This window comes from Trifolium pratense, linkage group LG2 (genome assembly GCF_020283565.1).
Source record: "Trifolium pratense cultivar HEN17-A07 linkage group LG2, ARS_RC_1.1, whole genome shotgun sequence".
Classification (NCBI taxonomy): Eukaryota; Viridiplantae; Streptophyta; class Magnoliopsida; order Fabales; family Fabaceae; genus Trifolium; species Trifolium pratense.
Genome location: NC_060060.1, coordinates 1017948 through 1162126, shown reverse-complemented (window position 1 = coordinate 1162126; position 144179 = coordinate 1017948). Strand labels below are relative to the sequence as shown.

Here is a 144179-nt window from a genome sequence, read left to right as displayed (position 1 = left end):
TTGACTTTAAGATCCCTTCTATTTATATTTTTATATAGATATAGATATCTTCTTAGGGAGGAATTAATTAATTTCTTTAAAATTGTTTTAGTAGAGGGTGTTTTATTATTTGCATATCCATCTAACAAAAATCTCATACACACACATAATAAATTATAATGGTCTAAAATATAAGAAAAATAATATTAATTTAATATATTTAATAATAATATTTTTTCATAATCGACTTTATTATTAACAAATTTCTATCAAAATAATTTTAAAGAGTTAGTTACTTTTGGACCAAATACATTTGATTTTCTTTTTATACTTTTTGTTGATATTTAGTTACAAATGAAGTTTGTTCAAAAAAAAAAGGTTACAAATGAAGTATTTTTTAATTATATAAAGTAAAGTATATATGATTATCTAATATTCTTAAGACTTAAATATATATTTTATCCCCATATATATATATATATATATATATATATATATATATATATATTAAAAAATGGTTTTTGCCCCCGGATTTAATTTTCTTATGAATTTTGGTCCTCATCTCACTTTTTGGTCATTTTTTATATGTTAAGGGTTATTTATTTATGACATCACAACACATGCGACATTGAATATCCATGTTAGCAAAATTCTCTCTAATAAGTGTTGACACATCATAACTGAATAGATCACATTATTAATTTTTTTTATGAGAACTAATGTCTATTGATGGCAAAATTTGACCATGGTATATGACTTACATTTTGGGACAACAAAAACCAAGAACAATAAAATTTTAAAAATCTAGAAATTTAAAATGATGCAGCACCACTATAATTTTTTAAATAAAATAAAACAGAAAATAACAATTATCCAACATACAATATTAAAAAATAATTCGGTAAAAAATATCGAAAAGTAAATAAATACAACACATACCGTCAGTGTAAATAATTTGCATCCTCCGATTTGATCGTCTAAGTATTTCTATGAACTAGTGCACTTGTACATTGTTGATATTCTTATTTTTCCTACAAAGTGATCAAAACAAACACACAAAATGGTACAAAAATAAAACCATATATATACCAAAATAAAATAAAAAAACATACAAAAACACAACTTACCTGCAAACAATGCAATGATAAGTATTTTATCTTGCACATAAATTAAAGGAGCAATTCCTTTGCTGATGTAGGGTATGTGTCAAAATTAGGCACACATTGCTACATTGGTCCTGGACTCTAAATTCTTTTCTTTTTTGAGTTTTTTAAAAATAATAAAGTGGTGTTTTTAGGTTTCGAATAAATGGAAGTTGTTACTAATAGATGTCAATTTTTAAAGCTTTTCTTTTATTTTATTTTTTATGGAAACTCTTCTTTAATGTTAATATTGTAAAAAAAATCTATATTTACAATATCCCCTAAAAAGAAAAACATTAAGTTGTACCCATAAAAGAAAAACATTAAAAACTCTCATTTCTCCTAAACATTATTTTAAAATACTAATTAATCATATATACTTTTTATATATTTAACAATTTCATTTATAACATAATATAAACAAAAATTATTTGAAAAATCAAATGTATTTAATCTAAAATTTATAGAAAAAAAACATTTGACTTTAAGATTTCTTTTATTTACATTTTGATACAGAGTTAGTAATTAAATTATGTAAAATTATTTTATAGAAATTTTTTTCATAATAATAAATTAAATTATTTAAAATTAATATTATTTTCTTAGATGAAAATTAAGAGTATTAAGACACAAAAGTCACTAGGAGACATCTCACAAATGTAAGACATCTCACAAATGTAAGAATGGAAAAAAAACCAAAAGCTAAGGAAAAAAGAATATTAAAAAAAACCAAAAGCTAAGGAAAAAGAATGGAAAACAAAGATAGATGTAGCACCAATGAGTATAAAATAAATAAAACCATAACCTTTTGTTGTTGCTCTATGGTTCTTTGCACCATCATTCATTCTACTCAACAACAACAGTGCAACAAACAAAAAAAAAAGAAATTAACATAGATCTAAAACCGAGTTAGAACATAATAAAAAACAAAATCTAAAAAAAACAAAATCGAAAAAACCTATTAAAATAGAGGCGAATGTGAGAGGGAGAGGGAGAGTTGTATCACAAAAACCAATTAAAAGGAATGAACTGTACAAGAGAGAAAGAGATCAGCGGCCGCCGTTTGCTTTGATAGGGTTAGGAATAGAAGAGTATGGGAGAGGCTGAGTGAGTGCCTTTTTAAAGATAAGAAATTAGGGTTTGTGTTGGGCCAGAACAATTGGGCTTGGTTTAGAATAATAGTAAAGTAATATAATATATAAAATAATAATAAGATATTTTTTCCTCTCCCCATGCATTCAACCCTTCAAACCACCACCACCACCACCCCCACCCCCACCCCCATCATTCTCATTTTACCCCTTTTACTATTTAACTTTTCACACTTTTATTTTCACCCTCCATTTCTACTTTTTCTGAAGACTTGTTCACACCTCCACTGCAATTTTTCGATTTTGACAAATTTACCAAATAACTTTTAACAAGTGTTTCGGTTTTTAAAAGTATACCGAAAAACTTTTACAAAGTATTCTGATTTGATAATTTTTTTCGAAAATTTTGAGCTATGTTTATTGGAACACTTTCCATAAGTGTCCTTATTAGTTATTTTTCCATAATCCTTTAACAACAATTACTGGAATGCTTTTCAAAAGGGTTCCAATTTGTAACGCGTGCCCAAAGTATTCTTAAACTTTTGTTGTTTCTTTGTTGTTGTTATTGTTTTACATAGATATGGCGAGTATAAAATTAGTTGTGTGCTGATATCATTAGATTATGTTCATGTCCGCTGGAAGAAATTAAGCATGCAAGGTCCATTAGAGGATGACACAGAAGATAGATATGAGTTGGACATGGCTCACGCATATATGCATTATGGAGACAATTTCTGCCACTTGAAATTATTGGAAAAATTGAATTGAAGAGTAAGGTGTGTGAACATGCTTATCCAACTACAAGTTCAATGTGTCCACCACCTGAAAATATTAAAACTAGAGCAGGAGTGAAGAAAGATAGAGGCAAAAACACCAAAGGGATATAATGTTTATCGTGATATCACTTACTTTGACCACATGGACAAATAAGATTATAATACTCAAAGATCTTCGAATAGGGTCTTTTAGGAGCAACCATATTGATCCTCTCAAAAGCAACTATATCAGTCCTCTCAAAAGGAACCATCTAAGGTGTATTTGGTACAATTTTCTAAGCATATACATCCATATATTAATGACATCAATATAATGAGGCACAATAACTGTCTGCCTTGTTTCTTTATTAAGACAGGGCCTCCCATCAAAAGAAGCAACAGAGGCTCGAATATCATTAACACAACACTACACCCTCGCAAAAAAAAAATCGATAATTTCAAAAGTCGTAGTGACTGACCCGTGGCAAGTGCACCAGTGTATCGCCGAGTAATAAATTCCCACTTGAATGAGTTAGTCTCCACATAGATCGTGCCAAAGTAACTAAATTCGTTTAGGAATTAAATAGTAAAGTAAATTTGCATGCGTTTGTAGTTTGAATAAAAGATAGGTTTGATAGATTGAGAAAAAATAAGAGATGAGAAAGATAGGTTACACGCTTTTGAATCCCTCCCCTACTCCTACTTGATAATTTGGGGTTATATCTCTTGCAATTATTTCTATTATCTTAGCGGATTAACCCTTAAGTAGTGAAATGTGCATTAGCATACTAAAATCACCTTATACAATTGAAGACACTGACCACTCACACAAGTTGGAAATCATGCAAGCATTAATTATTTGTGTGAACGTTAACCCTATTTCCCTCTCGCCTCGGGTGCTTGATTTATTTTTTCCATGCCGGCAAAACTAAGTATTCCAGTTCTAAAATTAGGGCTCTGTTACGAAGATACCTATTTCCCATGAGAAATTCATAAATATGTCTACTTATAAATTGTAATGTAAAACAGAATGATAAAATTTAATTAGAAATAATAGAATTAACGGTAAGTAGTATAATCTTTTTCAAACCAGAATTCATAGAGAAGTTCATCTACTCGACCTAACCTTATAAATTTAGCCACTCATAGGCATAATTAACATAACAAAAAAGTTAGAAAATTACACATAAAAAGTAACCTCGGATAATCGCCAGAACAACGATTCCCTATGTTGGGAAGTTGCCTCCATTGAGTGCTCCTTGCTCCCCCCTTTATGCACATTCACATGTTCGTAGCTTTGTGATTTGAGAGATATGAAATAGTGGTGGCGAATGACTCTATTTATAGTTTCTTTTCTTGGACTCGGGCTTCTACATCATGTCACGATGCATATGCATCGTGACACGATGTTTCACAAACTTTCATCGTGGGACCGAGGTCTCTATTGTGGCATGATAATTGAGCAGATTTTATTCAATTTTGGCTCCTTTTGTGTAATTTCTTCTACTCTTCTTGGTCAAGTAACTCCACTCTAAGGTATTTGGCTTTGTTTTGGTCTTGAAAAATACTAAGAAAAAATTCAAAACTAACATAAAAACAACCTAAAAACATCATATAAAATAATGTCATCACATAGCCCAAAACGATCATTATCGTAATGCTCTCGGGTCCAAAACCTCTTATACCTAGAGCCGTTACATTGGACATCTGGCTCAATGGAACGATGACAAACAATTCCATGGGCAGCCTTAGAAACATGCTTCATTATTACAAAACGGTACTTGAAATTCTTGAGTGACTTGTCATAGATGTCAAACAAGCGATAATTATTCTGGTGAAAAGAGCCAAGGACTTGACGTTGCTGAGGGTCGGCCACTGCCCATTTCAAAGAGAAGAGATGAAAGAAGATCTTCAGGTGGCGTGGAAGACTCGAATGTTCATAACTGCGACGTAAGTGTGCAGGGGAGCTCAACATTGAGGATGAAGTTGAGAAGGAGCAACAACCAAATAGTTCAAAACCTTCACTTCAAAATCACTGAAATGGTGATGAAATCCCATTTCCCGGAAAATAATACCATACATAGTGAAGGAGAATTAATCAAACTCACCACATATTCTATTGACACGACCAGGAATATTGACGGACCAACCATGAAAATTTCCCACTTGCTCTTGAGATGGAGGAGTAAAGAAATAACCTTCAGGTTCATTATAAACGCAAGGAGTACCCAAAAATTCGTCACGCACAAATTAATTTTTCTCCCTCATTTCTGGAGCAACTACGGGACCATTCTTAGGATAAGTTGTTTAGTTTTTACTAATTATCTGCATTAATAAACACATAAACAAAAGTTGTTTAATACTTATGAAAACAACTGTTTTACTAATTATCTGCATTAATAAATAAAAGTCTACTTGTAACTTGTACTACTTTATTGAGTTTATTCTTAATTATAAACAAAAGTCTATTTTTTAATTCATTAAATAATTGATGTATCTCGTCTTATATTAATTGATCAAATACATCTGTTATTCAAAAAAAAAAGTTTGACCCACCTCTTGTATTTTTTTAAAAATAAATATATATATTTATGAGTACTTGATAAGGAATTAAGGCTCACAATGTGCGTCATTTTTGACACATCTTTTATTGCCTTTGATGTCATTATGTTTTTAATTCACCTAAAAACAATTATTTTTTAAGCAGCAAGATATATTAATATGTCACCCTTTAAATACACAAAGGGACTAAAAGAAACAAATACATGTTGTTATTGTTTGTAGAGAGAGAATTTGATTGGACAAACCATCATTTTGTAGAGAATTTGATTGGGCATGATTAATACATGACCAAAATTATAATTTGTCCAAATTTTATCATTGATATATACTTACATATCAAGTATCAACATACTAATTAAAAACCAAATACAACCTGCTAAAAAAGCCTATAATTAACAAACAAGGCTAAAACACCTTCCCCACAACTCAAAACACCAACCTTCCTAATTTCGAAGCTATCAAGAGCTAACTACAAATGCAAGAAAATAGCCAAAGGAATACAAAAAAAGCCAGCTGAAAACAAAAACGGCAACACGAAAGCAAAAGACCATTAAAAAAGAGAAAATAGATTCGGAGGTAGCGCTACGCTAATGTCAATCCGATCCATTGAAACACTTTCTACCAAATTTTGGAAGCAAAATCGCAATGGAGAAGCCGATTTAGTATAATTAGAGTTAAATGCAAATAAGCCGATTGAACCGAGAACAAACCACTATCTTTTAAGCTCCAAACCCACACATATATCTTCATCGGAGGATAAATCTTCCAGCATTGTTGCTTCGCGCTCAAAAAAGTCTCCGACTCCAAAAAAACGACCTCCTCCAGCTAGCTCTTGCCCTCTCACACTCTCATATCACTTACCTAGCTTAATTTTTGTTTTGAAATTATATATAACCGACGAAAACTCTCACAAAAAGGACAACTCCCCACCCTCCATTGAATCTAGCTAAAACTAAAACTAAAATTGTTCTTTGATACAATGATAGTATGTAGAGAGAATAAGAAGCGGCAGATAAAAATAAAATTTTAGTATAATGTTTTTGTTCGGTTTAATGGACCGGTAACATAAAAATTGAGCCTCAATTTTGAACTTTTTAAGTTGTGGACTGTCGCTCTCGTCGTTATGTCTTAGACAAGGCTCCAAGGTTTTAAATTGCGATTGCGGTCGTGAATGTGGTTGCAGTTGTTGCGAATGCGGTCATTGCGGTTGCTGCACGCGCAATGCGGTTGTTGCGGCGTGAAATCATTTTGAAATTTCACAAGCTATATAAAATCAAACTACTATGTAACTACACTATTTATCCACCATTGCATAATCTTAGTTTATTCTATAAACAATAATTTGAATATATATATTTAAAATACACGGTTGAGAGATTGTTAAAAGTAAGATTTTTCATTAATTTGACACAAATTAGGATTTGAAGTTCATAAATTTTATTTTTTGGTGAGAAAATTTGAAGGAACATCGCCGAAAACATCTGATGCGGCTTCCGATGCAGTTGTGATGCGGTTACGATGCGGCCGTACACGTGAATTAAGATCACACTACAATTGCCGTGCGATGCGGTTGCGGTAGCTACCGCATCAACAATACTGCGGCCGCACCGCTACCGCATCAACAATACTACGGCCGCAATTGCGGATGCGGACCGCAATTTAAAATCTTGCAAGGCTCTACTATTATGTCTCAAACATGAATATATTATTACATATATATACACAACGAGTAAATGAATAAAACTAAAACCACATGATTTTCTATTGATATTTTTCTTTTCGTTATAATTACTTTTTTGTATGAAAATTTCATGGTCAATACTAAAGAGCATAAATCGCTACACATGATACTAATGACTAATGACTGAAGAGCATAGATCGCCACACATGCCACAACAAATAAATAAAAAATGTGACACAATTCATTCCTAATTTTGTGTTACTTTTAACCATAATTAGTTTCACACTATCATAACATATATATAGCACACGTATAAGAGAGATACTTCAAAGTATACACATCAAAATTTTGTTCACCATTTCCCACATTGTTTAGAGTTTTGGGTTTTGGTGATTTTTTGTTCCATTCCAATGGCTTCTTGGCATTCAGTTCCAATTCATGTGGCTTATGAAGTTTTGGGTTGGTCTGCATTCGTTTCTTGGTCTATTAGTTTCTACCCACAAGTTATCTTGAACTTTCGTAGGAAAAGGTATGTACCCTACAAATTCATTTCCTCATACTAATGTTAATATTTCACTCAAAGATGGTAAATTTGAAGCTACTTCATTTTTAATGATGTTGGTTTATTATAATTTTGTGAGAAATTTTGAGAATTTTCAAACACACCCTTTTGGCTGAGAAAATAAATCTGAAGGTGTGTTCTTAATATGAATGAAACACTTTAGTAAAAAATAAATGAATAAAACACTAGTTTTTTTTTTTCTGAGGTAGACTAGTTAGAATAATTAAGTTTGTAAAGTGTAACCCTTGTTCTTATTAGTGACATGTCTTTATCATAATAACAAACTACATTAATAAATGAGAAGTTTATGGAAAGTGCTAAACTAATATATGGTGCAAATTCGAATAAAAAATAGGAGGATTTTATTTTAAAGAGTAAATTAAAAAAGTTTTCTAACTTATGCAACATTGCAGTAACAACAAAACATAGCAGTCATGAGAATAGAATATCATTTCAATGGCAATAGCTTGAGTCATCCATGGATCTTGATCAATAATGATTGTCTTTGGAAGCTTCTTCATGAGAGTAACAAAAGTCTGGAAAAAATAAGAGGAGAGAAGTTGCCTAAAAATAAATTAGGAGAGAAAAAATTGTTTAGAAAAAATAAGGGAGAGAGAAAATTGACTCATGAATAAATTAGGAGAGAAGTTACTGTAAAAACAATTAGGAGAGAAAAAATAGGGAGAGGGAGAGAAAACAAAATTGACTCATCAAGTAGTTTTGAAAAACCCATAAAATAAGCATTAATTCTCTAAGTTTATCATGTGCAATGTTGCACATGTTAAAAAAAACCCAAATTAAAATAATAATGATGTATAGGTGCAACGTTCCAAAAATGAGATTGTGTTCTCCTATTTAATAGACAACACGTTTAATAATTCAAACTAATTCAAACAAAAGAAAAAATCAATAAGCAAAATTAAAATGTCAAATTGCAAAAAGAACTTGTTTGTGTATGGAGTTACTGAAGTTTTTGTTTTTTAATTTTCTTGTAATGAAATAAGAAGTGATTGGATCAAAGAGCCAATATATATATATATATATATATATATATATATATATATATATATATATATATATATATATATATATATATATATATATATATATATATATATATATATATATATATATATATATATATATATATATATATATATATATATATATTCTGAAAACTCATACTCCAAAGGATGACCACAAAAACCACACATTCTTTGTGAGCAGCACTCATATTTTGAAGCATAATTCTCTAAAGATTTATCAATTGAACATTAAACCCATGATGGTACAAATATATTTCGTGCTTTTAACCTAATTAGAACAAACTCTTCCCTAAATCCTAATGGGTCTGTTTCCACACAATTCATGTGGAGCCTGGTGAACTCCATTTAAATTACAACAAATAATAGATTATGAGAATTTATTTTGCTACCATACACATTTTCTCGCGCTACGAATATACCAAAATATTCTTGTCCTAATAGCATTTATAAAAAATTTAAAAAATTTCTCATTTCATAGGACACACGAGAAATAGGTAGAACGACAAAAGAAAATCACATAAACTATATGTGTTGTAAAAAAAAATGTTACAAAGTACCCTCTTCTAATATTCATGTACTATCAAGTCCTTTTCAATTTTTTATATTATTAAATATTTATTAATTGATTTGAGTTTTACTGTTTTTTAATGGTTAATTAGTGTTGTGGGGTTGAACTTCGATTATGCGGTGCTAAACTTGGTGAAGCAAATTTTCTACTTGATCTACAATTGCTCTTTATACTTCAGCCCCGCTGTTAAAAAGCAATATGGAAATAAATTTGGCCACAAACAGGTAATTTGGTCTTTTACTTTTTTTTTTTGGTTGATTAATTATATGTTAGTGTGATATTAACTTTTTTATTTAGATAAAAACAAGTGTTCTTTCCCATTGTGATGTTGAGTGGAGAGATAAACAACTTAATTAAGTGTTTAATCAATCAAAGTCTTAGGGAAGAGTTTATGTATTATAATTAAAGAGATTTTTAAAATCAATGAGTTAATGTTAATCGGTGTGAATTTTTTATGGGTCATGTTAACTTGTGCCCTAAGGGCACATGTTAAGCTACCTAAAAATAGAAATATAGTATTTAATGATACAAAGAATTTAATGTTTAGATAATTGAATACACCACAAGTTCAATAAATTTTTTCCACATTTATCTTCTTAACATGTGCCCTTAAGGGCACAAGTTAACATTCTCCATTTTTTATTAAAACAACTAATCAAAAAGAGAGATTAACTCATTAATTATTAACTATACACAAGAACTAATAATGAGCTTATTTATTAAAATTAGTTAAAAACCGTTCATATACAATGAAAAAGAGAGAACAAATTTCTTAAATTAGTGTAAGTTTTGTAAGTTTTACATAAACTAAAATTAACTTATAATAAAAGTAAACCATTTGAACGAACTTATGAAAATAAGTTTGAAATAGTATGTACAAATATATTTGATGAATTATGATTCTCTCGAGCAAGATATTTTTGAAAATTCAGATGGCATGCGAGAGAGACTTATATGGTAAAAGAAATTCTAATATTTTTTTTATGAGAGTCTAATATATTTTATTATAATATCTTGGGGACTAAACTTTTTGATTTTATTTTTCAGATGAATCCTGTGGCATTAAATGATATTGCATTCTCAGTTCATGCTGTTCTACTTTCTGCATTTACCTTGTACCAGATTGCAATTTATGATGTAATATATAATTTTTTTTATGCACCCTTATTATTAGTTCTTGTTTATAATTAATGATTATTGTGCTAAAAGTTATAAGTTTTCACATGCAGCGTGGAAATCAAAAACTCTCAAAGATGGCTGCAGGACTCACTGTTATTGTGATCTTAACATCAGCAGTTTGTGTCTGCATAGCTTTCCCTCATCACCATTGGCTTTGGTTAATCTCCATCTTCAAGTATGTATATTATATGTTCCTCTAGTTGTTTGATAAATTAGCTATTAGCTATTCTAATTTATATGCTTACGGAATACTCAAGAATAAATTATAATCGTATGCTATAATCACCATTGAAAACTTACACATAACTACGAGTTATGAATCCAAACATCTTTTTGGGTGTTCAACCTTGCAATATCGTTAATTGTCGGTTGGAGTAGGCCTTGCGAACACTCAATTTTTTAAAAATTTATTTTAAATAATAATTTTATATTTGTAAACTTAAAAAAAGTTCTGAATTTAGAAAAATCAATTTCTACTCTTAATTTTATGGCTATTATGAAATATGAATACAATGTATGCGGTCTCGGGCTTTGAAGCTTACACAAACTTTGGGCCTTAGAGTACCGAAAACCGGCCCATAACTCTAAATAATTAACTAGACTTCTTCTTTTCGCCCCTCATTCATTCTCACAAGTTAAGAGTCAATTAATAGTTTGTACGAAATCTGGAAATAAAGTAATTTGCATCCTAGGATGCGAACTTTATTAAATAGGGGTGAAGGAAAAGTAAAAGATACAAAATATTTTATAATATTCGGTTCGCATCTTAGGATGTAAACTGTTTTTTTTCCCAATTTTTATTATTTACATACTCGCATTCTACGCTGTGTGGGAGTCTATGTAGTAGATAGATAGATACATTATTAATCAATGTAATCATTCTTATATTGTTGCTTTGGTACTAATTTATGTTGAAATTTATCATGTTACAGTGTCATCCAAGTTGCTTTGACAATTATAAAGTACATTCCCCAGGTGAGGGATTTATCCTAATTTTCATTATTTTCAATCAATTTATTGGATCTTTTATATTAAAAAGCTTTAAATTAATTTATAAATATGTTTATTAAATTAAAATATTTGGTTATAAATATAGGCAGTGATGAACTTCATGAGAAAAAGTACTGAAGGATGGAGTATTGGATTGGTTTTGCTGGATTTTTTTGGAGGGGTAGCAAACTTTTTGCAAATGATTATGCAATCCATTGATCAAGGTGTGTTATCTCCAATTATTTTTTATTTTTTTACTAATCTCCAATTAATTTTCTTATCTCTAATTTTGAACTTTAAAATTTGAACTGACATTTATTACATTTTTGTTCTCAAGGTTCTTGGAAGAACATCTATGGAAATATAGGGAAACTTCTGGTAGCAGTGGTATGAAATATTAATCTCTTATATTCATATAATTTTTTTGCTCATATCTCCTTCCATTAAATATTTTGAAATAAAATTCCTTGCATTCATTTTCTTTTTTGGGATATAGGGAAATACTAATTTTTTATTTTCATGAGCATAACTCAGTTGGTAGATACATCACATAATTTTTTAAAATTTAAATTACAAAACTATAACATAATTTTTAATTTATTTAGTTTCATGTTTTCAAATATTTATACATAAATATTTATTCCATAAAAATTATGTTCAAATAGTACTGCTAATTTTGATGGAAAATTTATTCATTGTAGGTGTCTATATTATTTGACATAATTTTCATATGCCAACATTATTGCTTATATCGTCATTCCAAAGATAACAAGTCAACAGATCAACAATTATCAGAGAATGCTTCGAATCATGCAGAAGTTTAATCATAGAGCATGTTTATAGAGATTTTGAAAAGGGTTTTGATCTCTTTCTAAATATGTTCTCTATGATCTGTTAGCTTTACTATAATGTTCACCACTTGTAAATATAATTAGTTTTTGTAGCTGCATTAGTATTTTTTCAATTCAAGGATTGATTAGTTAGGAACATATGGTTTTCTGTTTGTATCTTTTTTTTATTAATTAGTATTTTTTTTTTCGGTTTCTAACTTATGTTTGATGTGCCTCTGGATGGTTATATTATTCTATGTCATTTTTTATTTTCATCGGTATCTGGCTTACTGAACGGCGAACAGTCTAATGTTTATAATAACCTAAGTGACAAGAAAGATATTTGTTCAGCTCTACTTCTACTCCTAAATATATGAAAAAGTAGAATCGACAAAAATTAACAGTTTAAATTTTAGATCAGTTTTTGTTAATCCAATTAACAAAAAATAAACTAAACAAAGACTATACCAATTTTTTTAAAAAATAAATAAACAAGGAAAAGTATTATTGTTGATGAATGAATCATGGAAAAGTATTTGATGTTAGCAAGCAACAAAAGAAAGAATGAATCGGGTGAGTTTCTTAGACCAAGTTCATTGAAACTAAAGTCTAACAAAAAACAAGTGATAATGACAAAAGAAAAAAAAAACTGCCAATTAAGTTTGAAATAATGATGCATAGAACCGGCGGCAGTTGAAGCAAGCCCTCCAGAATACCAAAACGACAATTATTTTGATCTCTGAATGTATTCTGACGTTTTTATAATAATTTTCATAATTATAAATACACTCTTAAATTTTCTCATTTAATTATTTTGATTCTTAAATATATATTGTTAATTATTTTAATCTTTAAATATGTCTTTTCTTAGTAATCATATTAATGATATGAATAGAATTTATTTATGGACAAAACTTACATGCATTTCCATACATGCATTTTTTACTTTTTCTCTTACGAAGAGGTAGTTTTTTTTATTAAAAAACATTTTTTTTTTATTTTTTCAAAATGAAAAAACACAAATAACCACCTCTTTGTGAGTGGAAAAGTAAGAAATGCATATATAGAAATGCATCGTAAGTTTTGTCCTTTATTTATTGACTTTGTTAATTTAGAGACACACTTGTTTCACCCAAAACAGAGAGAAAGAAATGGTTCCATGGAATTCATTTCCATTAGAAATAATCTACCAAGTATTTGGTTGGTTAGCTTTTCTTTCATGGTCTATTGCAGGTTACCCTCAACTCATATCCAATTTTCGTAGAAAAAGGTTAGAAAATATTTATTATTTTTTTTTTTCATTTTTATCATGTTTTTATTAATTTATTTCTCTATTTTTCTTATGAGTGTTTGGTTGGTTTTTTCAGTGTTGTGGGATTAAGCTTAGATTATACAATCTTAAACTTCACAAAACATTGGTCATATCTCATATACAACGCTTCCCTCTTCTTTAGCCCTGTTATTCAGAAGCAATACTTTCAGAAATATGGTTATGGACAGGTATGTATAGTATATGTTCTTATTTTACTATGGTTTTGAATTTAATGCAACAACATGAAATTCCCCGGCGAAGATTAGTCACTGTGTAGTATAGTGGAAAGAGATTTAGACTCCTTAAGCAGATGATTAGGAGTTGAGTTTGACCTTTGTATGTCTCACAAATTCCCCAGCAAAGATCAGTCACTGAAAAGAGTGTGTTGCTAACGCATCTCTTAAAAATGACATGAAAACTACATTCGTTAAAATAGGAAAGTGTTGATATTAAAATCAAAAGGATGCTTAATTATTTTTTGGGTGAAATGAAGGATGCTTTATTACCTTTTGCTAATTGCAGATGATTCCTGTGGCTGCTAATGATGTTGCTTTCTCCACTCATGCAGTTATAATCAATTTGATTGTATTGTCTCAATTTGCAATCTATGGAGTAAGTATAATCAATTTGTTGAGATCTTAATAATCCAAAGACAGAGTGTTTGTTTTCAAGTTTGACTGCACTTTGCTTCGGACCAATTGTCCGTTTAAAGGCGCGTTCAGACATGAAAGCAAACACGAAAAGGGCCTGTTTGTTTGGTTTATAAAAAAACTTTCTCGGTGATTTAAAAAATCATTTTTAAATCGGCTGTTTTCTTAACCAATTCAAAGAGTTTTAAGGTAATTTTAAAGTTGTAATCGCGTAATTTTTTGAAACGGTTCTCACATAACTGATTTTAAATTATCATAAAATGTGCTTTTTTCCACTAGTGTATAGCTAAAACATAAACTGAAAACACAAAATAAAAACAAAAAAATGCTTTCTCAAACCAAACAATCCCTTATAGTAAATGAGTTTGCTGATTTTTCTAAATGACTCATGCAGAATGGAACTCAGAAGTTATCCAAATATGCCATTGCAATAGTTGCAGTTGTGTGGTTCAGTGCTGCTGTTTGTTTTTTCATAGCATTACCTACCCAATCTTGGCTTTGGTTAATCTCCATCTTCAAGCAAGTTTCTTTCTTATGACTCAATTTTTTGCCTTATTTCTTTTTTCGCAGTTTAAATTTTTAAGCCGATGTAGAAGTTTTCGATTATTTGTCCCTATTTGCATATCATGGTTTTAAATTGTAGTCTCAATACTATATATTTTGTTGAGTAGCTGTAAAATAAGGCTGATGTAGCTGCAAATGGAGACTAACAGACACAAAAACCGTGATGTCGCAACCATAGCCATAGAAATTACGGTCATGCGCACCATTTTTAAAACCCTTCTCGCCATAAAGGTAGTTTTTTTTTAGTAAATCAAAGTATCCTTCGAGGGGTGAGATCCATTTAAGGGTTGACCTCTCGCAACATATGTTTTTCCATACGCACTGGCCAGAATCGAATTTGATAACCAAATGGTAGTTTGATATTAACACAATTGAGAATCTCTTCAAAATGTGAATCTCTTCTATGGTTATATGGTAGTTTGATATTCCTCTGCTCCTTCATTTTCTTTAATTTTCGATGTTATTAAGCCTTGGTTGATTAAATTGAATTTCATTTGGACTGTGCTATGATTAATTAGGTTTTTTTCTAATAATTTGTGGAAATTAATTATATTGCAGCACAATTCAAGTATGCATGACCCTCATCAAATATTGTCCCCAGGTTTCAATACCTTACCCTACATATTCTGTTTTTTTTTTTTTTTTTACATAGACCGGGGTTCGAACCCCAATCATGACGTCTGATCTAGCAATTTCGACATTTCTGCCAGTTGGACTAGAATTTATGGACTGTTTTATTTGATCATCTTTAACTTTGGCTATAGTTTATTCACAATGTCATTAAGAATAAGACTTAATATAAATTTAATCTTTTTTTTTACAACAATATAAATTAAATCTTAATACTTTTATTAATGTAATTAGCTTAAACATTTTTTGAAGTTTGAGAAAATAAAAATATTCATTTAATTAATTAGCCCCACCATTAATTTGTTGGTAAATTATGGCTTTTTTGTTATGAAATATAGGCATTCATGAACTTCTTGAGAAAGAGCACAGATGGATTTAGCATTGGCACTATTCTCCTTGATTTTTCAGGAGGGATCTTTAATTATTCACAAATGGTTGTGCAATCTATAGATCAAGGTTTGTGATTTTTACTAGTAAAATTGAATTAGATCATGTAATCAAATTATCTGGCCATTAATGTTAACAATTACTAGCGAGTTATACAAGGATGATTTGATTGCTGAAGATGAATATTTTCAAGAGTGAAGATGAAGAAGTCAGAGTATCAATTCCCACTCTGAACAAAAAATTAACAATACTATTTACTAACTATACTAACATTGGTTGTTTCAAAAAAAATGTTAGCAATCAATTACTATGACTTATGAATTTAAACCTTTTCTATCTATGTAGGTTCATGGGTAAATTTTTATGGAAACATTGGTAAAGTAATGATATCCTTGGTATGCAATCTTCTTATACTCCATGATAATATTGTTCTGAGCTTCTTTTTCTTATAGAATAATGCTAGCAACACACTCTTTAACAAACACACTCCAACACATTCTCTTTGATTGATTGAAATTCACATGGGTCCCATAAAAAAATGTGGACCCATATAATTTTTATGGGACCCATATAAATTTTAATCAATAGAAAAGAGTGTGTTAGAGTGTGTTTGTTAAAGAGTGTGTTGCTAGCACTCCTCTTTTCTTATATTCCAATAAATATAAGTTTTTTTTATAACCCTCTGGTTCCTAGGAAAAAAGGGTCCTAGTAGTCCAGAGTTAGGTCGCGATGTAAGTAAAGTTTAGCCAAGAAATTGTTCCACTCAGAAATCGAACCCGGGTTCTCCTGAAATCCGTCCTTTTTGGTGAAGCTCATTAAATATAGGTTTTTTTTTATTAACAATAAATATAGGTTTAAATTATCTTATCTTATTTTTATTAAAATGAAATATCAGTCACCCATTTTTAATACCATTCTTTATAGTCTTTCAGTTTTACAAATTTTTTTAAAAAAATATTCAAACAGTATCTAGTTTGAGACTTATACTTTATGACATGTCATTTTATTAATGATATGAATTATATTTAATATTGGTGTGACATTGTTTAATATTGATCTGAATTATATTTTATATTGAATCACAATTGCAGGTAACTATATTCTATGATTCAATTTTAATGTGTCAACATTATGTACTATACTCTCACAAGAAATTGCATACTTCTAAAAATCCAGAAGAAATACAGAAACCACTTATCAACTCAAGTCCATTAGATCAACAAATCCATAGCTCAGTATGAATCTTGTCACCCTCTACCAGAAGTTGGAGGTTCTTTGACCATATAGGATACAAAATTAAACCAAAATCAATCAATATTCCTTGTATAAATGTTTGTTTGAAAATTATATTGTCAATAAAACCATCGTGTATATATTATTTATTATCAGTTTTCATTATAATTTTATAATTTTATATGATATAAACAATGATATTATTTCTCTGTTTTTGTAAAAGAAAATTGTTTTTTTTTTGTCAAGTAGTCTGATGGCCAAAATTTCACCTTTAAGGTGGATAAGTGGGATGATCGAGGTTCGAACCCCAATCGCCTGCATATATAATGTAATCTTCTGTCAACTGAGCTAAGATCACGGGACGTAAAAGAAAATTATTTAACTTCAATCTTTTTAAATAAAATTCAAAAGAAAATAGAAAATGAGAATAAGTAGTAAGTGCATGTTTGCGTGCATTTTTAGAAGGTATAAAACCAAACTTTTGTTGTAAACACATATCTGTTTTTTTTTTTATGTTACATGTAAACACATATCTGTGTTAGAATAGAAACTGAGAAACTAATTTAGTAGGATTAAAATTATAGGCAAAGAACATATTTATAGGAACTAAAAATATAATAAAAATTAAGTAAGGACTAAATATAGAAGTTTCATATGTTATAAGGACCAAAAATATATTTAATCCTTAAAAATAAACATATAAATCTAATCAAAGATTTTATTTAAAAGTTTCTATGTTTTTCTTTTGACAAAAATAGTTTCTAAGTTATAGAGAGGTGAAAGTATAATTTTTTATACAAACAGAATGGTCCAGGGACAAATTTTGGGTGAGTAACAATGTCCGTATTATCTGTCCAGCCACGTCTTTTGAAATAGGAAAAAACTCAAATTTAAACCCAATTTCTATCAATTTAGGTTTTAACTTCGGGACGAGTTCCAACAAATATTTTACATGTTTTCTTTGTCATGCAATAATATTAAAGTCAAATATTTTGAATGATTATTGACCGTGTCAAAAATCATTACACTATTTCCATTTAATTTTTGGGAGCTTCTACGGTACATATGAAAAATTTCAATGTATCGGTACATTAGATCGATTAATTAATAAATTAAAGATTATTTTATAAATTAAAAAATTATTTGTCGATCATTGTATTTTAGAGATGATAATTCCATAAGAAAAAACACAAGTTCAATGTTTTATAAGCATTATACTAACTTTTTTACATTTTTTCATTAAAAAATTTAATAATAACTATTATGAGTGTTAAAAAGTTCAAAAAAATATAAAATTTTATTTTTTCTCAATTTTGATAAATAGTAGTTAGTTATTATAATATTTTAAATGATAGAAAAATGATTTCTTTCGAAAAAATATTCATTTACCTAGTAATTTAATGATCTAATGTACCGATACATTGAAATTGTTCATATGTACCATAGAATTTGCCTTAATTTTTTCTTAAAAAATATTTTTAATTCTTAGAAAATCACAAACTTTATTAATTTATTAATATTTACATAAAATTTGAAAAAAAAAAACTTTGTATACTCCCTTCCGTCCTTAATATAAGAGAAACTTCACTTTTTATATTTATTGAGAATCTAATGTATCTAGTCCATATTATGATCTAGATAAATTACATTTTCAATAAATCTAAAAAGTGAAGTCTCTCTTATATTAAGGACTGGAAGGAGTACTTAATTTGTTGGTCTTGCTGACAAATGTTTTATGGGGCCGAAACATTTGTTAAGGATTAAAAATAAAATAAAAATAAAAAAAATCTTGATCATTGAAGAAAATATCTTTACAATTAAATTTTTATTTACCTGTGAAACACTAGTTTCTTTTTTAACCAAACAAACTTAAGAGAAACTTTACTTTTTAGATTTATTGAGAATCTAATGTATCTAGTCCATATTATGATATAGATACATTACATTTTCAATAAATCTAAAAAGTGAAGTCTCTCTTCTCTTATATTAAGGACCGGAAGGAGTACTTAATTTGTTTGTCTTGCTGACAAATGTTTTATAGGGCCGAAACATTTGTTAAGGATTAAAAATAAAAAAAAAATAAAAAAAAATCTTGAACATTGAAGAAAATATCTTTACAATTAAATTTTTATTTACATGTGAAACACTAGTTTCTTTTTGAACCAAACAAACTTAATTCATTATGTTTAAAGATTAACCCCTTCAAACTTATATAATCTAAATAAGAGACAAACTCTTGCTAAAAATTTAACGTTGCTGAACATCCGAGCAGGGATCAAACTCATAATCTTGGAAAATAAAAAAAATTGTTCAAACTTGAAAAATAATTAATTTTGTGTTTATTTTTTTGACAGGTTTGTGTCTGTTTGTTTAAGCGCGTTCGGTTCGTATTTTAGAACAAAAATTTGTTAAAACTAATACTCATTTTCTCTCCCTCCGGTTCGCTATTGATGTCTCTGTAACTGAAACCAAACGAAACGAACAGTTCCAAATATCATAAATTCTACGGTTCTTCCGATTTCTCTCACTTTCCAGGTTCCGTTCTCACTCTCTTCCTTTTTCAATTTTCTGAATCACTTCATCATATTATACGCATATACCAATTCAATTAGTACTTCAATTCATTAAATTTACAGTTTTTATTCTAATTATTACTCAATTTTTAACTGTTAATTTGTTTTTTCTCTGAATTCTTTCTTCAATATTCTTGTTAATTTTTCATCATAATGAAATTATGTGTTATTTTTCTGCTTAATTGCATCCATTTAGTAACCCTAACCCTAATCCCAAGAGTTATGTGTAATTTTTTATGCAATTTTTTTTCCTTATGTAATGGGAAATTTTAGTAATTACTCATTTGGTTCCTATATTACATAAGGAAATATACATGTTTCTTAAGGTTTGAGGTTGTTGTTCCCCGTCCCGTAAGTGTAGCTCAAACGGTAGCTACCAGACATTATTGGAGTGGTCGGGGTTCGAACCCCGGATTCCACATTTCTCCGCATCTAAATGTGTGAGAGTTTAGCCACTAGCCTACTTGACCAAAAAAAAGTTGTTGTTCCCTTTGTCAAAAAAAAAAAAGGTTCTTTTTCCCATAAGAGCTCTGATTAATAAGCAAATTTCAAAGATATTATAATCCCCTTACCTTTCATTATCCACTCAGGCATTAAATAGATGTTTGGTTCTGTGGCGAAAAAAAATTGATTTTGAATTAATTTATTTTGTAAAATTGGTTTTTGTTAAATGTGAGGTGGTTTATATTTGGATCCATTCTTATAAAAGTGAGTTGAACAAAAGATTTGAGTGTAAAAATCACGTTTGGAGTCAAAAACTCAAAATCCTAGCTTCAAGTTAGAATCAATTGTAGAGGCAAAATAAATTCTAATTGACATCATCCAAACATGTCAAAAGCAAACATAAGTGTAAAATACACTAACCTATGTACACTATCTCTTCACTAATGTATGTGTAAAATAATTGATAATTCATCAGTGTTGTCAAATAGCTGCTATAAAGTCATAGAGTAGCGGAATTTGGACAAATAATTATTGTTTCGCTTCGCGATACAAGATTTTGTATAGTGTTGTCAAATTACAGATAGAATGCTGTAGTGTAGCAAAAATTGAACAAACTGTTAATCTTTTCAATCTGTGTTTGACAACATTGCAAGCTACGAGTATTATTGACAGAAAAAGTTGTAAATGTAATATTGAAATTTGAAAGCCACAGATAATTAGGAACAACTTTTTTTTTCTTTCAAAAGCTGAGAATTAAATGAAAAGAGGGAGTAGTTGTTAGACATGTTAGTGGGAGCGTGTAGTTTTGTTAACTATTAGCCGCATTCTAGATTTAAAATCGCAGCTGCATTGTGGTTCTTAATATTGCACAAATTAGCGGTCAAATACGGCTGATGCAGTGACAGTTGCAGTTGTAGAGATATAAGAAACCTTGCTACTGATACGTCCACAATTGTTGCTGCGTTGAGGTCACAAAATTATCAAAAAATATTATGTTGTGACCACAATTGTTGTCACTTGGATTTACAAATCCTTGCTGTCATGGCGACAATCTTATGGACCTTTTTTAAAACCTTTGCTGCATTTGTTCGCAGTCACCACCACAACCTAACTGCAAATATCCGAAATGAACTTATTGAATTTTGATAAAAAGTGGGTAATGCAATTGGGCAGCACTGCTTTTATATAATTTATAATGGTCCAGTTTGTATTAGCTTTTTAATTTATGGGAGTTTCTCAATTGAAATAAGTTTATAGTTCTTCTCAATTAAAATGAATTTATAGATGTTTATACAGATTTGAATAACAAATTTGAATAACAAATTTGAGAGTGGTGTTTATTGCCGAATGTCTTCTGTCATTATTGTATTTGCCCCCTCACTTGCTTACTTTTTTGTATATTTAGAACACGAGTCGACAGAGGACTCCGGACCTGATATAAAAAGGCATCCCCCAAGAAAATGATGAAGAAAATGAGTGTCCAATATCACGTCGGATAGTGATTGATATGGGGAAGGAGAGTCAGAACCTCAAGGATTCCGCTGTTGCAGACAGTAACATGGTCGTAGGCAAAGAGACCGATTGCACAAGCGCCAATGCCTGTCCTGTTGGCCCTAGTCCGATGGAAATCAATGATGAATGTCAGACTTCAAATATTACCAATGAAGACAAACTTCATATTGATGTCGAAAGAGCACAGCTGTGTCAGAACCCCGATGCTACCTCTATATCAGTGACCGATACTGATGTAACAAATGAGGAGGAAATATATGTGGCACCAAATTTTGGCATGGAGTTTAAATCAGAAGAGCATGCTTACAAGTGTTATAACAATTATGCTGTTATGAAAGGTTTCAGCATAAGAAAGGATTTCATCAACAAAAGTAGGGTAGATGGTTCAGTGGTGTCCAGAAGATTCACCTGCCATAGACAGGGTTTTCGGTCTAATAAAGATTATAAAAATCCGAAGAATATCCAGCAGGAAACAAGGACTGGTTGCTTGGCACATATGACTATTTCTCGTCAGCCAAATAGCAAGTTTCGTGTCACTAGTTTTGAAACAGAACACAATCATGAGTTTGTAACACCCTCTGATGCTCATATGTTGCCGTCACAGAAGAAATTGAGTTTTGCTCAAGCTGTCGAAGTGAACATCACTGGGTCCACTTTGGATGGGGTACCAAAATTGGGAATGGGATTTGATTCCGAGGAGCATGCATATGAATTTTATAATACGTATGCTGCACAAGTAGGCTTCAGTGTGAGAAAAGATTATGTAAATAGGAGTAAAGTTGATGGCGCTGTAGCATCAAGAAGGTATACTTGCTTCAGAGAAGGTTTTCGGCAGAAAGAGAAACGAGATAAGAATGTAAAGAGACCTCGGAAGGATACTAGAATTGGATGTTTAGCACAACTGATTATTTCTCGTCAGCCTGATGGCAGGTATCATGTAACTCATTTTGAAGAAAAACACAACCATGAGCTTGTTGCTGCATGTAGAGTCCATATGTTAAGATCACAGAAGAGATTAGCTGCAACTCGAGTTGAAGATAATATCGTAGCTGGATGCAGTGCGCTGCCAAAGCCTGCCTCTGCATCCAACTGCAGGACAGTTGAAGATTTTCATGATTTAGATTATGATCCTGTGGATTGTGAATATCAACTACCTTTCAAATGTACAAGAGAAATAAAAGAGGACGAAATCGAAAAGATTAGGCACTACTTTCAAAGCAAGAAAGCAAAGAATCCTTCTTTCTTTTATGCTTTCCAGCTTGATGCCACAAATCAAATAACTAATATCTTTTGGGCTGATGAAAAGATGATAGTTGACTACAGTGATTTTGGTGACGTTGTTTGTTTTGATACGAGTTATAAATTTTATAAGGACTCACGCCCGTTTGCTCCATTTCTCGGTATAAATAATCACAGGCAAATGAATATCTTCGGGGCAGCACTTCTATATGATGAATCTGTGGAATCTTTTAAGTGGCTGTTTCACGTTTTCATTGAGGCTATGTCTGGAACCAAGCCAAAGACAATCCTAAGAGACCAAGATGCAATAATAGCTGAAGCTATTAATTCCATATTACCTCAAACAAAGCAACGAGTTTGTGTTTGGCATGTCTACCAAGATGCCCTCAAGCAACTGAGTCATATGTCTGTTGAATCCGATTCTTTTGTAAATGATTTGAGCTGCTGCTTTTTTAATCACGAGGAAGAAGTGGATTTTATTGATGCATGGAATGCTCTCATGATCATTTATAATCTGTGGGACAACGAATGGTTGCGTCGAATATATGAAAGCAGAGACCAATGGGCCATAGCTTACAGAAGACACATTTTTTGTGCCGATATCGCAAGCTTGCTCATGCGAGAAAATCTTATTGGCAGCTTGAAAAAGCACCTAAAGAATGACTCAAGTGTTATTCCATTTCTCAAGCATCTTGGGAAGATGGTGACCGATTGGCACTACAAGGAATTAGAATCTAATTATGACACAAGCCGGCATATGCCAGCCCTAATGGGCGATATCGTTACACTAAAGCATGCAAGAGATCCATATACACCAAAGATATTTGAGTTATTCCAAAAAGAATATGAAGCATGTTTAAATCTAGTGCTAAAGCCTTGCAGTGAGAGTGGTTCGTTGTATAATTATAAAGTTAGCATATATGAACAAGTCCGAGAGTATATGGTTACTTTCGATTCGTCTAATGAGACTGTTAGTTGCAGCTGTATGAAGTTTGAGTGTGTGGGAGTCTTGTGCTGCCATGCATTAAAAGTTCTTGATTATAGGAACATAAGGATAGTTCCATCCAAGTATATCTTAAAGAGATGGACAAAAGATGCTAGAGTTTGAGCTTTCGATTTGGAGGCAGATTTGAACATGTCATTAGAAGACTTTTAATTAACCAAGGCACATGATTGCCATTTTTTGCAATTTTTTTGTAATCTCACTACTGATAGAAGGCAGCATTTTATTTGCTGAAAAACTTGAAGGTTGATAGAAAATGGCAACCTGTGTATTTATTTTATTATAAAATTGAACATTTTGTAGTATCTCTTGGCAATCATACATTTTGTTTTTGCAGTGTACAATCACTTTGCAATAGAATTTGTTCTTAAGGTGATGCTTTTGGGGAGTCATGTTTGATTTTTCAACCAATTTCTTTTATTTGTTTTACTATCATTTTATTTTACATATGTATTTTTTACATGCTTTGTAACAATTATTAGATTTGGATGTAGATTTTGTTATAAACTCCACCCATAATTCTAATCTGTGCATTGTACAGTTCTATAACTTACGAGTTCAGAAGTACAAGATAACTTCCGATGTTGCACACGTAAACGATGTTGCACTTTTTTTCCTTTTCCTAGGTTTTTTTTCACTTAGTTTTTTCTAGTAAGGTTTTAATGTTGTGGGACGATTAGTGATCATAAATCAATTAGTTTGTATCTTAACCAACTTATAGAACCAATTGTTAATCTTAGTAAAGAAAATGGTTTTTGCTTCAACTTGGAACTTTTTTTCTGCTAAAATTATCATGCATTTCACACATCATGTCACTCAAGATATGTCAAAATGACATAGAAATTAACTTTTGGAGATTTTCAATTACAAAATGGGAAGGGTATTTGAATATAAGAAGTGCATGTTGGTATCACACTGGGTTTGCTGAAATTATAGCGAGTCATCATGATATTTCAAAAGCTTTTTATTTCGCATCGATGATTTTCCAAAAGCTACAAAGTGTAGTATTTAGAAAATCATGGCGGCTCATCGTGATTTCACTAAGCACAGTGAGATACCAAACATGTACTCAGGGTACAAACTGAAAGATAGAGGGTTGAAAATAACAAAGGGTTAGAAGGCTGCCAATGTTGCTACAACTTAGGTGCCTAGTTAATGTGGTACAATCTCATTTCTGTTAAGCTACATTTACAAGATCTTTCTGCTCTCAGCATGGTCCTTATTTGTAATTCTACCATATTGATTCCTATGCTGAATATTTGGTGATGTATTCTCATGAGTTGTAATGATTTTCATGGAATTTGAAGTCAGAGGATAATGATGAGTCAATGTTTGACCAGTCTTCCCCAAGTAATTCTTGGTGCCATTGTTTTTCAATGAAGGTCTGTTAAGAGGCAAAGAAGTTTTACTCTCTGCCATGTTGAGAATTGGATATCTTCTCGCATTAGGTGATTCATAACGTGTCTGCGGGACCTGCAAGACAGGCAGACAGCAGAACATTTACCAAATTTTTACAATTACAAACACCAGACACGATACTGACATGTCGCACCAGTAATAATTTAAACAAATAAAATAATTGAAAGCAACCAAATGTCAGACACCAAACACATCTTCAATATGATGCATAGATATGGACTTGATGATAATATCTCCCTTCACCAATTTGAAAAACAAAATTACCTTTCTTGTCTCAATATTTGATGCTTTTCTTTCCTTGTAAAAATCAGGTAGTGGTCTGGCTTGGAAGCAAAAGCTTTGGCGAAGTTTTCTAATCTCTGTCCCTGCTTTCTCCTGCAAATAAGAGGATTAAATGCTAGTATGGTTATCGAATCTCAATAATATACTCTCCTATGAAGTTTAGTTTCTACAAAGAAAATATATATTCATATTTAGTCCTTATTTTGGTGACTTTGGTGAAAATTTTCATCTATGTTTAGTCCCTAGAATCATCAAATTGGAGACTAAGCATCGATAGAAATATTTGCTGGACTAAAATTATATTGAACCCTATTAACTTTATTTGTTACAAACCTTGAGTTTTGTATGGAGCTGAACTTTTTGTACTTCATTAGCATTGAACTTTTCTTCAAGTTTCTGTAATTGAAAAAGATCAATAGACAAACAAAAACATAAGTACTTTAGTGACCAATATTATAAAATAAACTTCATATTCAACTGAGTAGAAGAGAAACATAAGGATTATAGTTTTGCCTTCTTTCTTCTTGCAGCCCTTTCTTCTGTCCTCAAGCCGAAAGGTGATGATATAATTGGTGATCTCATTTTATTTCTGCATGCAAATAGAACATTAGAAACAATGATAACAAAGAGAGATGGAGCCCTTTCATGCAATTGCAATCAGAGAGAACATGACTTACTCTCCAGAAAGCAAGCGCCATTTAGGACCGGCTGTATGGTTACGTGACACTGATGAATCAATAGGTGTTTTGTTCCTATGATTTTACAAAATTTGCAAGCATAACATTAATAAAAGAGCCGCCGAAGAAAACACAACACTAAAAGTAAACTATTCTACATTATAAATTAACAACTTCGTAGAAATCAGGTACCTTTTATTTTCTGTTAACGGCGTCAATGAAGAATGCTTTTGCATCTCCTTGGAAGCCTGCATAGTGAATCAAAGTTCATTTCCAAAATCCAAAATACACACACACAAAATATTCATATTGATTGGATTTAGTTAGTTTTATATCAAGTCAAGATATGACTCGCTTGTATCATAACATACTGATAGTAAAGAATTGAAAACACAAATCAAAGAAGCCGGAATACCATGGTTGGTGTTTTTAGAGGAGTCAAGCTATCCTTCGAAGCCTTTGAAGAAGAAGCGCCAACTCTTGTACTTTCGAACCTCTTCATCACTGATGCAGTAAATCTATTAAATTCTCTAATAGGTGTAAAATTAACTTTCTTTGGAGTTGGTCTTTTTTTATCTGCATTGCTTAACGTTGCAGGTGTAGAATCAACTCTAGTACTCTTTTTATTGCTCATTGGAGTAGCAAAGTTATCTATTTTGGAAGAAATAGGAGCAGTGGATTTAACAGGTGTAGTAGTTGTGAATTTCGAAGTTCCGTTAGACTTTAACAACTTAAAGGAAGAAACTGGTGGTTTCTTCTTGCTAGTTGATGCCAAAACTTCTTGATCCAAGCTAGAGACCTTCTGCAATAAGTATCACAATGTTAGTGCTGTAACTATGAACTCGAAAAAAAGACTTAAATACAGGTTTGGTTCCTCTATTTTGTCTCATTTACAATTTTTGTCTCCTCCTAAGTAGGTGCGATGTACGTATGTCATCAATTCAGATACCAACCTCATAAGTAGGATTGGACGCAGCCACAGATTCAACCCATTCATTTGGTCAGCACGTCGTTGGCTATTTGATCAAGATTAGGCGATTCAGATTTCAAGCTCGATATTATGGAGTTTTTAAAAGAAAAATCGGCTTGCTTTCTGCACCGTTTGACCTCAATCCAATGGCCACTAATGTGTTGACTACGTTAATTTATGACCACAAGTCCAAATCTAAGTATTTCACTTCTGACATTATAAAAAATCAACCTCAAATGCATAGACCGAGAAGATGTATGACATTTCGATAACTAGGACCAAACTCGTGAATTTGAAAATATAGCACTAAAATAAAAAATAAAACAAAATGGCGGACCAAAACTTCATTTAAGAAGAAAAAATCATAGAAATAAACATCGTAACCTTCAATGTCTTGGTTGGAGGTGTTGCATTAATCTTTTCACTTTGCTCTTGAAATGTATCAACATTTTGAAGCCTTTTTTCCAATTCAACCATCATTGAATTCCTTAAAACAACTTCTTGTTCCATTTTTCCCTCACATTCTTCTAACTTGTTACTTTCAGAAACAATACATGTCTCTACATTTGAATCTAAATCGCAGCTAGTTTCTGAAACCAAACTCAAAACCTTTGCATCTTGTTCTTCCTTAAATATTTCATTATTATCTATGACATTGTTTTGTGCAGCAGCGTTGTTTTGTTCTTCAAGCAATGCAGCAGCGGCGGCTTTTTGAGCTGCAAGTTTCTTGTAATGAGCTTCAAAGAAAGCTTTCTTTTGTGCAACTGAACCTGGTTTTGAAAACCTTTCCGCCTCTTCAACATAGCGATTATGAGAGAAACTTGACCATTTCTCCCATGCTAGTGATTCTGTCATGAACCTTCCAAATGAGATTGATTGTCCAAGTGGATGATTTGTGTTGTTCTGAAATTCACAAGTTTCATAGTATTTTCAATGTGAAAAATTTTCACAAAACATAGGCAAAAAAATGTAGTTTTTTAATCAATTTATTTCACTCATCAATGTATCATGTTATGAACTTGTAACTTGTGTAAAATATTTCTAATATATTTCAAAGTTTTAAAAAAGGTGAAGATGCTAATTTTGTTTATATAGAGTATTCTATGTCTAATGGAACTACATTGTGACGAACCAAATTTTGATTCTCAAATGCGTCGACATTTAGTCCTCGAAAATGCCTATAACATTTAGTTTAATCAAGGATTTGACTTGGTAACCTCTAGAGTCTAGACACATAGTTCAAATTTCTTCGGACTATTCTAAATCTAACAAAACTACAACGTGATGAACCAAATTTTGATTCTCAGACGTGTCGACATTTAGTCCTCGAATGTTCCTATAACATTTAGTGTAATTAAGTAAGGGTTCGACTTTGTAACTTCTGTAGTTCTAATTTCTTCGGACTATTCTAAATCTAACGGAACTGATTAATGAGCCGAATACAGTTATAACTCATTCAATCATCAAAGATTAACAAGAAGATATAAGAAATTATCAAGGTCATGAAGAAACAGTTACAAGGTGTCCCCAAAAAACTTCAAAAAAAATGTTTTTTTTTTATTTGCACCCTACCAATAGACCCCTCAAAAATTAAAACTTCAATGTATCATGTTATTATAGCAACTCAACTAATTAATCCAATAATCTAAGATTCATAAGAAGAAATAAGCAAAATCTCAAATTATTATGGCTATTTATGTATGTTATAAAAGCATAAATTAACACCAACACCAAATTAGAAATATTAATTTCTCTTGTATTAATATTGTTTCATAAACTACATGCATAACAAAGGAAAACATTAAGGAAAAAAAAACAGATTTTTTTTTAAATGTAAATAAAAAGAGTTATTTCAGTGTATAAGAATCTAAATCCAATAATGCAAAATGTGGAAGATAGAAGTGATTGATGAATGAACTTTACCTCATTGGAATCATTGGAAATTCCAGAAGCATAACAAAATGGTTGCACGAGACAAGCTGAATCTCCCATGATGTTTGTTGTTTCACACACCAACAACGTTGAAACCTCAAAAGATCCAAACTTTGTCACAATTATTATGACCCTCTATGTTTAGTTGCATTATTATTTTATTATTTCATTTTATGTGGCCGTTTGTATAGTTAAAAAGTACACATTCAAATTTGAAATTCAAAATCTATAGGCATGTGTGTGAATGATGTGGAAAATCCGACAAAAAGTGAAGTGTGTGTGTTGTGAAATCTTTTCTAGTTTTCAAAGTGTGGGGTCCAACAACAACAACATGTTTGAAGGAGGAGCCTCATCCAGTTTTTACTTTGTTTGGTAAGAGTTGTTAAGCCCTGATACGTAATACGATACCTATACGACATGAAACCGATATGGTAATACAGGAAAATTTTCAAAATTCTCGATACGATACGATACGGCCGCGATACTTTATTTAAAAATTAAATTAAAAATTATATATATATATAAATGCACAATATACAAACATAATTAAAATCGATAATAACAAAAAATTAACATTCAAATTACTCAAATTGAACAAACAGATAATAATTACATATCTTAAGTTAAGTTTTATCCAAAAAGGGGAGTGTGATGAGTAACTTAACTGGTTAATTAGTTGAGCTATGATTCTTATGAGTTAAGGAATTGGAGATCCAAGGTTCAAGTTCTGACAAGGAGAATAACTAACATAACAATATAATATACTAACAATTTGCTTATAAAAAAAAAATACGTACTACCCAAAGACTTAGTTGGTAACATCATACTCTAACATTCAATACTTAAGAGAAAACACAAATTATATCAGTCTCCTTTCCTACATTTTCATCATCAAAAAACATTAATTGTCCAATACTTTTTCGATACGTGTATCAGAGACTATCGGACGAGTATCGATATCAAGTACGTATCGAACACAATACTTCATCATTTTTGAAGTATCGGAGCTTCACAATAACACACTTGCTCAATAATCACTGGTATGATTTTCATTAATTTTATGTGTGGCTTATATAACTTTTTTTTTGGAATACATCGATATTTTTTGTTTGTAATTATGAAAACTATTTTTTAAAAATTTTGTGTAATTGAAATAGACGGTGAAGTTTCGTAAAATATTTAATTATGATCGTCAAAATCTCATATTAAATCGGTCGTAAGTTCACTTTTTAGTAAACTCGTGAAAAAATCGATGATAAACTCATTTTTTAGTTGAATCTCTCTCCTTCAACCACATTTTTTATCCATAAGACTTGAACTTAAAATCTTACGTAAGGAGTATGAGTTCAATTTCACTTCAATTAATGTAATGTTGGTCCTTTAATATACGACAAATTTTGAGCTTTAATATGCATTTTATTTACAAAAATATATCTATTTAATTAATTGTGATATGTAAATTATTTTCTTTCTACATTCTTCGTTAATACTTTTACAAACTTTATAAGTTGATCTTTTAATAAAGGTTGGAGGTAGCATCTTAAAACTCATATAAAAATGAAGAAATAGGTCGGTCTTAGGGCCGGATACTAAGTTTTTCAAAAAAAAAAATAGTAATAAAGTAAGCATTTTAAATTTTGACCTACTTATTTTTACTCAAAATTTAGTTTTTCGATTATTTTTACTCAAATATTATTTAGAAGAGAAACCCAAGGTCACGGGTTTTCCTTTCTCAAGACATCTTTGTAGTAAATTTAAATTTTATGTTTTTTTTTAAGATTTATTTAAACCTTATGTTATAGAAAAACTATATTTTTTTTCTGGTTTAATTGCATATTTAGTCCTTTATGTTTATTTTAGGTTTCAATTTGATCCCTTATGTTTAAAAAGTTTCGAGTTGGTTTTTTTCGTCAAATTTTTGTTTAAACCGTCAACTTGTCTAATGAATTTGCGTGCATGGATCACTTAGGAAAGTACTATGTGAAAGTTTTAGAAGAAATTAACTCAAAATTTAACAAAAAGTTAGAAAAAATTAACTCAAAATTTAACGAAAATGATCAACTTATGTTGAGATCAATAACATAAGGGACCAACTTGAAACTTTTTAAACATAAGAGAGCATGTTGAAACCTAAAATAAATATAAGGGACTAAATATGCGATTAAGCCTATTTTTTTTTTAACTAGGACTACATTTTTTTCTTCTTCATATATTGGTGATTGACAAATAAAATAGAATCTAACAGATTAATGAATTACAATACACTTTCAATATCAACACCACCCAAAACCTCACTTTTGTCACTGTGAACCATATTGTACAAAGATACTGATGGCTTTAATCCCAAATTTACCATTTGTTGCAAAACAACCTCAGCTTCCTTCAATTTTTCATCTTTGCAAAGAAGTCCTATGGTTGAACAAAAACTAGCCACATTTGGAACCATTCCTTTGCCAATCATTTCATTGAGTAGCCTAAGAGCCATATAATAGCTTCCTTCTTTGCAATAACCATGAATCATTGTATCATATATCACACTATTAGGTTCTAAGTGTAACTCATCCAATGATTTAAAGAGTTTAGATGCTTCTTTCATGCTACCATTCATGCATAAACCATGTATTAATACACCATATGTGTAAACATCTGAAACCAAACCAGATTTCTTCATTAAAGAATGTATCTCAAATGCTTTATCCATATAATTTATTCGTACAAGCCGATCAAGTAGAATTGTATATGTCACTTTGGTAGGAGCAATGTGTCTCTCTTCCATTTCCTTGACCAAGTTAAAAGCTTCTGCTAAATTTCCAATCTTGGAATATCCTGCAATCAGAGTATTATATGTCACAACCGTCGGTGATAGTCCGTTTGATTTCAATTCATTATGTAATCTAACAGCAGTGTCCATCTTTTCAACATCACAACACCCTTTGATCAAGGTGTTATATGTAAATATATTAGGCCTTAGGCCAACACGGTTTACGCGATAAAACAATTTTACTGCTTCTCCAAGCTTCTTCATTCGACACAACCCATTTATCAAAAGGTTGTATGTCATAATACTACATGCTATACCTTTCTCACGCATTTCTTCGAAAACCTCAAAAGCTTTATCTATGTTACCATCATTGCAATATTCACCAATCACACAACTGTAAGCATAAACATTAGGTACAATTCCACTTTGCTTCATGTTTTCGTACATTTGAAATCCTTCCTTTTGAAGGCCTTGTTTGAAAAACCCGTTTATTAATACACTGTAAGTATGCTGATTAGCAACTAAATCCAATCCTTCCATCTTACAAAACAATTTCTTTCCTAAATGAACATCACCATTCTTGCAACAACCATCAATCAATGTAGTATATATGACGACATTAGGAGACAAACCTGTCTCTTCCATCATACCCAGAAGGTGAAAACTTTTCATCAAGTCGCCGGCTTCACAACAACCCTTAATCATGATCCCGAAACTGTAAACATCCAGAATAACCTTGTTCTTTAAATCATTGAAAACTAACCATGCTTTGTCAAAACAACTTGAACTAATGAGTAAGTTCAAAAGATTATTGAATGTGTTTGATATAGGAGCATGGCCCTTGTGAATCATCTGGTGTAAGAAATGGAGGGCTTCATCTTGTGACTGAGAATGAACATAAGCATTAACAATTGCTTCATAGAGAAGAGCATGTGTTGAATTTGAAGTGAAATGGGTTTGTGTTAGTTGGTCCATAAGTGAAGAGGGGGAAAATATAGACGAGGATATTTGACCTGATATTATGCGCACAATTACAGATTGAGCTTGGGATTGCATGCCAGAGGAGAGGAGACAGTTTAAAATGAACGATACAGATTGGGAGGTGTGTTGAAGGCCTTGACATGTTGAGGAAATGAAGAATGAGAATGCTTTTTCTGGAGGAACTTTCACCATCTTCTGAATTAAAATCAAAGCTTCATGAGAAGGAGACATATTTCTCTTACCAGTCCAATACTGTCACCTCCGACATATTGTTGGGGTTTCGAACAGTAAACCACATCTATGCTCCATAACTCAGTTGAAGGTTATCGATAAACAAGTTTCACACAGAGGAATAAATAGCAGCCCAGATCAGTTTTAGATGAAGCAGGTCACAAATCTCAACCATCCATTAACATAGCAACATATTTTTCGGCCAAATAACTGTAATCCACCGGGGGGCCGTTTTCCATCCAGTCCACATTATACTGGGCACGCAAACTTGTTTCATTTCCACGAAGTTTGTTTGAAAATGTTTTTGTAGTCTGTGAGTTGCTCTATTTCAGGTTTCTTTGGCAGATACTGTTTCTAATCTCCACAAAAAGTTAAGATAACGTTTTAATAAAGGTTCTGGAGAAAACACTCAAGTCTCAAACAAATTAACGAGTCATTGATTACCGTTCATTGCAAAATTGGAACTTGCAAAAGGGCAATAATTATTGATATAAAATAAAACATGGTCATAAGTAAAATTGAAATAAAGCTATCAATCCTTGAAGCGACTTGAATAAAAGCTTGTTCATCATATATCATTATATATGAACTTTTAATCAACTAAACAATAAATCATGCATACTCAACAAACATAACCTACTTGCAAGCATATTACAACAATTATAAACATGTTCTTCTCAAAATCAACATAAGCAAACTCATTGCAGCATTTCAACAAACACCTTTTTGCAAAATTCAATCCCATACCCAAAAGTATAAATCCATACCAATCAAAACTATCAACAGAAACAAGTCCAGCATTTCAATTAGTTTGGCATTCAAAAAAAATGTTTTTACCAATAGAATTAACAAAGTTACTACAATGAGGAAAAAGAATGAGTTATATAACAAGAATGCAGAAATGAATGGGAATGTGAGTTACCTTCCCAAAGGAAGCTAAAGGAAGAGGGTGATAATTTAGAGAAGTGCGGTGGCTATGCGTTATCGGACGGAGCTGGACAGCGGCGCTCTTGCGTTGGAGTTTAACGGCGGTGAGGCGGCGAGCCTTGTTGCGCGGGTGGTGTTGTCCGGAAAGGTGGGAAAATTAGAGTCATCAACAAAGTTATTTATTTTGGGAAAATATTAGGAAAAAATGTAAACATTATATAAATAAAAAAGATGTTACCAAAAGATCCATAAAAAATCCAACATACATTGATTTGACTGAATCTGGAAATAACAGTAGACTACAATACAAGACAAAACAGCACATGACAAATGCTTAAGGTATTAAACAAACTTGGTGTTGTGCAATGTTTAGTGGATAAAATGTTATTTTGATATTTTAGACAACTTGTGCCGAGAACAAAAAGTTGTCTGGTAGTTCTGTGGGGGACAAGAATTTTAGTTTTTGTCCGGTCCCTTTATCCCTAGTTTGTCCATGTATCAGGAACAATTTTAAAATCAAACACAGTAGAGCAGAAGTTGTCATGTCCAGTCCCTTATTTTTTAGCAAATCAAACGCAATCTTAGTTTCACTCAAATCAATGTATGTTGCATTAACAATATACTCCCTCCGTCCCAAAATATAAGCAAAAGTTGGTCAACAAAAGTGAATGTATTTGGTCTAAATCTTTAACCAAATACATCAAGTTTCTTTTACTCACTTTTGCTTATATTTTGGGACGAGTTGGAGCTTTCATTAGTTGGTTATTTGGTTAATGTCCAAAATTGCTCTATATAAGAGCCACTATTGTACTATTTTCATCATTCTTTTATCAATCTATATTTGTGTCACTGTTGAATTCTATGGCGGCGAACTCAATAGAGTTCGTTATAGTGATACTGCTAAATATGCTATACGTGCTCAATTGGGTGAAATTTTTGAATTACATGGCGCTACTTTAAAATCTGATGGTGTTTTTCGTAGCAGTCCAAGGGGTTAGTTTACTTTTGGACATTCAATATGAGTTCTTATGAGTATTTTTCTCATGAATACTCTTATGCTCTCTGTCTTACTTATGAATATGATCTTCATCTTTATGATTTCATGATTCTTAACAATTTCTTAAGAAGTCTCGAGTAGATATTGTGAATAAAAAATATGTGGTTGGAACGAGAGAGTAGAGACATAGGCCAAATTAATATGCGAAAATGGCTTTGGAAAGCTCACACGCCGCTGAAAGCTAAGCATTTAATATGGTGTATATGTAAAGAATGCTTAGCGACAAGAATCCGGTTGAAGGAGATTTAAATTGTCCAATATGCGAAATGTTTATGGAACGAGTGGAATGAAGTTCAAAATGTCAGAGGCAGCACGCGTGAACGACAACAGCAGATCCAACATTGGCAGAAACCGCAGCAGCAGTGGTATGAGTGTAACGTTGACGCGGGATTTCACAACGAGGTTGGGAAAACAAGCGCAGGCTGGGGCGTTAGAGACGGTATGGGGAGATTTGTAATAGCAGGAAGCTCTTGGATTAATGTTAGATGCTCTATAATTGAAGCTGAAGTCATTGCAATTCTTGAAGCCATGAAAGAGCTACAACAAAGAGGTTATACAAATGTGATATTTGAGACAGATTCTCAAACCATAGGAAATTCTATTCATCATATGCATTCCGGTGGGTCGGAATTTAGCTCTATTGTTTGTAAAATTCGACGCATGTTGTCATTGCGTAACGACTTTGAGGTGAAGTCTATAAATGTTGGAAAAATATGACATAGAATTATTTCATTACAATAAATCAAAGAAATATTACAACAAATAAATATGATACATAATAAAATAAAATATAGAATGAGAAGAACTTATCGAATTTGACTGAGGCGTGCAAATGCACTGGGCTTAAGAGTATTTCGCCACCACAGGTAAGTTACCCGGTACAGTTGGTCTCATAGCTAATACTCTCCAGGATACAACAGTCACTTCTTGCTAGCACTGCACGTGAATTAGCAAGGTCTCATAGAATTACTTTTGGATGCTCAAAGGAACTTAGTTATCATATATGTTGGTGAGTATGTTATATTATTCTTGTATATCCCTCTAAATACACGATCTTCCTACCATTTTATATATATCCCAATAGTGCAACGTACCCCTCCAAGTTTTATTGTTAATCAATCCTTTTAATTAGGTACCATGAAATGAAATTGAAGCACAATTAAAAGATGTTTAACGGCAACAATATGACCAAGGAACAATAAGTGCATCAAATGGTTAATAATAATTATATATAAATTAACTTTAAAATAATTTATAAGATAAATATCCAACAATCCCCCACAATTTATTTTAAAGTTTTAAGATTATTTTAAGTTTTAAGTGTTCCCAAGAGCGTGAGACATCAATGCATAAGCACTAGTGTCTTTTGGACTATGAACTAGCACATAGAGCAAATGAAATTTGATCCACTAGAATGTCGGTGAGATTATAACCTCTATGAACCTCATTCCGTATGTGAAACAGTGACTCCATCACTCACATTGATCTCTCGTCCAAAGTTGTTCAACGCGGTGTGGTGCATTTTGGCCTTGCACTTATTCCTGGATTTCATGAGTGACTCTAGAAAGTCTGCCCAAGCTTTCATAGAGGCGGCCCCACCTCAACACTCATATAGGTGAATCTATCAAGTGTACACCACAGTCAAGCACACCACTCATTTTATGAGCTATAGATTCATTAAGAGAAAAACTCAACCTCCATCGCTGTAGTATACACTATCCTACATCATACTACACCATAGTGATGAACTCAAATAGAAATTGGATAGTGTCTTCTCAAATTGACAAGTGACTTGTTCTTACCCATATGAACATAGCCTTGCGAATTTTCACAATCTATGTTGGGTTACCATCACTTTCAATTTTTGTATTGGACATAAATCCATCCCCCTCGATGTATATTGCATCCACTAGTTTCTTGCTAAGTGGGATTATCACAGGATCCTTTATATATATCACTCACAACGCGTTGTTTCACAAAACTAAATTATACATTGACTAAGACGTCTCTTAATCAATATCTCATCTATTGCCAAATATTCATCCATGATATATTATCATAGGCTCTTATATAAACAACACCTTCACTCAGGGAGAAATTACATTTATATTTAGATTTATTGGTACAGGTCTACTTGAAAATTTCCAAGTGACACCACCCCCACATTTGGTAGAATTAATTCTCCAAGCAAATTATTTATCCAAGTCTACTCGGAAAAATTCCAAGCGACAAACCCCCACATTGGAGAAATTAATCCACTCAAATATTTATTTTCTTATCAAAAGTTTTATTAATCATCATTGGATCATTCTAATACAATGGATACTCCACAATATATATATTTTTCTATATTTCATAATATCTCTCAAATATTAAAATCTTGGACTCAAATATGTCCAATGGTTTTTCAATACATAACAGATGCAACTATCCTTTCTTTGAATAGGGAGAGACTCAATGTTGCCAAATTTCAATATCGGTATGCTTTAGTGGCAACTAAAACTTACTGCATCACTCAAATTATCATTAGTGCACACAATAGATATTAGGCAAAATAATCTTTCATGATAAAATAAATTTTATCAAACAATGCTTTTGATATATACACATTAACTTAAATTCTGCAATAAGAATATGCCTCGACATTAAAATATATATCACATAAATCCAAGTGAACATCAATTTAATTTATACATGATAAATTCTACTAATTCTGGACAATATATTAAATCATCAAAAGAATTTTGCCATCCACAACAAATAATTCACTTAACAAGAACTACATGCTTTAGTATACAATTTTTAGTTACAACATTCATTTTATATAATTCAAAATTAACCATGTTTATTCACATATTCCAAATTAAATAAATCAGTGATACTCAACATATTTTAAAAATAACACGTAAGCTCAAAATTTTTACATCAATATATTAGGCATGTATAATCTTTATAGATTTTAGTTTTCAACAAGGACAAGCCAAAATCTCTATATCAAACAGAACAAGGAGTCTTTCTTATATCTTTCACACTAATTTATAAACACAAAAATAATAGTAATAATTGAAACTTGTTCTCGGTTGTACCATATAAAAGGACATATACTTGTTTAAGCAAGTTGCATAATTTCACATTTTGAAGTTTGTACTATTCTCATGAAAATTTGTTCTATCACAGCAAAACAAGAAACAACTTTGAAATTATTATATCACTAAACATATTCAAAACGCGTTCATAATTCCAACATATAATTTCAAGAAAAAATTAAGTACTTGTATCCACCGATTTACAGCAGGCACAAATAGCACTCAAACACAAAACATGATTGGTAATTAAGACGAATAAATCATTCTTGAACAAAGAGAATTAAACAAGGTAGAATAGATAGAACCTGGATAAAGTGTACAAGGTACAATTTTTATAAACTGATTCACCATTTCTCTGTACAGTCAAATTCACCAAGTTGCTAGTACACCACTCACAATTTTTCAATTTTAATTATCGATCAAAATCTACAATTTTTCTTAGCAACGGTATAAACAAATCAAAGAATAGAATTAGTAACACAAGTAAACTTTTTAATAATAATTCTATGCCAAAGAAATACTCTTAAGATTGTTGGAAAAATATGACATAGAATTATTTCATTACAATAAATCAAAGAAATATTACAACAAATAAATATGATACATAATAAAATAAAATATAGAATGAGAAGAACTTATCGAATTTGACTGAGGCGTGCAAATGCACTGGGCTTAAGAGTATTTCGCCACCACAGGTAAGTTACCCGGTACAGTTGGTCTCATAGCTAATACTCTCCAGGATACAACAGTCACTTCTTGCTAGCACTGCACGTGAATTAACAAGGTCTCATAGAATTACTTTTGGATGCTCAAAGGAACTTAGTTATCATATATGTTGGTGAGTATGTTATATTATTCTTGTATATCCCTCTAAATACACGATCTTCCTACCATTTTATATATATCCCAATAGTGCAACGTACCCCTCCAAGTTTTATTGTTAATCAATCCTTTTAATTAGGTACCATGAAATGAAATTGAAGCACAATTAAAAGATGTTTAACGGCAACAATATGACCAAGGAACAATAAGTGCATCAAATGGTTAATAATAATTATATATAAATTAACTTTAAAATAATTTATAAGATAAATATCCAACAATAAAGCGACAAGCAAATATAGTTGCTCATGCGCTTGCTAAAGCGGCCGTTTCTTGGCCTAGTCGTTATATATTTGAGTTAACACCACTTTGTATTGAACAATTGCTTTATAATGAAATGCTATGATTTTATGTTTGTCAATATATATATAAGTATACACAAAATATCTCTCTCTCAATCTCTCTAAATACCTAAAATGATTTTTGAAATATGAGAAATGTTAAACGATGCGGTCAGAATAATAGTTAAGAAAAGAATATTTTCAATGCTTTAAAATTTAAAAAAATAATATTTTCTAACTTTTGTTTTTGTTTTCATTTTTGTTTCTTAACCATTGTCCCAAAAGACACTATTTAGCACGACACTATAAATATTATGAAAAGTTTAATATGGCAATATCGAACTTCCAAACTCCATTTTATTATAAAAAGTGGGTTTTTACATTCAGTGTTTAGAGAGGCATATATGATCTTTACAAATATTATATAATGAATAATATGTCATTAATAAAGAAAATTCCTTTTTGTTGTCACAAGCCAAAAAGTGAAATGAAAAGCGTACAATATTTTGCTTAAAACATTGAGGAAGAGTAAATTTATTTAATAATTAAAGTGACACTAAAGCTTCATATCTTGTTTCCGGGTTTGGACATGTAGCAGCATTAAAACTCTTAAGGAGAATTTGCCTCCCATTTGAATCCCACAAGACTCGAGGAATTAATCTCTGCAATTGTGCACAAAGGATACCCGATTTACATAATATCTTGAGGTTACACCAAATTGTTATCACTGACTTGCATATCATGGAAATGTACAATATTTAACCTACTAAGGAGCAAAATCCATGTTGAGTTTGAAGGGGTAGGTTTCAGCTTCTTGTTGTACATTGCTAAGACCTTATGATTTTTTGATACAAAATGTTACAAGCAATCTCAAATTAAAGAAAGAAAAAGAAAAAAAGAAGATATATTCCCTTTACAACTGTCTCAATCAACAAAATCCAACCTCAGAACTCAGAATGACTTGCTTTGTAGAATGATATCACACACACAGTCACTCAACAAACATGCTCTCTAATTCTAGCCGTGTGATCCTTGCATTGTAGTCGTAAAATTCAGACCAACTAGCTTTTCCGTCGTGAGAATGAAAAGGATAAGTGCATTGTTTATAAATCAACATCACGTCCGTGCCTGTCGCGTCCATTGCTTTCCATGAAACCTGACTGGAAGCTTCTTCTCCTTCTACTAGGGTGTTTCATCCTTGTTCGTCGTTTACTATGACCCGAGTACACTAGAAAAATAACAACTAAGAAACCGAATCCGGAAAACGCCCATAAGAATACCACCCAAAACCTTAAAGACTTCGGTATCTCATCTTTTTGAACGCTTGCCAATTCCTCTTTCTGAACACTTGACAATTCCTCTTTCTGAACACTTGCCAATTCTCCTGAATTGTTTGTTGCGACATGATTGGTTATTGAATCGATACTTGCATCGGTGTTGCCGATTTCTTTTGAAGTTCCTCTTTCTTCTGTATTCTCATCCCCTTTTGATATCAATATGGAATCAGCACTAGGACACTTTTTCTTATGATGAAGTTCCAGTGCTTGGTTAAGTGTCTTTGCACATTCTATACTGAGCATGTCTCGCCGTAAATTCTCCTGATTAGCTTGATCAAGTGTTGAGGAATCTGGCGGGTCAGGGAACTGGGACCAGCATCTGTTGACCATGTCAACCTCTCGCCAGTCTGCTTTGTCAAAGCTCCAGTTCCCAACACTGAATCGCAATCCATAATGAAAAACTCGATATTTGACGTTCAGTGCAGGAACATATCCTGGGTATATCAATATCTCACTGTTTATAGTATGCTTTAGTTTCAACTGCATCAAATCAATAACATCACAGGTTATAATAGAAATGATTTTTATTTTTTTTCATATTTAAAGATGTAAGAAATTACGTAGTATGCATCGTGATAAGAATGTAAATACAAAAATACCTCTGCCGCACCAAATGAGTAACCATACATCTCACTGATCCACCCTGATTCATATATGTCTCCGGTAATATTTCTTGCATAATGAGCTCTATCAGCTCGAACCTCCTCAGTTTTATGCAGCCATAGCATCGCGAATTTCCGGAGATCATCTATATGCATAATGATTACACCACCAACTTTGTCACAGGCCTCAGGATGGCTAGTATGTAATTTTGCAAGTTCGTTGTCACAGCCAATAAGGTAGCTGGCATGAAAAGATTATTAAAATAAAGATTAGTTATTGAATTGAAAATTAACCATAAATCATACATCAAATTAGAGACCTGTATGTTTGCAGATAGCATAAAATAGCAGCTTGTTCAAATTCCGCTGTGCAACAGTGATATAGAGCCGCTATAGGCGATATTTGACATTTTATACTAAATAGCGTAACGCGGAACAATAGTGATATGTTCTAATTTTGTCATGTTATAATGCTATAATGCTTACTCGTAAGGAGTTGAAACAGGATGGCCACGAGATGCTTTGAATTCCCACGGTGTGATTGGTCCTCTCATGATCATATCAGCATCAAGAATCACTATGTATTCAGCATCGACATTTACGTGATTAAGCCAATGAAGGACTGCAGCTGGTTTATTAATTGCTGGATACCTATAATGAAACAGAAGAACCGTCAATTTTCGAGATTTTTAAGAAAAGCATAAACTATTGTGTTTGTTTACCATTGTCAGATAACCGATTATCCCAAAAACTTAAGCTGTTAGGATAGAGTCATATCAATGGTTTTATATTATTTCTAACACGCCCCCTCACGCAAGAGCCCACTTGGGCTTGAAGCGTGGATAATACATAGGCCCACCTACCATATGCTTAAATTCCACTTTTTAATTAGAAAGTGAGGGGAGCGGGGATCGAATTCTAGACCACTTAGTCATAGAGGCTCTGATACCATCTTGAATGAAATGGTTGAATTGCTTGAAGGACTAAGCCCTCAGCCTGTTGTATTTATAATCAAAAGTATACAATCAAGATCCCCAAATTATAGGGATAATAGTAAGTGCTAACAACATAAAGATGTAAACAAAATATCACATAATAGTAATAAAGGAAACTAAATCAAGGCAATATCTCAACAACCATAATGAAAATAACTTTGTTTTTTAAAGTTTTCTTCTATCGAACATGATTTTTAAAAGAACCTACTTAAAAATTGAAACACTTCACTTCGTAAGACAATTACCAATCTCCTGTTAATGGATGTCGACTCATCGAGGGAACATAATGTGTAGGAGCCAGATCATTGCCTTTATACTTCCTTAAATCCTCATCATTGCAGCTGAGTAACCTCGTAATATTTCCAGGCTGTCCACTCAAACGAAAACTGTGCATAAGTCCTACAGTTTGCCAATCAAAGTATGTAGTGCATTCCGTGGAGAAGACTGTGTGGATTTTTGGATGCGCCTTTCTATCATCACGATCAACGGGTGCTTCTATGATTTCTTCGTCCATCATTTTTAAAGTAGCAGGAGTCACATATTTTGGTTTAGTTAGTTCAGCAAAAGATTTGCTTTTTAAAAAGCTCAAGTATTTTGACCATGCTGGCTTAGGACAACCATTTGCTCCATGCTGTAATAAAAGACCTTCATTTATAGTGTTTATGCACTCTATGCTTATAAATAGTCCTCGCCTTCGATTAGCATCAAGTTCCAACTGTAATACCTGCAATACAATGCTTTCAATATCAGCAAAACTTAGAAAATCTAGATGTCGTGTCTTTTTTTTTTTTACAGCAAGCTATATGTATGTGCAAATATCCAGTACATTTGGACAAAAATAAAGTTTAAAACACTGAGTATTATAAATGCAGATGCCATGGAACTATATGCTTAATTATAACAAATGGAGCTCTTGAAATATGGACTGGGCCTAACGCAACGTCTATAAAACTGGTTTGTAAGGTGGGGACTTCCCTCACTTATAAACGCAATTTCAAGCCTTATCTTTACTTAACACGACAGTCTTAATACACCCTCCCTTACGTCCAAGACAGGACATTACGAGTGTAACCCGAGTGGCCTGATAGCGGGTGGCCTAATGGATCTTTGGTAGGCTCTATTACGATCTTAGAATTTGTGTTGGGCCTTATCAATGCTACAAAACCGGCTTGTAAGGTGAGGACTTCCCCACTTATAACATCAATTTCAGACCTTATATTTATCCAATGTGGAACTCTTGACAAGAATTAGCGCATTACAAATGCATATTTTTGTATAACATGTGACTTTCTTCTCCTACAAGACTAACAGACCATGTGGAAAAAAGCATTTCTTTTCTAAAACAATACACAAGTTTCCTGCTACAAGTATATTGGCGTCCATACCTCTTTCGGATAAGGAGGCTCTGGAAAGAGCCGGTTACATTCATATACAATTCCGTCGTCATGGTGAGCCAGTTTATTAAATGACCAATTCCCTACACTAAATGGAAGCCCGTAGTGAAGAAGAACCGGCTCAATTCCCTCTCGAGGAACATAACCTGGGTAGAGCATCAAGTTATCATTGATCTTGTGCCGAAGTCCTATCTGTAAACATGAAAGGCGAACACAAAGGAGGAGGACAGAAAGAAGAAGAAAACACACAACGATTAGTGAAAGCTTAATAGTCAATCACAACAATGAATGTCATAATTTACGGTATTTTACTCACTTCTGCAGCACCGAAAGAGTATCCATACATCTCACTGATCCACCCTTTCCCATATATGTCTCCAGTTATGTTTGTTGCCCAGTGTTCCTTATCTTCTCGTACTTCTTCTGTTTTAGAAAGCCACAAGGGGGCGAATCGTCGCAGGTCACTGATATGAAAGGCCAAAAGCCCGCCAACTTTGTCACACAGATCTGGATGTTTCGTGTGCAGTTTAGCCAAAATATTGTCGCAACCTTTTAAGTACCTAGACAAAAAAAGTTGGTACATAACAAGTTTCAATCATGAACCAGAAAATGAAAAGCCAACCATAAAATACTAGATAAATATATGTACTACATGAGATTTAATCTAGTTTCATAACTTCAAATTAAAGATCTTCGAGTTTGTATTTAACAAAACCCTATTCTCTGATTCCGAAAGGCTTAAGCCTCCAACTTTTTTCTATATTGCTAAAGTTTGCTAATTGCCAATGTAAGTTGTACTAATCGATTAACATCCTTCAAAATTTATCTGCAACATTGGTGTTTGGATTGTCTTAGTTGAAATCATCTACTGTCATAAACGCTTGTAAGACTGGTTGGAGGAGCTTATGGAAACAGCTTTTGACATGTCCATAAGTTGTTTTCAGCTTATTTCCATAAGCTCTCAAGGATAGTTTATGAAAAAAAATTATAGCTTATATGTAAAGAGTTTGACTTTTTTATCTTTTGGTATAGAAATAACTCATACATAAGCACTTATATGATAACCGTCTATGCTATTAGTGCTTAAATAAGTTGTTTATAACATGGCCTATTTTGCTGAATATCACTATTAGGAGTCTTCAAGAAACAAGTAAGAAATTAATGAATACCCATAATATGCTGCAACAGGTCTTCCTTTCTCTGCACCAAGTTCCCAAGGTAAAATTGGGCCACGGATGATCATGTCCGCATCTAGAATGAGAACCCAATCAACATTTTTTGCTTCCTTACTATGTTTGAGCCAGTGTACAACCCCGGCAGGTTTGTTTATTGCAGGGTACCTACATAGATAACAGAAAAATTATTTCCCATTTTATCTTAGGAAAATGATTTTGCATTATATATACAACTCTTTGGATCCAAGCATATTGTTTGTTAACAGGACATGTTAAAACTCAAAGGACTCAAAAAGCTGACAACCACTTACACGATGACAAAATACTGACATAAATAACTTCAATATGAAGCAAGAGCAGCAAAAATGGTGATAAATTTATTCTTCTTGTCAACCTCAAAATTCTCAAGTACTCAGAGAAGTAGACGACATAGAAATCAGCATGCAAAAATTATCGCAATCAACAATATTGTTGTTGAGAAGGAAAAGCAATGAGACATATAATGGAATATTTGTTTCTGAATCACTCATAGGAGAATATTACATATACAGAAGAGTCATAATTTAAAAACAAGGATTCATAGTTACATTATTTATCGTAATTACATAAAATCAGCACATAATTTCCCTATTTATATTATATTTAACAATTGAACACACAAATCTAGAATAGCAAACACTGATGGTTGTTCATCACCGCCGCAGAAACCCAACATTTGCACATATAGTTTCAAGAAATAACAAACACTAATCCCCAAGCATGCCTAAGAAGAACACACAAAAAGAACACATCAAGCAAACTTCAAAAATATACCAAAAACCAACTTTTTCTTGGATAAGCAAATGTGTGCGGGTTATGTTAGTTTCGAGAGTTTGAACCATGAATCTGCTGGTTAGTACTCCTTCGGTGTCCCTCGGCTCACCAACCAAGCTGCCTACTAGGGACAACAAACATAAAGTCAACCATATTAATATCACTTCACATTTAACCACACAAACCAATCTACCAAAGTCAACCATATTAACATCACTTCACAAAAATTAACCACACAAACCAATCTACATTTCACAATCCAAATTCAATAACATTTCCAAAAATTAAAATTAAAAAGTTCCCTTTCAACACTAACAACAATAAATTATCAATATTAGAATCAACATCTATCGAGCACCGACACAGACATAGACACCAGACACGACACTAACACCAAAGCACATATAATTCAACAAAATAAAAGTGATCGAGTGTAACTACTAATTTCACTTCTCGAACAGCAGACACACTTTCAATCTGAAATATCAGTACTACTACTACATAGATCATCATAAGTATCAGTATGTTACCAATCACCAGTTCTAGGATGTCTACTCATAGAAGGAACCTCAAAAGTTGGTGCCAAATGCATCCCTTTATAATTCTTCTTCTCTTCATCAGTACAACTAAGAAGCCTTGTAATTGGACCAGGTTGTTTAGCTTTTCTATAACTATTCATCAAACCAACCGTTTGCCAATCAAAGTAATTCTGACATTCAACAGAAAACAGTGTGTGTACCTTCCATGAAACCTTCTTTGCCCCTTTTGTAATATCAATGTTACCCATCATCATTAACAACATCAAAATCAAAACTTTCTTCATTGTAGTTTGATTTTAAGGTGAGATATGAAATGGGTATCGCTTCAAAGATCGGAATTTTGGTTCTTTATCTTTGATCTACATCTCCATGCATAAGAGCATGTTGTTTTGTTAAGTCAAAATTTGGGGGTTTTGTAAGATATAATTAATTAATAAATAGCATGAGATGTGAAGAGAGGTGATGGAGGTTTATTGTGTTAAATTAAAATTAATAAATAAAAAAAATAGAATAATTAATGAATATGGTGTTCAACTGTTCATAAATCATAACTAATAATTGTGCGTAAAAAAAAAAAAAAAAAAAACTAATAACTGTAATTATTTTGATCTGAATTTGGAAACTGGGAGTGTAGTTGGTAATGGTAGCCTCGCAGGCAGAAAAAGTGTCGTGCAAATTTTAATGTTTTTGCTAAAATGAAAGAGTTTCATAAGTTTATCAATTTTATGAAATTTATTGTTAGATTAAAGTTTTTAATCATATAAATTATCCATACAAATGATTTTATGAATTTTTTTTTATAACAAAAACAATAATATTCATTCATTCAAATTGGTATATATTATATCAATCAAAATCATTACATATTTAAAATCACTAAAAAATTAAAAAGGATGAATCTGCGAACAAATGCACAACATCCAAGTTAATAGCATAAAACAGCTTTATCTTTAAGCCTCCAATTAATATGACGAAATACAAGTGTCCGGAATAGCCATGCCTCTGGATCTGCAACGTTGAAGATGCTAGGGTCATTGAATTTGTATTGGATCTGGATCGAAGCAAATCTGCAAATCTGAACAAAATAAACACCGTACAAAGATGAGACTCAAAACAAACATCGTACCAAGACGGGACTCAAAACAACAACGGACAAATAAATCACAAACATGAAAAACACAACACAAACTCAAGAATATGTGAAAATCACTTATTTAAGTAAAAACGTAATTAAAAAAGATCAAGAGGGATGATTTTGGATCTCTAATGGATGAACAAGAAGAAGAAACAAATTTTATGAATTTTTATTGAATATCGTTAATTTTGGTGGATCACAATAACATATCAAATGATTTTCAATTTTTTTAAAAAATTATATGGATGATTTATATAATATAGACTTTCAATCTAACGGTAGATTTTATAAAACTCGTATTCATTATAGGGTTATTGATAAACGGTTCACCACTTAAGATACTTGTGCATGTTAGTCTTCACCTAAATTTCAACCTTTTGAAATTTGGCATGGATTTTAAAGTTCTTTTGCACTACTAGTATTTGACTCACTAAACCGCTTAATTTAGTTCAGAGGTCAGTTGTGACGTTAAGTGGTTTCAGCTCCCTCCCGATCGCAGTTGTGAGAGATCTAACTGTAATTCTCACTACCAAATTCAACGTCAAATTACGACCAACGATCTAAATTAAATTTAACTTTAATGGTTCTTATAAAATTTTAAGTGTTGAATTCATTTTTTAAGTTTGTATTGTATAATGATATATTTTTGGATTAAATATACAAAAAGTCCCTACACTACGGATCATTTAAGTTTTAGTCCCTGCATTTTAAAAAACTTTCATTTTACCACTGCACTTTTATTTTATTTACAAAATAGTCTCTAAGCTAAATTTTTTGATATGATGTGTCATAAATTTTGACAAAATAAAATTTAGATTCCATTCATGAAGGCTTTGGTGATGATGATGTGTCCTTGAGCTGACTTATAAAAATAGTCCATTCATCAAGGCCACATGTAAAAATTTATGACACATCATTCACAAAAGTCGACTTAGGGACTATTTTTAAAATAAAATTAAAATGTAGTAACAAAATTGAAAGTTTTTAAAATACAGGAATTAAAACTCAAATGATCAGTAAGTATAGAAACATTTTGCATATTTAAGCCTATATTTTTTTAGGTTTAATTGTACTTTTGATCTTTTATTTTTATTTTAGGTTTTAAGTTGGTCCCTTATCTTTTAAAAGTTTCAAGTTGGTTCCTTATCTTTTCTGCAGGTTTTATGTTGGTCACTCACGTCAATTTTTCACTATTACCGTTAAATTTGGACACCTGGCAAACAAAAACCACACTTGAAAAGATGACATGTGTCCAAATTTAACGATAATAGTGAAAAATTTGACGAGAGTGACCAACTTGAAACTTACAGTTGCAGAAAAGATAAGGGACCAACTTAAAACTTTTAAAAAATAAGGGACTAACTTAAAACCTAAAATAAAATAAGGAGAATGTTAACTTGTGCCCTTAAGGCACATGTTAAGGAAGCAAAAATAGAAGTTATTAAATGCTAATTTGTGCATTTTGACTTTTGAAGCATTAAATTTCTTGTATCATTAAATGTTGAATTTCTATTTTGGTATATCTTAACATGTGCCTTAACAAGACCCATAAAATAAAATAAGAAACTATAAAAGTATAATTAAGCCTATTTATTAGCCGGGGTGGGGGATGGGAGTAGGAGAAAAATAGTGAGGGTATAAGGCATATTTTTTAGCAAACAAAACTTTTTTTTTTGACAGGAAGCAAACAAAAACTTATGTTATGTTATTAGCAATAGATCGTTTAATATAATGTTGGAGAAATATAATTTAGTTAGTAGCTCCACGAATATTTCCTCGGTTAAAAAGCTGCACACAGTGTTTTAAAATTATACATTTTTTACTGGTAAATTGTCAAATACCCAACTACAATTTTAAAATTAGTCAAATAGCCCATGAAATTTGGAAATAGGTAAATACCTCATTGAAATTTTAAAATGTCAATCAAATTGCCCCCTGGCGTGGACTCTGACTGGTAGTGCCAGGGGGCAATTTGATTGACTTTTTAAAATTTCAGGGGGTATTTGTCTATTTCCAAATTTCATGGGGTATTTGACGAATTTTAAAATTTCAGGGGAGTATTTGACAATTTACTCATTTTTTTAGATTTAAAATGTGAAATAATCACTAAATTATTAGAGAAAAAAATTGTTTAATACTCCCTCCGTCTTATTTTATAAGACCTATTTTGACTAAAAGCACTATTTATATTTCATGTTTTGACCGTATTTTTCTAAAAATATATAAATGTAAATATATGATCTATACGATATAAGCTTTCAATCCAACAGTGGATTTTGTAAAAAAATTATCCGTTAAAGCGTTATTGAGCGGTGTAACATTACTCAAATGTTACACCGGTGTAATTTGATCCCTCCCCTATATATATATATAACCAAATAAAGGGCATGTTTATTTTAGAAAAACATGGATTTTTTCTTTGTATTTTTGAAAATAGATTTTCTAGTTTTTCAAAATATTACAAGTTTATTTTATATTCATTTTTTCTAAATTTAAACACTAATTTTGACATGATATAACATATACACACATTATTGAAGATAAAAACATAGTCAAAATCAAATTTTTTAAAAAAATTGTATTTCAAAAATAATTTTTATGAAAATCTATTTGAAATAGCTTCAAAATTAAATGATTTTTCGAAATTTTGATATTCAAAAAATGTTTCAATAAAATGATCAAATACCTAAAATAACATTTTAAAAATAACTATTAAAATCAAATTTTCACTTGAAACTTTTATAAAAAATATTTTACACAAATTTTTTAACACCATAAGAATCCACTAGTCCCACACTCGTGCGATGCACAGGTGTTATGCGATATTTTATATTATAATGTTAAATTCACTTCTTTCAATCACTTTCCCAATAACATCTTAAAAAATTAAAATAGAGACATATTATTTAAATTAAAATATCAATCAATATATGAGATTTAAATTAAAACGAAAGCTAATAATCATTACCAACTATTTTTTCTTCTTCAGTTGAATTCAAAATATCTTGGAATGACATAAAATAAAAATGGTTCAATGGAATGTGTGGAGCATCGATCTTGGTAAATATAGTAGTAAACATGCAATTCAGCTTATACTTATGTGATGTAATTTTGTACTTATCACTTCCTCCAACCAATATATTTTCAACCTTATATGTTGATCCTTCTTCAATGATTTTTTTTTTATCTTTGACACCAAACACTTTCCCACGGTAGCAAGAATCTTATTGCACTGAATGATAAAAGTAAAAAAAGGGAAAAAAAATCAATATAAAAAAAACATCAATAGAGATTTTGTGAAAATGTGAAAAGTATATTAAGATAGTTCATCACCTTTTCATCAACAAACAACATATTCATAGATGTAACCTCAGTTGGTTTGTATTTGTCTATTACATTTCACACATGAACTATTCGAACTTTCAACTTTAGATTTGCTTTTTCAGCTACTATAACGGACACAGGAGTGTAGATAGGAGCCATGATTTGAAAGAGTGATTTTTTATTTATTTTTAACTAAGAACTAAACTCAATAGAAATGTACGCATGGATAAAGAAGTAACTGCCATGTTATTTATATATATATATATACCTATATAGATATCTAGAAGTAACTGCTATGCTATTTATATATACCTATATAGATCTCTAGGACTCAGGAGTCAAGTAATAAGAGCAAAATAATAATGTCTTCAAGGCTTCAATACCATTTTGTAACCGAAGAATTTAAATAGGTTCGTGGAAATTTTAATTGATATAATTTCTTTTGTAAGATTCTAGAATATGAGCTAGTTTCATGAGTAAAAAATTACCATTGCTGATTTTTTTTCCCGAAAGATCCTATAGCAACCGAATGAAATAGTCTCATAGTCTTCTTTGTTTTGAATTTTATTTTGTAACTGAAATGAATCAGCTAAATTCAATTTAATAAAAACTAATCCATTATAGTATACAGAGTAATAGAAAGACAATGCTAACAAAAAATTGTTTTATAACAAACATGAATTTATCATGGTATATATGAAGAGTAGATAGAGATGAATATATAAAAAAAAATAAAAATAGAGATGATAATGATATAATATAAGGAAATGATATGGCAATATTGAGTGATATAATTGTATGTGAGTAGCTGACGTGGATTAGGGTTGAGATGAGTAATAAGAGAACTATCTAAAATTTATATATATATATATAGATTTTAAAAAGATCTATAACAACCAAAAAGTCAACCAAATTCAATTTTTTTTAATGATTCTAATTGAACCCTATAAACATAATAGAAATTTTGTATTATTTCATAACCTAAACCCTAAACCTTGATAGTCTCACTCCCACAGTTCCAACTCGCCGCCCACCACATCGCCGCCGCCCGCCGCTTAAGTCAGTGATCGTACTTTATGGCTTCATCATGGTCACAATGATTGGATTTCACAAAGGCCTTACCTCAACTAATGTGCGCCGCTCAACACTCCATTTTCACCGTCTTCAATTTTACCACCATTGGTAATATCTTGCATCTCTTTCAATTCTCATATTCACTCATCTTCTATGTTCCATAGAGTTTCTAACTTTATCACCGTTGTGGGGATTATTTATACTCTGTGAGGTTTTGCTTATAATCTGTTTATGTTTCAATCATCAGAAACTTTTAGTTTGATTCAAATAAATTATATTCATTTTGCCAACAATAGATTGGTCCAAAGTGGTAAGAAAGTTGGGCCCTTAAGCTAGAGGTCAGGGGTTCGATTCCTAACTCTTGCTTGTGGAGAAAATTGGGTCGGGAAGGGAGAATTCAAACTTCGTACCTATAAGTCTATAACATAGCAAGCGAAAACAAAAGAAATCCTTTTAAAAATTGGGAAACAATTTCATAAATATGCAGTTAAAACATTATTATAAGAAGAAAAAAAAGTTGTATTTTTACATTAGGTTCTGTTTGGATAAACAACTTAATTAAGTGCTTATATATAAGCTATTTATATATTAAAAAAAAAGTCGAACTGGTTTCTGCGCTTTTGCAGGGACTACAAGAAGAAGGGAGGTAAAAATTTGTTTTCTAATCAGATATTGAAGTTTGTCTATATATAGAGAAGTGTGTTGTAGCGATTTCTGCATTCTACATGTTTTCAATTCTGCTGCTTTTTTATTGCTTCTTTCTGTTTCTGCATAATCAATGTGTTAATTTCAGCATAATCGCTTCTGTATTTCAGCATAATCGCCTCTGTTGACTAAAATTAACAAATTACACTAAGCATCTAATCAAAATCAATTCACAGCATGTAGATGTATGTTCAGATTTTTAAAAAAAGTTAGGAAGAAGAAAGAAAGTTAGGAAGAGTCTCAAAACTTAGGAAGAAGAAAGAAACTGTTTCCGTCGGCTGGTGGTTCTGATGACAAGAAGAATGATTGCATGGAGGAGGAAGCATCAAAGAAGAGTGGTGGAAGAGTCTTCAGCGAAAAAGACGATCTTGTTATTCTGAATGGTCTTGTTGATTTTCTTTCCAAAACTGGAAAGGATCCTTTGAAGCATGCAGCTGATTTTCACTATTTCATGCAGGAGGAGAAATCGTTTCGTTCAGATTTGAGTAACATGCAAATTAAGCGAAAAGTTGAAACTTTAAAAGACAAGTTTGAAAAAAGCCAGATTTTCACTAAACCACATGATAAAAAAAGCTTTTTAACTGTTCAATAAGATTATTTGGAGAAATAATTATGAGAATGAAGCTGGAGAAGAAAATCGAATGGATGTGGAAGGTAGTGTTGCTTATATTTTGAATGAAATTTTTAGATTTGATTGTGATATCGCTTTGAGTAAGGATGATGCGAAAAAGGGATTGGAATCGATAGACGAATCATTGAGGGCAGAAATGGAAGAAAAGTGGAGGAAGCTTCGTATGGATGAGATGAACCTTGTTGTGACTCGGGCACAGTACGCTAAGGATCGGGCCAGGTTGGTCTTGTAGGAACTCGAGAAATCGACCCATTAGGATCATGTATCTTTCTTAGGTATAGTTTTTTGGTTCATCTGTTACTTATTTTGGATCATTTTGAGGCTATCTTATGGTCGTTTGGTTTAACAACTGTGGTTAAGTATAATTTGGTGGTTAATCAGTTACTGATTTTGAGATGAATTTGGTGGTTTAACAATTGTTGTTAACCCAAAAATGACCATAAGATAGACCCAAAATCAGTAACTGATTAACCACCAAATTATACTTAACCACAGTTGTTAAACCAAACGACCATAAGATAGCCTCAAAATGATCCAAAATAAGTAACAGATGAACCAAAAAACTATACCTAAGAAAGATACATGATCCTAATGGGTCGATTTCTCGAGTTCCTACAAGACCAACCTGGCCCGATCCTTAGCGTACTGTGCCCGAGTCACAACAAGGTTCATCTCATCCATACGAAGCTTCCTCCACTTTTCTTCCATTTCTGCCCTCAATGATTCGTCTATCGATTCCAATCCCTTTTTCGCATCATCCTTACTCAAAGCGATATCACCGTCAAATCTAAAAATTTCATTCAAAATATAAGCAACACTACCTTCCACATCCATTCGATTTTCTTCTCCAGCTTCATTCTCATCATTATTTCTCCAAATAATCTTATTGAACAGTTTAAAAGCTTTTTTATCATGTGGTTTAGTGAAAATCTGACTTTTTTCAAACTTGTCTTTTAAAGTTCGAACTTTTCGCTTAATTTGCATGTTACTCAAATCTGAACGAAAGGATTTTTCCTCCTGCATGAAATAGTGAAAATCAGCTGCATGCTTCAAAGGATCCTTTCCAGTTTTGGAAAGGAAATCAGCAAGACCACTCAGAATAACAAGATCGTCTTTTTCGCTGAAGACTCTTCCACCACTCTTTTTTGATGCTTCCTCCTCCATGCAATCATTCTTCTTGTCATCAGAGCCACCAGCAGCGGCGGAAACAATTTCTTTCTTCTTCCTAAGTTTTGAGACTCTTCCATTAAAAAAATTGTATTTCAAAAATGATTTTTATGAAAATCTATTTGGAATAGCTTCAAAATTAAATGATTTTTTGAAATTTTGATATCCAAAAAATGTTTCAATAAAATGATCAAATACCTAAAATAACATTTTAAGAAGTGTGTTGTAGCGATTTCTTTTCTAATCAGATATTGAAGTTTGTCTATATATAAAGAAGTGTGTTGTAGCAATTTCTGCATGCTGCATGTTTTCAATTCTGCTGCTTTTTTATTGCTTCTTTCTGTTTCTGCATAATCACTGTGTTAATTTCAGCATAATCGCTTCTGTATTTCAGCATAATCGCTTCTGTATTTCTGCTTCTTTCTGTTTCTGCATAATCACTGTGTTAATTTCAGCATAATCGCCTCTGTTGTATTCATTCATATTATTGTGTTTAAAATTAGACCAAGGAAAACATGAGCACCCGTTCCCGTAAGACGAGAAAGAAAAAGAGTGGTACTGAAATGGAAAATGTAGTTGAAGAAGACATGTTCTACAGTAAGCTATCTGAACCACATCTTATAAGTCATATTCTGTCTTTTCTGCCAACAAGAGATGCAGTTAGGACCTCTGTTTTGTCAAAGAAATGGTTAGATAACTGGACATTCATCACCAAGTTAGACTTCGATGATGGTCTCTACCACGACTCCTATGGTCTTCGAATCTGCACTCACTGCAAATCTAGGGTTCACCATGATTTCTATGTCTCAAATAAGGTCACTTTTCTGTTCATCTCTTATTTTATGCTAAACTTGTTTTTTAATATTATTATCGACAAAATGTTGTCTATTAGTAAATTATTTAATGATTATGTTAGTTTTTGTGAAGTAAATGAGCATTTTAATCTTGTCAAGTAATTTAGTCATTTAAATATATAAAATAGCAAACTAGTCTCTTAAATTAAAAAATGTAAATCAATTTAGTTTCTGCTACTAAAGTATTTTCTTTAGTACAGAACCATTGAAAGTTCTATTGCATATTGACTTGAATAAAGTCTTGCAAACATCAAGACCAACATAGAACGTTTAAAACTGTGGTGTAAATTTGAAAGAAAAAAAAATCGTAAAATTGAGATACTGAATTGACCAACTCTTACAAAAAGGACTAAACTGCTCATTTACTTGTTTTTTGTTTGTCGCCTGCATGAGACTCAGTTGATCGTAAACTAACATAAACTGTGATTTTAGGTGGGCTCTGATGATTTGACTTTGTGTGGGAGTTGTTCTAATTCAGAAGATGCACTTTACAATGGTGGAAACAGTTTGAGCTTTTCAGATTTAACGAAAGTGAAGGCTATTGGCGTGACTTATAAGCAGAGCTTTGTAAAATTTGTGTACCATGCACTTCTTTTTACTAAGAATAATAATAGTTCAATTTCAAGCATGTTGGAAAGGTTTTCTTTGGTGATCAATAACCATTATGATGTCGATCATCTCAATATATGGATCTCTTGCATCTTGAACAGGAGAGTGAAAAATCTAAAGATCCATTCATCTGTTCATAACCTACCATTTTCTGCTAGTACATCCAAATCTCTTTTAAATTCCACACAGCTGGAAGAATTGGAATTGGTGCTTAGTAGTTTCACCACCATTAATGTACCTTCCAACTCCGTTCATTTTGGTCACCTAAAACATCTCAAGTTGTCTGGTATCGATTTTACCATTGATCATTCCTGTGATTATCTTACACTTAGATTACCAGTTCTCAAAAAGTTTGAGATCAGTAACTGCGAATGGTCAAGTAGAAAGGATGTTTTCGTAGATGCTTCTCTACTTGAAAATATTTCTATACAACAAGACCTTAGTGAGCTACAAGGCAAATCCATCAAATTTAATGCTTTGTATCTCAAAGAATTCAATTATTGTGGTTATGGTATATCACAACAAATTAACCTGTCAGGTTGCAGTTTTATGCCTTATGCTTCTGTTAAGATCATCCTAAAACAGTGTGAGAACAACATTTCAGAGACAAGATGTTTCTATTTTCAACTTTTCCAACATTTCCATCAAATGAAGTGTATCAAATTGGAAGGGTTGGAGGTAAACATATTTTTTAACTTTTTCTAACACTAAATATGTAATATGTCAAATATCTATACTTAACTTGTTATTGATTTTAGTCAGTACACATATAAGTATGTTGATATCATTTATTTCTCATTAAATACGTGTTCCAAAATTTTGTCATGTATATTCATAAGTTTGATATATATATCTTCTGTTGCAAGCAATACATATCATTTTCTTTATGTGATGCAGTTCCTTACACAAACAAAAGAAGATGTTTATCCTGTATCTGCTCTACCTGTATTTGCAAATTTGAGTCATATGGAGCTTGGTGTAGTTACTATTGAAGTTATTTTCAGCCTACTTCAAAACTCACCGGTTCTCAAGACACTAGTTCTAGCTCTCAAGGTTAGTATTTACTAATTATTATTGAGAAATGCTAAGAAGAAACTCTGTAACACACTCTATTGAACACTCTCTCTATTATTAGTCCACGTCAGCATATCACCACTTTTTGAAACACACTTAACCGGAAACCGGCTTCACGTGTTTAACACTCATAATTTTTTGGTGATAAATTTCAGAAAGAAAGACAAATATTCAATTTATGGTTTTGCCAGAGTCAGTGGACAAATGTTTTGCATTGTTTAATATCATAGGTGATATGACATTCTTATGAATTCACAGTATTTGAAAACATCATCGAGTATGCCGGTTTCCATTTAAATGGTTTCTAAAAAGTGGTAACGTGGACCAATGATTGAGGGAGTGTTCAAAAGTGTGTGTTAGAGAGTTTGTCCCTAGCATTTCTCATTGTTATTTAATTAATAAATTAAAGTAATAACTCAACTGAAGTTGCATATTTATACCAACTCTTATAGTCTTAATTTTTAGTTGTTCTGACTACTTATATGCTTTAACGAGTTTTTTTTAACTTTGATGATTAATGATCAGGAAACACCAAAATTTGCCAAAGAGCTTCTGAATTTTGCTGTTGTGCCCGATTGTTTGACATCTGCTCTCCAGATTGTGAACTTCGAAAAGGTTAAAGGCGATGAGCAAGAGCTATTTTTAGCTGAATTTCTTTTGAAAAATGGCAAGATGTTGGAGAGGATGAGTTTCTCCCTCAGTAATCAAAAGCTGGCAAAAGCTAAGGCTATGAAAGAATTTAAGGAGAAACTTCACTCGTTTAAGAAAGGTCATTCTTTTGGTTATTTAGAATTTTCATGTGATTCGGTTACATAAGGTAGTGGTACATGTCCACGATCTTCTGATGGTTCTTTTGAGGATTCTTCTTCTTCTTCTGAGGATTCTTCTGATGATTCTTCTGAGGATTCTTCTGATGATGATGATGATTTTTCTGATGATGATTGACCAAGAAAAATCTTTGGGGTTTGGGGGTCCGGTATTATTAGCTGTGCTAAAACCGGAACCTCCTCTTCTTCTTCTTAGTATTTATATAGAAATGTTAACTCTGAATATTTTATTATCAATCACAATTATTATAAATTTATGAGCTAATAAATAAAATGGTTTCAAAATCACTCATCAAAATTTAAGATAGTATATGATCCGAGGTGAGACGAAGCACATTCAAGAACTGAAATTGGACATTACCATTCTTTGCTAATATTGTAAGCACGTCCACAAAATTCGTTAATGATGCCACAAGAATTTCTGCACTGCTTCTATTACTTCAAAGTGCCTAAATGAAACCAATTCAAAGGGAGAGAAAAAGTTAATCAGCTAAGACTATACATCTAAAATGCAGGTTAACCTTCTAACTGTGAATGACAGCTGTCAATTCCCTACAGCTGGCATGTCAGGTGTCATAACTAACTCTTGTAAGAGTTCTATCTACGGTAATTACTCCGCGCTCACTATTATATGTGATGATTACATGTTTAACTGAACTAATCTAGTTACATAAGAGTATGATACTTCCTTTAAGAATACTGATATGTGTCTACCATCTTATAGGTAATCACTACTCTTATATCACATTTAAAATGCCACATTCATATACCTTTCTAGTTGTTTAAGCAGTCCTAATTTAAATGAGCACAAATTTGTTATCAGGATGTGAATCAGGGGATTGGATAAATTTAATTAGCTTAGCACCCTAGATAAATTTAGTGTTAATAAAGCTTGAATTTGAATAGTGTAAAAAAAGAAAAACCAAAAGCAAGAATGAAACATAACAACGTTAGCCACAATTATAGGAGTGGTAATGTTTAATGCGTAATTTAAGCATGGTTACAACCGTAGTTAAATTATTTTTCTTAAATCATTTTCCATAAGCCACTCTAAAAATTACCGTGGTAAATTTTATTAACCACGGTCTATGCCACTTTTAACTACGGTTCGGACCGTGGCTAAATGGGGCTTTTTTTAGTGTATATTAATTTCTTGAAAAATGCATAAAAACCTATACAATAGCTATATGGGTAAAGTTTCGTACTGGTGATATTATAAATTAATCTAAAAAAACAATAATATAGATGAAGAGAAACAAAATAGTATGTTATTCACCAATATAATTAAGTTACCTTTTTTTTTTTTTAACATTAAAACTTTATTAGCAAACCTCAATCCATGGTAAGATATACCAAGGGAGGAAAAGAAGATATACCACAAAGGCTAGAAACTACCACATAAAGTTACCTTACAATAATACATATATAGTATACATCATCATCCACTAATAATATTTATAACAAGTGCAAAATAAATCATAAAAAAACAACTGGGTAGATATTATTTTATTTTTTGACGTAACGTTTACTGCATCTTTGGAAATCGCATTATATCACAGCCACAAAGGTGCTGATTATCAAAAAAAAAAAAAAACAGAAACAAAGGTTTCGAAGATTGCAATATGCAATACTCGGAGGCCTACACCAAAACTCTCGACAATCCTCATGCTTTTTTCAGCTCATAGGTTCAACTGTGATATATCAAATAAACATTGAAAAAATGTTATCAACAATTTTTAATAATTCCTTTCAAAAAGAGGAGCATTAAGGAAAGTTATCAACAATTTTTTAATAATTCCTTTAAGAATAAATTTAACACGTTAAGTAAGTTTGTAATTACTAATTCTTAAAAAGATTTAGTAAAAAAAAAAAAGTTTGTAATCCTCGTAAATATTTCAAAATTTGTTTTTAGTTCTTGTAAAGATTTTCTTTTAGTTTCTCAAATATTTTTCTGTGATAACATTTGGTCTCTATTATATTGGTTTATAATATTATAAGAATTTTATCTATAAATTTATTTTAATATAAGATGAATTAAATATGAATTTTAAAGCGTAAAAAATATTCATTTTATATTTAATTCATCTTTTGCTAAAATAAATTAAATTTTGTAAATATATTTTTATAAAGGACCGGACTAAACATGAAAGAAAAAAAATTTAAAATTTCTAATAATATACACGAGTCGATTTAAAAGTAGAGACCAAAAATCGAGACAAAAAATACTTTTTTTTTTGTTTATAACCCTCTGGTTCATAGGGGAAAAAGACCCTAATAGTCCAGAGTTCGGCCGCGAGGTAAGTAAAACGTGGCCAATAAATTTTTCCACCCAAGAATCTAACCCGAGTTCTCCCGAAATCCGTCATTTTTGGTGAAGCCCGTTAACCACTTAAGCCCAATAACTTGATTTGACAAGAAATATTTGATTATCAATACTTATTAATATTTTATTTACAAAATAAAAATAAAATTTTAGATATATGGATAAAAACTTATTTAACCCTATAAATTAGTATAAAAATATAACACCATATAATAAATTTAAAATAGATACTACCGGTACCCAACAATACTCTTAGGTACCGGTGTTCACCAAATTTAAAGCATTGATAAAAATTACTTACCGCCGTTTGTTATAGAAATAAATAGGGAAAAATAGATAATCATAGCACAAATAAATATCTTAACTTTAGCCATATTTTTTCTTTTATGAATCTACAATTAGAAATGTTTGATCACTTTTTTTTTTTTTGTAGACAAATGTTTGATCACTTTATAGTGTGCAAAAAACACCATGCTTTATTAAGAAGAAACCTATCTTAAAATCATAATTATTAATAAATATTTTTTAGATTCATCTTTTTGACTCTTTAGGATATTTAATTAATCACTTGACCTTTCATTATATTATTTTTTATCCCTTCATAATAGACAAGGGAAAATCTAAATATAAAATTAATAAGGTTGATTGATGACAAAAATATGACCTTTTGTTGAGTAATTGATAGTGGCTGTGCAAGTAATAAAGTAGTAAGTTATCATCTCTACAGGGATTGTGCCAAAGCTAACAGTTTCGGTTAGGAATTAGGATAGTTTTGCTTTCGCTTTGTTTGTTTGAAAAAGGTTTTGAGACAAAGTTAGATAGTTAAGTGCTTTCGAATCCCTCCCCTATTTCTGCTTGGTATTTGACGCTATATCTTCTTAGTATTGAAGCATTATCTGGAGATTAATTTCTATTAAAGTAAGCCTAGTATAACTATACTTACTTCTATTGTAGTCTGTTTAGGTCGAACCAATCAAACTAGGTTTAGCCTTCGTTATTTCGTGTCCTTACCCTTAACGAGTTTAACCTTCAATAGGCGTCCTTACCTTTAGAGGTTCCTAATTTAACAAGTTCTCTAGCGTAACTGGTTCCCTAATATCAGTACATAATTTAACTATGTGTGCTTCTTAATCTCAAACCTAACCGCAGATACTGAATTTAATGGTCTCATATAAGTAGGTTATAGCATATCTTTGTTTCCGAACTTCGACCATCAAAGTAAAAAAATTATTTAATGGTGTTACAAAATTATAGAGACCGGATTAGAAACTGATTATTAGTTACCGATATTTCGGTCGCTATAGAGACCGATTTAGAGACCAAAACTTCGACCATCAAAGTAAAAAAATATCCGGTCACTAAATCGGTCGCTACATAATTATAGAGACTGAATTAGAGACCCAATATTAGCGACTAACAAATCTGACGCAAACTTTTTTTTTTTTTTACAAATCCCAAAATTTTTATTTTATCAAATCTAATTATGTATATAGATATATCCAGTTTTTTTGTCACTCACAAAAACCCTTTTGATTCGTTCGATTCTTATCGGTGTTTCCCCCTCTTCTTTCCAATCACTCTCAAACCACCACCAAGAATGCCATTCTCAAACCCACCACCATCCACCACACGATTTTGAAACCCTCCTTTCCCAAAAAATGCGATCTTTTATTTTATAAATCCCCTTTTAGGTGTGGTTTTTTTATCATTTGTGGACTGACCGTCGCTTGTTTTTTTTTTATTTTTTTTAACAAAATCCCCTTTTTATGATGCACATTTTTAATTATATTGTCCTAATTTTTTTATCAGTTGATATGATACACTTGAAGAAATCACTAGCACAATGGGTGCATGCAACCTATTGGAAATTTGATGGTGATTCATGCCAAATTAAAATGATTGGTTTAACTCAAAAGCCACCTGATGGATCTGAAAGTAGCATGAGTGTGGTTGCTCTTATGTAAATGATGCCTTTTGTCACATAGTAAAGATGTAAATGTCTCTTTATCTTTGTTAGAATCTTTCATACTATAATCTTTACTCTTTATCTTTATTACAATCTTTCATACTATAATATTTAATTTTCATATAGTTCATAGGATCTGAAATATTCTTTCTTAGCTTAAGTTTTGAAACATTATAGTTACATTCTTGATAATAACAGGTTCAACTTATTTTTCAGTCTTGAACCAACTAATAGCCAAGAGGGTATGAGGGCATCTTGAATCAACATGAGTTTCTTAAGGTGAAGTGAAAGGAAGCCATAGTTAGAGACATAAACCCTTTAAATGTCATTTTACAAGAAAGAGTAAACAAACTATTCCTTTTGAATTAGTCCTTATCATCATATTATGCATGAGCTTCAGGTGCTGGAACAATTTTAATTGTTAAGATATTATCACCAACTATTATGCGTGATGCCATCTAAATCAGTATCTTAATCGTTGAGTGTCAATAGAGCTTGTGTGTTTGTTAGAAAAATTATTCAAGGACAGAACTCTGCATTGTAGCTTACGAAGCTTGTTCACATACCATATTTATTACAACAAATAAGAATTATATTTCATTTTACAACTTTTGATTATTAATTATGAATGTTTTAATTTTAAGTGTTTTATCTCATGTTCGTATTCATGGCTCTTTGGAGATTGCATGAGCTGTTTAAATGGATAAGTAGCTCTCTGATTGATGATGGCTTGATTCAAAAGGTAAAATTTGGTTTGACATATATGGTCATGACATTCAAGCAAGTAAAACAAAGTAAAAACTTGATCAATTGCTTCATAGATCAAGGGGCAATGTACATGAAAAAACATTCAAATAGTTTAGTTGTAGAAAGAGTAATGAGTTTGGGTCAACTCATCTTTTTCCTATTATAATTTGTTCATTACTACACGTGGCTTAGTTTTGATTTGCTTATTATTTCTATCTCTTGGCTAAACGATTTAAATACTTTGCTGGTCTTTTTTTGTATGCTAATAATGTTCCCTATTAAGTAACTAATTGGTGGCCCATCATTGTCACTTGGCTGATGCTAGTATTCAGGTATGACAACCATTATATGTATGAAAAGAGTGCAAAGACATGAATTCAAAGAACTGAAAATTGAATGGGAAAAAATGAGAAGGGAAAGGGATGAAGTTCGTGATGTGGTAAAACAATTGATGGAAAGCTTAAACTTTCAGCCGAAGCCATATACTAGAGATCAAGTTCATGAAGATGATGTGGCTGATGATATGTCTGATGACGTGAAGAATTAGATTAAGAGTGACAAGTGTAATAGTGTGACTTACTTTTTGTAGTATTTTGAGTTAGGATATTGACTTTGTATGCAAGAATTGAAAGGGATTTATCCTCCCCTTTTGTATGTGTCTGAATCTGTATGATGACGGTGAAGATTAATTCACTTTTGATACATGCAGGTGTAGGTAGTAGTGATAACTTGGTCTTAGTCTTGGTTATGTTTTGGTTGATTATGTATTTTTGGATAAGTAGTTGGTAATACTTAAATATAAATATATTATGTTCATATTGTTGTGTGCATGTTTAATTGTTTAATGTGAATGAAATAGTTTGAGAGATATTAAATTATATTAAAAAAAATTGCTTTCCTGGTATTGTAAATTATTAATAATAATAATTAAAAAAAAATCATTAGAGACCAAAATAGAGACCGAATTTTCCACATGGTGTCGCTAATTCGGCCGCAACGAACAGAGAAACTATTTTCAAATTGGTCACTAAATCAGTCGCTATATTCAGTCACTAAATCAATCACTATAGCGTCGTACGGTGCGTTGCAACGAGCGTTGCAAACTCAGTCTCTAAGTCAGTCTCTGAGGACTGTCGCTATTTCGGTCACTACCAAATCGGTCACTGGGTTGGTCACAATGGAGTAGCGACCAGGGTCGTTGATGCTGATTTTAGATGGTCGCAAAATCGGCCGCTAACGGATTTAGAGACCAATTTTGATGTAAATCGGTCTCTAAATCGGTCGCTAAAGGCGAGTTTTCTAGTAGTCGACTCTTGTGGCCATCTGTTGTACTTGCTAATATTGACGTCTCTTGGACCAAGTGCTGATTAAGCATAATCGCTGCAGTAAAGATCGGTGGTACCATTGCCAACAAAATATAAAGGTTGTGAATTGCCTGTCATCTAAGTTATCTGTTGAATCACTGACGATTTTGTTTGGCAGGCATGTTACTCGAGGACGAGCAACAGTTTAAGTGTGGGGTTGTGATGATAGTCAATTACATGATGTTTTTAGTAGTAATTTAGGGTAGTTTTAATAGCAATTGAAGCCCAAAAGCAAGCAAATACCTGAAAAAGTGAAGTTACTTGGCCCATAAGTAAGAAGAGTGGAAAAAGCAACAAAAAAGGCAAAAACATAATAAACAGTGTAGCCATCGTACCCACGATGAGATCCCAGCGTAGCGCGATGAGAAGACGGTTTAAATTGAAGAAAATCTGCAACAAATCTTTTCCATCGTACCACGATGATGACGACAAAAGAACGCAGATAATCTTGAGGAAATCTTCCATCGTACCACGATATGATCCATCATGGCCACGATGAGGCGAAAATATGCGCCATCGTGGCCACGATAGGTGCGATGGAAGCGCAGAAAAAGCCCAAACCCAGCAGAAAAACTATAAATAGAGCCTTCCTCCTCCACTATTATTCATTCCAAAATATTTCAATTCACCCTAGAGTTAGGAGAACTCTAAGGAGGATACAAGGAGCCCAAGGAACTCCAAGGCCAACAAGGTTCTTTTCTTTCTGTCTTTGTAATTTATTTTTCCTAGGTGGAGTCAAGGAACTTCCTTACGAATTCTTGGTTTTGTATAATTTGGGTATAAATTCAATTGTTTCTACTTTCAAACTCTTTTATCGTTTGGTTTTATATTTATTTTAATACTGATCACATTAGAATAAAATCTAAGGACCTAGTGAATATCGCATAGGAAACGAAACTAGTAATCCCGAACGAAGGACGATGTGCTATGGCCAAGATGAGACCATTAATTTCAGTATCTGAGGTCTTAGTATAGGATTAGAACGAACGATAATTTCTACCTGAGGCAGAGTTAGGACTAGTTAGAGGCACACATGACAGGTTGTGACACATTGAGCCACTAAGGTACTGATACCAACGTTTGTAAAAAAAAAGTGGAACCTGGGGCGAGGATATTTAAACAGAGTAAGGGTAACCACTAACTAGGCTCTAAACAGTTTGTAATAGAAATAGGGAACGAGTGCTTCTGAACCTATTTTTAATAGTCTAATTCCTGATAGAGGGAAACAAGGGAATAACCACCAAGTAGGAGTAAGAGAGGGATTCGACCACACTTAACAACCCCGTGTGGTCACACACACAATATTTATTTTTCAGTCATTTACTTTATGTTCTTTAATTTCTTGTCATTTACTATTACCCGCAAAGATAACTTTCAAACAAACAAAGCAAAAACAACTATCTATATTCCTAAGCGAAACTAGTAATTTTGGCACAATTCCTGTGGAGAACGATAAACTTATCACTTTATTACTTGGTAGCGATTCTGTGCACTTGCAGAACTACCGTCACTAATTAAATTTTCATTTGAGAATCAAGTTTATAATTATTTTATACTATAGAGTCGCTATATAGTATTGGGATGAAGATAAGAGAAATAATCTATCTCCTAATCGTTTAGAACGAGAAACGAAATAATAGTAATCATCTCGCTCTATCATGTAACATCGTTAAACCTATATCATGCAAAACCTATTTTAATTTTATCGTAAAATTTTAAACCAAATTACTCAAATAATATATCAAAATAAACAGAAGTAATATTAAAAAATAAAGTAATCCCGTGCATGGCACGGGCTAACATACAACCTAATTTTATATTTAGATTTTCCCTTATCTATTATGAACGGCTAAAAAAAAATATAATGAAAGGTCGATTGATTAATTAAAAATATGCTAGAGTCAAAAGCATACATTTAAAAAATATGATTTTAAGATAGGTTTCTTCTTAACAAAGCCAGGTTTTTTTTCACACTATAAAGTGATCAAACATTTCTATTTGTAGATTCATAAAAGAAAAATATGGCTAAAGTTAATATATTTATTTGTGCTATGATTATCTATTTTTTCCTATTTACTTCTATAACAAACGGCAGTAAGTAATTTTTATCAATGCTTTTAAATTTGGTGAACAATAGTATCTAAGAATCTTGTTGGGTACCGGTTGTATCTATTTAAAATTCATTATATCATGTTATATTTTTATATTAATTTATAGGGTTAACTAAGTTTTTGATCCATTTATCTAATTTTTTTTTTCTATTCTGTATATAAAAAATTAAACAAGTATCGATACTCAATATTTCTTGTCACAATTTTTGGTCTCTACTTTTAAATTGACTCATGTATATTATTAGAAATTTTGATACTTTTTTTTTGCTGTCATGTTTAATTATTCCGTTATAAAAATATCTTTACAAAATTTAATTTCTTTTATCAAAAGAAGAATTAAATATAAACTTCAATATTTGTGGCGCTTTAAAATTCATATTTAATTCATCTTTTATTATAATTGTTTAATTTTTTATGGATGAAATTCTTATATATTATAAACAAATATAATAGAGACCAAAAGTTATCAGAGAAAAATATTTGAGAAACTAAAAGAAAATCTTTACAAGAACTGAATATTTATTTTTGATATATTTATAAGAATTAAAAACTTTACTTAACTTATTAAATAATGTTTTTTTTAAAGGAATTATTAAAAAAAATTGACGAAAAATTATTAAAAATTGTTGATGACGTTCCTTAATGTTTAATTATTATTATTTATTTTTGATAAGCTCCTTAATGTTTATTTGATATATATCACAGATATTGAAGGTTATTGCCTAGAGGATATAGATTGTCGAAACCATTTGTGTATCTCTCCACAAGTTGCATTTTGCGATTATTTTGAACATGCGTGTGATTGTCAAGACCCACCCAAGAAGCCAAAATATTAGTCCAAATAAATAAATAAATAATTACCCTGAAAGTTAATTGAAAAATAATACGGAGTAATATGTTATTTTTACTCAGTTGTTTTTTATGATTTATTTTGTATTTGTTATAAATATTATCGGTGGATGCTATATAATTGGTCCATTATATTTTATCTATATATAGATATCATGTATCTTTTATCTCTTATATTATAAGCTTGTATACACAAGCAAATCCTAAATGTAATTTGTTTACTAAAAAATAATACAATTTTATCCTGACTTTCAAACCCGCAACCCTTCAGTGCAAAGCAATGTTTTCAACCACTATGACAAGTATACCAATTGTGGTTAAAATTATGTGCAATAATTGATAAGCACCCTCGATTTTCATACGAAAGATTTCATACAACAATTAAACACTGTTAAAATACATTGCACAATTTAAACAATTAAAAACCGATAATTAGAAATTTAGAAAATCATCAAATCATACATTTTCTTAGTGTTTTATTTTTCAAAAAAAAATTTACATTGTTTTATCCTAATTCAATATTTTTTTACTAATTAACTAAACATGTTAACCATTTTCTTAGTGTTTTTTTTACGGAAAGAAAAAAATTATTGGACTTAAAAGTTATTTTTTTTTTAAACTAAACTTGCTAAGAAAAATATATATTTTATTATGACTTCCTGAACTTAAAAGTTTGTTCATGTTGAGGAGTATGGTTGATCGTATTATTGCAAATATATATCAAGGTGATATTTATGTCAATAGTAGTTGACTCTAGGTAGGTATATATCAACGTGACTATATTATTAATTACGAAAAAAATCACTGATTCACATTTATTTCATTTGCTAACAATGTATCCTAACCTTTCCGGATCAAAGAAGATTGTTTTCTGAATGAGTTTTGGGTGTTGGCGATGGAGAAATTGAAGATGACAACGACGATGATTTAGAACTTGATATTTCATCAGATTTATTGATTCTAAATTCAGGTGATCCACTTGTTTCTATCTTTGAAAGCACATATCCCCAATTTTTACAAAACATGAACGATATAACGTGTTTCCAAAATAAAGCTATATTAGCTCCTAAAAATTCAATAGTCAACACAATAAATGATTATATGTTGGATTTAATTCCTGGTGAAAAAAAAAAACATATTTGAGGTATGATATTCCACTCGCACAGAATGTAGATGGTCAAACAGTGGATGATGTTTATACTCCCGAATTTTTGAACACGCTTTCTATGTCGAGAATCCCAAATCACAAGTTGAGACTTAAAGTTGGAGTTACTGTTATGCTATTAAGGAATTTGAATAAAAAAAATTAGGATTATGCAATAGAACAAGACTTATTATTACAAGATTGGGAAAACGTGCTCTTGAAGGAAAAATTATTTCAGGAAGTAATATTGGTGATTAGGTTTTCATACCTAGATTTTCTCCGACACCATATGATGTAAGAATTCCTTTTAAATTTCAACGGAGACAATATCCTTTAATGATTTCTTTTGCGATGACTATTAATAACAGCCATAGACAATCTTTAAAGCATGTTGGGATATATCTTCTGTCGCCAGTGTTTTCACATGGTCGGCTGTATGTTGCGATTTCAAGAGTTACTTCTAGAGAAGAATTAAAAATACTGATCATCGACAATGACGGCGAAGACACGACTAAGATTTCGAATGTGGTTTATGTTCCATTTCTTCATCTATATTATTGCTCTTATTTAGATTAATTTATAACACGTTATCATCAGTACAAAACTCTACCATATTAGAGCATCTCCAATGGTGATACCACTTTGTGTATCATACATTACTAATAATTGTCCCTACAATGTCATGTAATACTTATGCAATTCATACATGCTCTCATGGTGATATCATTTGGGTATCATACATTATTAACAAGTAGTCCCTTTTATATTTATTTTTTTAACTAAAAGTAATGATATTAAATTGATGATACGGTACCTTAAATTGATGATACGGTACCTTAAATAAGGTACCGTATCATCAATTTTGATACTCTCTATGTCAAGTCATAAAACTCCAATGATAAAAAATATTAAGGTTGGAATCATTAACCTTTAATACTCTTATTGGAGATGCTCTTATTATTGTATTTATGTTTTTTTTTTTTTTAGAAATTCATATGACATCAGGAATAGCTGAAAGGGAAGAATTGTGGTACAATGGACAAGGTATATATAAATTCAAATGTTTTTTTTTATAAGCAAAACTTGAATTCTAAGGAGTACAAGGGGTACTCAACTCTTACAATTCAAAAGACAATTCCCTTATAAACTACTAAAGCAAGCTAAGCGATTGTTACACACTAGTCAAAGAAAGCTTAGTATTGCTACTCAATCGATCTATAAACCAAAATCATGCAATATAAATGATACGGTTCACTAAAACAGAAACATTCATAAAATCTCCTCTAAATAAGATGTTGTTACGCATACCCCAAATACTCCACGTCGTCTCCAACCAAATAATATGTCGGAACCTCTTACTATTATTGCCTTTTATTAATTCACTGAGAGCATTAAAATGATTAGGAATAACATCAGGTATTATTAATTTGGTCCCCATCCATTTGAAGATATTAGTCCATACTTGAACCGTCACACTACGGTGGAGAAAAATATGTTGAGAATCCTCTACCTCTTTAAAACAAAACACACAACAACTTTCGTGAATATTTGTAACGATGCCTTTGTTGAATAAAGCTTCTCTAGTTGGTAATTTATCAATCAAAAGTCTCCAAACAAAAATGCTAACTTTCAACTGAACATTATTCAACCAAAGAGCCGTCAAGGCTTTCTCCATGTTGTGCTCAAAAGCAGCCGCTCCAGACCTGTTCTGTAGCATCTCATACGCTGCCTTGACAGTGAAAAAACCTAAAGAACTTGGCAGTGTGGGATTAGAAACATGTTAAAAGCCGCAAAGTCTAACAAAGCTAAGAGGTTAACAGTGGAAGTTTCACTACCTTTGTACCTTTGTACACAATTTATCTGCCTATTTATAATCTTTCAATTTCAGCTTACAAGCAATCTTCAAGGACTTGGCACTTTTCTTCTGCTCTTTAAAAGGAAATATCATACTCTATGAACTTTACAGCCTGCATTACAGTTTCAGTATATGCATTGATTGAAGTAGATGAGGGCAAGGTTTTAAATTGCGGTTGCGGTCGTGGATGCGGTTGCGGTTGCAGTTGTTGCAAATGCGGTAATTGCGGTTGCTGCAACGGCAATGCGGTTGTTGCGGCGTGAAATCATTTTGAAATTTCACAAGCTATATAAAATTAAACTAGCATGTAACTACACTATTTATCCACCATTACATAGTCTTAGTTTATTCCATAAACAATAATTTGAATGTATTAAAAATACACGGTTGATAGATTGTTAAAAGTAAGATTTTTCATTAATTTGACACAAATTAGGATTTGAAGTTCATAAATTTTATTTTTTGGGGAGAAAATTTGAACGAACATAGCTGAAAACATCTGATGCGGCTTCCGATGCGGTTGTGATGCGGTTACGATGCGGCCGTACACGTGAATTAAGATCACACCGCAATTGCGGTGTGATGCGGTTGCGGTGGCTACCGCATCAGCAATATTGCGGCCGCAATTGCGGATGCGGACCGCAATTTAAAACCTTGGATGAGGGTGACATTCCATCATCAAGACGTGTTTCATACGTAACTGCAACACCAGAAGAAAAGTTTTAGTTAACACAGTCAAATAATAGTATTCCAATTTCTTTTGTTTCTTCAACAATCACCACCACAGTCCTTCACAGCTGCTCCTCTACCCACATCCATGGCTTCTGATAAGTACTCAGAGTCTTTCAATTCCATTAAACTCCACATGCAATTATCAATTTGAGGAATGGTGAACTTATGTGTTGGTTAAACATAAAAAGGAATGGAATATTGAATGGGGAAAAAGGAAGTTCTTGTAGTTCTTACCCTTTAAGTTCTGAACAAACAGTAGCTTAGTTCAAATGACTTCTTCTTCCTATCTATCTTGCCTACAGTTTGGGTAATTGAGAGAGTAAAGTGGTTGCATGCAAGCTCAAACCTTCAATTGTTCATATTTTGACAAGCTTTCTACTCATAAGTCTTTGCTTTCATTCCAATATCCAACCCATTATTTCCAAATCCTCCAATCTCCATGCTTCATTCCATTTTACAGAACAATAACTCCTTCTTCTACCATATAAGTGAAATTTCGTGGGGAGGCATGCATCCAAAGGATCCTCCATCATTTGGATGTCGAGAGTGAGCTCGTGAGAGATGGAGAAATAAATGGAAAGGAGTGTTGCTGATTGTAGCTTTAGTGAAGGATAATTTCATGGTTCCTTCACTTGGTATCAAAATCACCAATTGACCATACATAATTGTTGATTTTCACCTGAAAGGAAGAGGGAAAGGTAGAGAAAACTTGTGACAATTTACTTCTATTTGTTTAAAATAATGTGGTCCCTTTTCAAAGACCATAAAATTGTCATCTAGTTTATCTATTTATTACTGGCTTGCCAATGTGCTTCTCTACTATTTTTTCTTTATCAATTAATTAATCCAAATATAAATATTCTTAATTACTAATACTCCTATTAATTAAGATCGGGGTGTCACAAAGATTCTCTTGGCAATAGTTTATGAACAAAAAAACAAAGGTCCTTGCCTTTTGTATGAATGGGTTTGGAATCCGGGGATTGTTGCTGTTTGGTATAGTCTGCTGCTTTTTTCCTCTGTTGGTGGCTCTATTATGCACTGTTGTGCCTGCGGATCCTTGTTTTTCTTTTGGTGTATTTTGTCAGGATGTTGCTTTTTGCTATGCTTTGGTCTTGTTGGCCTAATGTTGCCTGAAGTGTAATCTTTGTATGACTTTTGGCTCTTATGTAATCTTGTACATTTTGTGCCTTGCTTTAATAAATTGTTTGCTGTTAAAAAAAAAAAAAAATCCGAACCACACCCAAATCTAAAATTTTTTGAAAAAAAAAATCCACTTCGGAATGTAACTTCCGAAATCGTGTTTTTAGGGGCCTGAACACGTCTTCAGAATTTACAATCCGAAGATACATATGTTTGGACGAAAATGATAAAAAAGGAACAGAATATGTCACGGTAGTTGCAGTCCCGTCCCATGCATGCATCAATTGGGATTTTTTGGATGGTAAAGGTTGACAGAGGAAGTGAATCATGAAAGAGGAAGTGAAAATGAAGCTTGGGTGAGTTTAATTTACTCCTTGTGTCTCATGAAAGAGGAAGTGGATCTTAGAGGTGTGTTTGCATATGGTTTCTAAATGGAATTGGAGATGGTGTTTGGGCGTGATGGCTTGCTGGCGTGAGGAAGACAAGAGAAGAGGTGGAGTTGCTGAATTTGGGTTCTTTGGAATCAGGAAGAAATAAAGGTAGTAGTTGGAGATATGGTGTTTCGGGGTGATGGTAATGCTTACAAGAAGCAAAAAACCAAAACTAAAAGCATCGAGAAACTAAAGAACTAAAAGCAAAAAACCAAAACTAATACCATGAGCAATGGTGTTGAAAGAAGTGTTGAGTGTTGAAAATTATTGGACAGGGTGTGTTGGAACAAAGAGCACAATATTATATTGTGTGAATTGAAAATAATTTATTGTGTCCCACATCGGGTACTAGAGCATGTGTAAGTGTAACATACTAGTTTGTATTTTCAGAAAAATAAATAAATATTAAGTCCTACATTCAATGTTTCCTAATTGACTTTTTCAAAGCCCATACCCTCACGTATTCAATTTAGGTTTAGCAAATGTGTCACTATAAATTGAGAGGCAGACCTAGAGTGCCAGGAGCATATATTATTATTATACGCATGAGAAGCAACCGCCGAAATCCCAAAACACAAAAGCTTCTTGATGATCCAAACTAATTAAAGGCCATTGGATATATAAGGACAAGGTGCATCACGTAGCAAACTTGATTTAGAGAATCTTATGGCATCTGCAAAATAATAAGGTTTGGCTCTTTTGGCTATTGGTTTGTCTAATAGATTTCAAAGCATGTTTTCGGTATGGTTTTTACTATTACACATGTTATTGTAATTATCATTGTTGTAGTAGTAGAAATATAGTTGCAGTGTGTTTGTTTCAATCAACACAAAACATATTAATCTTTGTATTTAGTATGCCACGAAGCTTCTTCGCTGATGTTTAATGCAGCTTCTCTTGAATTGATTTTCTGAATCCGTTTCACTAGTGTTAATGGGTTCATGTCTCTTTACCTGCAATACATAAGCAAAAACAGAGAGAATGAGGGTTTTGGGTTAGGGCAAAAGCTTTATAATAGAGTATAGGACGAGGTTGGGAATTATGTCAAACAGGTTGTGTGCAATAAAATGAGATTTAATTTTAAGTTGGTATTGAGAAAAGAACAGTACAGAGATTATTATATATAGTGAGATCATTAAAATCAAATGGAGATGTGTTTATAGATATAGTTGGGATTCTTGGGAATGAGTGAAAATGAGGGGAGAAAGAACCCTGATACCCTGTGAAATGGTTCTACAGAGGAATTGTGCAAAAGCAGGTGCTTGGGGCGTGCGGTGTTACGTAGCACAGGAGATACTCGCGAAACGGGGAGAAGGGAATTTTATCAAACTATCGTCTTTGTTTGGGACTTGGGGCCGTTAGAAGTTGTGTTTTAAAAACCGGACCGGTCATCAAACCGGCGGGAATACTTGGTCATTGGTTCATTGGTCGAACTATTGGGTCACTGGTCGAACTGCATGACAAATCGGAACAATGATAATTACTATAACAAGTGTAATAGTAGAAATATAGTTGCAGTATATCACAACAATAAGGTTTATCAGAACTGTGCCATGTTGAAAATTAGAATGAAAATTAGGCACGTCAATTGTTCTCTTTATTTGGTTATGAAATTAGAAAGATTTAGATTATGTTTTGTTTCTAATTGCTTAGAGAATACATTCAGTGTTGACTAATACTAGATTAGTATTATCATTATTATTATTACTATTTTAAGAGTGATTATAGTATCATAGTTCCTTCAACTTTTATAAGAATGGTCATAATACCATATTCCCTTTGATTGAAGAATGGTCCAAGTGCCATATAAGAATGGTCTTAGTACCATGTTAGAATGGTTATAGTACCATATATTAGAATGGTCTTAAAACCATAGCGAAATGGTTTTAGTATCATAATTGAGGGTGTAATTCTTGCCTGATATCTACAGTGCAATACTTATCGGTATCAGTAGAACTGAGCTGTTTTATCCTAGGGACTTCGTGGTTGATCGTCTTCCTTGCACAATTTTGAAAGTTAGGAAGAGTCTCAAAACTTAGGAAGAAAAAAGAAACTGTTTCCGCCGCTGCTGCCGGTGTTTCTGATGACAAGAAGAATGATTGCATGGAGGAGGAAGCATCAAAGAAGAGTGGTGGAAGAGTCTTCGGCGAAAAAAACGATCTTGTTATTCTGAGTGGTCTTGTTTATTTCCTTTCCAATTTTTGGAAAGGATCTTTTGAAGCATGCAGCTGATTTTCACTATTTCATGCACGAGGAGAAATCGTTTCGTTCAGATTTGAGTAACATGCAAATTAAGCGAAAAGTTCGAACTTTAAAAGACAAGTTTAAAAAAAGCCAGATTTTCACTAAACCACATGATAAAAAAGCTTTTAAACTGTTCAATAAGATTATTTGGAGAAATAATTATGAGAATGAAGCTGGAGAAGAAAATCGAGTTGATGTGGAAAGTAGTGTTGCTTATATTTTGAATGAAAATTTTAGATTTGATGGTGATTTCGCTTTGAGTAAGGATGATGCGAAAAAGGGATCGGAATCGATAGAGGAATCATTGAGGGCAAAAATAGAAGAAAAGTGGAGGAAGCTTCGTATTGATGAGATGAACCTTGTTGTGACTCGGGCACAGTATGCTAAGGATTGGGCCAGGTTGGTCTTGTAGGAACTCGAGAAATCGACCCATTAGGATCTTCTATCTTTCTTAGGTATAGTTTTTTGGTTCATCTGTTACTTATTTTGGATCATTTTGAGGCTATCTTATGGTCGTTTGGTTTGACATATGTGGTTAAGTATAATTTGATGGTTAATCAGTTACTGATTTTGGGTCTATCTTATGGCCATTTTTGGGTTAACAACTGTCATATGTTTGGTTAACAACCGTCATATGTTTAGGTCTATCTTATGGAATTATGAAGTTTGTTATTATGGTTTGGAAATTTTGCACATTGTTTTGTTTTGGTGATCATGAGTTCTAGTTATGTTTTGTTGGATATGTGGTTAGAGATAGCTTAAGCACTTGCTCTCTAAAATGGATTTCAAACAATGCATTTGGTTCATCTCATCGATACGAAGCTTCCTCCACTTTTCTTCCATTTCTGCCCTCAATGATTCCTCTATCGATTCCAATCCCTTTTTCGCGTCATCCTTACTCAAAGCGAAATCACCATCAAATCTAAAAATTTCATTCAAAATATAAGCAACACTACCTTCCACATCCATTCGATTTTCTTCTCCAGCTTCATTCTCATCATTATTTCTCCAAATAATCTTATTGAAAAGTTTAAAAGCTTTTTTATCATGTGGTTTAGTGAAAATCTGGCTTTTTTCAAACTTGTCTTTTAAAGTTCGAACTTTTCGCTTAATTTGCATGTTACTCAAATCTGAACGAAACGATTTTTCCTCCTCCATGAAATAGTGAAAATCAGCTGCATGCTTCAAAGGATTCTTTCCAGTTTTGGAAAGGAAATCAGCAAGACCACTCAGAATAACAAGATCGTCTTTTTCGCTGAAGACTCTTCCACCACTCTTCTTTGATGCTTCCTCCTCCATGCAATCATTCTTCTTGTCATCAGAACCACCAACAACAGCGGCAGAAAGAATTTCTTTCTTCTTCCTAAGTTTTGAGACTCTTCCATTAAAAATTTCTTTTGCGGGGACTACTAGAAGAAGTGAGGTAAAAATTTCTTTTCTAATCAGATATTGAAGTTTGTCTATATATAGAGAAGTGTGTTGTAGCGATTTTTGCATGCTGCATGTTTTCAATTCTGCTGCTTTTTTATTGCTTCTTTCTGTTTCTGCATAATCACTGTGTTAATTTCAGCAAAATGGCTTCTGTATTTCAGCATAATCGCTTCTGTATTTCTGCTTCTTTCTGTTTCTGCATAATCACTGTGTTAATTTCAGCATAATCGCCTCTGTTGTATTCATTCATATTATTGTGTTTAAAATTAGACCAAGGAAAACATGAGCACCCGTTCCCGTAAGACGAGAAAGAAAAAGAGTGGTACTGAAATGGAAAATGTAGTTGAAGAAGACATGTTCTACAGTAAGCTATATGAACCACCAAACATAAACAGGATAGGTATCTATAATATAAAAAATGCTAGTGCCATATTAGATTCAACAATATATGATACTCATCAAAATATTCAATATTCACAATCTAATTTCTTTCATCGTTGCTTAACTGATATAAATTTTCTTATGTCAATATTGTCATACTTGTTTCTCAAAGTCATATAATATATTTATTTCCAAAAGTTTTTCGGTTTCTCTCCAATCATATAATAAATAAGCAAATAATAGTTCAATCATAAAATAAAAATATATCATGCTTTTCATATAGAATACATTAACTTAAATTCTTCCATATGAATATGCCCCAAAAGCAAGATATACTTCACACAAATTCAAGTAGACATCAATTTTTTTTTTTACTCAATAAAATCAATTAACAATTGAGGGCAAATTACATTAAAACTCTTAAACATTATCAATAGGCCAAATAACAAGCACAATAAAACTCAGTCACGAGTGTATAGAAGTACACAAAATTTTATTTATATTTTTCCATCAATTTATATTGATCCAAACATATACACTGTATCACAGTTAAAATACATCCATAAACTTTTTGATTTACTGCCAACAAATAACACAATTAAGTATTACACATTAAAATAATTTTTCCCAAATCAAGCTATTCACATCTGTACACACATGAAATTAAAGTCTCGGGACATAAATTTTATATATTGTCCATACAACAAAATGCATATATTTGACTCCAACTATAAAACCAATAAGATACTTAACAATGTAATATATAGATTTCATCAATATATTCTTACTTACAAATCTGGTTCCTAGCTTTAAAAAGTGTCTACACAATCATCTCAATTAATTATTGTTGAATGAAGATATATTATGAATTAATGCCTATGATCAAATTAAACAATGGTTTTCCAAAAACAATTTTTCCATCCATATCAAATATTCACGTAACAAGAACATGCTTAGTACTATTCGAGGCATCTTATCTTCTGCAACTCACTTTTGTGTATCTGGATGTGGGGAGGCCGAACCGGCACAACACTTATTCATCTCATGTAGCACATTTGGCTCCCTTTGGACTCTTGTTTGCACTTGGATTGACATCTCTCCGACAGTTTCTACGTCTATTCGGGATCACTTTGTTCAGTTTACTTCTTCAGCTGGTGGATCTAGAGTGAGACGGTCTTTTTTGCAGCTTATTTGGTTGGCTAGTGTTTGGGTAGTGTGGACAGAGAGAAACCATAGAGTGTTCAGCGGCTCATCTAGTACTTTGCATCAGATGATGGACAAGATCAAGCTTTTTTATTATCGGTGGTTGAATACGACGAGTTTTACTTTAGTCTCAAACTACCATAGATGGTGGTCTAGTCCTTTACTATGTCTGGGTCTTGTATGATTTGTTTGTTTTGGTTGGCTTTTCTTTCTGTGACATGTTGTAAACTTTTTTAGTCTACTTTGGCACATCTTGTGCTGAGAAGGCTGTTTGTTAATATATCTCATTTTAGCTTCTTCAAAAAAAAAAAAAGATCATGCTTAGTACATGATTATAGTCACAACATGGATAAAAAGTATAACAGTATCCTCAAAACAAATTTTAATTTATTCACAAATCACAACAACAAATTTAGTGGTGTTAGACCATATAATCAACATATTTCCATAGAAATTTATCGTATAATCATAGTATCAACAAACACAAAACAAGATTTGTGAAGTTTAAAGATTAGAATATGTGTACATTGCCCCTTGTGGACGGTTTCAAGGGGAGAAAAGTTTAAACTTACAAGTTACAATAGACTTGATTACACCATGCTCTTATTGATTGAATTGAGGAATCCACATATGATGAACACTGTTGGGACTATATTGTCTCGCTTCTATGGAGAGTAACCTCATATTTACTTTTCTTGGTATCGTTCTAACTTCATTTCTCAAATTAAAATTTTTCCTTTTTATCAACAAATAATTCTATTACCAAATCAAAATTAAAATTAATAATAACTCTATGCCAAAGAATTACTCTTAAGATTGTTGGAAAAAGATCTGACATAGAATTATTTCGTTAGTATAAATCAAAGAAATATTGGTACAAATATATATGATACATAATAAAATAAAAATATAGAACAAGAAGAACTTATCGATTTTGACTGAGGCGTGCAAATTGCACTGAGCTTAAGAGTATTTCGCCACCACAGGTAAGTTACCCGGTGCAGTTGGTCTCATAGCTAATACCCTCCAGGATACAACAGTCACATCTTACTAACACTGCACGTAAATTAACAAAGTCTCATAGAACTATTTTTGGATGCTCAAGAAAACTTAATTTTATATTATTGATATTGAAGTAGCATGCCTCCCTTATTCACTCTATATCCACTCAACCCTTTGTCGTGTCCTTAATATAATAGGAATTCTAGGATACCTCTTATTGTCACTTGCCAACCAATAAATCCTAGTTATTAGGATTATCATGATTATCATAAAAGTAAAACCATTACAATATGAAAGAAAGAAAACGTGCAAGTAATGAATAATAAATTTTTATAAATTAACTTTAAAATAAATTAACAGATAAAATATCCTACATAATTTACTCCTTGTGTCTCATGAAAGAGGAAGTGGATCTTAGGGTGTGTTTGCATATGGTGTTGAAACTAAAGAACTAATACCATGAGCAATGGTGTTGAAAGAAGTGTTGAGTGTTGAAAATTATTGGACAGGGTGTGTTGGAACAAAGAGCACAATATTGTGTGAATTGAAAATAATTTATTGTGTCCCACATCGGGTACTAGAGCATACGTGTGTAACATACTAGTTTGTATTTGATAGGAGAATGTTAATATGTGCACCAAGAGCACATGTTAAGGAAACAAAAATAGAAAATATTAAATGTTGAAGCATTAAATTTTAACTTTTTATGCATTAAATTTTTGTATCATTAAATGTTAAATTTCTATATTAAGATACGTTAACATGTGCTCTATATGCACATGTTAACAACACCCTATTTGATAAAATCCTAGCCGCCAGGATAGTAGCAGATCATATATTATTATTATTATTATACGCATGAGAAGCAACAACCGAAATCCCAAAACACAAAAGCTTCTTGATGATCCAAACTAATTAAAGGCCATTGGATATATAAGGACAAGGTGCATCACGTAGCAAACTTGATTTAGAGAATCTTATGGCATCTGCAAAATAATAAGGTTTGGCTCTTTTGGCTATTGGTTTGTCTAATAGATTTCAAAGCATGTTTTCGGTATGGATTTTACTATTACACATGTTATTGTAATTATTATTGTTGTAGTAGTAGAAATATAGTTGCAGTGTGTTTGTTTCAATCAACACAAAACATATTAATCTTTGTATTTAGTATGCCACGAAGCTTCTTCGCTGATGTTTAATGCAGCTTCTCTTGAATTGATTTTCTGAATCCGTTTCACTAGTGTTAATGGGTTCATGTCTCTTTACCTGCAAAACATAAGCAAAAACAGAGAGAATGAGGGTTTTGGGTTAGGGCAAAAGCTTTATAATAGAGTATAGGAATTTTGTCAAACAGGTTGTGTGCAATAAAATGAGATTTAATTTTAAGTTGGAATTGAGAAAAGAACAGTACAGAGATTGTTATATATAGTGAGATCATTAAAATCAAATGGAGATGTGTTTATAGATATAGTTGGGATTCTTGGGAATGAGTGAAAATGAGGGGAGAAACAACCCTGATACCCTGTGAAATGGTTCTACAGAGGATTTGTGCAAAAGCAGGTGCTTGGAGCGTGCGGTGTTACCTCGCACAGGAGATTCTCGCGAAACGGGGAGAAGGGGATTTTATCAAACTATCGTCTTTGTTTGGGACTTGGGGCCGTTAGAAGTTGTGTTTTAAAAATCGGACCGGTCATCGAACGGGTGGGGATACTTGGTCATTGGTTCATTGGTCGAATCATTGGGTCCTTGATCGAAACAAATCGGAACAATGATAATTACAATAACATGTGTAATAGTAGAAATATAGTTGCAATATATCGCAACAATAAAGTTTATCAGAACTGTGCCATGTTAAAAATTAGAATGAAAATTAGGCACGTCAATTGTTCTCTTTATTTGGTTATGAAATTAGAAAGATTTAGATTATGTTTTGTTTCTAATTGTTTAGAGAATACATTAAGTGTTGACTAATACTAGTATTAGTATTATCATTATTATTATTATTATTATTATTATTATTATTATTATTATTATTATTATTATTATTATTATATTTTAAGAGTGATCGTAGTATCATAGTTCCTTCAACTTTTATAAGAATGGTCATAATATCATATTCCTTTTGATTTAAGAATGATCCAAGTGCCATATAAGAATGATCTTAGTACCGTATTAGAATAGTTATAGTACCATATATTAGAATGGTCTTAAAATCATATCGCAATGATTTTAGTACTATAATTGAGGGTGTAATTCTTGCCTGATATCTACAGTGCAGTATTTATCTGTATCAGTAGAACTGAGCTGTGTAATCCTGGTGACTTCGTGGTTGATCGTCTGCGTTGCACAATTTTGTGCAGTGGCACGAAACGTCTTAAAGAGAGCGTAACCCAAGTAATTATTTTTTTTTTTACAACAAAAATATGTATGTATATATTTTATTTTTTTTTTGATAAAAAATATTTATCTGATAAAAAATATTTATCTGATATGTACAGGTACTAACCCTAAAGTTGGGGATTGGTTATTATACATAAGCTATCCTTATGCACCATGCATAAGTTACTTAGTGCACCCCCCAAATTACTTGTGCACCCCCCAAATTACTAGCACACCCCCAAATTTCTCATGCACCCCCCAAATTTCTTGTGCACCCCCAAATTTCTCATGCACCCCCAAAATTTCTCGCACACACCCAATATGACTTTTGCCCCCCAATTTTATTTTTTTGGTCCCCTCCACATTTCTAGCCTAAACCATTTTGTTGTGGGAATGGTTTCAGAGATATGCACTCCAAAACCATTAAGTGTATAAGATGGTTTTAGAGTACAACCCTATAATTAGAATACAAACAATAATTGTGATTTGAAACCATTTAACCAACATAATGGTTTCCAGAATTTTTAAAACCATATAAACACACATAAAACCATTTTACAATACAAATGGTTTCAGTGTATAACTATCTGAAACCATTTAACCAACATAATGGTTTCCAGAATTTTTAAAACCATAAAAACACACATAAAACCATTTTACAATACAAATGGTTTCAGTGTATAACTATCTGAAACCATTTAACCAGCATAATGGTTTCCAGAATTTTTGAAACCATAAAAACACACATAAAACCATTTTACAATACAAATGGTTTTAGTGTATAACTATCTGAAACAATTTAACTGGTTTTAAATAATGATTATAATTGTACCAAAAAAAAACAATTATGATTCTAATTATAGGTTGTACTTCAAAACCATCTTATGCACTTAATGGTTTTGGAGTGTATATTTTTGAAACCATTCCCACAGCAAAATGGTTTAGGCTTGAAATATGGGGGGTTAAAAAAAAATTGGGCGCACAAGTCATCTGGGGGTGCGTGAAAAATTTTGGGGGGTGCGCTAGAAATTTGGGGGTGCGCGAGAAATTGGGGGGTGCATGAGAAATTTGGGGGGGGGGGTGCACGAGAAATTGGGGGCTACGTGAGAAATTTGGGGGTGTGAGATTAGGTGTGAGTGTGTGAGTTGAGATTGGCTAGGATTATTACATGTGGATGCTCAATCTAATGGATGTTATTGACTTATGTACCATGCATAAGGATTACACTTATGTATAATAACTTCTCCCCTAAAGGGAAGTTGTATCTCATAGTCGAATATATATATTTATTGCAGGTTGCCGTTTTCTCAGAAATTCTACATTCCTTTATCGTCTTCTTCCCCTGACTCAACAAACAATGGATAGAATCAGCAATTTACCAGACGAGATATTGTGTCACATTCTCTCTTTTCTCCCAACCAATCTCGCTTTCGCCACAACAATACTTTCGACGCGGTGGACACCACTCTTCCATTCATTGGATTTTTTGGAGTTGGTCTTCAAAGACGATGCAACCTCATTCAATAGATTTTGTCGATACTCTTATGCTCTCAACCAACAAACCACTCAAAACGTTTCACCTCGACTGTTCTTATGGCTGCAAGAAAGATTGTAACATCTTTAATGCATGGCTAGAAGCCCTAATACAACGTCGCGTTCAACAACTTCATCTCAATCTGTATAATCATACATTGAATCTCAATATTTTTATCTCTGAAACCCTTGTTGTTCTCAAACTTGAGAATTTACAATTTACAACTGATGTTTCATGCGTTCATCTTCCATCCCTCAAAACCCTACATTTGGAATATGTTTCTTTTCAAAATTGTCATTATTACACGAATTTTCTTTGTGCTTGTCAAAACATAGAAGAATTGTTTTTACACGAAATCACTTTTAGGGACAGAGTAGAGGTTTCTTCCAAAGACATTCCAGTGCTTCAGTTTCAAAACTTAATTCATCTTAAAGTAGTGAGTCGTCGTGAAACTCGGTCAATTTATTGCTGGTGGTATGGTACATTAGATATGCTCAGACTTTGTCCTAAACTTCAATTTTTTTTTATTGAAAAGGTTTGTTGAGTAATATATATGTTTTTTGCTTGCTTGTTCTTATTTTTTCCAGATATTGCAAATAAATGATTTTTTTTTTTATTTCTTTGACAGTGGAGGAATACCGGTTCACCCGAGGAATGGAAAAGCCCAATCTCAGTTGTTGAATGTGTTTCGTCTCATCTCAGATCATGTACTATTTTAAACTTTGACGGTTCGGCCAATGATCTTAGCTTTGCAACATATATTTTGAAGAATGCCAGTCTTTTACAAGACATGAAAATCGGCTGTACTACTGAAGGAATGCTTTTGGAAAAACGTGAGATTATTAAAAAATTGTCCTCTTGTCCAAGGATATCTCCAGAATGCAAACTTTCATTTGAATTTAAGGATTATCATTGTTTTTAATTAGTTTCTTTTTTTTTTTTGGTATAGGTTTTTAATTAGTTTCTATTATAATATCCAACCATTTAGTTTGATAGTTTGGACAACATATATTGGTTTGGTGACTTTGGTTTAGGTTTGAGCGTTTGACGAATTCTAGGATAGTTCTCTCTCTTTTTTTTTTCTTTATCACCACCGGTATCCGATCGTAGTTGTGGGGATCGAACCGTAGTTCTTCTTATTAAGTTCAGCATCAACCATCGCTGGACCAACTAACGATTGGTAAAATTCTTGGATACTCCAGTTCTGTTTGAATGATATTTATTTTATTTTGCTCTATTGCATTTTTTTTTTAACTGCAAAATTTTATTAAGGATAGGCACAAAATGTACAAGAAGTACATAATGGCCAGAGAAATACAAGGATAGAAATCAAAGGCAAAACAAGGCCCCATCTCCAAAAATCAACAACATAAAGCAGTAAACACAAATCAGTAAAATCATGAACGACTGCCAAGATAGCCGTTGAATATATTCGACTGCCATATTGCATTGAAAGGCCAAGGAATTTAACAGTAAGATCTTTAAAATTGTATGTTGTTTGATAGTAAGTTAGTAACTACATATATGATTCTAGACATATTTTGTATCAAATTGTATGATTCTTTAGATGAGGAAGTTACTTATCGATGTTGTGTAATTTGGCAGGCAGAGATTGTGGAACTGAAGAAACAAAATGGGAATGATTCTTCGCAAGGTTTTAAATTGCGGTCCGCATCCGCAATTGCAGCCGCAATATTGTTAATGCTGATGTGGTAGCCACTACAACCGCAACACACCGGAATTGCGGTGTGATCTTAATTAACGTGTACGGCTGCATCGTAACCGCATCACAAACGCATCGGAAGCCGCATCAGATGTTTTCGGCGATGTTCGTTCAAATTTTCTCACAAAAAAATAAAATTTATGAACTTCAAATTCTAATTTGTGTCAAATTAATGAAAAATCTTGCTTTTAACAATCTCTCAACCGGGTATTTTAAATACATTCAAATTATTGTTTATGGAATAAACTAAGACTATGCGGTGGTGGATAAATAGTGTAGTTACATAGTAGTTTCATTTTATATAGCTTGTGAAATTTCAAAATGATTTCACGCCGCAACAACCGCATTGTGCATTGCAGCAACCGCAATGACCGCATTTGCAACAACTGCAACCACAACCGCATCCGCGACAGCAACAATAAAACCTTGGAATTGCCTTTGTGAATGTACTATTTTGTCTTAGTGCCGCTTTAGTTTGGGTATCCTAGACAATTCTTCAATGCATCTAAACTAAGTATTTTAATAAGTATCCTAGAGACCTAGACATTTCTCCAATGCATCTTTTAGATGTGTTTTTAGGAGCTTTTCATGTTTCTTTATTCATGTGAAGTTTATCTGTTTAATATTACATCATGATATTCTTCCAGGCTGGACCTTTGTGATTTTTCTCTTTACTTACATGTACCTTGGTATTTTAATGTAGGTTCTCATAGCCAACAGAGATTTAAATGCATCAAACTCAAAATTGAAAAATGTAGAAAACCAAATCAGATCAAACAAACTTTTGTTTCAATTCATGATATTCTTCCAAATGTAGAACTGGTAAGCATCTTCCAACTGTCTAGCTAGTCGTGCGTTAAGTCGGATGAATAGATGCAAAAAGGGTAAGAATTTTGTGAGCGTGCTGAATGTATTCTAATATTTGAGCGAATTTTAGCAGATTATTTCTTATTGGATTGCCATGCAGCTGGCAGAGTTTAGTTAGCCCATCACAATCAGAAATCAGATTCAGATCAGTCTTAAAGGATATTTATTTAAAGATCAAGTTAGCCCTTAACTCATGTTTGTTCTAAGTTGTCATGTAAACGTAGTTTTGTTTGTTCTAAGTTGTTTCTGACTTTCTGGCAATTATATATTTATGAAAGGTTGATTTAATTCTGGTCCTGGTGTTTAAAAGAAAAGCATTTCAAGAGAGATCTCTATCATTTGATTCTGGTTTTTAAATCAATGATGTAGCTACTTATGAAATATTTTGGTAATGTGTTTTGTATTAATGTTTATCTTTTATATACATGTATTGGGTTTTCTTGTTATATATATGATATCAATACAGTAGACTATTAATGTATTCCAACAGGGTAGTGAAGCAAATGCAGCTATTTAAAAAATAAAAAAAAAGTTTGCCACGGTTAGAGAAGTGGCAAAGTTTGATTCTAGGTTAGCCACGCCTAAAATCATAGCAAACAAATGATTTTTGAAAACCCTAACAATAATGTTAGCCACGGTTAATGGAACAACAACCGTACCTATAAATATGTTATCACGCCTTAAATTGTTGTGGCAAATTTCTAGTTTGATTGTGGCTAACTTTAGGGACGCCGACATAAGCCACCATCAAGTTTTCTGTGGCAAACATTATTAGCTACGGTGAATGTTGTGTTTAGCCACGGTTTTAACCTAGTGATGGCACAATGTGGGTCACTTCTTTGAAAGCGTGTTTTTATATCTAAATGTGTGTTCGTTCATCAATTGAAATGTCTTTCTCTTTCAATTTAAATGTCATTTCAAGACTTTTAGATGGTCCACACAATAGATTTCAAGGGGTAGAAAAGATAGATTGGGTGGTTGTTAATATGGCAAACTATTGTGCGGACCATCTGGAAATCTCGAAATGACGTCTTCTTTTCAGAAGGGCTCTTTTCTATCGAGTGTCTTTTCGATAGGGTGAAACTTTTATCTTAAAAGTGGTTTCCACATTAACGATAAAATCCTATATACCCGCTTTAAATCTAATTTTCATAGTAGTGGGTGGAAAAGAGGACTTATGCAAAAGTGTTCTTTCGAATATGGTTTGGTGTTTGTGTCATTTGTTGATGGTGGTTTAGACAAGACCAAGGTAACAGTTTAGAACAAACAAAGATGGTGTCAGCCATTGAAGCATATTCAAACCCTAGAACCTTAAGTAGAAGGAAAACCTAGCAAAGCATAAAACTATTTTCAAATATCTTAGCATGTAATTTTCACATCTTGACATAGGGTCGATACTAAAAAAAGTTACATTTTTGTCATCATTCAACCTTATTAATTTTATTTTTAGATTTTCCCTTCTCTATTATGAAGGGCTAAAAAAAAAAATAACAAAAGATCAATTGATTATTAAATGAGCTAAAGAGACAAACATATTTTATCTATTCATCTAAGAAACATTTAATAATAATAATAATGATTTTTTTAATAAAAAAAAAAGCATGGAATTTTTTCCACACTATAAAATCATGAAACAATTCCTTTTTCTAGATTCATAAAAGAAAAAATATGGCTAAAGTTTATATGTTTATTTATACTATGATTATCTTTTATTCCATGTTTATTTCTACAACAATATGTAAGTAATTTTTATCAACACTTTTAATTTTGTTGAACACCGGTACCGTATCTTTATATGAAATTGAATACTATACATGTCAGATTTTCATATTAATTGATAAGGCTAAATAAGTTTATAGTCCCTATAAAAAATTTCAGCAAGTTTTATTGCTTAAATATTTTTCCTACGATATTTAGTTTCTGCTTTTAAGTTAACACGTGTATATTATTTGAAATTTTGAATTTTTATATGGTCATGTTCAGTATATTATAGAAACATCTCTTAAAAAAACGATTCTTTTATAACAAGGGATAGATTAAAATGAAAATTTGGCGCTTAAATTTATATTTGATTTATCTTATGTTAAAAAATTCTAAATACTAGTTGGAAATTTTTTGATAATATTATAAATATGAATACAAAGACTCATTTAAAAATATGAAAGTATACATGAGTTAGTTTAAAAACAGGAATCAAAATTTATGTCGAAAGATATTTGTTAGACCAAAACTTGCTAAAACATTTTTTAGGGAATAAAAATAAAATTTAGATATTTATAAGGTATACGAATTTATTTAACTCTAATTTTTATTACTATAAATTTAAATTTTAAATAAATTTTATCTCAGGGATACGAATATCCAATAAAATCGTTTAATGCACCCCATTTTGATAACTTCCTTAATTCTTATTTGATTTGATATCATAGCTACGCCTTGCCACAATAATGAGGAATGTTCAGATCATATATGTATCCATCGGGATTGGTTATTATACATAAGCTATCCTTATGCACCATGCATAAGTTACTTAGTGCACCCCCCAAATTAGTTGTGCACCCCCCAAATTACTAGCACACCCCCAAATTTCTCATGCACCCCCCAAATTACTTGTGCACCCCCAAATTTCTCATGCACCCCAAATTTCTCATGCACCCCCAAAATTTCTCGCACACCCCCAATATGACTTTTGCCCCCCAATTTTATTTTTTTGGTCCCCTCCACATTTCTAGCCTAAACCATTTTGTTGTGGGAATGGTTTCAGAGATATGCACTCCAAAACCATTAAGTGTATAAGATGGTTTTAGAGTACAACCCTATAATTAGAATACAAACAATAATTGTGATTTGAAACCATTTAACCAACATAATGGTTTCCAGAATTTTTAAAACCATATAAACACACATAAAATCATTTTACAATACAAATGGTTTCAGTGTATAACTATCTGAAACCATTTAACCAACATAATGGTTTCCAGAATTTTTAAAACCATAAAAACACACATAAAACCATTTTACAATACAAATGGTTTCAGTGTATAACTATCTGAAACCATTTAACCAGCATAATGGTTTCCAGAATTTTTGAAACCATAAAAACACACATAAAACCATTTTACAATACAAATGGTTTTAGTGTATAACTATCTGAAACCATTTAACTGGTTTTAAATAATCATTATAATTGTACAAAAAAAAAACAATTATGATTCTAATTATAGGTTGTACTTCAAAACCATCTTATGCACTTAATGGTTTTGGAGTGTATATTTTTGAAACCATTCCCACAGCAAAATGGTTTAGGCTTGAAATATGGGGGGTTAAAAAAAAATTGGTGCACAAGTCATCTGGGGGTGCGTGAAAAATTTTGGGGGGTGCGCTAGAAATTTGGGGGTGCGCGAGAAATTGGGGGGTGCATGAGAAATTTAGGGGGTGCACGAGAAATTTGGGGGTGCGCGAGTAATTTGGGGGTGCGCGAGTAATTTGGGGGGTACGTGAGAAATTTGGGGGGTGTGAGATTAGGTGTGAGTGTGTGAGTTGAGATTGGCTAGGATTATTACATGTGGATGCTCAATCTAATGGATGTTATTGACTTATGTACCATGCATAAGGATTACACTTATGTATAATAACTTCTCCCTGTATCCATCCTGAAGCCGTGCCAGAGTGCTTGTTTGATTCATTATCAAGGCAATTCTTTGACTTAAGTGGCGATTTGGTTGGGATTTGCACATGTATTCTAATTTAATGAAAACTCACACATATAAAATGAGCATCGGAGTTTGCCTTTGTTTAATGGACCAATTTCGGACAACATTAGTAGCTTGTGAATGTGTGATGAAGCCGTAAAAGTTAATTAAAAATAATAAAACTATCTTATTCCTACCTATATGCATGGTAACGTTGGTGATTTTATGATTATATCTCTTGCTTTATTTTTTCTTTCTCAAAAATAACAATATTCATTCATTCATTTATTTAAATCTATAGGAGAATACATCAATCGAAATCATTACATATTCAATTTCACAAAAAAATAATAAGGATGAATCTACAAACAGGCTTACAGCATCCGAGTTAATAGCATGAAACGGCCTAATGTCTATGACAAAGCCTACAATTGATATGACAAACTTCAAATGTCCGGAATAATCATGTATCCGGATCCACAACATTGATGATGTTAAAGTCATTGAATCTGCATTGAATTTGGATCGATACAAACCTGCAAGTCTAAACAAAAGAACAAACATCATACCAAGACGAGAATACATCAATCAAAATCATTACATATTCAATTTCACTAAAAACTAATAAGGATGAATCTGCAAACAGACTCAAGACATCCGAGTTAATTGCATAAAACGGCCTAATGCATATGACAAAGCCTACAATTGATATGACAAACTTCAAATGTCCGAAATAATCGTGTATCCAGATCCACAACATTGATGATGTTAAAGTCATTGAATCTGCATTGAATTTGGATTGAAACAAACCTGCAAATCTAAACAAAAGAACAAACACCATACAAAGACGAGACAAACACCGTACTAAGAAGGGAAATAAAAACAAATACTCCGCACTAAGACAGGATTAAAACAACACCAGATAAAAAAATCACAGGAGAGAAAATTCGAATAAAACCTAAAAGTATGTGTGTAACAACACGGGTCCTTTTCTACGTCCCGACTGTCAGGTGTAACGACCCAATATTTTATCTTATTGATTTATTATTTGATAACTAAATTCTATCGTAATATTGATTATTCTATGTTTTATTTATTTTATTATTTGATGGGATAATAGTTACTCTAATTGTTATTGTTATTTAACTAATTTGCGAGTTTTGAAATTAAATCCGTATTATGCTTAATTTTAACTAAGTCAAGATTATTGACAATTGATTTTCTTTCACACGTTCCCAATGAACCATTCCTAGAGTTTACATGTATGATCTCACCCAACTTTTTTTTTTTTTTGGTTACATATCTCACCCAACTTTTATTCCATAATATTAGCAGGTGAAGATATGTCATTCAATTACTATTATTTCAATTGATTGATTAGGCATTTATGTAGATTTATTCCATAATAATTACTCACGAAAGGAATTTAACCACTTTGATCCCCACTTTGACCAAAGCGTATGTCAGTGATCTGTAATCGTTAAACTTCTAAGTCTTGCTATATATTCCTTATCTACAACTTCCAAACATTTCTCATAAAACAAATAATTGAATGTCCCTCCTTCATGCAAGCCTAAACGCAAATTTTGAGACTCTCACACCATCCTCTTGATTTGCCAAACTTCTAACCATACACCATCATCATCATCATCTATAATTCATTCAGAATATTTTAAGTCTCTCAAGTGACAATACCATATATTTTCTTCTATATTTCATTTCTCTACATCCTTTTCTATTTTATTCCTTGTTTCACCTTGTGAATCCTAATTATATGTCATTTTCATTTTCCCTTGGATTGTCGGATCGTCAAATCGAACTTTGGAGCGTGAGATATCGTATGTGCACTGTAGCTGCGAATTTAAGCTAGTATAGTGATTGGAAAAAAGCACAGGAGGTAAGGGTTTTTTCCCTATACACTCATGCTACGTACATAGGACTATGTTGTGAGATGATAGTAGAACATTTATCACTTAAAATAAATCGAAATAATCAACTTATAAATAAATAAAAAAGAAACAAAAAGAGTGGGAGTAATGTATTAATATTAATGCTGTTTTGGTTCACTATTTATATATATGCACAACCTATTGCTAACCGTGTTTCAATTTATCATTATATTTATATTGTTATTTGTTTGCTATCAAGTGCTAATTGTGTTGTTGTATATTGTTGAGTTTTGCAAAAGCCAACTTTGGTCAGATGCTGGACAAGATGCTGTAGCATTATCGTACAACATTGTCTGCTCTGTTTTTGCGCAGAATTTTTATATCATATCTTTGGAAGATTTGTTTTAGATATAATTTTCGTGCTTATCTAACAAGTCAAGACGTGTCTTGTCCCACAAGTATCTGAAGGCGGTTTATGTATTATTTGATACAAAAATATATCGTGATATATTTTTGAATTTAATCAAATATTGTTTTGGAGTAAATCTTTATTGAAGAATTATTTTGAAGTAAATCTTGTGATCTGGCCAATGAAGATTCCAGCTGTTTATTTGAAGCCTTGCTCTCCAAGTTTCTGGAAGGCTGTTTATGTATTATTTAAAACAAAAATATAACATGTTATATTTTTGCGTGAAACAAAAAATTGGTTATATTTTTTAAATTAATTTAGGGTTGGCCGCAATTCGTACAGCTGTGTTTGTCTGAAGACCTAGCTTGCACATCAAGACATAGGGTCGATACCCAAAAAAGTCACATTTTTGTCATCATTCAACCTTGTTAATTTTATTTTTAGATTTTCCCTTCTCTATTATGAAGGGCTAAAAAATAATAATAACAAAAGATCAATTGATTAATAAATGAGCTAAAGAGACAAACATATTTTATATATTCATCTAAGAAACATTCAATAATAATAATGATTTTTTTAATAAAAAAAAGCATGGAATTTTTTCCACACTATAAAATCATTAAACAATTCCTTTTTCTAGATTCATAAAAGAAAAAATATGGCTAAAGTGTATATGTTTATTTATGCTATGATTATCTTTTATTCCATGTTTATTTCTACAACAATATGTAAGTAATTTTTATCAACACTTTTCATTTTGGTGAACACCGGTACCTCCAAGTTTAGTTTGGTACCAGTATCTTCATAGGCGATTATGCCGCCGGGCATGTCTGGGCTACCCATTTTTTATTTTTTTTTGTAATAATAAGAAATAGAAAAAAAAATAAAAGAAAGAAACGCATCTCGTAAAGGTACCGTACGAGATATATTTAGTCTCTTATGTTTATTTTAGGTTTTAATTTGGTCCCTTATCTTTTAAAAGTTTCAAGTTGGTTCCTTATGTTATTGATTTCAACATAAGTTGGTCGTTTTCGTTAAATTTTGAGTTAATTTTTTCTAACTTTTTGTTAAATTTTGAGTTAATTTTTCTAAAACCTTCACATAGTACTCTCCTAAGTGGTTTACGCACGCAAATTCATTAGAAAAGTCGACGATTTAAACTAAAATTTGAGGAAAAGGACCAACTTGAAACTTTTAAAAGATAAGGGACCAAATTGAAACTTAAAATAAACATAAGAGATCAAATATGCAATTAATTCTAATTTTTAACAACCTAAAACCTTCTCAATCTAGAATCTTTGTTTGATGACTTGATGTTGTTTTGAATTTTAAAATTTGTTAAGCTGATTTGATTGTTAAGTGATTATATTAATAAGTTGTTTTGATTATATAAATAAGTAGTTTAATATAATTATATACATTGATCTGAATTCAGTTTTGATTGTAGCCTCTTATTTAGTTGAGCCTTAATTATATTGGAAACATGGCTATACTCTTGCTTGTTGTTTCTTGTTTAAAAATTCATTCCAAAATTAAATATTGAACAACAGGTTTAAATATTTCTATATTCGAAATTTAAATTGATAAAATTCCCTCCAAAAATTTGTCCAGGCTCCTTAACAATCCTGGAGTCGCCACTGAGTATCTTTATACGAAATTCAATATTATGTTTGATTTTCATATTAATTAATAAGGCTAAATAAGTTTATAGTCCCTATAAATTTTTTTAGCAAGTTTTATTGCTTAAATATTTTTCGTACGATTTTTAGTTTCTTCTTTTAAGTTAACTCATATATATTATTTGAAATTTTGAATTTTTATGTGGTCATGTTTAGTATATTATAAAAACCTCTCTTAAAAAAATATTTTTTTACAACAAGGGATAGATTAAAATGAATTTGTAGGGAATAAAAATAAAATTTGAGATATTTATAAGCTACATAAAATTTTTTTAACTCCAATTTTTATTACAATAAATTTAAATTTTAAATAAATTTTATCTAAGGGATACGAATATCCAATAAAAATAAAGATACCTAGCTAATAACTTACGTTTAAATTTTGTTTTTATCTTATTCAAAATCGTTTAATGCACCTCATATTGATAACTTCCTTAATTCTTATTTGAAATCATAGCTAAGCCTTGCCACAATGATGAGGAATGCTCGGATCTTATATGCATCGGTCCTGTAGCCTCACCAGGGTGCATCATTGATCCAATATCGGTATTCTTATTTGAGTTATCTGGCATATCGATCGGTGGGAGTTGCGGATGTATTGAGTATTATCACACACATTAAATGAAGTATTAGAGTTTGCCTATGTTTTAAGGGCCAATTTGGGACAACATTAGTAGCTTGTGAATGTGTGATGAAACCCTAAAAGTTAATTAAAAATAATATTATCATCTTATTCCTACCCATATGATAATGTTGGTGCTTTTATGATTATATCTCTAGTTAATAAGTTTAAAATAATAAGTTTGTATTTTAACTTGTACATTTTGTATTAATTGTATAATTTTTTTATAAATTATTTTTATTTTTCGATAAAGAATTACTAATTTTCATTCCTTTAACATATGTAATATTGTACATGTTAGATAAACCTTTATTGTTTTCCCACCCATATGTATAACATTGGTGCTTTTAATCTCTTATGATTCAGCATTGCTATATCTCACGAACGATTGATGTACGAAACACACGAAGCATGTCAAAGAAAGTAAAATTGGAATGTCCCGTGTGATTACTATTTATGAATTCACAACTTTTGCAAATTAACTGTCAAAATAAAAAAATAAATTTGCAAATTAAAATTAGTAATAAATATGTAACATTTCACACAAATCTCCAAAGCTCCTTCCAAAATATATAGCTTGTTTACTGCCACCGTTTTCCCATCGATCTCTTCAAGAATTTGAAGTAAAATGTAGAATAGTATATATTATGTTATATCATTTAATTTTATAATTTAATATTTGAAGTTAAAAGGAAATTTGTTAAATGTAAAATAGTATATTATATGTAGGTATAAATTCAAGAAATATTTTCAATTTAGTAAGATTTCAATTTTTTCCCTACGGTCTCTATACTTTTAACCTATGTAAAACAAGAAAGAAAGGGCTAGTTATGATTTGGCCAGCAATGGTATGGAAAGCAAGAAATGCATGCATTTTTTAAGACAAGGATTCATCTGCTGGTTGATGTAATTAAGCATGTTTCATTGCATTGGTATACACTTTTTAATGTTTAACACTGAGTAATTTAAGTTTAAGGGCCTGAGTGCTACTTTACAAGAGGTAGCTCTATAATATATAATTTTCTCACCTATGTCCAACTCACTTTTTAATTAAGTTCTATAAATTTTACTTTGCACTTTGAATATGTGGATAGAAAATAGGAAGAAAATAACCCACACTCATGCAGCAACAAACCACGTAGTTTGGACTTGAATATTATCCTTTTTTTTTCACCACGCTCACTGACTGTCTAATCTGGTTCGGAGTATAGTTCTAGCATCAAGTGGTTTCAGCCCCCTTACAATTGCAGTTGCGGAGGATCGAACCGTGGTCCTCTCAACCAAGTTCAACTTTAATTACCACTAAATCAACTAACGTTTGGTGACTTGAATATTATACATTTGTATGTAGTACTCCCTCCGTCCCAAATTAAAAGGGAAAAATGCCCATTTTTTTGGTCCCAAATTATAAGGGAAAAAATCATTTTCAAGATTTTTTTCTTCTTATTCTCATAAAATTAAATAGAAATTGCATTTAATTTTTTTCTCTTTCCTTTTCTCAATAAACAACAACCAATAAAAATTGCTTTTACATCTTCCTATACAACTTATTCCAAGGAAAACCCACAAAAATATATTTCAAATTATCAAATTTAACTTTTTCTTAATAAATGTGATTTTTTTATTTTCCTTATAATTTGGGATAGAGTATTTCTTCCATTCGCAAAGCCAATATATATATATATATATATATATATATATATATATATATATATATATATATATATATATATATATATATATATATATATATGGGGTTTTCTAACTTAGACCCTAGTTAGGTCTAAGTTAGCAAGGTGCACCTTTTGAGTTGGACAAAAATACCCTTTTTTTTTTTTTTGAAACAATAGAGCAACTGGGGCATGTATGTAATTTGCATCATAAAAATACCCTTTTTTTTTTTTTTGAAACAATAGAACAACTATTACATTTTTTAAATTTCTTCCAAATTTCGACCTCATTTTACGTGCGAATCGAACGCCGATTTCAAAAACTAATACCGGAAACCTTTGTAAAATTGAAAAACGATCAAAATCCATATAAGGAACGTCGAGTTTCGTTGAGTATTGAGGGAGATCGAACCGGGTCAAAAACCGGGTCGCACGACCCGTTTCTGCATAAAACGGGTGGGAGGGACGATGAACAGTGCTCGTCGCCCACGCCCACTCTCACCGGCGGCGCGTGGGGGCGCGTGCGGCCTCAGGGAGGCTCTATGTTTTTTTTATTTTTTCATAATAAAATCGTAGATAATATTCTGGAAATTTTGGTATATTGTATGAAATTTTTGGAGACCCGAAACTATTTTTATGTAAAGTACTATGAATTATTTAGAACCCTCTTGTGTACCTCACTCTCCCTAGTTCAAGTCATGAAATTATTTTCACAAATTCCGCTGATTATTTAAAACCATTTAACAAATAATAATAATAATTTCATAGATTTGTACTCTGAAACCAATTGTGTTTTTATTTGTTTCTAATAAAATATTAGATAATATTCTGGAACTTTTGGTATATTTTATGAAATTTTTTGAGACCTGAAACTATTTTTCGTTAATTAAATGAGATAAAACGGTAATTAAAAACTATTGTTTGCTTCTGAAACCATTTAGCTGGAAGAATGGTTTCAGAGAGTTATACTGTGAAACCATTCTAGCAGTAAAATGGTTTCAGAAGCAAATAATTAAAAATCAACTCCCCTGAAACCATTCTATCAGTGAAATGGTTTCAAAGTACAACGCTCTGAAACCATTGTACCAGCTAAATGGTTTCAGAATGGTTTCAGAAGCAAACAATTAAGAAATTACTCACTGAAACCATTCTACCAGTAAAATGGTTTCAGAGAGTTATACTGTGAAACCATTCTACCAGCTAAATGGTTTCACAGTATTATATAAAGATAATTAAAGGTAGTGAAAAATTGAGTTTTTTTTTTTGTGTCCAAATCAAACGAACCAAGTCTCTTTTTGTAGACAAAAAAAAATTATGAATTTTGGTATAAAAATAAAAAAATAAAAAATTAATTTACAACGAAATAATTGAGTTTAAAGTATTAAATGAAAAAAAAAACACGCCAACCACCCAGCAGTTGACACGTGTCCTGCTTTTTTAAAATGAAATTTTCTCTCTCCAGGCGCAGATCTAGTGTGGTGCACGCGCTGGCTTATCATGGAGATGGATGATCTGGACTGTCTGATTGATCCGACAGCCATCATGAGATCATCTCTTGGCCGTCTGATGGAAATCAACGGTCTGTAACGGTGGTCCTGCGGTAGGCGCGCGACACTGGATCAGCGCCAATATGTTTTTTTTTTTTTTTTTTTTAAAAAAAGAAAGGGTATTTTTGTCCAACTCAAAAGGTGCACCTTGCTAATTTAGACCCAACTGGGTCTAAATTAGCAGCCCCCTATATATATATATATATATATATATATATATATATATATATATATATATATATATATATATATATATATATATATATATATATATATCGGTTAAAAGAAATTAGAGGACAAATCACGAGCACCGAAAAGACAAGGAAAAAGATAAAAAGAATGGATACTCAAAAAATCAATTAGAGTACATTTTTGCCATCATTCAACCTTATTAATTTTATTTTTAGATTTTCCCTTCTCTGTTATGAAGGGCTTAAAAAGAAATAACAATAAATAACAAAAGATCAAAGTGATTAAATGAGCTAAAGAGACAAACATATTTTACATATTGATGTAAGAAACATTAATTATAATTATGATTTTTTTAAATAAAAAAAAACATGGAATTTTTTCCACACTATAAAATCATGAAACAATTCCTTCTACTAGATTCATAAAAGAAAAAATATGGCTAAAGTGTATATGTTTATTTATGCTATGATTATGTTTTATTTCATGTTTATTTCTTCAACAATATGTAAGTAATTTTTATAAAAGCTTTAAATTTTAGTACATACACCGGTATCTCCAAGTTTAGATTGATTGGTACCGGTATCTTTATATGAGATTCAATATTATGTCAGATTTTTATATTATTTGAAATGTGTAAATAAGTTTATAGTCCATATAAATTTTTTTAACAAGTTTTGTTTCTCAAATATTTTTCATATGGTTTTTATTGTCTGGTTTTAAGTTAACTCATGTATATAATTTGAACTTTTGAATTTTTATATGGTAATGTTTAGACATTATAGAGACCTCTCTTAAAAAATTATTTGTTTATAACAAGGGATTTTTTGGTAAGATAACAAGGCATAGATTAAATTTTGTATCTTATTCAAAATCGTTTAATGCACCCCATATTGATAACTTGCTAATTAATTCTTATTTGATATCATAGCTAAGCCTTGCCACAATAATGAGGAATGTTCAGATCATATATGTATCCATCCTGAAGCCGTGCCAGAGTGCTTGTTTGATATATTAAAAAGGGTATTCTTTGACTTAAATGGCAAATCGGTTGGGACTTGCATATGTGGCATGTGAATGTGTGATGAAGTTGTAAAAGTTAAATAAAAATAATAATATTATCTTGTTCCTACCTATATGATATAATGTTGGTGCTTTTATGATAATATCTTCTTAGTTAGGAAGTTTAAAATAGAAGTTTAAAATAGTAACTAGTAAGTTTGTATGTTTTATTTTATTTTGGTAGAAGTAAGTTTGTATTTTAACTTGTTGTGCATTTTATATTGAATGTACAACTTTTTAATAAATTATTTTTGTTTTTTAATAAAAAATTACTATTTTTAATTCCTTTAACATGTGTAGCATTGATAACATATACCTTTAATTTTATTTTTAGATTTTCCCTTCTCTATTGAATGCATAATTATGAAGGGCTAAAAAAGAAATAAAAAGAAATAACAAAAGATCAATTGATTAATAAATGAGTTAAAGAGACAAAAATATTATATATATATATATATATATATATATATATTCATCTAAGAAACATTTAATGTTGGGATTGATTGCAATGTAAGTCCCACATTGCTAATGAAGAAAAAGAAGGAGGTTAAAAAAAATAGCTATTGAAAGTCCCACATCGCTTAGAATTGTGAAGCAAGGAGGAAATCAAAGCTATATAATGGACCTAAGTTCTTTGATTATAATTGCACCAGTCAGTAGCACTTTAAGCTTATATCTGACTTTTTTGTTTTTCTCTTGTACTCTTGTATTAGAGGGTTGAGAGATGTAGTTAGGTATTTGCTTTGGAGAGTGTGGGTGTATTGGGGGCCAAGGGAAGGTTGAGGGTAGTCTATGTGTTGTAACAATTTTCACATAGTGTTTATTCTCTGGTTGTCGGTTTTGACAACGACCGTGGTTTTTTCTCCGATTTGGAGTTTCCACGTTATATTCTTGTGTTGTTGATTGCGTTCTTTTATTTTCTCTATGCCGGTTTTTCCCAACAACTGGTATCAGAGCTCTTGGTTTGATTCAGGGAGAGGGAGTTCCGCTGTGAAGTTTAGGCTAGAGAAAATTGATGTTTGGCTTGTAGAAAATCAAGTCAAGGATGTGTTGATGCAATCAGGGTTACACAAGGTCAGCCTGGAGAGGCGGTGGTAATAATACTCAACATCAGTCTGGAGAGGCGGTGATAAGAATACTCGGGTTACGTCTGAAACAACAACTTATTATGAGGATGCGAAGGTGCTAGTGGAAGTTGAGAATCGGTGGAGTGTTGAGTCATGGACTTTGGAAGCTCCTATCACATGTGTTTGAAGAAGAAATACTTTTGAATCCCTAGAGCTAGTTGAAGGTGGAGTTGTTCATCTTGGTGACGGAAAGCTTGTAAGGTTCAAGGTATGGGTGAGTTTCTTTTAACATAATTCGAGGTATTTTCTTGAACTTTGATACATAGATAGTAGGTAGATACTTGTTAGATAGTTCTACTATTATTGGTTATGCATCTGTTACTAGTGGTGATTCTCATGTTTTGGTTAAGTTGTGGATCTTCGGGTGGGTACTTGTTAGTGACATGAGTTTAGTTGGACTAGTGAAACAAGGTTTACTAGGTGATGTAACTAAACTGGAATTGTTGGAGCCTAACAATGGCCTGAAGGTGGTTTCAGAGCAGTTTGAAGTTGTTCAAGTGACACATTGGCATCGGTTAACATGGATGCAAGGTGTGTGATGATAGCGTGCGGGCATTGGTTGGCATTGATGCAAGGTACGCGGTTATCTCGATGGCTGATGAACTTCCAGAGAAAGCCGACATGGAAGTTGCACCATAAATTGTCAGCGAGGTTCCGAGATGAAATTCTTGGGATGGCTTGGTTCCAAGTGAAGAAAAATCTTGGGATGGTTTAGTTCCAAGTGAATAAAATTCTTGGGATGGTTTAGTTCCAAGTGAAGTGTACTTTTTATGGTGGAGTATGATAATTTAATTTGTCGGTATAGACAATGAGAATTATGATTGTCGGTGAAGACAATGATTGTCGGTATAGACAATGAAAGCAAAAGATAATGATTGTCGGTGTAGACAATGAAAATTGAAGACCATTACAATCAAGGTGGAGATTGTTGGGATTGATTGCAATGTAAGTCCCACATTGCTAATGAAGAAAAAGAAGGAGGTTAAAAAAAATAGCTATTGAAAGTCCCACATCGCTTAGAATTGTGAAGCAAGGAGGAAATCAAAGCTATATAATGGACCTAAGTTCTTTGTTTATAATTGCACCAGTCAGTAGCACTTTAAGCTTATATCTGACTTTTTTGTTTTTCTCTTGTACTCTTGTATTAGAGGGTTGAGAGATGTAGTTAGGTATTTGCTTTGGAGAGTGTGGGTGTATTGGGGGCCAAGGGAAGGTTGATGGTAGTCTATGTGTTGTAACAATTTTCACATAGTGTTTATTCTCTGGTTGTCGGTTTTGACAACGACCGTGGTTTTTTCTCCGATTTGGAGTTTCCACGTTATATTCTTGTGTTGTTGATTGCGTTCTTTTATTTTCTCTATGCCGGTTTTTCCCAACATTTAATAATAATTATAATTTATTTTTTTAAAAAAAACATGGAATTTATCCGCGCTATAAAATCATTAAACAATTCCTTTTCCTAGATTCATAAAAGAAAAAATATGGCTAAAGTGTATATCTTTATTTATTCTATGATTATCTTTTATTCCATGTTTATTTCTACAACAAGTAATTTTTAAGAACACTTTTCATTTTTAAGAACACTTTTCATATGGCATATCGATCGGTGGGAGTTGCGGATGTATTGAGTATTATCACACACATTAAATGAAGTATTAGAGTTTGCCTATGTTTTAAGGGCTAATTTGGGACAACATTAGTAGCTTGTGAATGTGTGATGAAACCGTAAAAGTTAATTAAAAATAATATTATCATCTTATTCCTACCCATATGATAATGTTGGTGCTTTTATGATTATATCTCTAGTTAATAAGTTTAAAACAATAAGTTTGTATTTTAACTTGTGCATTTTGTATTAATTGTATAATTATTTTATAAATTATTTTTATTTTTCGATAAAGAATTACTAATTTTCATTCCTTTAACATATGTAATATTGTACATGTTAGATAAACCTTTATTGTTTTCCCACCCATAGGTAACATTGGTGATTTTAATCTTTTATGATTCAGCATTGCTATATCTCACGAACGATTGGTGTACGAAACACACGAAGCATGTCAAAGAAAGTAAAATTGGAATGTCCCGTGATTACTATTTATGCATTCACAACTTTTGCATGTTAACTGTCAAAATAAAAAAATAAATTTGCAAATTAAAATTAGAAATAAATATGTAACATTTCACACAAATCTCCAAAGCTCCTTCCAAAATATATAGCTTGTTTACTGCCACCGTTTTTGACCCCCATCGATCTCTTCAAGAATTTGAAGTAAAATATAGAATAGTATATATTATGTTATGTCATTTAATTTTATAATTTAATATTAGAAGTTAAAAGGAAATTTGTTAAATGTAAAATAGTATATTATGTAGGTATAAATTCAAGAAATATTTTCAATTTAGTAAGATTTCAATTTTTCCCTATGGTCTCTATACTTTTAACCTATGTAAAACAAGAAAGAAAGGGCTAGTTATGATTTGGCCAGCAGTGGTATGGAAAGCAAGAAATGCATGCATTTTTTAAGACAAGGATTCATCTGCTGGTTGATGTAATTAAGCATGTTTCATTGCATTGGTATACACTTTTTAATGTTTAACACTGAGTAATTTAAGTTTAAGGGCCTGAGTGCTACTTTGGTAGAAATATTATTTTGCGGTTTTGAGTAAAGTATGTGGGCATATTATTACTTGTACATCGTGTTTGTTTTGCTGTTGGAAGAAACCACTTTACAAAAGAAAAACTAGAAAGGACTCTCGGGAAACAACAAACCACTCAAAGCAGCTATCAAAAAAGGGAAGAGGAAAAGCTAACAAAGAGCGGCATCTCAAGAGATTCAACTCAAACCGTATGCTTACCTCGCTTTATTTGAGCAGAACAAGAGAGGTTGAACATCCCTCGTAGAAAGAGCACTTAACATTTTTTATGAAACTTATTCATCAAATTAAAAGTTCCACTTTCTCATTTCTAATAAATTTTGAATCTTATTTTCCATGAACTTAACATATGCATTGACAAGATAAACAAAGAAAAAGAACCAAACAACAAAAAATGAAGAAAATCAACGAGGGTCATGAGAACCAAACAAACAATTCAAGAAGTAATTTGAACTACTTTACAAGAGGTAGCTCTATAATAAAGGAGTATTAGCTAGTTAATACTCACCTATGTGCAAACTCACTTTTTAATTAAGTCTATAAATTTTACTTTGCACTTTGAATATGTGGATAGAAAATAGGAAGAAAATAACCTACACTCATGCAGCAACAAACCACGTAGTTTAATTTGGACTTGAATATTATCCTTTTTTTTTTCACCACGGTATCTGGCTCACTAGACTGTCCAATCTGGTTCGGATGACAGTTCTAGCATCAAGTGGTTTCAACCCCCTTACAATCGCAGTTGCGGAGGATCAAACCGTGGTCCTCCCAACCAAGTTCAACTTTAATCACCGCTAAACCAAGTAACGATTGGTGACTTGAATTTTATACATTTGTATGTAGTACTCCCTCCGTCCCAAATTATAAGGGAAAAAATCATTTTCAAGAATGTTTTTTTCTTATTATCATAAAATTAAATACAAATTGCATTTAATTTTTTTCTCTTTCCTTTTATCAATAAACAACAACCAATAAAAATTGCTTTTACATCTTCCTATGCAACTTATTCCAAGAAAAACCCACAAAAATATATCTCAAATTATCAAATTTAACTTTTTCTTAATAAATGTGATTTTTTTATTTTCCTTATAATTTGGGACAGATGGAGTATTTCTTCCATTCACAAAGCCAATATATATATAGGGGAGGGATCAAATTACACCGGTATAACATTTGAGTAATGTTACACCGCTCAACAATGCTTTAAAGCCGTTTGATTGAAAGTAATTATATCATATAGATCATCCATATTAAATTTTATAAAAATCTAAAATCGTTTGATATGTTATTAACACCGATCAAAATTAATGATTTATGCGTTTTTATTATATATATATATATAAGAAATTAGAGTACATTTTTGTCATCATTCAACCTTATTAATTTTATTTTTAGATTTTCCCTTCTCTGTTATGAAGGGATTAAAAAGAAATAACAATAAATAACAAAAGATCAAAGTGATTAAATGAGCTAAAGAGACAAACATATTTTACATATTGATGTAAGAAACATTAATTATAATTATGATTTTTTTAAATAAATAAAAACATGGAATTTTTTCCACACTATAAATTCATGAAACAATTCCTTCTACTAGATTCATAAAAGAAAAAATATGGCTAAAGTGTATATGTTTATTTATGCTATGATTATGTTTTATTTTATGTTTATTTCTTCAACAATATGTAAGTAATTTTTATAAAAGCTTTAAATTTTATCACATACACCGGTATATCTTTATATGAGATTCAATATTATGTCAGATTTTTATATTATTTGAAATGTCTAAGTTTATAGTCCCATAAATTTTTTTAACAAGTTTTGTTTCTCAAATATTTTTCATATGATTTTTATTGTCTGGTTTTAAGTTAACTCATGTATATAATTTGAAATTTTGAATTTTTATATAGTAATGTTTAGTGCATTACAGAGACCTCTCTTAAAAAATTATTTGTTTATAACAAGGGATTTTTTGGTAAGATAACAAGGCATGGATTAATTATGAATTTTTGGCTCTTAAATTCATATTTAATTCATCTTGTGTTAAAAAAATTCTAAAATATGAAAGTATACATGAGTTTGCTTAAAAACAGGAATCAAAATTTATGTCAAAAGATATTTGCGAGACCAAAACTTGCTAAAACATTTTGTAGAGAATAAAAATAAAATTTGAGATATTTATAAGTTACAAAAAAATTTATTTAACTCTAATTTTTATTAATATAAATTTAGATTTTAAATATATTTTATCTAAGGGATATGAATATCCAATAAAAAATCAAGATACCTAGCTAATAACTTATGTTTAAATTTTGTATCTTATTCAAAATCGTTTAATGCACCCCCATATTGATAACTTGCTTAATTCTTATTTGATATCATAGCTAAGCCTTGCCACAATAATGAGGAATGTTCAGATCATATATGTATCCATCCTGAAGCCGTGCCAGAGTGCTTGTTTGATATATTATCAAGGGTATTCTTTTACTTAAATGGCAAATCGGTTGGGACTTGCATATGTGGCATGTGAATGTGTGATGAAGAAAAGTTAAACAAAAATAATAATATTATCTTGTTCCTACCTATATATAATGTTGGTGCTTTTATGATAATAATATCTTAATTAGGAAGTTTAAAATAGTAACTAGTAAGTTTGTATGTTTTATTTTATTTTGGTAGAAGTAAGTTTGTATTTTAACTTGTTTTGCATTTTATATTGAATGTATAACTTTTTAATAAATTATTTTTGTTTTTTAATAAAGAATTACTATTTTTAATTCCTTTAACATGTGTAGCATTGATAACATATACCTTTAATTTTATTTTTAGATTTTCCCTTCTCTATTATGAAGGGCTAAAAAAGAAATAAAAATAAATAACAAAAGATCAATTGATTAATAAATGAGTTAAAGAGACAAAAATATTTTATATATATATATATATATATATATATATATATATATATATATATATATATATATATATATATATTCATCTAAGAAACATTTAATAATAATTATAATTTATTTTTAAAAAAAAAACATGGAATTTATCCGCGCTATAAAATCATTAAACAATTCCTTTTCCTAGATTCATAAAAGAAAAAATATGGCTAAAGTGTATATCTTTATTTATTCTGTGATTATCTTTTATTCCATGTTTATTTCTACAACAAGTAATTTTTAAGAACACTTTTCATTTTGGTGAACACCGGTACTCCAAGTTTAGTTTGATGTAGTTCTAGTGTATCTTTATACGAAATTCAATATCATGTTAGATTTTCATACTAATTGTCCAAGGCTAAATAAGTTTAGTTGATAACGGTAACTCGAGTAGTGAAATCCCTTGTCTATGAACTTTTCACTACTGGTATTCAAATATCAGTAGTGGAATCCTTTGGTCAAATGGTTTTAACTACTGGTATTCACATACCAGTAGTGGAATCTCTTAGCCAAAAGTCATTTTTCTACTAGTGCTCCAAGGATAAATAAGTTTATAGTCCCTATAAAAATTTCAGCAAGTATTTTTGCTTAAATATTTTTCGTACGATTTTTAGTTTCTATTTTTAAATTAACTCATGTATATTATTTGAAATTTTAAAATTTCTATGTGGCCACGTTTAGTATATTATAGAAACCTCTCTAAAAAAAATTATTGTTTTATAAAAAGGAATAGATTAAAATGAATTTTTGGCGCTTAAATTCATATTTAATTTATCTTATGTTAAAACACTTTAAACTCTTTTATGAGAATCGCGGAGCGGTAAGAACAAAACAAGAATTCGGATGATGGAGGTGGTGGAAAGACGCCACAATTAAGAATTCGGATGATGAATCGCTACCTTTTAAAACTCTTTTAACAAGGTACCGACACTAGTAGAAAAATGACTTTTGGATAAGGGATTCCACTACTGGTATGTGAATACCAGTAGTGAAACACATTTGACCAAATGATTCTACTACTGATATTTGAATAACAGTAGTGAAAAGTTCATAGACAAGGGATTTCACTACTGTTTTTCTTAAATCAGTAGTGAAAAGTAGACACGGTGGCAATGTTGTAATTACGTTGAAATTTGTTTTAATTGGATTTCACTACTGATTTGGTCTTCAACGGTAGTTAAATCCCTTAACTTAAAATGTATACCCTTTCCTTCTCATTCTCTCGTACGCGAAATCTTTCTCACTTTCCCAATTTCACTCTTTGCCCCGTGAAATTCCTCACTCTTCAACATGCTTCATCCACTGCTTCTTCTACCCTAACCTCTTTCTCACTCAAAAATCCTTCAAATCTGCTTCTTCTACCCTAACCTCTTCGCGATTGAAACCCTAACTCATTGCCAAATCGTGTTATGTTCTGAATCTCACTAATCTCTCTCGTGTTCGTGTAGTGTTCTTCGTTTTCACGATTGAACGAAGAGGTTTTGAGAGTAGTAGCAGGTTCTTCGATCTTTACTTCCTAGGTTTGGGTCTTAAAAAGATTTAACCTATGTTTTGTTCCTTTGTTTGTGTTTCTGAGATCTAGGTTATGAAGAAACAGGAGAGAGATTCTAGATCTCGAAATGAATTTCATTGAATATCTAAGGATTGTTGGTTATAATGCAGTTAATGAATCCCTTTTATATGGGTTTCACTATGGGTTTTGAAGATTTTCACTGGAGGTTAGGTATTTTTTTAAATATAATGTTTGTGTTTTATGTTTTTAGTTTTCACAATTGTTTGATGAATATGTGTAGTTAATTATTTGAATTAATTGCATATTTTGTAGATATAATATTATCAAAGGTTTGTTTGTGGGAAATGGATTCTAAACTGAATGATAAATTAACAAAGAGACCTATGAGTGCGTCATCGGTGACAGTGGCAAGAGGTCCTTACTCCTTAGCGTCACAAAATTGGCTACATTATTGCCTTATGTTGAAATAGGATCTGTTAGTGCAGCTCAGCTGCTCTGTTAACTCGTGGCGAACTTCGGTTTTATTATAGTTGATCTGTTACTGCATATATGCTGCTTTGGAAATATATTGCTTATCAGATTGTGACTGCATAGCTTGCTTCAGGGAGTGGAGGTTCATCACTAAGTGGATTTTTTAGGCTTGTACTATTGTATGGATATAAGTTGTTCATTAGGCAGTGGCACCTTAAATTGCATCTGGGAGTGGAGGACCCGCATTAGTGGAGGTTTTAGGCTATTTCTATTGTATGCTTGCAAAGCCTTCATGAGCTAGTTTTACTGATATAGGTTTGATGTCAGGCTTTCGTATGCTAATCCTTGAACTGTTGTTGATCTCAAGCTCTAAGTACTTCTTGTAGAGTTCTAGTTATACTGATATAGAGTTCTTTTTATTATAAAGTCCTTTTGCTATTACAAAAAAAAAAAAAAAAAAAGAGACCTATTCTTGGTATAAAGGTTTGGGAAATAATTGCAATTTTGGTTGGTTTGTCAACTATAATTCTCACTGTTCTTTCACTATGTTTCACTTAAAGAAAGAAATCTAGAAAAAAAATGAACTTGGTGAAGGTGATATGAAGTGGTTTATAAGGGACATTTGATCAATGGGAGTGCATTAACAGTTAAAGAGATACTCAATGATAATTTGGAAAAACAATAGTGATTGATGTGTGTCGGCGTCGTGTTAGTGTTGGATGTCATGCATGTCTTCAATTTGAAGCCTCGGTGCTGCATGTTAATAATATTTTCATTGTGCAGGTTTTGGCAATGGTTGTGATGATATTTGGGGTGTGGTTGAGCACTCGTCATGATGCCTGTGGGAAGTCTCTAACTATACCTATGCTAAGCATTGGAGCTGTTATTTTCTTAATGTCAGTTTTTTTACATTCTTTATGTTTTGGAGCCTTATTTTTCTTTTGAATATGTTCTTTTACTATATTATCTTATATCACATTTTTTGTTTTGCACATACAGATTCATAGTTGGTTTTTTGGGTACCATGAAAAGAAGCTCCATATTGCTATGGGTTGTATCCTTGTCAAATTTTATAGAGAATAATTTTTTGACATCAAAATTTGAGGTCAAATTCAGTGTCCTTAAATTTTTTGTGTAGTTTTGAAATGTGTGTAAGTTGTAGAACATCTTTGTAAGAAAGAGATAGAGGTAAACACATACGGTGTCATATACGATGTCTCTATATTGATGTTCAAATAACACGACTGATTTTGGATTAAGGGAATCCTTCAGGACTGATATCCCTTTCATGCCAGCACAAATCTGATACTGCCATTCAAGCATGTCTGCAGGGGCGTGAGTGGATGTAATGTGTTCCAAGCATTGTTCTGTAGAGCCAATGTGTCCTACGCAACGAAAATCGATCACAAGATGAAATAAATATCAAAGTCACTTGCATAAGGTCAAACTGATATCTCTATATAAATTGTTCATGATCATCACTTACACTCTTACTCTTATGTTTTATTTTCACCTGCGAATTTAAGTTTTGTGGATTTATATTATTCAACAACTAACTCTTTGTTGATTATTTTTCGTTACAGTTCATTTCTTTTTTTTATTATTTTTTATGTTTTGATGAAAAGGTAAAATTGAACAATGGTTGGAGAGATAATATTGTTTTATTTGATCACAGGTACAAAGAGTTGTTCACAAAACTCATTGCTAAAAAGTGATTGTTGGGTTGTCTTAACAGATAACAAGAAGAAAGCTTTATGCAGCCAAAGTTCATGGATCTTGCAAGTAATCCTCTCTCAAAGAATGATTATACAACTATTCCAGAGGATTATCCTTTAGTATGGGTTTTCAATGACGATGATCCAGAAAACTGGCATGTTCAGGTTGGCAAAAGGAAAACTTAGTTTTTGAGTAAATATTACTTGCATGTTTACAAGATTTTGTCATTTAAATCATTTGTCAAATGTTGATGGAATAGGGTTTTCTATGGTTTTGTTGGGTTTTATGTTTTTGGTTTGGAAATGTGGTTTTTACACAATTAAAGTTGACATGGTTGGTCTCATGAGTATTTTGTTCTGTACCAAATAAGATTCATAAGCTCAGGTACATTAGTTGACATTACTATAAGTTTTTGATCTAATAAGAGCTATATGGCTATATGGATTAACATTATTGTATTGTTATTGACATTGAACCAAATATGAAGCAAATAGAAGATAAAGTGATGTTGGTATTTTGGATTTGGTTTTGCATTTCTACACTTCCACTTTCCAATCAAGGGACTAATTTATACCTATAATGAATGTCAATGACCTTTTTCAATAACTTTGTGGATCAATACTTTGCTTTTGCAAAATTTCATGTTTCAGTTTCTTTTGGACTCTTCTGCATTTGTTTTGATCATTTTTGTGTTGTTTTAAAGTATGTTAGTTTGATGAGGATGTTAAGATGTTAGATTATTAGGACACTGAGCTGTTCATGAGCCTGCATGATCTAGAGTTTTACTAGGCAGAACTATGAGAGTTTGGAATCATTCCAAATAAAAAGTGCTTAACACAGGTACCTTGCCTTTGACTTGAAGAAATAGGATAGGATTATTTGAAATAGAAATTGCAAACTGCTTCCTGCTAGAAGAAATAGGATTATCTGAAATACTTAGGCTTAAAATGCTTAGGATTGGTATTTGAAATTTATAAGAGTTAGCTACACTTATCCACGCATTGTAGTAACTGATCCATGTGTTTGAGTTTCAAGATGGCTTTGTGAATAGCATGGACAATCACCTGAACGAAAAGACAGTTGGAAAGCATCTAACCATGGTTTTGAGGAGAAATATGTATTCCTCTTGACCAAGGTTTTCGGTACTGATGAATTTGGATGTCATATCAGAGGTATTCTTATGTTTATGTTTATGGGGCTGATAATTTATATACAGTGTAAATTATATGTTCTTCAATTTGATAGTTTACATGTATCTTGAGTGCAGGCTCAACAGAGGACATTTTTTAGACTATATACTATCATGCCCTGAAAACTTCTTTTTCATAATTTCATTTCATTCATTTCAAGTAAAGTAGTAGTGCATGATGATGATAATGCAGAGTTTGCCAAACATGCAGAAGAACATGAAAAGTTAATCAACAAGTTTTCTTTTTCATTATTCCATTTCAATTTTTGGTTTATTACTATGCAAGATTTTTCTATTCATTATATTTCTTGCATGTTTCAGTTCATTCATCTTGGGATTCTTGGTTATGGTGGCTTATGCTTCCTTTTAGGTGCAAGTAAGTGTTACTTTCTATAAGTTAATTAAGACATCTAAACATCAAAGTAAGTGGCTTATGTCTCTCTTGTCGGTAGACGCTCTGTTTAGAGTGTCTCGATTATCATGGATATATATACTGACTAATGCCAGCCCCTTCATGTAATATAATAGCAGCAAAATATTTTATTTTTAAAAAAAAAGTAATAGATTCCACGTCGGTTTTAATAAACAACAGACGTGAAATCCCCACTTTTCACTTCGGTGGCATAAGAAAAACCGACGTGGAATCTATTAAAAATTGGAAAACCATACATACCACTACGGATATGTGTAAATACCCGTAGTGGAATCCCCATGATTTATATTAAAAAAATTTGAAACCATACATACCACTACGGGTATTCATTATAACCGACGTGGAATCCCATACATACCACTACGGGTAGTTGGAAAACCCGACGTGGAATCCCCATAATTTTAAATAATAATTACAGAAGAAATTAGGATACGACGACGGGTATTAAAAGACCCGACGTGGAAAGTATGGACTTACAACGACGCCAGCATTTACTACTGGCCACGGCCAGTAGTGGAAAGTCTGTTTGGCCAGTAGTGGAATCCCCTTTCTGCACAAGTGCGATTGTCATGAATAAATAGGGATGGTGGCAGCTATTGAAGGTAGCTTAATAACGTAACGACTTAATAAGTTATAAGCTAATTGAATTAGCTTATTTAAATAAACTATAAACTTGTATAATTTTAGGTTTTATAATTTGGTTCATGGTAGAATCTTGTGAAGCATCAAACAATAGTGATATGCATATGGTTTAACATAAATTTAATTTATGGTTTCTTGGATATAAGTTTGTTGGTTTCTTGGAAATTTTTTTCTATACCTCTACAATTATTCCTCTACCCCAATAAATCATAGAAAATACCAATTTTAACCCTTTTTTACACCCCTTCACCCCATGAGTTTTTCCGGTACCTTAATCATATTTGGAAAAAAAAAAAGTACCGCACACCTGAAAACTTGAGGAGGTTTTTTCATGTACCTTAATCTCAATAAAGTTTACGGTAGGATCTCAGAAAAATTGAAGCTTATTTTATAGTAGTAATGTTTGTATTGGTTTATAATAGAAACTTACTTTTCCCACAACCCAGGTTATAGTAGTAAGGTTAAATGTAGGGGTGAAAAGTCATATTTTTGTCATCATAAATCATTAATTTTATTTTTAGATTTCCTCTTCTTTATTATGAAAGACTAACAAAGAAATAAAAATAAAATATAATGAAAGGTCAAGGATTTTTGTTTTTTGTAATAAAAAAATATATAGATTTTTCACACTATAAAGTGATCAAACAATTCCTATTTCTAGATTCATAAAAGAAAAAATATGAATAAAGTTTATACGTTTGTTTATGCTATGATTATATTCTTTTCCAAATTTATTTCCATAACAAACGGATGTAAGTAAATTTTATCAACAATTTTAAATTTGATGAATAGCAGTATGAGCCTCACAGTTTAGTTCGGTACCGGTATCTCTATACAAAAGTTAATATGATGTCATATCTTTATATTAATTTATAGAGTGGAATAATTTTTTTATCCCTATAAATATTTTAAAATTCATTTTTAATTAGTCCTTATAAGAAATTTTAGTAAATTTTGATTCTCAAATATTTTCCGTACGATTTTTTCCCTTCTTTTAAGTCACATCATGTGTATTATTTGAAATTTTGAACTTTTTTTGTGGTGATGTTTTAATTTTTGTTATATCCGCGGTCATGTTTTTAGTAGATTAAAGAAATCACTCTTACAAAAATATAATTTTTATCAAAGGATAAATTAAATATGAATTTTTAAATTTTTGAAGCATAAAAATTCATCTATTATTAAAAAAGTTCTAAAACTATATTAGACTCTAATTTTTATCAATATATATATAATTAAAATTTTACATAAATTTTGTCTAGACCATACTCATATATCCTCCAACAAATTAAAAATCAAGATTCAAGATAACTAACAATTGACCTTTAGATTATCTTATTCAAAATTGTTTCACCCTATTTTGATAACGATTCTTAAATATTCTTATTTCATATCACAGCTGCGTTTCTCTGCTTACAAAATGAACATTGTCAAGATCTCGACTTCGAGTGCATCCCTCCTAAAGTGCCAAACTGCTTATATGGGGAAGTTTCAGATGTCGAATTTGGGTTTTGTGAATGTTCCGAGAAGATCACAGTGCACAATATTAGTGGTTTTTGAATGTGTGAAGAAACCGTAAAAGATTATTAAAAAAAAAGGGTCGTATTGTATTAATTTTTTATATTTTTTATAAGCAATATTGGATTCAAATCAAAAAATTATATGCTTTGTAAACATACAATATAGGATTAGTACTTCAATTCGAGAAAGAATAAATGGACTTGCGCCAGACTCTACCACTAAACCAAATCCATGAGATTGCCGTGATATTGTTAATCGGCACAGATACATCGGTCATTTTTTTTTGAATGGATACATCGGTCATATTAACATGTATCCTAAAGGTATATGTTACAATTGCTTCGGATTGTAATTATATCTTGAACAAAATAATTTTTTACTTTTAAATAAAAGAGTCCCGTAATTTTTAATGCAAAAATTTCTTTCTGAAAATAATTATTTTTTTATATAAATAGAATCACAGTATAACTTATATATTTTACTGCTTTATTTAAAAAAAAAATTACATTTTGTTATTTCTTTGAAAATTAATAATTAATTACTCAAATTAAGTTGCAATTTTTATTAAAAACACAATCAGTTTTTAATGAATATTAGCTAGAAGGTGTATTTTGTTATTAATGATTAGAATATAACAATTTTTATATTTTAATTAAAAGATTACTCTTTAATCCAAGGATCATTCGATTCGACACGGTTGGCCAGAATAGCAGGATGTTCATTCAAAATCTAGGACACGTAGCAAGACACGCGTTGAAGCTATAATTTAATTAGGACGTTAGGAGCAATTATTTGTTTCTTTGTCTATATATATATATATATATATATATATATATATATATATATATATATATATATATATATATATATGTTTTTTGTGTTCAAAATCAGGGTCACAAATTCTCATATATGAAATCCTTACTAAATATTCAAAATATCCGCACTAAAGAGAGAAACGAATATATAAGACAAATGTATGAATTTACGCACCATATTGTAATTGAATGCAAGTTTATTTACAACTTTCTTTAAACTTCTTTGCAATTTATTAATAGTTTCTGCAAGTTTGCTTTTGATAGTCTTTTACATTCAAGAACTTTTAAGATTTCACTTCGACTTCATCGAAGCTTTTTCACATAAAACTTCAATAACTAAAATTCATTATAAATGAAAAACATTCAAATAATTTTGGAAAATGATACACAAATATGCTTTAGGATTTACTAGTTGATCCTTAAATAATTAAAATTAAACTAACCCTTATTTACCAATTGTTTACCAAAAACAATGGAAAAGAGGCGGAGGAAGTATTATTTTTATCATAAACATTATTAATTTTATTTTGGCTTAATTGCATTTTTGATCCCCCTATTTTCAAAATAATGAAGTTTTGGTCCCTCTATTTTAAAAATCAGTTTTTTAGTCCCCCTATTTTCATTTTTTTTGAGTTTTGATCCCCCATCCCATTTTGGGGTTAATTTTGTTGATGTAGCCTTGTAACTAATGATGTGACAACATTCAAGTGGACAAATTTAATATCCATGTCATTATTATATATTTTTAAATTCAATAAAACTTTATTTATAAAATATTTTAATTATTAGAATTATATATTCAACTGAAATAATAATTGTTAAATCTTATAAAATATGAAATTTGAAACCCTAATTATCAAACCTTCAACTACTAGAATTTTATTCACCATCAGAGAGAATGCTTCCTTATGGATTTCACCAATCCTATGGATTTCAAAGAAAAGTTGAAACGTTTGAAAGAGGCTCTGAAAATTTGGAATAAAGAAGTCTTCGGTTTTAAGGATCTTAGCATTGACAATACAACAAAGGAGTTGAACGCAATGGAGGAGTTGATTGCGAATGGTGAGATTGATCCGCTTACTTTAAATTCAAAGGAACTGGTTACAAAGTTTTGGGAGCAAATTCGTTCCAAAGAAAGTTTGCTCATTCAAAAGTCGCGTACAAAATGGATTCAAGAGGGAGATGCTAATACTCGTTTTTTTCATTCTACCATTAAAGGCCGCCGCCGTCGAAATCAGATTGTCAAACTTAAGAAAGAATCAAACTGGTTAGAAGGGGTGGAAGATATAAAACAAGAAACGAAAGATCATTTCTCTAAACAACTTTCGGAGGAGTGGACTTCTAGACCTTTCTTGCAAGGTATAAATTTTAAGTCTTTAACTGCAGAAGATAATGATGTACTTTTAGCTCCTTTCGATGAATCTGAAGTTAGAGATACTATTTGGAGTTGTGATGGCAATAAGAGTCCGGGACCGGATGGTTTCAATCTAAATTTTTTCAAAACGTGTTGGCCGATAGTGAAAGATGATGTGATGAATTTTTTAGGAGAATTTCATGCGACTGCAAGGCTTCCAAAGGCTGTAACTGCTTCTTTTCTGACCCTTATTCCCAAAAAAGATCATCCTCAGGATCTCTTTGACTACCGTCCTATTTGCTTAATTGGGAGCTTGTACAAAATTTTGTCAAAAATTTTGGCAAATAGGTTAAAAAGAGTTTTAGGGAAGTTGATATCTAATTGTCAATCGGCTTTTCTCCTGCACCGTCAAATTTTCGATGGAGTTGTTGTGCTTAATGAAGTCATCGATCTAGCCAAAAGACGAAAGGATAATTGTATGTTATTCAAAGTAGACTTTGAACGTGCTTATGATACTGTCAGTTGGGGTTTTTTGGAGCGTATGATGATCAACATGGGTTTCTCTGCAGCTTGGTTGACATGGATGAAGGCTTGCATCTTTGAGAGCTCAATGTCTATTTTGGTTAATGGTAGCCCAACGGATGATTTTAAAGTGGGTCGAGGTTTGAGACAGGGGGATCCTCTTTCCCCTTTCTTATTTTTAATTGTGGCTGAAGGGTTATCCGGCATGATGAACAAAGCAGTAGCTATTGGTACGTTCAAAGGTTTCAAAGTTAATGCGAATCTTCACTTTCACTTGCTTCAGTTTGCGGATGACACCATTATTATGGGAGAAGGTTGTTGGGAAAATTTATGGACCATTAAATCTTTACTTCGTGGCTTCGAATTGGTTTCCGGTCTTAAGATCAATTTCGTAAAGAGCAAACTATATGGTGTAAATGTTGATAACAGACTTCTTGAAGCAGGGGCTGTATTTTTATCTTGTAATACGGCTGCCATTCCTTTTAAGTTCCTGGGATTGCCGGTAGGAGCTAATCCGCGGAGAAGGGAAACATGGAAACCAGTGGTTGACGCTATGACTAAACGACTAAATTCTTGGAATAGTCGACTTCTATCTTTTGGTGGTCGCTTATCTCTCATTAATTCTGTTTTGGCAAGCATTCCCCTATATTTTTTTTTCATTCTACAAGGCTCCAAGCTGCGTTTTAAAATCTTTAGAACGTATTCAACGAAATTTCTTTTGGGGTGGTGGTGCGGAGGAGAAAAAAGTGTGTTGGATTAAATGGGATCAGGTTTGCTTACCCAAGGAGAAAGGAGGATTAGGGGTAAAGAATCTTGAACTTTTTAATTTGGCATTGTTGAGTAAATGGAAGTGGAGATTATTGAATGATAATGATGCGATTTGGGCTGAACTGCTTTGTTTTCGATATGGGAGGTTATCTTCTTCTGTGCTATTTCCTCAAGTTATGGAGGGTCGTATTCCTTCGTCGCTTTGGTGGAGAGACATCATAAATAGGGGGCGCGATTTGAATGACTGTTGGTTTTCGTCCAATATTAGTTGTCGTGTTGGTAACGGTAATAATATCGAGTTCTGGAATTTTAAATGGTTTGGCTCACAATCCTTTAGTTCTCTGTTTTCTGAATTATATGCTAAGGAGGTTAATAAAAAGGCCTTGGTTAGTGAGCGATTGGAAAGAGAGGGTGCAGTTTCAGCTTTTCGATGGAAATGGAAAGAGCCGTTGGGTGATGTTGAGCAGCAGCAGGTACTAGCATTACAAGGTTAACTTGCGGGTTTTTTTTGTTCAGAATCTGAACCAGATCGTTGGAGGTGGATACCGGATGCTAACGGCAAGTTTTCTGTTAAGTCTTGCTATTCTTTTTTATTATCATTAAGACAGGTTATGACGTTGGATACCAATGCGGCTGCTGCGTTTTCTAGACTTTGGAAATCTGATGTGCCATCTAAAATCAATGTATTTGGTTGGAGGCTTTTGCTTAATAGATTGCCTACAAGAACAGCGTTACATCGCAGAGGAGTTTTATCTAATCCGTTTGAGCTATCATGTGTGTTATGCTTCCGGCACAGGGAGGAAGAAGCACATCTCTTTTTTTCCTGCTATTTCAGCAAGGTGGTGTGGTGCAAAGTGCTTAATTGGTTAGGACTTTTGACATCGTTGGATGCTGAAGGTATTGATCACTTTTTGTTATTTGGCGAGTTGTTTAAAGTGAAAGATAAAGGACGTGTTCGTCACTTGGTATGGTTGGCAACTACTTGGAATTTATGGAAGTTGCGTAACAAGGTCATTTTTAAGGGCGAAATTCCAGACATTTCGGCGCTATTGGATTCTATTAAACTTTTTTCGTGGATGTGGTTTAATAGTAGATTTGGTCGTAATGCTTGTTGTCCTTTTTCTAGTTGGTGCTTGGATCCAATATCTTGTATTCAAAGTACCTAATCTTTGTTGTAAGGGTTTGAGTACCCCTTGTACTCCCTTATAATAAAATTTGCTTATAAAAAAAAAAAACCAATCCTATGGTTTCCGTTCAAACTCAACAATTTATGGATTTTTAAAAACGAAAAGAAATTAGAGATGATTTTGTGATTCAATAGAAATTACTCATACTCTTTAAACTATCTATGACTTTGGATGAGTTTGAATGAAAACCCAGAAATTGTTTTAAGTTTGAAGTTGAATTCTAGATATTAAATTTGTCCACGTGGACGCTGATATGCATTAATGGCAATGTCACATCAACAAAATTAGCCCTAAAATGGGATTGGGGATCAAAACTCAAAAAAAGTTAAAATTGGGGGACTAAAAAGTTGGTTTTTAAAATAGGGGGACCAAAACTTCATTTTTTTGAAAATAGGGGATCAAAAGTGCATTTAAGCCTTTTATTTTTATATTTTCTTATGAAGGGTTAAAAATGAAATAAAAAATATAATGAAAGGTCAAATGATTAATTAAATGAGCTAAAAAGATAAACATATGTTATACATACATCTAAGAAACATTTAATATATACTCCCTCCGGTCCTTATTATAAGGAACACTTTGGAAAAAACACACATACCAAGAAACCTTATATTTCTTAATAAAAATTCTAAAATTTTACAATCTATTCCAAAACTAACCTTGGTGTATTAATTTATCCTTAGGGAATATATCACTCTAATTAATGCATAACTTTGGAATTAATACAATTTAATAAGGGTAAAAATGGAATTGTAAGAATAAATTTAATGATTGTTTCTTATAAAAAGGACCAAATTTTTTTTTCAAATTGTTCCTTATAAAAAGGACCGGAGGGAGTAATAATTATAATTTTAAGAATGGTTTCTTGTTAACGAAACATGGATTTTTTCCGCACTATAATTTAGAATTAATAGTTAACCATGAGAGTTATCCCTCACGGATAACTGCGGCGAGATTATAATTTATTTCGTTTAGTTTTGACCGTGTTATCAATTTATCGTTCAATTTTTAGCGAGATTAATGAAAAATATCGTGTTTTAGTCTACTTTCTCGGATTTCTCCAAAATTTGGTCTGAAAGATGGACGACATATATACAATTAAACCGTATTATATATCAAGTGCGATCATACCAGCACTAATGCATCGGATCCCATCAGAACTCCGCAGTTAAGCGTGCTTGGGCGAAAGTAGTACTAGGATGGGTGACCTCCAAGGAAGTCCTTGTGTTGCACCTCTTTTTTCGATTTTTTTATTTCGTTTAGTTTTCACCGCGTTATAAATTTTATCGTTCAATTTTTGGCGAGATTAATGAAAAATATCGTATTTTAATCTACTTTCTCGGATTTCTCCAAAATTTGACCTGAAAGATGGAAGACATATATACAATTAAACCTCACAATTAGCCACGGTTAAATCGTGGCTAACATTTACCTGGGCTTTTCAAAATAAACATGTTGGCTACGGTATTAGCCGTGGCTAACCTTGAATGTAACCGTGGCAAACTTTTAATTTATTTTTTATAATAAAAGCTGCTTTTTTTCACTACTCTGTTAAGAGTACAATAATAGTTTTCTTTATTGGTATCATATAACACAAGAAAATCAGACATGTATATAAAATAAAAGATCAATATTAATACAAAACAAATCACCAAAGTGTTTCCTAAGTAATACAGTAAGACTAGAATAACTAGTGCTTTGTCTTTTGAACATTTGCTTTGAAGTTACCTTAATTAACCAGATAGTAAAAACAATTAAATCTACATATCATGAATATATAATTACCAGGAACAACTTTAACTATATGACGATTTTTTGCTGCTTCGCCCCAGAATTGAAGTAAAGGATCCTTGGAAAAGAGAAGAATATTGTTAACCTTCCAGTCACAATTAATGTCTTGAACTAAATGATGCATACCTCTAAATAGTGAGACAGAACAATCAATGTCTTGAACTTCCCCATTTGCTAATATTTATAGTAAACCAAAATTAATACACTAAAAAAAAAAAAAAATGCCAAACAGAGTACTTCTTAATAAGAAGGAAATAAACATATTACCAATATAGTTAGGTTAGTTAAAATTCAAATAAAAAATTTCTAAAACCCAGATGAATGCAAGAGAGTAGAGACACATAAAAATCACATGTAATGCTAAAAAATAATAGAAAAATTCATAAAAGAATACTTTCTAAGAATCGTACCACACGTTCCGGCATAAAAAAAGGGACAGGCTGAAGTACGGAGCCGGCATAGCCATGAGAGCCTATTCAAAAAACAAAAAGAATGCAGCAAAACGGGAAGCGATTGATCAAGAAAACTTACTAGAATTTCGTGACAGAAATGACCGATAGGATGACGGTGCATTAGCGATGTCGATACAGCTGAATGTGCTATATGTAGTGCAAAACACACTTCTCAATACCATTATTGACACTTCTCAAGCTACTGGTCGCCCTGCTCCATCAATGCAAAACACACTTCTCATTACCATTATTGACATTTCTCAATAGATTTAATCAAAACTAACAGATTGCAAATAACAGAACGAAAACCCTTCAGTTTTCCAGTAGACACTTTTTCCATTAGATTTATATCATATTTCCAAAAATCAACCCTTCAGATGTGAAAAACGAAAACAAAAAAGTAAAACAATCCAGAAGGAGAAAACAAATTAATAAGGGGCAAGGTAAGTAAGAAAGAATTGAGGTACCACATTGACCAGTTAACTTCAGCTAATGCTCCTTTCATTCCATAGATTAAGTGTGGTACCACATTAGGTCCAGTTAACTTCAGCTAATGCTCCTTTCATTCCATAGATTAAGTGTGGTACCACATTGGGTCCCTACCACTCACACATCTGATGTAAGTGGGGTTGGAAGAATCATGTATGGCATGGTTTGTAATAGGCCTGATTTATCCTATGTAATAAGTGTGGTAAGTCGGTTTATGGCAAATTCGGGCTAAGTTCATTGGCAAGCTTTGAAGTAGGTTCTGAGGTATTTGAATGGTTCCTTGAAGGGTGGTCTAAAGTACTCCCTCCGGTCCTTTTTATAAGGAACACTTAGGGCAAAAAATTTGGTCCTTTTTATAAGAAACTTTGACCAATTTTCAAATGTTTTAAATGTTCAATTTCACTTATGCCCTTATTTATTATGAGAGAGAATTTAAAAATAAGTAAATTACTGGTTGAATAAAGAGTAATTAAATAAGGGTATATATGGAAAAAAAAAATTAAATTTATAAGAGTATTAAATGAAAATAATTATGTTAAATGTGATTCCTTGGTCTGTGTGATTTTTTCAAATTGTTCCTTATAAAAAGGACAGAGGGAGTATAAGAGAACTGATCCATGAAGAGATGCTTGGAGGGATATGTGGATGCGGACTATGCAGGTAACATAGACACTAGAAAATCCTTATCAGGTTTTGTGTTTACATTGTTCGGTACAGCGATAACATGGAAGGCCAATCACCAATCTGTTATAACCTTGTCAACAACTCAAGCGGAATACATAGCACTTGTTGAAGGTGTGAAGGAAGCCATATATGGTTGAAGGGTATGATTGGAGAAATGGGGATTAGTCAAGGATGTGTGAAGATACATTGTGATAGCCAAAGTGACATGCATTTGGCAAACCATAAAGTGTATCATGAAAGTACGAAGCACATTGACATCTGGTTGCACTTTGTGAGAGACATGATTGAGACAAAACAAATCATTGTGGAAAAGGTTGCATTGGAAGAGAATCCGACGAACATGTTCCCCAAATCGTTACCTAGAGCAAAGTTCAAGCATTGCTTGGACTTGATTAACTTCGTTGAAGAGTAGACGGAGGTTGGAGAGAGCATCATGGTGGTTGGTGGGAAGTTGGCACCGCCACCAATTAAAAGGTAAGGTGAGATTTGTTGGTTTTGCCTTAGAATTGATATGAAAAGCAGAAAATTGGTTCTGCCCCTGTTCCCTGCGCCATGCGCAGGAGGGGCTGCGCCATGCGCAATTATTATTTCAAGAATTGGTTTCTTGATCTGTTGGATGCGCCATGCGCAGCTGGTGCTGCGCCATGCGCAGGTACGCAGCCCTATATATATTTTTTTGCAGTTTTTGTATATGAAGAGTTGATTTTAGGGTTCATTCATAATCAATCAAGCTAAGGTTCAAAAGGGGTTATTTTGGGTACACTCTAGGGATTGGGAACTCATTCTTTTCACCTTGTAATCATTATCATTGAAATCTCTTGGTCACGGGAAGAGATTTGGGAAAAAGGTAGAAATAGGAAAACTCTATTTTCTTGCAACTCTTTTGAGAATCTCATTGTAATCAAGGAACAAAGTTTGATAGTGAAATGGAGAGCTACTCTCTCCCCTAGAGTATGTCACATTGACTGAACTGGATAAATAATTTATTGTGTCCTTTTCTTTCTCGCCGTTTATCATTATTTGAGATTATTATTGTCGTTCGCTTATTTTGATTACTTAAATTGTATTTGCTCCACACATCAAGATTATTATCGGTGTAATTTAATTGAATTCACAACAAATCTTATGTGTAATGGAAAACCTATCATAACACAACACTATTTCTAAATTGACTCAGGTCTCAGGTGGATACTAAAAAGTCATATTTTTGTCATCATTCAACCATATTAATTTTTTTTTTAGATTTTCCCTTGTTTATTACGAAGGGTTAAAAAAGATATAAAAAAAAACATAATGAAAGGTTGAGTGATTAATTAAATGATCTAAAGAGACAAACATAATTTATAATACATCTAAGAAACATTTAATAATAATTACGATTTTAAATATGATTTCTTGTTAACAAAGCATGGTTTTGTTTTGCACTATAAAGTGATGAAACAATTTCTATTTCTATATTCAAAACTGAAAAATATGGCAAAAATTTATATGTTTTTTTGTGTCATGATGGTCTTTATTTCCATATTTATTTCTATGACAAACTGTTGTAAGTAATTTTTTATCATCGATTTTAAACTGGCGAACATTGCACTCAATAGTTAAAAATTCAATGTCATATTTTAATATTGATTTATATTTAAAAAATTCATGTTTCGTCCCTTTGAGTTTAACTCAGTTGGTAGAAACATTGCATTATATATGTAGGGGCCGAGATAATTTTTTCAGATGTACCGATATCCAACAATGTATGTTGGGTACCAAAGAATTGGTACTCGATTCGAAGTTAGTTCAGTACCAATATTCTTTATGCAAAATTTAATATCAAGTCATATTTTTGTATTAATTTATATTATAGTAGAGGACAAAACTTAGATCCATTTTTCTTTTTATATTTTTCTATGATTCTTAACTGAATTATCTATATTTATCAAATCCATAATTTTTACAAATTTATTATACCTACAAAAAGTTTATTTTTAGTTAAAACTCGTACAGAAAACATCTAAACAAGAAAATAATCCTAAGTTTTGTTTATTTTCTTGTTTTGGTTTATTTTAGGTATTGTTTTAGTTTATTTTCTATCCTGTAATGCGATTGTATTGTGTTTGTTTTACGCACTATGCTAGTCTTGCACTCAATTACGTTATTAATAAAATTTAGTTGTTTAAAAAAAAAATCCGAAGTTTTGTTCTAAAATAAATTTAAATTTTAAGTAAATTTATCTAAAAAACACTGATACCCAACAAAAACCACGGTACCTAGAATTTAAGTGTTTAGTCCAAAGATAAATAAAAAAGTGAGACCTACTCTATCCTTTTAAAATTTGATGGTATTTATCCATCAATCAATGAGAATAAGTTAGATAAATTGAATTGTATGTAATACTCACAACTAATTTGTAAAAACTTTTGAATTTCCATATCATTAGTGGATAAATACCTTAAAATTATCGAGAGGTAAATTATAAAAAACCAAATAAGAATTTACCATTAACTTTTCTTTTTATCTTAAATTCAATATTTGTTGACCCCATTTTGATAAAGTTACTTAATTCTTATTTGATATATCACAGCAATGATTCTCTGCGAACAGGATGAGGATTGTCCAATTCATCTGTGTATCCCTCCACAAGTTCCAAAGTGTGTATTAGTGGCTTGTGATTGTGTGATGAAGAAGCCGTGAAAGTTAATTGAAAAAAATAATGAAAAATAATATTTGGTCTATATGATATATTTCACTTTATTTTCCTGATCTTTAAATTTCTTTATGTATCCAAAAGTTTATTATAATATATTGAGAGTATTATTACATTAGTGTCCATCTTATGTACCTTTCCTTGTAAAGTTAAAATATTAATTAAATATATTTTCTCTTTCTTAATAAAATAAAGGTAAAAATAACTTTACTTATGATTTTTTAATTTCCGTGCAAAATTACAAAAAAACTAAAATTTTAGGATGAAGGGAGTACTTATTAATGACTTATTTGAAAATCGTGAAAGTAATTATAATGAGATTACACTTCATCCGTACCATAATATATGCCACTTTGACCAATTTGCAAAAATTAAGAAATGTAATTAATGTCGTATGAAAAAAAAAATTATGAGTTAGTTTACAAAATTGTCCTTCATTAATAATATAAGAAAGATAAATTGAAGAATTAAAAGAAGAGAGAGTAATAAATAATTTATGGTATAATAAGAAAAATATCATTAAATACTTCATTGATAATGAAAAGTGACTTATAATTGTTACAATTTTTCTCTCTGAAAGTGTCATAATTTGGTTTGGAGGGAGTAGTTGAAAAATGTTGTATTAAAAATTGAAGGGGGCATTAGTTTTTTTTGAAGGGGGCATTAGTTAACAAATTTTAAGATATATATATTTTTTTAAGTAGCTCAGTGACTAGAAATTTTATTCTTAAGATGGATGAATAGAATGACCGGGATTCGAAATTCATTCCCTTAAATATATAATGCAATGTCCTACCAACTGAGCTAAGCTCATCTTTCTTTTCTTAACTAATGTGTAGGAGTGTCGATTAACATTTTCTAAAATTGGATACATCAAATATTTTATTTTTGTCTAAGATGAAGTGATAATTAACTGAAATTAAACTCATATATAATTGTGAGATCCCTGGTCAGGATGTTCGCTCTAACAATTTCGACATTTTTGTCAGTTAAGCTAGAACTTATGGGACGATACATTAAGTATTTTAGGATAAATATTTTTTTTATTTTTTGGTCGAGAGATATTTATTTTAATTGTGCTGTTTATTTTGAGATGGAGATTGTGTTATTTAAAAAAAAAGTTCCGTCAAAAAACAAAAGTTTTTTTATCAAAAAAATAAATAAAATAATATGTTTTCGATATTTCTTCCGTGGCTAGCATTCACTATCTTCCATGTCCATGATCCAGTGTTCCAGAGGTTAAGAGTGGCTAGATTTGAAGCATACAACATGATGGGAGTTCATCCTTTGGAGTTGGAGCTAGGATTAAGCTACTTCACCATGAGAGGCTAGACCTCCATAGAGGTTGGATCATGACTAGGAACTAGACTATTGTAATCCATTGAGTCTGTAATGAATCTCTCTTTATAGTGTTATTCAATGAATTTCTGTTCTTAATGCTTTACAAATTCTGATCAACTTTGCAATGATTTTAGATTTTGATTATGTATGAGAATATGAGCTAAAATCCGACATGAATTCATTGTGCACTTGAGTGTTTCCGGTCGAGAGATTGAAACATAGAGTGTAACATAAGATCAACACGCTTTTTAATTACTCTGTTACCGGTAGCTTCCATCCAAGAGATTGGAGAAGTATTGGTAAATGATAGGGTGGATTTATCAAGAGATTGAAATTCATCATATTGTTGATCTAGTTGTGACACTTGAGTGGTTCATTACGACACGATTGATTGCATGCGATTACTATTGTTTAGGTACTCGTCGACGATTCAACCTCACTCTCTTATCATAATTTGATTTCGAAACGTTTTCTTACAAACCAATTACTCAAACAAAACCCCCAAAATGTGTTCTAATTTTAGTATGTTCATAGACACAATGACTTTGATAGAATCACACAATCCCTGAGGATCGATATTTTTTATTACTCAATTGACGAAATTGTACATTTGCAAATAGTCAATCAATTTTGTTAATAAATGAATTGTAGTCAAGCCTCAAAGAAAATGAAGAAAATGTAGCCTTAAAAAGTCATATTTTTGTCATGAATAATTCTTATAATTTTATTTTTAAATTTTCCCCTTCTCTATTATGAAGGGATTTCAAAAAGAAATAAAAAATATAATGAAAGGTCAAATAATTAATTCAATGAGCTAAAGAGACAAACATCTTTTATACATAATTCTAAGAAACATCTTTTCATTCTCACTCTATAAAGCGATCAAATGATTCCTATTTCTAGATTCATAAAAGAAAAAATATGGTTAAGGTTTATATGTATATTTATGCTATGATTATGTTTTTTTCCGTATTCATTACTATAACTAGTGGTAAGTAATTTTTATCAACGTTTTTAAATTTGGTAAACTATGATATCTCAAAGCTTAGTTTGGTATTTATATTTTTATACAAAATTCAAATACCATACCATATTTTCATATTAATTTTTAGGGTTAAATAAAATTTTGGTCCTTATAAATATGACAAATTTTGTTTTTAACCCCTATAAAAAAATTTAACCAAATTTGAATGATTTTTCGTCCCTATTTTTAAGTCAACTCATCTAGTTTTTTGTTTTGTTTTGTCAATTCATCTATATTACTTGATATTTTTATTTTTTTTATGCAGTCATGTTAAATCAATTATACAAACCTCTCTTTTAAAATATTAATTTCCGATCCATATTTTCGTATTTTTTAATGAGTTTTTGTATTTACGTTTATAATAATATAAAAACCTCTCCCACAAAATTTAATTTTTTTTAACAAGAGACAAATTATATATGAATTTTTAAGTTTTTGCCGCTTAAAAAATTATATTTAATTCATTTTATTGAAAAAATTCTAAATTTTTGTTGTAGAGGTTTTCACACTAATATAAACATAATTACAAAAACTCATTAAAAAATATGAAATTATATACATATGACTTGACTTAAAAATAGGAATAAAAAGTTATGACACAATATTTGAGAGACCGGTGCTTAATGAAAGTTTGTATATGACTACAACAAAATTTTAGATATTTATAAGGATAAAAACTTGTTTAACCCTAATTTTTAAATGATTTTTCTAAATTTAATATATTTAAAAAAATTCCTAATAATTTACCTTTAATTTTCTTATTCAAAATTTTTCCATCCCGATTTTGATAACTTTCCTATATTCTTATTAGGGATAAACTGCGAAATTAATTCGGATTGTCGAGATCATGTTTGTAGTGAACCTGACATTCCAGTATGTGGGTTTCTGTCTCCGGTTTCACCCGGAATAGGGACTTGTGGATGTTTCAAGTATAGCACATTGAAAATTATATATCCGGAATAGGGACTTGAGGATTTTTCCAGTAAAGCACATTGGAAATTATATTAACAATGGCTTTTGAATGTGTGAACAAGCCGTAAAATTAATTATTAAAAATAATTATATTGATGTTTTTATGATTTATATATTAGTATAATAACTGTGCCTCTAGGCAAATATTGTGTGTAGTGTTATATTATTGGTTGGTATAAAGATTGTTGCCTCTTGTCTAATAGTTATAATTGTAATATTTAACAATGTCAATTTATTTATATGAATAATACCGAACTTGTTGAGTGATATTTTTCATTTTAATAGTAGCAACTTCTCTTATAATATCATACAAATTAAACATAAAAGTAAAAAAAAAATTAATTAAAGCTCATTATAAAATTTTCAAATACAATAAAGATGATTTGACTTGAGATTAATCTTACTATTTTTTTAGCGGAAAATATTCAAAAAAATTAAGGTTGAGGCATTTATTATAGGGCGAATATTGTGTAGCATGAAATTATAGTCTAGTTATAAAATTCCATGTCATTATAAAGATTGTTGTCACTTGTATAATAATTATATTTGTAATATTTACATGTGAATAATATTAAACTTGGGATTGATAGTTTTAAATTTAATAGTAAGAATATATATATATATATATATATATATATATATATATATATATATATATGGGGAGGGATCAAATTACACCGGTGTAACATTTGAGTAATGTTACACCGCTTAATGCTTTAACGAATACAAATTTTACAAAATTCACCGTTGGATTGAAAGCTTATATCGTATAGATCATATTTGTTGAATTGTATAAAAATCTAAAATCGTTTGATATGTTTTTGAGATAGATCAAGATTAATGGTGTAATTCACCGTTGGATTGAAAACTTATAATATTTTACAAATTGGATACATCAAATATTTTATTTTTGTCTTAGATGAAGTGATAATTAACTGAAATTAAACTCACATATAATTGTGAGATCCCTGGTCAGGATGTTCGCTCTAACAATTTCGACATTTTTGTCAGTTAAGCTAGAACTTATGGGACGATACATCAAGTATTTTAGGATAAATATTGTTTTTATTTTTTGGTCGAGAGATATTTATTTTAATTGTGCTGTTTATTTTGAGATGGAGATTGTGTTATTTAAAAAAAAAAGTTCCGTCATAAAACAAAAGTTTTTTTATCAAAAAAATAAATAAAATAATATGTTTTCGATATTTCTTCCGTGGCTAGCATTCACTATCTTCCATGTCCATGGCCACTTCCAATCTCTTCCACCAAATTTCCCGACCATTTCATTTTCCTACACCTTGCACAACTTTCAGGCCACCATGCACTGCCGTCAACATTCACCTGAAACACCGCAAACTATCCCTTAAACCCAAAACCAAAAATCACTTAAAGTGGGCCATTAAACTGAGCTTAGTGGAACAGAGTCCACCAAAATCAAATTTTGATTTGGAGCAACTAGTGGGGTTTCTCTATGAAGATCTTCCTCATCTCTTTGATGATAAGGGTATTGATAAAAGTGCTTATGATGAACGTGTTTTCTTCAGAGACCCGATTACTAAGCATGATGATTTGAGTGGTTATCTTTTCAACATTGCTCTTCTTAAGACACTTTTTACTCCGAGGTTTCAGTTACATTGGGTTAAACCGGTTTGTTTGTTTCTCTCTTTCTATTTCCTTATGGCTTCTATTTTGAAAAATAGTAGTGGGTTTTAACTTATTTCAGCTTATATCTTTTGATTTAAAGCCCCGTGAACCTTTATGTATAAGTTATTACTATTGCAAAAGATATAGGGCCTGTTTGGATTGACTTATATAGAGCTTATTTGGGCTTATCTAATGACATAAGTGCTAGCTTATCCACCTCTTCGAGAGAAAATATCATAAGAGCTTATGGAGTCTCATAAGTTGTTTTTCATAAGCTCATCTAACAAGCTTATTAAATAGGGCTTATGAAATTCATGTTGTGGCAAGTGTGAGTTGAGTCTCACAATACTTAGAAAAGTGGAGGTTGAATACTTTATAATTTAAATGACCATAAGCCTAACGCCTTAAGGTTTTGGGTAAGAGTGTGGCGTTCAACTCATTTATAGGCTTGCTCTTAAGCACAGTGTGGATGATCCCCTTGGCTGCCCCCTCGTGACCCAACAATGATATCAGAGCCGATGGTTCGACGAAGGAGTCGACTGACTCCTTGCATCGAAAGTCTTCCTGACAACAAGTGTATGGATGAAGGGGGAGCATAAAGAATTGAAGGACTCACACTTGAGGGGAGATTGTTATGAGTTAAGTCTCACATTGCTTCAAAAAGTGGAGGTTGAACACTTTATAAGTAAGAGGACCCACAAACTTAACACCTTAAGGTTTTGGGTTAAAGTGTGGTGTCCAACTCACCTGTATTGCCCAATGTAGATGATCCCCCTGGCTGCCCCCTCGTGACCCAACAATTCGGACTATCAAACACGGTGCTTATGCACCCGAAACACAGAACCATCCGCAAACCCGAAAATAATTGGAAATGATCTTCTACTGCCTATGTGTTCAGCCACCCCTCTCGTGCTTCATCTAACGTCTGGGAGTTTATACAAAATTAAATAAATTAACAGAAGCAATTTTAAAGAGAGAGTAAAAACGTGGATTTAACAGTTAAGATGGGGGCAAAACGGACAACAAGAGAGAATAAATTATTTTTGTATAGTTTTAAGCTATTTTCATAGGTTATATGAGTAATTGACATTGGACTAGGCCTTAGGGCTTACAAGGGGTGTCAACTTAGTTGAGATCTCTTATATTCTCTTTAACTGTTGGTTTATCTAAAAAATATTTTCATAGGTTATCTTGGATAATTTGTGAAAATAAGCTGAAAACATCTTATGAACAATGTCATAAGTGGTTCTCACAAGTTCTCCCAAACAGTTTTACAAAACTTATGTTAGTATATAAGTTCAAATAAGTAAGTCTTAACAGGCCCTTTATCTATTCATTTAAGCTTATGAAAATAGCTTACCATAAGTCTATATACGGTATTTTCGTAAGCCCCTACGATATTTTATGAAAACAGCCTCGGACTTTTTATGCATAAAAATAGCTTAGTTGCATTTGTTTCAATAGATGATTAATCAGTTAAGACAAATGATATATCTATTAAACAAATATAACACCTCATTAAGCACGCGCATGACCTTTGTTAACCATCTAAAGTATCCAAGTTTGTAATTCCAAATTCATGTTGAAATGACATTTCTGGTTTTTAAATTATAGAAATAACATTTTCTTAAAGACTTATTATATAATAAGCACTTAATTAAGGTGTTTACTCAAATTCACTTTTAATTTTCATACGTCTTCTTTGTTCAATTTGAATGATTATGTTTCTATAGACAGGACCTTATGAGATTACTACAAGATGGACTATGGTTATGAAATTCATGCTACTTCCATGGAAACCAGAATTGGTGTTCACCGGAACATCTGTTATGGGGGTTAACCCAGAAAATGGAAAGTTCTGTAGCCATGTGGTACATTTCCAGCTCAAACAATCTACTAGTGGTGTTGTTGATGTTTTTAATTTGCGGTTGCAGCCGCGTTGTAAACTTTGCTATAACAGAAAATTATGGTCAAATGCGGTTAATGCTACCTCATTTGCAGTAGCTTTGGGTTACAGACTAATTAACAACCTTGATGGCGCGAATGTTTGTTTTGAAACATAGTGTTGTCGAGCTATGAAGCACGAACACGAACATAGACACTGGATATGACATGGATACTGAAACGTCAACACTGATAATACTTTGAGAAAATGACATAATCCATTGTAATAATAAGTGTTGGCGTCGGACACCGACGCATGTCCGACACGACACGCCAAATCTAAGGAGTCTCCGTGCTTCATAATGTTTAGTGCTGTTAATGAAGTGATATTATTGGCTTAAAATTGGTACTTTAACTACTTATTCCTCAATTTCGTAGGACTTTTGGGATTCACTAGAGAAAAATGACTATTTTTCATTCGAAGGTTTGACGGAAGTATTCAAACAGGTACCGTTCTATTTCAATCTTGATATATGAATCAAACAAATTTTCTGTTGTTAATCTTCCATAATTCATTGTGTTCTTACTAGAAACTTTGACATTTTTTAGTTGAGGATTTACAAGACACCGGAATTGGAATCACCCAAATATCAAATATTGAAAAAGACGGCAAATTATGAGGTCAATCTTCGCATTCATCATCTTCATCATCACATTGGTTTTTTCAATTATGTAATGAAGTCACTGTTTTTGTATGGCACAACAGGTTAGACAGTATGATCCATTCGTAGTAGTAGAAACTAATGCAGACAAGCTATCTGGGAATACCGGCTTCAATGATGTTGCTGGGTATGAATTTATATATCAGATAAAGCTGTCATTTACTTATTCTGATTCTCAATTTCAGTTTAGATAATTGATACATGTTAAAAATCCTCCTATATATACAGATATATATTCGGAAAGAATTCAACAACAGAAAAGATACCAATGACTACACCTGTGTTCACTCAAGCCATGGATGCTGACTTGTCCAAAGTGTCGATCCAAATAGTTCTTCCATCAGACAAAGAAACAAAGAGGTTATGAATTTTTCCGTTAAAGAATTTGAACGACTTTTGCTCAGAGATATGTCTGAACTTAGTAAATAAATGCAGTTTTGTCGAAAAATATGAGCAAAATCTTGATATTTTAATCTTCTGTCCAGTTTACCAAATCCTAATCAAGAAACAGTTAGCTTGAGAAAAGTCGAAGGAGGCATTGCTGCTGTAATAAAGTTTAGTGGAAAACCGACAGAGGATAGTGTTCGCGAAAAGGAGAAAATCTTGCGGTCTAATATCATTAAAGATGGTTTAAAACCTCAGCCTGGTTGTTTGCTTGCTCGGTACAATGATCCAGGTCGAACTTGGAGCTTTATAATGGTATGCTACAAAACCTTGATTCCTGTGAATTTACTTCTAATATGTATTGGTAAAAGTAAATGTTTTTTTTACCTTAATTTGACATTTATTAACTTAAGTGCTGATTATTACTTCAATTATTTTGTGGTTTATGACATTGAAGAGGAATGAAGTGCTCATTTGGCTAGACGATTTCTCGTTGGATTAGCGTTAATGCAGTACGCATGGCTGTTACGGCTACACACAGTAAATTTTGTTCATCTTAATTTACATTACTCACACACCATGTTTTACCATCTCGATGTCATTTTCTGTTTTCTGGCTTATTATATGAAATGTAATATTTTAAATTCTCTTCTGGTTCGAGTAATTCTTCAAACCAGAAATAGGAATGTAAAAAAATAGGAAGAATATCACTCAACAAATTGTTAAAGAATAAGATTGTACAGTAAGTTTTAACTTATTCTATAGTGCTTATTGTTTTATTGACAACAAAATTTTAATTCTGAGGTGATCTTATGCTACTAAAGTATTTTCTTGAGTATGTGTTACAAGAATATGAATATTAATTTCAAGCAAGTAGTGACATTGGTCATTGGAATAGCAGAAGACCACGTAGAGAATGAGTTCAATAGAAGTTCATTTATCACAGAAGATGACTGCATCTGAAAAGCAATCATAAGAAGATATATAGCAATGAAGATCAATTTTGGTCCTTCTCACGGTTCAATTCTGTTTCCGACAAAAATAAAATCCAAATTAGTCTTTGAGATATGTGATGTGGACAAATTAGTCTCTATTACGATGAATCAAACTAATTTGTTCCGAGTATGAAAATGTCAGGACCTAATTTGAGTTTTATTTATGTCAGTAATTGAATTGGCTGTTAGAAAATTGTGATGAATCAAAATGAGTCTTCAAGATTAAAATCAGAACATGAATTATTCTTATTTCAAGAAAAGATGTATAATAGTCGCAATACCAATATTAATCAAAAGGTAACATACAAAATATCGGGAAATAGACTTCTAAACTATGAAGTACGGAGACAGATATGGACACTGGACACAATATATGGATACAGATCAACACTGATAATAATTTTTTGACTTAATTAGTAAAATGGTCCCTTAAAGATATTTTTGGTTTCAGATTGGTCCCTTAAAGAAAAAAAGGTTCAAATAGGTCTCTTAAAGAAAAAAAAGTCCGAATAGGTCCCTTAAAGACATCTCCGTTAATCAGTTTGGTCCCTAAAAAGAGGTCTAAATAGGACCAAACTGATTAACGGAGATGTCTTTAAGGGATCTATTCGGACTTTTTTTCTTTAAGGGACTTATTTGGACCTTTTTTTCTTTAAGGGACCAATCTGAAACCAAAAATGTCTTTAAGGGACCATTTTACTAATTAAGCCTAATTTTTTTTTTAAATGACAAACAATTCATTGTAATCATATACGGCGGTGTCAAACACTAACAATTGTACAACATCGAGACACATCTAATCTAGAAAAGCAAATATTGACTTAACATTCATCCACCTAAAGATTCCATCACTGTGTTAATATTGCTTTATTCTCCATCAAAACAGTACATAATCGATTCTTTGCTGCTTTCTCCAACGTGTAAACTGAATTGTAAAGACAATTGCCAATGTGGCTATACAAGTCTGCATCACACATGCAGATAACAAGTGATTCACACACCCTAATCATAATTCCACACTCCCTCTGTGCCAAGTACAAGTCCAACAACTTTTGTTTTTGTTATATAAACACCAACTGGTTATTGGTCTCTAACCTCAACTCAAACACAACACAACTCACACAACTAGCTTAATTAGCTTGTCATAGCTAATTCCATTATCTTTCTCATTTCAAGTCACTTGCTTTTCTTCATTCTCAATCAAATGACATCCATTTGCATGGCCATTGCAACAAGGAGAATTAAGAATGGATGTGTTACTGAAGGTGAGTGTTTCAGCTATATATCTGGAGCTTGCATTGAAGTAGAAGATTATCACAATGGGGATGGAGATTCTTACAGGGAAGGTGACGATGATGACGACGGTGGCTATGACTATGCTCCTGCTGCTTAAACTCTAAGAACGTGTTAACAAAATTTATGCCTTAATCTTTGTTTAAGCACAGGCTAATTATAATGGTCATAGAATAGTCTTGAGCTAGATAGTAAGAGTGTATTATTCGATCCTTAATGTAGATTTTATTTTAAATTGCCAACTTAAATGTAAGATTTGCCTAATGTGAAATGTTGTTGACTAATTTATATGATTTGATTTTGAACCAATGTATTGCTTGTTTCATCTTCGCAATGGTAATGTCACGACAATTAGAGAGGCTTTTGGGACAATTTAGAGTATTTATTTAAACGAATTAGAGAGGCTTTTGGGTGGATCCGCCTTTCCCTCTGTCCATGCCATTCAAATGGCCAGGATTCAAGCTGTTAATTATCATTAATATGAAAATATCATGGATTAAGAAGTGAACTAAATTAGAAATAAAACTATCAGCCTGTTTCCTTAGAGATTACTTGGTTGAGGATTCAATTTTCAATCTAGAGGTACTCAGTTCGAAACCCTGCAGCTAAAAATAAAACTATCAAAACATTGTAAGAGACTTGTGTTTGATCCGTTAAAGGGTTAGTACTGGACATAACAGTACAAGACAGAACAGCACAACACATGACAGAACAGCACAAAACAAACTTTTGGGATATTGAACAATTTTTGTCTTATACGATATTTGGTTAATAAAATGGTATTTTTGGTATTTTATACAACTTGTACTGCGGACAAAAAGTTGTGTTGTGGTTTAGTGAGTGACAAAATTTTCTGTTTTTGTTCTGTCCATTGCCTCTCAATTTGTCCAGTTCCTGGAACAGTTTTACAATCAAACACAATACAACTAGAGTTTTCCTGTCTATTCCCTTATTTTTTAGCAGATCAAACGGACCCTCATAGTAAAATCACATGAGTGAAATATTTGATGTGTGAAGCAAAAGAATGACAACTAAAATGAAGCGGATAAACAATAATAATTATAAATGATAAAAACGATAAAGGAGATAAGAAAAAACACACGATATTTATTTACCCAGTTCGGCCCAACAATAGCCTATTCGGGGGAGAGAACATCTCTCCTTTCCACTATATTAATGAGTTTGGTTAAAATGAAATTCCGAGTTTAGTTACAACAAAATTTTAAAGGTGTTTATAAGAATTAACCTTCAATCCTAATTCTACTATTTTCCTGAATCTCTTCCCGCGGTCGATACACACAATGATTTAGACTACCAGCTTTAAACTAAAACATAATTCAAGTCAGATATCCTCAAAAATTAATATTTTATATAATTTATGATTATTGTGAAGAAAAATATATACATAGAGGGATAAAGTAAAGTCGTTTATTTATATTTTATGATTATTGTGAAGAACTAAAAGGATGACGAGAGGAGAAAGCAACGAAGTATTCGATGGAAGAGAGACAATACCCTTGCTCACTCCATTCAAAATGGGAAACTTTAATCTATCTCACAGGTAGTAGTACCTAGTAACTAATTTGTAGTATAATATTTCTTGAATTTCATACCCTGGACAGTGATTTTATATAATTTTCTATGTTTTGATTTAACAATACGATATATATATATATATATATATATATATATGAGTCAGGATCCGTTGACACCAACTAGTTTGACACCAAATGTTACACCTCTCAATAACGTTTTAACCGATATAAATTTTATAAAATCCACCGTTGGATTGAAAGTTTACATCATATAGATCATTTGTGTAAAATTTCAGGCAAATCCAAAATCATTTGATATGCTATTGAGACACATAAAGATTAACGGCATTTAAAAAAATACAAAAACCGTTAATTTTGATGTATCTCAATAACATATCAAATGATTTTGGATTTATTTGAAATTTTACACAAATGATCTATATGATGTAAACTTTCAATCCAACGGTGGATTTTATAAAATTTATATCGGTTAAAACGTTATTGAGAGGTGTAACATTTGGTGTCAAACTAGTTGGTGTCAACGGATCCTGACTCTATATATATATATATATATATATATATATATATATATATATATATATATATATATATATATATAGGGGTTTTCTAACTTAGACCCTAGTTAGGTCTAAGTTAGCAAGGTGTACCTTTTCAATTGGACCAAAATACCCATTATTTTAATTTTTGAAATAATAGAGCAACAGGGGCATTTCTGTAATTTTCTGCAATTTTGCCAACCATATACACGCGCCCCACCTTCTTAAACCATTAATAAACGCGGATCCAGTGTCGCGCGCGTACCGAAGGACCATGGTTACAGACCGTTGATTTCCATCAGACAGCCAAGATCTGATCTCATCAAGACTGTCTGATCAATCAGACAGCCCAGATCATCCTGATCCATCAGATTCAAGCGCCTGCGTCACACTGGATTACAACCTGGAGAGAGAAAAATTTGCTTTTTAAAAGTAGGACACGTGTCACACAATGGTTGGCTGGGCGTGATTTTTGTTCATTTTTTACTTTGAACTCAACTATTTCGTTGTAAATTAATTTTTTATTTTTTTATTTTTATACCAAAATTCATAATTTTTTTTTCTACAAATAGAGACTTGGTTCGTTTGATTTGGACACCGAAAAAAAAACGCAATTTTTCACTACCTTAATCTCATTTATTGTTTACTAAATACGTTACTTGTGTGTTGTAATTTAACACGCACCACTCAACCAACTCACTGAAACCATTATACCAGGAAAATAGTAGATAATATTCTGGAACTTTTGGTATATTTTATGAAATTTTTGGAGACCTGAAACTATTTTTAGTTAATTAAATGAGATAAAACGGTAATAAAAAACTAATGTTTGCTTCTGAAACCATTTTACTGGTAGAATGGTTGCACATAGTTGTATTCTGAAACCATTTTACTGGTAGAATGGTTTCAATGAGTAATTTATTAATTGTGTTTGCTTCTGAAACCATTTATCTGGTACAATGGTTTCAGAGAGTTGTAATCTGAAACCATTTTGCTGGTAGAATGGTTTCAGTAAGTTGATTATTAGTTATTTGCTTCTGAAACCATTTAGCTTGTAGAATGGTTGCACATAGTTGCATTCTGAAACCATTTTACTGGTAGAATGGTTTCAGTGAGTAATTTATTAATTGTGTTTGCTTCTGAAACCATTTATCTGGTACAATGGTTTCAGAGAGTTGTAATCTGAAACCATTTTGCTGGTAGAATGGTTTCAGTAAGTTGATTATTAGTTATTTGCTTCTGAAACCATTTAGCTTGTAGAATGGTTTCGGAGATTTGCACTCTGAAATCATTTTCCTGGTAGAATGGTTTCGGTGAGTTGATTTAAGGTAGTGAAAAATGAGATTAAGGTAGTGAAAAATTGGGTTTTTTTTTCTGTGTCCAAATCAAACGAACCAAGTCTCTATTTGTAGAGAAAAAAAAATTATGAATTTTGGTATAAAAAATTAATTTACGACGAAATAATCGAGTTTAAAGTATTAAATGGAAAAAAATTAACGTAGCCAATCATATGCTGACACGTGGCCTGCCTTTTCAAAAACTTTCTCTCTCCGCGTCATCCTTCCACCAAACGCGCGCCTGTCGGCGCGTGTGATGCACGCGCGCTGATTGTGTCCAATAACACGCTGCCACGTGTCCTGGGGGGGAAAAAGAAGTGGGGGGCGCGTGTATTGTTGGGTAAAATTACAGAAATGCCCCTGTTGCTCTATTCTTTCAAAAATTAAAAAAATGGGTATTTTTGTCCAACTCAAAAGGTGCACCTTGCTAACTTAGACCCAACTGAGTCTAAGTTAGCATATATATATATATATATATATATATAGGATAGTGTTGGCTCCGTTAACTCGATCAAGATCTTACAACTTTGTTGCCCAGCCTCATGCTATTCTCTATTATTCTCAAAGAACAACTAAGGGTGACTTCTTGATTGCAGAAGGCGCTGGTGTGTCTCAAACAGCACAAGGGTGAGTAATCTCAGTTTCTAATTTCTATATACCCAATTAATTAATTTTTTTTTGAACTACCACCCAATTAATTATTTACACTATTCCTTCTTTAAATCTATTTGTAAAAATATCATTTGTCCCACAAATAGTTGATTCTTTTAATTTTTAAAATCACGTTAAAATTTTAATAAAAAAATAATAATAAGATTACAAGTGCTAGTACATACATCCACAAACTCCTAGGTCAATATGAAGAATAGAACCAAGTGAATTTGTGATCCATATTAATTCATAGAATAAGATTTGCTAGCAACCAATGTCAAGATAAGATTTTAATCACAACAACATACCTCCACCAATGAATCCAGATTGTATTGATTAAAACTACATGCAATTATGACCATTCGATTAAGATCAGACAATTTAAATTTAAAGTGATTTTATTAGATTGCTTTAAATTTGAATCGTTCGGCCAAATCTGTCCTGACTACATGCAATACATATCCCCGTAACTACTTTAGGTAATCTAAGATTAGAACTAAGTAAATTTGTGATCCATATTCATTTATAAAATAAGGTGGCCCCAACGTTTTTTCTAGCAACCAATGTCAAGATAAGATTTTAATCACACCTCTGCAATCTCAAAAATTGAGGATGATTTAATTAGGCTCGTTTGGCCGGCTTTTTTTAAGTTTATGAAAATAGTTTATGTAATTTTTACCCTCCGGTCCTTTTTATAAGGAACAATTTGGAAAAAAAATTGGTCCTTTTTATAAGAAACAATCATTAAATTTATTCTTACAATTTCATTTTTACCCTTATTAAATTGTATCCATTCCAAAGTTATGCATTAATTAGAGTGATATATTCCCTAAGGATAAATTAATACACGAAGGTTAGTTTTGGAATAGATTGTAAAATTTTAGAATTTTTATTAAGAAAGATAAAGTTTCTTGGTATGTGTGTTTTTTCCAAATTGTTCCTTATAATAAGGACCGGAGGTATTATTATAAGTTTGTTAAGATAGTTTATGATAAAATAGCTTATAAAATTACAATTTTCACTAGTGTGAACTTATAAAATAACATAAAATTTAATTTATATTGCATAAGCTCTACCAAAAGTTGGGTCAAACGAGCCTTTAGAAAAGAAGATAAAGTCACTTCTTGCCTTCTAATTCTAATCATAAAATCAAATGTAAAACCAACCAGAGAACCTTTACTTCTTTCCCCTATGAAAAGAAGCACAAAAGGTTTCAAAAAAGATAAAAATAGAGGGATTGATTAATTCCATGAGTGAAAAAAATTAGGTGGAGAAAAAAAAATATAATTAAGTCTAATTTTTTATTTTTTTTATAAGCATAATTAAGTCTAATGATAACATAGTAAAAATTACTATAATTTCATTTATGTTTTTCTTAATTAAGTCTAATGTTTTTTCTTATGATCCATTGTTGATGAGTGAAAATATGGATCGTAATTTGGCCACCACCACCTATACGTTAATTTTTTAATTTATGCGGTGCAATAAATATGAGAATAATTTATGCAGTGGTTAGGGTTCGAATCCCGATCATCCATTTATCTATATTATGGGTGAAATTTTTAGTCATTGGACAAAATGGAAAAAAAAAAATGAGAATAATTTTTTGGAGTGTTGTTTGGATGACTAAATGAAAGGTACCCAAATACGCCTGGCATTTGGACAAGGGAACAAGTAGAAGCTTGGAAACCAATTGTGAGAGGAGTTCATGAAAAAGGGGGCATATTTTTCTTACAACTTTGGCATGCTGGAAGAGTATCCAACTATGGTATGTATCATGAAGATGTATCTTTGTTCCATTACAAGGATGTATGTAAACTAACAACAAATCATTACCTGATCTCCATATACAAATTGTAGGATATCAGCCTGAAGGTAAACCCCCAATATCATGCACAAACAAGCCCCTTCAGAAATCCCCTTGCTTGTTAATGACTTCAAAATTGCTGCAAGAAATGCCATGGAAGCAGGTTTTGATGGAGTAGAGATACACGGAGCTCACGGCTACTTATTGGACCAATTCTTAAAGGACAAAGTGAACGATAGAGATGACGAGTATGGAGGTAGCTTAGAGAATCGTTGTCGCTTCCCACTTGAAGTAACAAAGGCAGTAGCTGATGAGATTGGAGCTGACAAGGTTGGTGTGAGGTTGTCCCCTTTCGCTGATTATCATGATTGTGAGGACTCTGATCCTCAAGTATTGGCTATTTACATGGCTGAATCATTAAATCAATTGGGCATTTTGTACTGTCATGTGATCGAGCCTAGGATGGTCACACTAAATAACTCCAACACCACCAAATGGTCATTGATGCCTATTAGGGAGGTCTTTAAAGGGACATTTATTGTTGCCGGAGGTTACGATAGGAATGACGGAAATTGCGCTATAGCATGTGGTGCTGCCGATTTAGTGGCTTATGGACGACTCTTTTTAGCAAATCCAGATCTCCCTAAACGATTTGAGTTGAATGTTGATGAGTTCAACCACGCTGACCCAACCACCTTTTATACGCATGACCCTGTCCAAGGATATACTGATTATCCATTTCTCCAAAATACTATCTAGTATTGTTTTATATTTCTAGATTTCTAGCTAGTCTCGTAGTACAAACAAACAAGGTAAAAAGGTTTTGTTTTGATATAAATCATTGGATGCTAAATCCAAAAGTTTGTATGAGGCTCAACACCGGATGATTCTAGACTTTATTTTTCTTTGTGTACGAACTTTTATCTTTAGGCACACCTTGTAGTTAATTTAATTTGATATATATTTTTGGATTTTAGAAAAAACATAAACAGCTATCGAAGGCTTCGAATATTGTTAATCTTTGGTATTTCTACAAACATTTACCTGCAGGGTCGTATTGTGTTACTTGGAAGCTTCTTATTTTGACATGCATGCTTTGTTTAGTTTTGTAAATAGTGATAGCAATTGGGTCCTTCACAATCATTAGAAGATAAATATATAGCAATAGCACTAAATGAATCTGATTTTTTTTTTGTTTTTCGACAATAAATGAATCTGAAATATCTTCAAAGCTATAAAAATTAAAGGGTGAAGACTATTTTGGTCCTTTACATTTTTCTGACTGTCCAATTCCATCTCCGACAAAAATAAAATCTAAATTAGCCTTTAACATCTTTCTACTGTGGACACACATCTAATCTAAAGAATGTTCATAGCTTATAATCAACAACGGAAAGGAAAAATGTGATATAGAAAAATCCCCCTTACAGAGTACACTCAGTATAGTATTAAATATGATCAATATTGAAAATAAGAGTGTATTACATTCGTAAATATAGATGGTCGATCGAAGGCTTAATAGTGTCCAGAGTTTGCAAATTAACCGGTACTAAGTAACAGTGTCATAAATATATAAAATAAAACTACTATGCAAAATAACAGAGTCCAGAATCTGTGACTTTATTAACAGTGTCATACCTATACAATGAAGGAATGAAATTATAACTAAGTAAAAGAAAAACAAAACTTTAATTTGAGTTCTAAGGTATTCCTTGCCTTGCAGATTGAAAAATAAAACGATAACTAAAGATTGAGTTAACATGCATCCACCTAAAGATTCTATCACACTTGGTTAATATTGCTTTATTCTCCATCAAAACAGTGCATAATCGATTGTTTGCTGCTTTTTCCAACGTGTAAGCTGAATTGTAAAGACAATTGCCAATGTGGCTGTACAAGACTGCATCACACATGCAGATAACAAGTGATGCACACACCCTAATCATAGTTCCACACTCCCTCTGTGGCTTTCTTGTGCCAGTAAAAGTCGAATAACTTTTGTTTTTGTTATATAAACACCAACTGGTCTCTAACCTCAATTCAAACACAATATAACTCACACAAACTAGCTGAATTAGCTTGTCATACCTAATTCCATTATCTTTATAATTTCAAGTCACTTGCTTTTCTTCATTCTCAATCAAATGACATCCATTTCCAGGGCCATTGCATCAAAAAGAATTAAGAATGGATATGGATGTGTTACTGAAGGTGACTGGTTCGGCTGTATATCTAGAGCTTGCATTGAAGAAGATTATCACAACGGGGATGGAGATTCATACAGGGAAGGTGACGATGATGATGACGGTGGCTATGACTATGCTCCAGCTGCTTAAACACTAAGAATGTTTTACCTAACTTAAGTTAGCTAACTAGCTAGTAATAGTATTGATTAACAAAATGTATGCTCTCTAATCTTTGTTTAAGCAAAGGCTAGTTATGGTCATAGAATAGTCTTGTGCTAGCTAGTAAGAGTGTATTATTCCATCCTAATGTATATTTTGTTTTAAATGGCCAACTAAAATTTAAGATTTGCCTTATGTGAAATGTTGACTAATGATGTGAACCAATGTATTGTTTGTTTCATCTTCGCAATGGTAAAGTCACGGCTTGTTTCATCTTTGACATATAAAAGAAAAGTTTCTTTTATACGTCAAAGAAGAGAACAATACATTGGTTACAAAGTAATATAAAAGAAAGGCTTGCTAATGATTTTTATATGGAGATGAGCACTACAAGAAAACATGCATTTACTGGCGGCCAAAAGCCCTCAGTAATGCACAAATTTCGTCTAAAATGCATGCATTACTGACGGCCTTGGGCCCTCTGCAATTTGCTCGCCAGTAATGTTTACTGACGGCCCAGGACCGTCAATAACGTTACTGACGGCCTGGAGCCGTCAATAATGCCAAACGGTCATATCAAAAGAGCTTGTCATTTACGACGGCCTGCAGCCGTCAGTAGTGCATGCCAGACTTGAAATTTGTGACGGCCTGCAGCCGTCAGTATTGTTAGACGGATTAAAAAAAAAATTAATAATTTAATTATTTAAAAATCAATATTAATATTGATTTTTAAATAATTAAATTATTAATTTTTTTTTTAAATTCTAGTTTTAATAATTTATTTTTTTAAAAAAAATATACTGCATAATAAATAATTAAAAAATATTAAATATAATTTTATTTTTACAAAAAAATATTAAAATTTAATTAAAAGCATAATATAAATACTTAATATAAGCATAATTAAACATAACAATAATATTGTCATTAAAAAAAGAAAACAATTAAACATAATATAAATTGTCGTTATGTTATACAAATAATTAAATCAAGAACAGATAATTAAAATTACACATCAAGGTTGGTCAGGCGGCTGATATAGTGGTCGCTTCCCCTTGCCACTGTATGTTGGCTGACGCGACCTTCCTCGGCCTCGGCCTCTACCTCCCTCATTTATCATGACTCCGGGGAGTGACGTTCGCGGAGGTCGTGCCACAGGCCTATGAACAAAGTTAATTGGGGCTTGATTGGGATCAAAGCTGGCTTGATTCGGGAAGAAGTTGTCTTGGGGTTGATTGGGGTTGTCATGTGGGATTATGAAGTCTTGTTGATATGGATTTGATGATCTCTGTCGATGGTATTCGGTGAAAGCAGTTTGTTGATTATTTCTACCGCTTCCGCCACTACTGCTTCCACTTGTTTGCCCAACAGGATCAACAAATTGTAAATGAATTGGTTCATTATTAAGCATTTGACTCATATCCTCTATGCTCATACTCAGTAGTGGATCACCCTCTCGGTACTCCGGCAGCTGATTCAAATTGACCATGCTATTCAAATCCGGTCGATATTCTTGTTCACCGGCATTTTGATTTTGTCGTGCCGATCCCTGAGATGATGATCCAACCCCCGCCAGCGCCGACGCCCTCTGCTGCGCAAAGAATTCCTGCAATAGATGTTGGACCCGTTGGTCCACCCGCTCATTAAATGTTGCTTCGTACTCATCGCGGAGTTCTTCTCGATACGTGGCCCTCATTCGCGCTTCATACTCATCATAGGTTTCCTGTCTTTGAGCTGGACGAGAGCGTCCTGTACTAGATGAAGATGAAGATGTGTAAGTGACATCTCTCAAACCAGTTGGGTCACTTGCATATAAAGAAGATGTACACCCAGCAGCGAATTTGCGACCTCGAGTCGCACCACCAGCATTCTTATCAAAAGCCAACGACATCTTGTTTCGACGAACCTCCTCATTATCTCGCCTATGAGGTGGTAGTCGTAGTTGGCTTGCATTATATTCTTCAGCCCAAATTTGCGTCAACCTCTACAATAAATTAAAAAATAATTATAATTAATTAATTATAATGTTTAAATATAATTATAATGTTTAAAAAATAATGTTATAAGAAATAAATAATAAATAATATATATAAATACTTACCGAAACTTCTTGCGCCCTTGCCCCCGTCCATTCACCGGAATCTGCATACTTGTGCATCATGTCATTCATTTCCATAAAGGTGGGTGGACGACCAAATTGTTGAATGAACTCAAGACGAAGCGTTCCGGCAGATTTCGACCCTCCAGAGTGTACGCACGCACGATTGGCTTCATCGGTATTTCTGTTGGCTTTGTTCTTTATACACTTTGCCTTATACTCTTCCTCTTCCCATCTGAGGCACAACATAGGGTATGAATTACCAGCGAGCCAAAGTGGTGGTTTTGAAGGATCCTTCCGTGGTCAACATCAGCGCATCTCGCCAAATTCGACGAATAACCGTCTGGCATCTTCACTTCTTTTACCCATCGACAAACAGATTTTGCTTCGTCAGGAGATAAAGTATAGTTTGCACGAGGTTTAAGAAGTTTGCCGTTAGATGTCTCCACCAACAACAGTTCGTTACGTTTGCAATACAACCCTATGTCTCTCCTCGCGTTGTCATTATCTTTCGTTTTTCCTTTGACATTCATGACAGTGTTAAATATATTTTCAAACACATTTTTCTCAATATGCATAACATCAAGGTTGTGACGTAAAAGGTTGTCTTTCCAATACGGCAGATCCCAAAAGATACTTCTTTTTGTCCAGTTGTGTGTTTGTCCATAACCACGCGGTTTAGAGGCAACACCACCTACAACCTCAACCTTTGGAATATCTTTCACTTTGTTCCAGACTTGTCGGGATGTCAAATAAT

At 31.8% G+C, this 144179-nt stretch overlaps 9 protein-coding genes, 14 long non-coding RNA genes, 1 other non-coding gene and 1 pseudogene across 30 annotated transcripts; 19 read left to right on the top strand and 6 right to left on the bottom strand.

Annotated features, from left to right (window-relative positions):
• Positions 1 to 7391: 7391 nt before the first annotated feature.
• On the top strand, positions 7392 to 12527 carry LOC123911707 (cystinosin homolog). Its single transcript, XM_045963181.1, has 8 exons — positions 7392 to 7739; positions 9478 to 9610; positions 10434 to 10523; positions 10616 to 10740; positions 11498 to 11540; positions 11662 to 11779; positions 11893 to 11942; positions 12257 to 12527. Exons 1-8 carry the CDS (start codon positions 7621 to 7623, stop codon positions 12377 to 12379), a joined length of 801 nt encoding a protein of 266 aa, XP_045819137.1. The 5' UTR covers positions 7392 to 7620; the 3' UTR covers positions 12380 to 12527.
• A 712-nt stretch (positions 12528 to 13239) lies between these two features.
• Positions 13240 to 17310, top strand: LOC123911706 (cystinosin homolog). 2 transcript variants are annotated; one of them, XM_045963179.1, is made up of 9 exons: positions 13240 to 13282; positions 13475 to 13655; positions 13753 to 13885; positions 14220 to 14309; positions 14742 to 14866; positions 15470 to 15512; positions 15880 to 15997; positions 16274 to 16369; positions 16569 to 16621. In XM_045963179.1, the coding sequence occupies exons 2-9, from the start codon at positions 13537 to 13539 to the stop codon at positions 16604 to 16606; spliced, it is 762 nt and encodes a 253-aa protein (XP_045819135.1). In that variant the 5' UTR covers positions 13240 to 13282; positions 13475 to 13536; the 3' UTR covers positions 16607 to 16621. The 2 variants fall into 2 exon arrangements, with proteins under 2 accessions (XP_045819135.1, XP_045819134.1); XM_045963178.1 differs by lacking the exon at positions 16569 to 16621 and adding an exon at positions 17020 to 17310 and having other exon boundaries at positions 13246 to 13282; positions 16274 to 16323.
• Positions 17311 to 19356: 2046 nt separating this feature from the next.
• Positions 19357 to 24543, top strand: LOC123911704 (protein FAR1-RELATED SEQUENCE 5-like). The gene is made up of 2 exons (XM_045963176.1): positions 19357 to 19696; positions 21584 to 24543. Exon 2 carries the CDS (start codon positions 21686 to 21688, stop codon positions 24035 to 24037), a length of 2352 nt encoding a protein of 783 aa, XP_045819132.1. The 5' UTR covers positions 19357 to 19696; positions 21584 to 21685; the 3' UTR covers positions 24038 to 24543.
• Positions 24544 to 24756: 213 nt separating this feature from the next.
• Positions 24757 to 29406, bottom strand: LOC123911705 (protein WVD2-like 7). The gene is made up of 9 exons (XM_045963177.1): positions 29204 to 29406; positions 27665 to 28183; positions 26726 to 27112; positions 26503 to 26558; positions 26311 to 26385; positions 26147 to 26222; positions 25967 to 26029; positions 25616 to 25726; positions 24757 to 25405 (listed from the first exon to the last, which is right to left on the bottom strand). The coding sequence occupies exons 1-9, from the start codon at positions 29270 to 29272 to the stop codon at positions 25121 to 25123; spliced, it is 1641 nt and encodes a 546-aa protein (XP_045819133.1). The 5' UTR covers positions 29273 to 29406; the 3' UTR covers positions 24757 to 25120.
• A 1565-nt stretch (positions 29407 to 30971) lies between these two features.
• On the bottom strand, positions 30972 to 34281 carry LOC123911703 (pentatricopeptide repeat-containing protein At4g11690). 2 transcript variants are annotated; one of them, XM_045963175.1, is made up of 2 exons: positions 34108 to 34281; positions 30972 to 33539 (listed from the first exon to the last, which is right to left on the bottom strand). In XM_045963175.1, the coding sequence occupies exon 2, from the start codon at positions 33183 to 33185 to the stop codon at positions 31467 to 31469; it is 1719 nt and encodes a 572-aa protein (XP_045819131.1). In that variant the 5' UTR covers positions 33186 to 33539; positions 34108 to 34281; the 3' UTR covers positions 30972 to 31466. The 2 variants fall into 2 exon arrangements, with proteins under 2 accessions (XP_045819131.1, XP_045819130.1); XM_045963174.1 differs by having other exon boundaries at positions 31363 to 33544.
• Positions 34282 to 40065: 5784 nt separating this feature from the next.
• On the bottom strand, positions 40066 to 46981 carry LOC123911702 (peptidyl serine alpha-galactosyltransferase-like). The gene is made up of 8 exons (XM_045963173.1): positions 46265 to 46981; positions 44916 to 45086; positions 44063 to 44306; positions 43738 to 43938; positions 42598 to 43076; positions 41844 to 42008; positions 41355 to 41598; positions 40066 to 41235 (listed from the first exon to the last, which is right to left on the bottom strand). The coding sequence occupies exons 1-8, from the start codon at positions 46555 to 46557 to the stop codon at positions 40522 to 40524; spliced, it is 2511 nt and encodes an 836-aa protein (XP_045819129.1). The 5' UTR covers positions 46558 to 46981; the 3' UTR covers positions 40066 to 40521.
• A 4677-nt stretch (positions 46982 to 51658) lies between these two features.
• On the top strand, positions 51659 to 59235 carry LOC123909135 (F-box/FBD/LRR-repeat protein At3g14710-like). The gene is made up of 5 exons (XM_045959906.1): positions 51659 to 51914; positions 54813 to 55124; positions 55596 to 56450; positions 56670 to 56825; positions 57372 to 59235. The coding sequence occupies exons 2-5, from the start codon at positions 54825 to 54827 to the stop codon at positions 57660 to 57662; spliced, it is 1602 nt and encodes a 533-aa protein (XP_045815862.1). The 5' UTR covers positions 51659 to 51914; positions 54813 to 54824; the 3' UTR covers positions 57663 to 59235.
• On the bottom strand, positions 53755 to 54306 carry LOC123909062 (probable transcription factor At1g61730). The gene has a single exon (XM_045959836.1). The coding sequence runs from the start codon at positions 54304 to 54306 to the stop codon at positions 53755 to 53757; it is 552 nt and encodes a 183-aa protein (XP_045815792.1).
• On the bottom strand, positions 58920 to 60481 carry LOC123909136. The gene is made up of 2 exons (XR_006809831.1): positions 60298 to 60481; positions 58920 to 59364 (listed from the first exon to the last, which is right to left on the bottom strand). It is a non-coding gene; the product is annotated as an uncharacterized LOC123909136 (long non-coding RNA).
• Positions 60482 to 61542: 1061 nt separating this feature from the next.
• Positions 61543 to 63523, top strand: LOC123909174. 3 transcript variants are annotated; one of them, XR_006809843.1, is made up of 3 exons: positions 61543 to 61687; positions 61806 to 62704; positions 63042 to 63523. It is a non-coding gene; the product is annotated as an uncharacterized LOC123909174 (long non-coding RNA). The 3 variants fall into 3 exon arrangements; XR_006809844.1 differs by having other exon boundaries at positions 61543 to 61988; positions 62179 to 62704; XR_006809842.1 differs by having other exon boundaries at positions 61543 to 62704.
• A 2502-nt stretch (positions 63524 to 66025) lies between these two features.
• LOC123909583 lies at positions 66026 to 67176 on the top strand. Its single transcript, XR_006809966.1, has 2 exons — positions 66026 to 66167; positions 66890 to 67176. It is a non-coding gene; the product is annotated as an uncharacterized LOC123909583 (long non-coding RNA).
• Positions 67177 to 79440: 12264 nt separating this feature from the next.
• Positions 79441 to 85526, top strand: LOC123908363. The gene is made up of 4 exons (XR_006809607.1): positions 79441 to 79600; positions 83141 to 83692; positions 83790 to 83984; positions 84118 to 85526. It is a non-coding gene; the product is annotated as an uncharacterized LOC123908363 (long non-coding RNA).
• A 3097-nt stretch (positions 85527 to 88623) lies between these two features.
• On the top strand, positions 88624 to 89935 carry LOC123908364. The gene is made up of 2 exons (XR_006809608.1): positions 88624 to 89002; positions 89096 to 89935. It is a non-coding gene; the product is annotated as an uncharacterized LOC123908364 (long non-coding RNA).
• A 1745-nt stretch (positions 89936 to 91680) lies between these two features.
• On the top strand, positions 91681 to 93664 carry LOC123908359. Its single transcript, XR_006809603.1, has 2 exons — positions 91681 to 91820; positions 93229 to 93664. It is a non-coding gene; the product is annotated as an uncharacterized LOC123908359 (long non-coding RNA).
• Positions 93665 to 96984: 3320 nt separating this feature from the next.
• On the top strand, positions 96985 to 97935 carry LOC123908360. Its single transcript, XR_006809604.1, has 2 exons — positions 96985 to 97307; positions 97731 to 97935. It is a non-coding gene; the product is annotated as an uncharacterized LOC123908360 (long non-coding RNA).
• A 5263-nt stretch (positions 97936 to 103198) lies between these two features.
• On the top strand, positions 103199 to 104119 carry LOC123908361. The gene is made up of 2 exons (XR_006809605.1): positions 103199 to 103334; positions 104034 to 104119. It is a non-coding gene; the product is annotated as an uncharacterized LOC123908361 (long non-coding RNA).
• Positions 104120 to 105525: 1406 nt separating this feature from the next.
• On the top strand, positions 105526 to 108483 carry LOC123908366. The gene is made up of 4 exons (XR_006809610.1): positions 105526 to 106309; positions 107359 to 107471; positions 107575 to 108016; positions 108251 to 108483. It is a non-coding gene; the product is annotated as an uncharacterized LOC123908366 (long non-coding RNA).
• Positions 108484 to 108813: 330 nt separating this feature from the next.
• LOC123908365 lies at positions 108814 to 109735 on the top strand. Its single transcript, XR_006809609.1, has 2 exons — positions 108814 to 109463; positions 109559 to 109735. It is a non-coding gene; the product is annotated as an uncharacterized LOC123908365 (long non-coding RNA).
• A 1470-nt stretch (positions 109736 to 111205) lies between these two features.
• On the top strand, positions 111206 to 112343 carry LOC123908362. The gene is made up of 2 exons (XR_006809606.1): positions 111206 to 111307; positions 111955 to 112343. It is a non-coding gene; the product is annotated as an uncharacterized LOC123908362 (long non-coding RNA).
• A 5496-nt stretch (positions 112344 to 117839) lies between these two features.
• On the top strand, positions 117840 to 117958 carry LOC123911785. The gene has a single exon (XR_006810690.1). It is a non-coding gene; the product is annotated as a 5S ribosomal RNA (ribosomal RNA).
• Positions 117959 to 118311: 353 nt separating this feature from the next.
• LOC123909111 lies at positions 118312 to 119599 on the bottom strand. Of its 2 annotated transcripts, XR_006809822.1 has the most exons (3): positions 119433 to 119599; positions 119045 to 119176; positions 118312 to 118687 (listed from the first exon to the last, which is right to left on the bottom strand). It is a non-coding gene; the product is annotated as an uncharacterized LOC123909111 (long non-coding RNA). The 2 variants fall into 2 exon arrangements; XR_006809821.1 differs by lacking the exon at positions 119433 to 119599 and having other exon boundaries at positions 119045 to 119422.
• A 1936-nt stretch (positions 119600 to 121535) lies between these two features.
• On the top strand, positions 121536 to 122951 carry LOC123909060. Its single transcript, XR_006809809.1, has 2 exons — positions 121536 to 121684; positions 122711 to 122951. It is a non-coding gene; the product is annotated as an uncharacterized LOC123909060 (long non-coding RNA).
• A 2083-nt stretch (positions 122952 to 125034) lies between these two features.
• Positions 125035 to 126439, top strand: LOC123909510. The gene is made up of 2 exons (XR_006809938.1): positions 125035 to 125165; positions 126010 to 126439. It is a non-coding gene; the product is annotated as an uncharacterized LOC123909510 (long non-coding RNA).
• Positions 126440 to 127347: 908 nt separating this feature from the next.
• On the top strand, positions 127348 to 131604 carry LOC123907672. 2 transcript variants are annotated; one of them, XM_045958030.1, is made up of 8 exons: positions 127351 to 127817; positions 129548 to 129685; positions 130137 to 130205; positions 130308 to 130379; positions 130465 to 130547; positions 130649 to 130780; positions 130906 to 131119; positions 131262 to 131604. In XM_045958030.1, the coding sequence occupies exons 1-8, from the start codon at positions 127407 to 127409 to the stop codon at positions 131304 to 131306; spliced, it is 1164 nt and encodes a 387-aa protein (XP_045813986.1). In that variant the 5' UTR covers positions 127351 to 127406; the 3' UTR covers positions 131307 to 131604. The 2 variants fall into 2 exon arrangements, with proteins under 2 accessions (XP_045813987.1, XP_045813986.1); XM_045958031.1 differs by lacking the exon at positions 129548 to 129685 and having other exon boundaries at positions 127348 to 127817.
• A 2885-nt stretch (positions 131605 to 134489) lies between these two features.
• LOC123907673 lies at positions 134490 to 139892 on the top strand (annotated as a pseudogene).
• Positions 139893 to 144179: the final 4287 nt, after the last annotated feature.

Coding starts and splice junctions, on each gene's coding strand:
- LOC123911707 (XM_045963181.1), top strand. CDS start 7,621: ATGGCTTCTTGGCATTCAGTTCCAATTCATGTGGCTTATGAAGTTTTG. Junction 7,740..9,477: donor TTGAACTTTCGTAGGAAAAG/GTATGTACCCTA, acceptor ATGGTTAATTAG/TGTTGTGGGGTTGAACTTCG. Junction 10,524..10,615: donor ACCAGATTGCAATTTATGAT/GTAATATATAAT, acceptor TTTCACATGCAG/CGTGGAAATCAAAAACTCTC.
- LOC123911706 (XM_045963178.1), top strand. CDS start 13,537: ATGGTTCCATGGAATTCATTTCCATTAGAAATAATCTACCAAGTATTT. Junction 13,886..14,219: donor AGAAATATGGTTATGGACAG/GTATGTATAGTA, acceptor TGCTAATTGCAG/ATGATTCCTGTGGCTGCTAA. Junction 14,867..15,469: donor TGGTTAATCTCCATCTTCAA/GCAAGTTTCTTT, acceptor ATTATATTGCAG/CACAATTCAAGTATGCATGA.
- LOC123911704 (XM_045963176.1), top strand. CDS start 21,686: ATGGGGAAGGAGAGTCAGAACCTCAAGGATTCCGCTGTTGCAGACAGT.
- LOC123911705 (XM_045963177.1), bottom strand. CDS start 29,272: ATGGGAGATTCAGCTTGTCTCGTGCAACCATTTTGTTATGCTTCTGGA. Junction 25,727..25,966: donor AGCTCCATACAAAACTCAAG/GTTTGTAACAAA, acceptor TCTTATTTGCAG/GAGAAAGCAGGGACAGAGAT. Junction 25,406..25,615: donor CAAATATTGAGACAAGAAAG/GTAATTTTGTTT, acceptor CCTGTCTTGCAG/GTCCCGCAGACACGTTATGA.
- LOC123911703 (XM_045963175.1), bottom strand. CDS start 33,185: ATGTCTCCTTCTCATGAAGCTTTGATTTTAATTCAGAAGATGGTGAAA.
- LOC123911702 (XM_045963173.1), bottom strand. CDS start 46,557: ATGAAGAAAGTTTTGATTTTGATGTTGTTAATGATGATGGGTAACATT. Junction 44,307..44,915: donor CCTGTTGCAGCATATTATGG/GTATTCATTAAT, acceptor TTTTTTGTCTAG/GTACTTAAAAGGTTGCGACA. Junction 41,599..41,843: donor CCTGTTTCAACTCCTTACGA/GTAAGCATTATA, acceptor TTTTCATGCCAG/CTACCTTATTGGCTGTGACA.
- LOC123909062 (XM_045959836.1), bottom strand. CDS start 54,306: ATGGAGGAGGAAGCATCAAAAAAGAGTGGTGGAAGAGTCTTCAGCGAA.
- LOC123909135 (XM_045959906.1), top strand. CDS start 54,825: ATGAGCACCCGTTCCCGTAAGACGAGAAAGAAAAAGAGTGGTACTGAA. Junction 56,451..56,669: donor TCAAATTGGAAGGGTTGGAG/GTAAACATATTT, acceptor TATGTGATGCAG/TTCCTTACACAAACAAAAGA. Junction 56,826..57,371: donor CACTAGTTCTAGCTCTCAAG/GTTAGTATTTAC, acceptor ATTAATGATCAG/GAAACACCAAAATTTGCCAA.
- LOC123907672 (XM_045958030.1), top strand. CDS start 127,407: ATGTCCATGGCCACTTCCAATCTCTTCCACCAAATTTCCCGACCATTT. Junction 129,686..130,136: donor GAAAGTTCTGTAGCCATGTG/GTACATTTCCAG, acceptor TCAATTTCGTAG/GACTTTTGGGATTCACTAGA. Junction 130,548..130,648: donor GGCTTCAATGATGTTGCTGG/GTATGAATTTAT, acceptor CTATATATACAG/ATATATATTCGGAAAGAATT.